Genomic DNA, 121,620 nt, shown 5'->3' with positions numbered 1-121,620 from the left:
TTTTTCTTTCAAAGACGTTTAATTAACACATCTTTACCTCCAATTATTCACAACCACTTTATAGTAAAACAATTTTGTTTTGAAAATATGTTTTCGGCTTTGGATTCTCACACAAGTTTTCATCAGCTGAATGTTGGTTATGATCCTGATGTATAATGAATGTTGTCTTGTTGAATGTTAGGAACCATAGCAGCATTTGATGATTTTTAGCATTTTGGTATTACATTTTAAACTGTTGAATGATAAGGTAAATCAAATATACCACCGTTTACTCAAATTTCATCAATAAGTTCTCCCATCAAACGCCAAACACTCTTACCCCATGTAGCTCAACATTCTTATCCCATGTAGCTCAACAATACTCTTACCGCAAACTCTAACAATCGAAGAAAATATGAGCATTGAAGTATCCAAACATTTTGCAATTAAAATTGTATGTAAACATTTCAGACGTGTGTGAACCTACCGAGAAAAAAAGTCGATAATCAGGGGTGAATCGTAGATGTTTGATAGGAGGGTGTAATTCCAAAAAAAGGCTAAATATATAAAAGTGTTTGACCATTTCATGACAAATTGATATTTTGTTACCTTTCAACGAGATGGCAATCATGAAAATTAATTAAAAGGCAATGGTTATATTTCCTATATCCTTACTAAAAGTTACACTACTACGAAATAAAATTGAGAAAGGAAATGGGGAATGTGTCAAAGCGACAACAACCTGACCATAGAGCAGACAATAGCCGAAGGCAACCAATGGGTCTTCAATGTAGCGAGAAACTCCCGCACCCGTAGGCGTCCTTCAGCTGGCCCCTTAAAAAATATGTATACTAGTACAGTGATAATGGACGTCCTACTAAACTCCTAATTATACACAAGAAACTAAAATTAAAAATCATACAAGACTAACAAAGGCCAGAGCCCCCTGACTTGGGACAGGCGCAAAATTGCGGCAGGGTTAAACATGTTTATGAGATCTCAACCCTCCCCTATACCTCTATCCAATGTAGAAAAGTAAACGCATAACAATACGCACATTAAAATTCAGTTCAAGAGAAGTCCGAGTCCGATGTCAGAAGATGTAACAAAAGAAAATAAATAAAATGACAATAATACATAAATAACAACAGACTACAAGCAGTTAACTGACATGACAGCTCCAGACCTAAATTAAACTGATTGAAAGATTATGTCCTCATCATATGAATATCAGGCACAATCCCTCCCGTTAGGGGTTTAGTATCATACTTTCATAAAAATATATGAAAAGAACATAACCCGTGTCATGCCAACAACTGAATTTTAAATAAATGTGTTTAGTTCCGAAAGACTATTAAATATAATTTCACAGCGGATTAAAGATTTTCCTTTTCAACTGATTCCATGGCAACGTTTATTAAAAATGTGTCATTTTAATCACAAGACCGACATAAATCAAGAGTTAATGTGTAGCTGCTTCTTAATGATTTATAATTAATGTGTTTGTCAGGGAAATACAATCATCTGAATCTTTAACAATATATTTATAACCATGGCAATTTTGTGTCATCAATAATTGCAAAACAATAATCTTTCGTTTACAAAACTTCGGATTAAGTAAGGAATTAGTAAAACACAAATAGCGCAAATAAATAGAAGCCCAGTGTAGGTTATCACGAATTTAAGAGAAATCGTGGTTATGGAAACGTGCTTTTTTACTGTAACAGTTATATGTATATATTATATTCTAGATCAACATTAATGGCCAAGACGGTCTAACCTGACAGTTTCATAGATGTCAAAACGGTTTGACGGGTATTTTCACCAATTGATGCCATCGGAGCTTAAAATACAACAAAGCTATCTCCATTCTAATGAAACTGACAGAAAACAACGTTAAAATATACATTTAAAAAGTTATCAAAGGTACCAGGATTATAATTTAATACGCCAGACGCGCGTTTCATCTACATAAGACACATCAGTGACGCTCAGATAAAAAAAAAGATATAAAGCCAAACAAGCTAAGTACAAAGTTAAAGAACATTGAGGACCCAAAATTTCAAAATGTTGTGCCAAATACGGCTAAGGTAATCAATTCCTAAGAATAAGAAAATCCTTAGTTTTTCGAAAAATTCAAAGTTTTGTAAACAGGCAATTTATAAAATGACCATATAATTGATATTCATGTCAACACCGTCTTGCTGACTACTGGGCTGTTGATACCCTCGGGGACGAAACGTCCACCCGCATTGGTATCGACCCAGTGGTGTAAAAAGTTATCAAAGGTACCAGGATTATAATGTAATACGCCAGACGCGCGTTTCGTCTACATAAGACTCATATTTAAAATATGTCATACATCGTCTGCGATTGTGCGTACGTTTTCATAGCGTCAAATGTGAATAGATGCCATGAAAATTGGTGACGTTATCCAATCAAAATGAACGTTACAAACGATGTTGTATTACAATTTTCAATAGACGACGTTCACGAAACTACTTTTTGTAACCAATGTAAACAAGAACACAAAGCGGTTCCACGTTAAAACTGTTTATTTTCACTTCGCGTTCAGCGTTCAATGAAATAAGAAAACAAAAGGATTATAAGAAATTTTTTTAAGTTTATGTTTTATAAGTTAGCAAATGGAGTATTTTAGTTTTAACCAAACATATCTTTATGTACCAGGCCAATTCAAAGACTCAAATAAACAATTTAAGTATGAAAGAGATTACGACTGGGAAAACTATCAATTCCTTATCTACTATTTTTAAAGAGTAATAAAAAAAGGAGGAAACACATTTTCAAATCATTTAATTGGTGTTTAAACTGACCCACAATAATACCTTTTTCGTAAGAAGTAAAAAAAATAAGAACTATACGTTGACGACTGTGTGTTGGTTTTTTAATTTTTTTATTTGATTACTGTCCAGTTGACGTTTATCGTAAATATATATTAAATCTTTCAACGATTAATTCAGTCGAAAGATTTATTGCACAAATTTTGTCTTTGGACCAACCTACGAAAAAGTCAACAATTAGGATGGGGATGACGTAAATACGTCAAAAATGTTAATAAGAATTAACTATCAACTCTTTTACTTTCAAAACTGTGTGATCCACTATAATAAACGATAAAATCATTACCATTTACTAGTATCAGCGTAGTATGAATAATGTGGTATGGTTGGCAATGAGACAACTGTATCTGCAAAAAGACAGAAGATGAGGATGTAATGAAACTATAGGGCTCCATGTTAAATAAAGGCGATAGTAGTATATCGCTGTTCGAAAGTCAAAAATCGATTGAGAGAAAACAAATGCGGGTTACAAACTAAAACCGATATAAATAATGAACAAAACCCATACTGTATGAATATTAGGTTAAATAGTATATAGTATGATTTCCAATGAGACAACTATCCACCAAACACAGAATAACGTTCATGACAACTTTCCACCAAACACAGAATTCAATAACGTTGATGTAAGCAAAACCTTCTTCTAGAAATCTGATGAAATGATAAGGGCTGATTAAAATATCGATTTTCTCTTTCGGAAGATAATGGTGTATGTTTCAGCAATTCGAATGTAACGACAAATTGAATGTTTTCTTATTAATAAAAATAAGAAGAGGTGGTATGGTTGCCAATGAGTAACTCTCCACAAGAGACCAAAAAGACAGACATTGACAATTGAAGGTCACTGTACGGCCTTCAACATTAAGGAAAGCCCAAATCAATAGTATATAGCAAAATATCAATAGTTGTCCAGTTATTGACACAAATGGTGATATTTTTATCTTTCGTCATTGCATAAATTTCTTATTTATGTTATGGTGTGACATCACTGTCCCGTGTTATGGAATTGTATAGCGCTCACAGTCATATTGCGTTGTCGTAAATACTCGTAAATATCTACTTAACTGGATAGTTGTCTCGTTGGAAATCATACCACATCTCCTTATTTATAGAAAACCTCAGTGGCATCATGGAAGCGTGCTCATTTCAAGTTCGCGAGTCGTGGGTTTGAACTCGGCCTAGTTAAACCATAGACTTTAAAATTGGTATTTGCTGCACATGGCATTAAGAGCAAAACACTGGTCGGCTCGGAGTCAGGATAAGATGTCGAGATAAGAGAATAGGCTTTGCTGATGATTGTTACCTTGTGAACTAGCATTTAAATACCGACCGTGCAAGGGCTGTATAGCCAGTCAAGATCGTTAAAAACTTGCATTTGTTTGTTGTAGCACATTTAAAATCAGACTCGGCATGTAAGTCTTGTACAAAGCAGGGTTCAAATGCATATCTCATTAACATGTTCTGGTATTGATTTTGCATTTAATTTGCCACTGGACATTATACAGCGTTAAACAGCCTTACATTCGTTAATCCTTATCAAAAAGGGAAGAATATTTTGATATTAATTTTTTAAGGTTAATGGGTTAATTAATTAAATGTAATCTTATCTGATTGGTCAATATAATGCTTGTGTAGGCCTATGAAGTTGCAATATTTTTCTCTTATATTAATATCTATAATAGAACTGTTGATTTTGTCGCTAACACTACTGATAAAAATCTAAATATAATATAATAATCTGTCAACGGAAAGGCAAACATTTTGCAAAATCAATGGCATTTCAGTGAAAGTATGTTGGTAGCTATAGTTTATCTTATCTTCTCTACGACGAAGCTCACCAGATGAACTTTCAGGATTTGTCTACTTGAAAGGTAATCCTTACAATACTGTCTTTATATAAATGTGTTATTTAGTAAGTTATTATTTTTCGAACTGTTATATATAATATTACTTATACATAAATTTTAAAGATTTATTACATTAAATATAATTTTCAAATAACTTTACTTCCCCATACTAGATGCTGTTTGAAAATATTGTGTATCTCTAATACATAAAAAATAATAAAAAATGAAAAATAAAATAAAGAAATAAAAATAAACTACATCACTACTACATGTTTATTTAGTTTTTGGAATGCAAATTGTCTATACATGATGATCGTATGCTAAACAGATTTTTAAACATTATACAATTATGTCCTAATTTTGTTTTACAAATTTTCCAAAAAAAAGGGGGGATGATCAAATTGAATGCAGCGTTATTCAACAATTTTCTTCACCTTTAATTTTTTGCTATCTATTTCATATAAAACTAAGGTTGGTTTTTTTCAAATTAATTGTTGTGAAATCAGTATTGAATGGATTTTTGTGTACTTGGGGTAAGCAGTATTGTCTGGAATATATCAGGTAATTTGGTTATCATTTTTGTTAAAATTTTCTCATTATATTATATAAATAAGGAAAGCGCTTTTTAAGACTGGTTTTTATATTTTGCTTTACACCACTGTCTCCGTGAAGGTGGAGAGTTTGGCTCCTGAAAATATGTTTAACCCTCGCAACATTCTCGGCTTTATCTGCCGGTCCCAATTCAGGAGTTTGTTATTCAGTGCATGTCGTTTGTTGTTCATTTATATTATATTTGTTTTTCTTTCCTATGATCAGAACCGTACATGTTAATTTAGAGCAAAAGTTATAATTATGTCAGAAAAAAAATATGACGCACCAATGTTAGTAGTTTCCTACCTGTATATTATACAAGTCTAAATTGAAAACAACGTTCAAACCTATGATAGCCTTGGATAAAAACCGCAATTTTATATGTGTGCATGCAAATCAAAGGCCAAGGTACAAAAAGGCCTGTTTTTGCCCCCCCCCCCCCCTTATATTCTCATTTTTAGCTCACCTGGCTTATAACTCAAAAATCAAAGCATTTAGAGCAAATCTGACATGGGGTAAAATTGTTTATCAGGTCAAGATCTATCTGCCCAGAAATTTTCAGATGAATCGGACAACCCGTTGATGGGTTGCTGCCCCTGAATTGGTAATTTTATGGAAATTTTGCTGTTTTTGGTTATTATCTTGAATATTATTATAGATAGAGATAAACTGTAAACAGCAATAATGTTCAGCAAAGTTAGATTTACAAATAAGTCAACATGACCGAAATGGTCAGTTGACCCCTTAAGGAGTTATTGCCCTTTATAGTCAATTTTTAACCATTTTTCGTAAATCTTAGTGATCTTTTACAAAAATCTTCTCCTCTGAAACTACTGGGCTAAATTAATCCAAACTTGGCCACAATCATCTTTGGGGTATGTAGTTTAAAAAATGTGTCCGGTGACCCGGCCATCCAACCAAGATGGCTGCCATGGCTAAATATAGGACATAGGGGTAAAATGCAGTTTTTGGCTTATAACTCAAAAATCAAAGCATTTAGAGCAAATCTGACGGAGTGAAATTGTTTATCATGTCAAGATCTATCTGCCCTGAAATTTTCAGATGGATCCGACAACCGGTTGTTGGGTTGCTGCCCCATAATTGGTAATTTTAAGAAAATTTTGACGTTTTTTGTTATTATCTTGAATATTATTATAGATAGAGATAAACTGTAAACAGCAATAATGTACAGCAAAGTAAGACCTAAAGATAAGTCAAACATGACAAAAATGGTCAGTTGACCCCCTAAGGAGTTATTGTCCTTTATAGTCAATTTTTAACAATTTTCATAAAATTTGTAAATTTTTACTAACATTTTCCCCTGAAACTACTGGGCCAAGATCATTATAGATAGAGATAATTGTAAGGAGCAAGAATGTTCAGTAAAGTAAGATGTACAAACACATCACCAACACCTAAACACAATTTTGTCATGAATCCATCTGCTTCCTTAGTTTAATATTCACATATACCAAGGTGAGCGACACAGGCTCTTTAGAGCCTCTAGTTCTAATTCGGTTTTGGAAAGTTACTTATTATGTCATAAGAACTGTTTTTGCCGACTTAACCCATTAACCCCCAATGACGCCTATATGCGTCATAGCGACAACCATTCTTTGATGGCCCGTATGACCCTCCATACCTTTTTTGAACTGCCCAACCTGAACTGTCATGATAGCAGGGACTTCAACCAAGCAGTTCATGGTCCATTAACTCTTCTCAGAAGTCTGTTTATGAAAATATGGCACGTTGAAAGCCGTTTAAGAGTTCAAAATCGGAAAAACGTGAAAAGTAGCCAAAATCAGGTGGGGGTGGGCATCTTTTGATGGCCACTACTTAACTGGTAGTCATTGTAGGTATAAACTATTATCGTAAATGCATGCATAGGTGGTATAGGAACACAAAGAGGTATAATATGGCCAATAGGAATCTAGTCTGTAAAATCTAGGTCACCGTTTTGTCAAAAATCCGTAAAAACGGACATTTAGGCAGACCTGACTTGACGATAATAATTCGCCAGCAAGACACTTAAGTCCCATATACTCCCAGTTAGCATGCATGGACTGCTGTAACTATAGGGTAATACTTGAATGACAAAGAAACACAGTCTGGTTAATGTTCACCTCTCAAGGTCGTTTTAAAATCGGAAAATAGACGGGAAATGACCATTTTTCAGTGGGGGTGGGTTCAAACCCACGAGAAAATCTTCCACCTCCCACCCCACCCCCCACTCATGCCATCCGCCCCGAAATTGCAATACATAGTTTAATAGATGAGCAGTAGTTACAGCATCAAGAGTCTGCTAATTTGCATATAATTTGCATATGATTGCAAATTTTCGGAAATGCCTGATTTTCCAGAAATCTCTTAGGGGCGAATGAGTTTATCGCCATTATTTTCTCCGGGTCACGTAGGCGCACACTGTTAAATTTTAAGAAACAATGACCAAAAATCGTAGTTTTTCCTTCTTTTGGCGGTTTTGATGCCCTTTTAACCCCCTAATCTCACCCATTTTCTGAAATGAATGGTTTTCAAGTTCATTTAAAGAATCCTCAAACCTAAGGGAATAGTTTAACGTAAAAAGTAGATTTCGAAACAAAATTTGAAAAATGATAACATAGGGGGGCCTAAAACGGGCCTTATCGTACCTTGGTAGAGGGGTCTTAATACAGCGCAAACAACATTTTCCAAAAGATCAAAAACGTGAAAAGTATATTTTAACAAAACGCATTTGACTAGCAGGTCGAACAACCGATGTTCTTAAACCCTTGTGACTGCCATTAGCAATTGTCAAATAAACGGATCCCTAGATCTTAATATTATTAATTTATTACCAAATAGAAAACAATAAACTTGCGAGAAAGATGGTATACCGCAAACATGAGGTGCACAAATTTGTACACCATATCCAAATTTCGACAATCAATGTCTCTTCAGTGATATAAGGAATCGAAACGGTATTTGGAGGGTCATATCATTTACCTCAATTTAGGATAGACTCTTGAATTATGTATTTATATATCTAAACATTTAAAATATTAAATTAACTAAAAAATATATTGTGCCTTTATTTCATGTGACGTTTTTTTTTTCTGATTTCAAATTTCAATGAATACATATATAATGGATGAAGTAAAGAGAAGTTATACACAGTCCGGAGAAAGCATGGTCGTGTGCAATGCAACACATCAACGACAAAGTGCAAGATCACAAGACTTAATGTATGGAAAATATCACTCATTGTTAGTAATAAATAAATATATGTATTTGGTAGGAAACTATTAATAATTGGTGCTCACAGCGACTAACAGTAGTTTATATCGTGATTTTATTATGTCAGACGTTTAATGATTCTAAATAAGTGGGAATGACTTTGTCCATTTTAATATAAAACTAATAAAACATCTGAGAAAGGGTCTTATATAAAGCTCCAAGACTGATGATGCTAAAGACGTTCGATTAACTGATAAGAACTCAATCGATTAATCCAACAAATTCGTCACCAAATGACACTTGACTTAAACAACTATTATTTCATCGCTAAATCCGACTCCTTTGAAATCTTCGGTCAAATTTCTGTCATACACGAGGATACAATCGACTTTATATATTTCATTCCATTTGCAGGTAATATAACGGTGAACAAAAGACAGATTAACGGAAGCTAACAGGTGTCTCCAGTTATCAGCGATAATAAGGTTCTAAATGGTGAACACATTTGTACAGAATAACATGAATAACCTCAAGGTGAAAAAGAGAAAAGCTTGTGTGAAAGGACTTCATTAGTTAATTCGTACATGTTCTACAGAGTGGAGAGACAATTCAGTCCAATAATTACAATAAAGGATATTCAATTAAAATTCAGGAAATAATAATTACGGGATAATAAACAGATTCATCAGTATTTAGTTTAATTGATTCCAGAATGATCATGAAATTGTAGCGCTAGAAATTTTTCATTAAGATGTAGTTATTTGTTTTAATAGTATCAATTTTCAGTAAATGAAAAGCATCGTGGGCGACCCGACGTCCTTATAGAGTTACCAGTCCAATAAAGTTCATATTTTATTTATATGTGATAGTTTCATTACTAATACTATGGAATATATTTCAAACAATATAAAATATACAGACTTGACAGAATTTTAAAATCTCTATAAAACATGGCGAAGATAGAAACTATACAGAATAATGAAATATCTTTACAAAATGACGGAGATGAAAAATATACAGAATAACAAAATCTTTATTTAAAAATGACGGAAAATGAGACACGGATACAATTCCTTATCTAATTCACATATGTCTTATAACAACCTTTTACGACAAGTGCAGCCATTCAGTACGTTTATTTAAATTTGACAACAATCCTGGAAAAAAATCTACACTTTTTGTTGCTGCCTATTGATAACAAGGTAGAAAAGCGAAACATCAAAAATTGTGATATTCTTTGTCATTTGATGACAATATTACAAAGTGCAACATTATAAGTTGTTATATTCTCCGCGACTTCATGACAATGTGGAATAGATAAGAGTCACAAGTTCCATTGTCTGCCGTTTGATATCACGGTGGTAATATTAAGTGCTTTTGTTGACCGTTTAAGGACTACATTGGACGTTCTATATAAGTCTTGGCCAATTTATTATATTCAAGGATGTTAAGTGCAAGAATTGTTCTGTTTCACGTTTTGACGACAAATAGAGAACGTTGCCACTAGCTTGTTTTTCACGGACTACTACGCTTTGTTTATTAAACATATCGTTAGATACAATCAAATTCCAGTGTATCCTAGTACTTCTAGACAACTGTAATGATTCTTCGCCATTTAATGACAGATACTGAAACAAATTGTAACAACTCGGATCCAACCTCTATACAATGTGGGGAAGACGTGCATTCTGTAGGACTGTCACTGAAAGCCCTTTCTCTTGGAATAATATTTATTGTCTCCATGGTGATGAATGGAACAGTATGTTTGGTATTCTATAAAAAGACTCAGCTACTAAGTGTGTCTAACACATTCGTTCTCAATCTTATATGTTGTCAACTCGGTAAGTTTATCTCTAAAAGACCTTTTCAACAATTGTCTACACCTACAGTTGACAACGACTACGACAGGTAAAATGTAAATGGCCGTCTCAAAAGTAGTAATGGTTGTAAATACTATTGACCAGTTATTGAATTGAAAGGTAATAAAAACATGTTTACTTATATTCAATTGCCACAACGTTGGTGTTTGGTTATAAACCATTTACTAATATACATCTTTGGTTGAATTTTTGAATTGAGTGTGAATAAGAGTCTGGATGGGGTTTACAGAATGACTACAATAAAATGTATCAAAAGTACAGAATCCTGGCCCAAAAATAGAGACTCCTCCCCAAAATAATAGAGCAAACTTGGTTGCTAAATTATGAAAAGGATTAGAGAATAGTTGTTAACATAGAAAACTGAACAGAGAATAATGAACAAAATAAAAGAAAAATATAGAAAAGTACTTAGAAAATAAGAGAATACATAATTAAGAGACCCCCATCCAGACCATCACGAACGAATAAAAGGGAAATCTTCATTATTCTATTCTAAAGTTTTAGAAAGTGAGAATCAAGTTACTTTAGGTTAGTAAAATGAAAAAAAAATGTAAATATGTAAACAGATAATTATTTTATGTCGTTTGACATCACTATACACAGTCTGTTTTTTTTAATCGGATGCCGACACGTTGCACTTTATAGAAAGTAGTTTTTTTTACCTTCACCCTTGCTACGTTCAACTTAGTTGTTTATTCAGTTACAATATTTACACACCATATAGAAAGACAAATGTTTTATTTTATAATTTGATTATATTTTTTTTATTTCAAATCACAAAACTGATTTTGACAAAAATGAGAAAATGGCAAGTACCGTCAATGGATATGGCACGAATAAAGCAACACCTAAATTATCTAGAAGTACCATGTGACGTTCAATACTGTCAGAAAATCAGTATCAAGCCGCGAAATCTGAACGGCTCCGACTAAGCAAAGAGATAAATGATATCGTAATAAAATTCTACCGAAAAAAGAATATATCCTTTTTTAAGATTTGAAAGTGAGATGCTTTATACTTTTTTTGAACTTCTAAAACAAGAATGAAAGGAGACAACACAGAAAATCCACAAAAGCTATGTGCAAAATATTCGTGTTTTTCTTTTTGATACTATATTCATGTAACATGTATGTTATATATGAACGATTTTATCTTTGATACGACCCCTCTATTTTCCCTGTAAACTGTAGGTGTCAGTAGTCGGTGTCGAGAGTTGTTGAAAAGGTCTAATACATGATACGTTGTCAATGCCGTATGTTTATGTGTAACACATTCGTTCTCAATCTTATATGTTGTCAACCCGGTAAGTTTAATTCTAACACATGATACGTTGTCCATTCTGTATGTTTATGTGTAACACATTTGTTCTCAATCTTATATTTTGTCAACCCGGTATGTTTTCTCTAATTTTTGGGCTATTTTCACATTTTCTGACCGGTGTGAGAAAAATATTTCTCCTGACTAGTGAAAAATCTGTTCTCGGCAAATGATTGGTTAAAATTTAATTGTGACGTTAAATTTTCTTGTTTTCTTCTGAATTTTCTTATTGTGACGTCATGAAAAAGGCGACCATGTCTGATGACGTCACATCAAAAGTACACAACTTTACTCAAATCTTTGAAAAGGAAGGATAAAAATCATGAGAGAAACAGATTCCACCACTGTAACTCGTGTATTGCGACATTTCTCCACTCTCAACAGTTAAATTTTATTTATTTGAAAAGCTCGGCAAGCCTCGCTCTTTAAATATCAAAATTTAACTGTCTCGAGTGGAGAAATATCGTAATACACTTGTTGCAGTTGTGGAATCTATATTTCTAGCACATGATACGTTGTCAACGCTGTATGTTTATGTGTAACTCATTCGTTCTCATCTGATATGTTATAACTCGGTATGTTAAGCTCATACGCATTCGTTCTCAACCTGATATGTTATAACTCGGTATGTTAAGCTCATACGCATTCGTTCTCAACCTGATATGTTATAACTCGGTATGTTAAGCTCATACGCATTCGTTCTCAACCTGATATGTTTAACTCGGTATGTTAAGCTCATACGCATTCGTTCTGAACCTGATAGGTTTAACTCGGTATGTTAAGCTCATACGCATTCGTTCTCAACCTGATATGTTTAACTCGGTATGTTAAGCTCATACGCATTCGTTCTCAACCTGATATGTTTAACTCGGTATGTTAAGCTCATACGCATTCGTTCTCAACCTGATATGTTTAACTCGGTATGTTAAGCTCATGCGCATTCGTTCCCAACCTGATATGTTTAACTCGGTATTGTTAAGCTCATACGCATTCGTTCTGATATGTTTCATACACTGTAGCGACAAAGTTTTGAAGAGAAGTATTCTCTATAACAACAATCATCGTTTACTCCCTTGCATGAAATAAATTATCATATAATCTGTTCTCACGAATTTGAATTTTCATTATTAAATTTTTCTATTAAAATCAATTTTCTTTTTTAGCTATATGTGTCATTGTCTTGCCGTTTAGTCTTGCGTCCATATTCTCATCCAAGTGGATCTTTAATGACATTTGGTGCCACATTGAGGGTTTTATCTTAACATTCTGCATTGCAGAAACACAATTTTCTCTGACTATTATAGCAGTTGACAGGAACTATGCCATCATAAACTCTCTCAGATACCCGTATGTGTTCACTATAAAGAGAGGTCACATTGCTATTGCTGTTTCCTGGGCAACGAGTGTAGCTATCAGTATTCCTCCGCTTGCCGGCCTCAGTGCATACAGTTATTCTCCTGATGAAAATACTTGCACATTGGATTGGAATTGTTCACTTGAATTCTCAGTATTGTTTTTGAGCATTTGTTTTATATTTCCGTTGCTCATTCAATCATGGTGTTACCTGACTATATTCCACGCGGCAATGAACCATACCAAACGAAACCATCGAGTATTCCCCTCCATATCTACTACAGTGGGGACAAGAGACGCGCCTAGTGACTCATCAGAAAGTGTCGAGTTGTCAACACAGGTTAAAAAAGTTAGTTATAAAAGTATGGAATGTAAAGCTATGCGTACGATTCTATTTATAGCATGTTCATACGCAATATGTTGGGTGCCGTATATGGTATGCGCAGTTTATAGACTTGTAGGTCTGAGTATAACCTACGATCTTGGTAGCTTTACCATTGTTATGATCTTCTTTAATACGGCTGTAGATCCATTAATATACGCATTCATGAACAGAATCATGCGTTTTGAAATTTATAAATTTTATTGTGATTCCTTGAGTAAGGTAGCGGGTAAGACGTCATCTTATGACGAAAGTGATGACGGAGTTTCTTCAACGAATATGTCACAAACACATTCTACCTCGCGCATGAGTCGCACGAGTTCGGTTAAATCACGCAGTACGAAAGGAAGTGCGCCAGGAAGAGTAGAAATGAACCCAATTAAAGAGGAAATTGAACCATTATCAGAATCCCAAAAAGCAAATAGTACTGTAGGTTTAACCAGAAAAGAATTAGTTCTGACTCCAGTAGACATTCACCGAGAGAGTTCAGTGTCTAGTATGCCGTCATCCTCGAAAAGGCAAAAGACAACGATGGAAATACACTCGAAAGATAAAGACTCGATTCAAAAATCGCAAATACATTCTTCAAAACAAAAAAGGTCACGTTCAGAAGTATGGACAAAAAGTGATAGGACTTTGGTTTCAGAACAAGAATCGTTTTTGTTCTTTAAACTCGGAGATGATAAGAAAACTAATCATCAATATAACAGATTAAGATGTTCTATATCTAACAGTAGTACAAATCAAACGCGTATCAAAACAGTTTGTGGTAAAACGACCTTGACCTCGTCAACTTTTATTGAAAATGAATCCGACTTGGATCTTCATGACCTTGATATAGTTGCAGAACTTTCAATAGATGTTCGCCGAAAAAGAAAAGCGATGAAAGATAAAAATGTTTCTGGATCTCGTGAAGGACGGAACTGTTTGTCGGCTTAGTTTGTTGTAAAAGAACCAGTGGCGGATCCAGAATGGGGGTTCCAGGGGTTGGAACCAATTTTTTGTTTGAAAAATAAATGCATTTAAATAGGGACATATAGTTGGACCCCGCTTTATCTTTGGTTGGGAACCCCTTTAACAAATGACTGGATCCTCCCCGGAGAACACATGTGTTATTGTTTAAACATATAAGTACAGTTTTTTAGTCAAGTAATATATGTTATGTCCACGAAACAATTTTATTGCATAACATTAACAGTTCCATTTTTTCTTGACTAGATGACGAAATTAACAATAAATGTCTATTCAGTGATGTTCGAGGCAAAAACATTAGATAATCCAAAATCTTGTATACAAAATTAAAGATCTCATAAATCATAATGCCCAAAAAGTATAGTTAAAGCCGGTAAGGCTTTGTTTAAGGGAGATATGCTCCCTTATTCAAAGTAATTTCCAAAATGTTGAATGTTTTTTATACTGTGTTCACAATATCCTTTTTTATTCCAGTACTTTTGTTGGTATTTTACTGGCTACTGGGCTTGTGATACCTTTACTTTAGGGACTAACACCTTAATAGCAGAGGTATCGACCCAATGGTAATAATAACATAAACAGTACATTTTTTTTCTGAGTCAGATGCGTATTTCAATTAACGTTTCTTCAGTGATCCTCGTACAGGGTCAAGTTATTTGAAAATCCGAAAAAAAATATTAAAACTTAATTCAGTTACCGCTCAAACTAAAAAAACTATCTATCTGTAAGTACCGAAAATACTGAATAATACTAATTCAATTCCCAACTAATTAAAACAGAGTGAAATAACACATACAAGCTAAGATAATGTATAAAATTCAGAATGAAAAATGGGAATATGTCACAGAGATAACAACCCGACCAAAGAGAAGATAACAGGCGAAGGCCACCAATGAGTCTTCAACACAAATAGAAAATTCCGCACCGGAGGTGGTCCGTTGCTGGCCCCTAAATAAAGTTGTTTAGTAGTTCAGTGAAAACGGACGTCACACTAAACATTGTACACACTTGTAAACTGACAAAAATTGAACCTAGTATGAAATGAATCCAAAAGAAATAGACCTTAAAGACCTGCTATCTACACCAATTTCTTGGAAGGACAATATAATAATATAAAATCATAATGAAAAAAAAACCCTCTTATAGGTTTTCTGACTTGAAACACACTAATTACCATTTTGGCAAAGTTTTATTGGCCATTTTTGCACACTACTACGGCCTCCTTCTTTTACTCTAGACCAGTGAAATAATAAAAGGTTAGTGAGACATGTGGAGTGTTCGTCTCTCATCCAGCATTGCTTAAATAATACAGATTGCTTTAATTGAATAAGAATATTTGTTGTTCCAATTAAGGGCCCTTGAGACGTTTACTACATGACACTAATACACGAAACATTACACTCTGATTTCTAAGAACATTTCAACATTGAAATTAGATATCAATGTTCAAATAATCATTAAACTACGTATATTTCTATGTATAAATCATGTATATATATTTATTCCAGGCAGGATCAGAAATATAAACTCAATAGTTACAATAATTATCGTTATTAAGTATATTAATTCCCATTTCATCTAACATCTAGTCATTTAATAATATAATTCATTTAATTTCTGAGAGATAAAATATCTTAATATCTATGTTTACTTGGTTGAATGTCCTTCAAGCCTCTGTCCTTGGTGAATGCTGCATTACCTATTATGTCTGTTTGTTTTTTTCACGCATCGTTGTCGATATAATGGAATTTATTTCGACTGTCATGCAAGTGAGAGGTTTAGCTAGCTATCAAACCCGTTTCAATCTACCATTTTCTGTACCACATCAGGAATATGACAGTTGTTATCCATTCGTTTGATGTGTTTGAGCTTTTGATTTTGCCATTTGATTAGGAACTTTCCTTTTTGAATTTTCCTCGGAGTTCAGTATTTTTGTGATTTTACTATTTGAATAAGTATATTTATCCGCCAGCATCACCCACGAGGAGCGGACTTCGCTCTTAAAATCTTATTTCATAATGGATATGATGCTGCTTCTGGTGCATTGTCAACGAACACTTAACATGATGGTCTATAATTATCTATATTGTAAATGTTTAATGTGCCAATCATTGTACTGATTTCGACCCATAGTAGAATCTATCAAATTGGAAATAAAATATATCTGATCTTATACAACTGTACTAAACCAGAATGTTAACGAGAAGGAAGAGGAGAGAAAGGTACTAAAAAGTAAATTCACAAACATACTGAACTCCGAGAAAAATGGTGATACGTTCGGGGTCTAACACTTTACTAACAGAGGTAATGACCCAGTGGCAATAATAACATTAACAGTACATTTTTTTTCTGAACCAGATGCGTATTTCAACAATTGACGTTTCTTCAGTGAATCTCTTTGTCAAGTTATTTGAAAATCCGAAAAATGTATAAAAACTTAATTCAGTGACCGCTCAAACTTAAAGACTTCATACATGTAAGAATCGGAAATATTGTTTACAGATAAAGTAAAAGACTATTACAAATCCCAAAGCTTTTCTGAGGAAAATTAAAACAGGGAAGTCCAATATCAAATGGCAAAATCAAAAGCTCAAACATATCAAACGAATGTATAACAACTGCTTCAAATTCCATTATATTGACAACTCATTGGTCGGATTGTTGTCTCTTGACACATTGCCCATTTCCATTCTCAATTTAATACAAATCTTAAAAATTATTAAAACAGAGTGAAAAAAAACCCAATATAAACTTAGATACTGTAGATTCTTGTAAACTGACGAAAAATTGACCTACTATGAAATTAATCCAGATGAAATAGACCTATAAGATCTGCTCTCAAAGTCAAATGTAAGCACTAATGGTCAATAAGAGATGTTCAAACTCAAAGTCAAAGTCGAAAACTAACTAGCAAAGTCGAGACGAAAAACGAAAAGATAAACTACAGTACACAAAATGCAACATTGGAAAGATGAGGAAACAAACCCCTGAATGATATCAGGTGCCCCAGTAGGATAAGAAGATCCTTCCACACTCCACATGAGGCATCCATTGTATTACTCTTTTTTCAACTTGTAAAGTTATGAAATAATCACAATTACATAATGTGGTTTATATTTAAATAAAGAAATCCTACTTCTTGAATCTGTGTTCATATTTTACGTTGAGCAAGTTGGCGCAAAACAAAATCTTGTCTTTTTGTAAGGAAACAGACAATTCGTAACTGCTGTTTACAATGTCAGATTTTTTCGGTTTTATGTACATTCTATAAATTTAAATTTTTTTGTAATTTTCAATTGAGTATGTACCGGTATACCTTTATAAAGGAATAATTGCTTCATAAGCAAAGCTTCTGATATTCAGATGCAGTTCAACGAGTTCTAAATCCTGTTTAATATGCCGAGTTTGAGAATTTTAACTATGTGTGTTAGAAGAGCCTCATTGCAAAATTTTCAAGAATAAATCATACAAAAATAATATTTTTGTCAACTTTGCCTGGGAAAGTTGCGAATAATCCCGCGATTTTATAACAATTTCGATATATGACTTTTGAACAGCGGTATACTCTGTTGTCTTTTATTATTTATTTATGTATTATTTTATAAGAAATAAATCTTTTAGAGATATATACACTCAATTGAAAATAAATGTATAGAATGTACGTAAAACCGTCGAAAACTTTATCATGTCACATAAAATTGCGATAAAATCTGCGATTTTTCACAGATGTTAGGCAGAAAGTAAAATACCAAAACTACCAAACACCAAAGAAAAATTCAAAACGAGAAGTTCTTATCAAAATGGCAAAATCAAAGGCTCACACCCTAGTGCTCTTACTGAATAAAAAACAAATGTTATATTACGGCCTTGGTACTGGAATTTTCTTATGAAAAAGGATGGATTTAACCTTGTTTTAAAGCTAGCTTAACCTCTCACTTGTATGACAGTCACATAAAACATCATTTGTAGTGACGAAACAAACAGATATTGAAGGTAACAATGTCAATCATTGGGGTACAGCAGTTAACATTGTGTTATAAGCTTATTTACTATAAAAGCATGTCAACTTAGAAACACAAAATGGCATATAAACAATACAAATAAGCAAACGAATGATAGACAGGAATACCAAAAACTGCAAAAGAACAATATCCCAAATGAGGGGATGTATAAATATAGAACCACGCCACGAGGATATTACAAAAATGGACTAAACAGTAAAGGTTAATATAATGCAAAGACAGATAAAATAGCAATATCACACGTAATTAAGACGATAAACAACCGGTTAGTTCCGAGAATCTATACTTCAAGACCATCATGTATTATTTTTTAAGTTGATACGGAAGATTAATCATCAATATCTTTGTGTTTTCCTAATAACTTTTTAGAAAAGAGGGAGATGTTCTTTGGCATAACCCTTAATTGTTCATCAACTTTCTACTCAGACACTGGTTACTTGTTCTCAAGTTTGAGCAGACCGGTAACATCTTGTGTACCGAATCAGTTGAGAAATGTATATCTCATATGCAGGTGAAGTTGGTATATTGCTGCTTAGATGGTGGAAATTGATCATTTCAAAATTAAAATCGTCTCGTTTATCCCAAACTGTGGTACTCTGAGGACTGCTTATATTAAATTTGAGGCATAAATTTAAAAATGAGGCGTATGACAAAAAGAAGAAAACACCCGCTACTATGCTTGTGATAATCAATTTAAATCTTAACTAAAATTAAGTTATCGCCCGTTGTACAGTTACCCAGATGACGAAGGCAATACACGAAGTCGGGTATTTTTTTGTTCTTATAAGTTAATTCAAAAAATTAATTCAAATGCCATATTTTTAATGCTATAACGATTTAACAGTTGATACGCTTGAAACTGAGTCTTCTTCGTCTACATTCTGCCTCAATATATAGTTTTACTTTTCTACATTGGCTAGAGGTATAGGGGGAGGGTTGAGATCTCATAAACATGTTTAACTCCGCCGCAATTTTGCACCTGTCCCAAGTCAGGAGCCTCTGGCCTTTGTTAGTCTTGTATGATATTTAATTTTAGTTTCTTGTGTATAATTCGGAGTTTAGTATGACGTCCATTATCACTGAACTAGTATACATATTTTTAAGGGGCCAGTTGAAGGACGCTTACGGGTGCGGGAGTTTCTCGCTACATTGAAGACACATTGGTGGCCTTCGGCTGTTGTCTGCTCTATGGTCGGGTTGTTGTCGCTTTGACACATTCCCCATTTCCTTTCTCAATTTTATTATATCAGATCAAAGAGAGGCCAAAGATACCAAATAGACATTCAAAATCATAAGTCGAAAATAAACTGACAACACCATGGTTAAAATAGAAAAAAGACAATTAGACAAACAATATTTTACAAAACACAACATAGAAAACTAAAGACTTGGCGACACGAAAACAATTAAAAATACAGGATGATCTCAGGTGCTCTGGAAGGGTAAGCAAATCCTGCTCCACATGTGGCACCCGTCGTGTTGCTCATCATAGATAAAACCTGGTAATAAGCCAAATTAGGTAGATCACATTCGGGTAAAAGGAAACAGGATTGTATCCGCTTTCATGAGTGAAACGGATATTCCATAACGGTCAACCAATTCGTAATGGCGTTCGTAAAGAATTTAAGAGAATTTTTCAACTTCACCACTTACAACTCTTGATTTTATAGCTTGCTTGTAAGCAGCAACCCTCTATCAAGGAAATCATGATAGGAAATAAAAACCCAGGAATATCATATCAATTGGGAGATATAAACTCTGCATGCAGGTGCTGATGGAATGCTGCTACATAGAAATGGAAAGTTTACAATTGGGAAGCTGAAATCATCTATTTTGTCTGTACGTTTTCTTTTTAAACGACCCTCATTGTCAATTTCTAGGTGTAAGTCAAGATATTAGGTAGACTTTTAAAATTGTATCTGCTATATCCTTTATTTCAAGTTCGATGGGATAGATGCGTTCAACAGTCACCAACTGTTGAATCATATAGTGAGAGAAGATCTATGTACTGCGTAAAAGTTGAGCTAAATGATACTGATAACTTTTTCTTTCTTCCTAAGAAGTTCCTGTATACATAAAATCAGCCTCATATGAATATAGAAAATCGGAAAGAAGAGGGGCCCAGTTAGTTCCCATTGGATAAGATAAGGCGTCCTTCAGTTGGCCCCTAAACAATTATGTATACTAGTTCAGTGATAATGGATGTCATACTAAACTCCGAATTATACACAAGAAACTAAAATTAAAGATCATACAAGATTTTGTTTAGGTCTCAACCCTCCCCTTATACCTCTAGCCAATGTGGAAAATTAAACGCACAACAATACACATACATGTAGTAAAACTCAGTTTAAGAGAAGTCCGATATTCATTATGAACAAATTCACAGTGTCCAAATTCACGGGTCACAAAGAGTAGGTGCTAAAAGACACTCAAGCAAATAAACATAAAAAAACCAATATTTAAGCACTTCACAATACATGTTTAAACAAATGTAATCTACTCATCCTCGTAGCTATAATTCACTTCGTTAAGGAAACTTTACATGCAGATATTCAATAAGGACCGGTGCTCAAAGGACGTTTTAATATCTAATGATATAAGTTCGTGCAAACATTATTTTGATATGGAGACTCCCCTACAATTAAAAACTTGTCCAAAGTTCAGAGAAAAATATTACCAAAAGAGTTAAAGACAATATAAAATATAAAATATCTAGTGAGATACAATCAATAAAGAAAAACATTTTATCTTCAACTTCGGAGCTTGATCATGTGGGACAGTACACAAGAACATAAAGTTATATTAACTATCAGCATAAATTGAAGTTGATCTTCCTATTCTTGTCAACTTCAGTACATTATAATTTTGCTTCTTAAAAAAAGAACCATTTCATAAAAAGAAAAATAGAGCATTTAGTAAGACCGCATGATTTCAAAATCAGCAGGTTAATAACAATTTGCCATGTTTTGGTAATTGCAACCATTTCTTTATAAGTCTAGACTATTTCTAATTCGTGCAGTTGAATTTGTATATAGTCATAAAAATTATGTATGTAAGTCCAAAGTTGTTAATGTCCTTAAAATTTATATTGTTTGTCTCTTTTTGTCCTTTTTGCATGTCAACTTTCTTCCACCAGTTCGAGATATTTCTGCAACTGACCTCAAGTTTTTGCAAGAGGAGTCTTGACCACTGACATCTTTATACTTTTGCAGTATATTTATATTCCTGGGAAAGATAAGATGATAATAAATATAAAAAATTAATGTCATGAAAAGATATCCTAAATTTGAGCCACTTTTAATTTGTTTCTAGAAGCAATGAAAAATAAAAATGGCCATAACGACATAGCACATGTAGGAATAAAGAACAAATGTAATCATTAATAAAAAACATTATATCAATCTTTACTATTAGTAGTTTTTGTTAATGAACAAGCTTCTACCCAATATTTGTAAGATTATGGTTATAAAATTTGATTTCCCAGATTCTCAGTTTTAAATGAAAATGATAAATCGGAAACATGTGTGTTGTACATAACTCTGGATAGTTTAAAGTACTAACTTGTATTGTTATTACTATGTGTATGCCAATATATTAGTCTATCTTTGAAACATTGAAATTAATTTTGTAGAAAAATAATTTTGTTCTTTATCCCCGACTCCATGCTCAGTGACATCCTTAATTTTTCAGTTACATTAATTTATAACATTACAAATTTTCTTCTGGAACAATTAGTTAGTACAGCCATTTAAAATAGTGACATATGTGGCATCAACAATATTTCATATGTATCAACCCTACATTTAAAACTGATAATATAGTGAGTGACAAATGATATATATATCACCGGTGGCATAGAAATAGATATAATATTAATAAATCGGTTCTAGATTATTATTTTTTTAATATTAAACATTTATTTAGTCAACCGCAGTAAATCTAATAAATATAGATCACTATATTATTATGGATCAATATTTCAAGGACTGTGCACATTGCCTGCATTGTTTATTTTTATTTTTAAATTACAATTTTGAGATGTTCCCCCAATTAGGAGGTTAAATATATAACCCGGAAGTAGTAAAGCAAGCACGAGCAGTCGTTTCGGAGGATGAAAATCAAAACAAAGAGATGGGACCTTTACAACTCAACATATTTCAGAGGCTGAATGAAGTATGTATTTTGTGAAAACAAAGAAACTATTTGACCAACAAGAATGCAAAGAACTTCATACAAAAAAGGAGAAAATAGCTGAACGACAACAAAAAGATGGGACGAGTTCAGCAGCCGTATCCAGTCCCACAAAAAGGGGCAAAAACGAGAAAAGTGACAGCAATGGTTTTCTGGAGGACGAACTGCCAGACGGGGCATGCTTTCGGCCTAAAGTTGTTGCTACAGAAGTAAATAATGACAATGACGTGTCCGCTGTCAGATCAGCCGAGGTATGTCTATACATGTGTAAATTAAGTGAAAAGAGGGGGAGGCCTTTTTAGTTTTTATTTTAGTCACTGCAATCAGTCAATCTTAATCTATAACTTGATAATTTTAAGACTGCATATGATTTATAGTCTTTAATGTACAGTTATACATACTAATATAAGACTAACCTTCCTAATCATAAAAGAAATTAAATATAACATGTCTGTTAAAAAAAAGTTAAAACTTTGATTCTATCTGACATTCATAGATTTACACAGCAATTCAGTCTATAGACCTAATTAACAACTGGACATACAGAAGTTCCCATGAAATTTTGACGTTATAATAGAAAATATCTGAAGCCACAATGGAAAAGAGATTTTTGTATGACGTCAAAAGTTCAAGCAGAACAGATAATATCCTCGTGGTACAGTGATACAGATTTCCAAATTGCAATATTGGTGTAAATTACATCATTGAACATTCATGATCAACTCTTACTGTTACATGATGATCCTCATAACATAAATAGTGTGACATTTGAAATGTAAGGGAAATCACAAATGTGAATATTTGAAAATGTTCACTATTGGGTCAACAGTTATCTCCCCTGAAACAAATGTAAATTTCGTGATGATTGCGCAGCATTTGATTCAGACAAATCATAGAAATATTTCCTTCATACATACATTGTTGTTCTGAATGTAGGACAATTCTGAAGAAGGATATATTTTGATAATCATGTGAAACTGCTCACATGAAAGCTATTAAACCAAGAGTTCCAAATGGTGAAGTTGAAATCATCCCTTCTTAAATTTTACTGATGCCATCATGAGTTGGTTGACCATTATGGAATAACCATTTCACAAATGATATCGGATATGTTCCTTACGTCGTAACTACAATCCCCTTCTCTTTGATGAATGTGACCTACTGAATAAGACTATTTACCGAATTTGATTTAATATGAGCAACACAACGGGTGCCAAATGTGAAGCAGGATCTGCTTACCCTTATTGAGCACCTGAGATCACCCCCAGTTTTTGATGGGGTTTGTGTTGCTTATTCTTTAGTTTTATATGTTGTGTCATGTGTACTATATATTGACAATACTATTTGTCTGTTTGTCTTTTTCATTTTTAGCCATGGCGTTGTCAGTTTATTTTCGATTTATGAGTTTGACTGTCCCTCTGGTATCTTTCATCCCTCTTTCCAAATGATACATTTTTATTCATCTCAACCATGACTAAAAGAATAGTTTAAAATGTAAACAATCATACACAATGCTTAAGAACCACAACATTCAAACAGAGTGCAAATTTATAAAGGGTGAGGGGTATTTAAGTGAGTCATTTACCGTTCTAGTAACTTCTAGAGATATCGCTCTTTTTTTTAAACTTAAAAAAACTGCAAAGGTTGAGCAGGGTCATTTGTGTCCCTAGACTCATTTTACATTTATTTTATCAGTACCCATTACATTTAGCCCTAAATGTAATGGGTACTGATTACTTTTATAAACATTTGAAATTAGCACCTATATTTTGTACAGCTTTGAGCACATGAATATATATGCCTTGTTGAAGTGCTTCTTCTTTGATCAAAGTTATGCTTTTATAACATGTTAAACACATCTTTAGAGTAGACTTGAACATGCTGAAGTGAATTGTTTTAGTTTTCTTAAACAGACACAGACATCATTTACATATGTTTAATTGTATAAATATATGTGTATGATAAATAAGATAGTCATGGCTCTCTTAGTCTTTTATGTTTAAAATATACAGAGTAAGAGAAACTACAAATGTAAGTCTAAGTATGTATTTTCTTATCAGAAAAAAAGAATATACACTTGTAAATAACGGTTTTCCATTAATTTGTAAATTGATTTTGATGTAGACAGGTCTTTGTTTATAATTTGATCAGTGAGTCTCCATTAAAAATGTTTCTACTGTATAACACTATAATTAGTGGTGTAAGGTAATTGATTGCAGTTGTTATTGATTTCACTGTCAATGTAAAAAATCTACCACTTTTCTTCAATGGTAAAATCTAGTTTTAATAGAACTTTATGCTTTATTTGTCTTTGAAATCAGAACAGACATTGTTTATCCTTGCTAATGTACATTTGTATTTGTTAAGTTCTGACATTGTTTTAATGTTTCACACACTAATGACATAGTACTACAGACATTTATACATTTATACATCTGTAACACAGTTTATGTGATGACATAAAGTACACAGTTTATGTGATGACATAAAGTACACATTTTGTACATTGTACACTGTATCAGATTTTTTACTTCAGGTGCTGGGACTGATCACTTTTGGTCATGGTATCAGTCTTACACCATTTTCTTCAGAAATGCCAGTATTAAGTCTGGAGTATGACAGTTGTTTCCATTGGCTCTGTTGGTTGGGAAATATGTTACAGTCTAATGTTTGATTTTGTCCGTTTTTATGGACCCCATTTCTTTTCAAATTACCTTTGGAGTTTTGGTATTTTGTTATTGTTAATTGCCAGTTGAGAGTAGAACATAATAATGAGCTTCCAATAATTAGATTATACATGTAGTACAGTAAATGTAGCAGAATGTATTCAGAGCTATAACTTTTACTGTTACAGACAGACAGACAGACAGAATATTTTATTATAGTGTCACATACCAATACAGAACAATATCATACATCATATATATATTAGTATAAAAATACAAATAAAATGTACATGTATGATTGATTAAACAAATTATGATGTCTTTTGAAATTGAAATCTTTATTTACAGAAGAGCTATACAAAATTAACCACTATATAGCGGTACATGTACATGTACATGTACATCTATATTTATTACCTAAAGTAGGTCATCAATTAGAAAAATTAAAAAAAGACACTCAAATGCAATTAAAATTCTGTCAACTAAGTTAAGTATTATGCTGGTAAATAGGGCGTATCTAATTAATGTCAACTATTCAATGGTTATAAATGCAAAAGGATAGATATCTGTAGTTAAGGAGGGATGGGGTGAGCGGATCTTTCATAAGTTTGATTTGATATAGTAAAGAATGAGTGGTGGATCCAGATGGGGGGGTTGGAACCCCCTTTTTTTGGAGGATCAATGCATTTGAATGGAAGCATATAGTTGGACCCCCCTTTTACTCTGGGTTGGGAACACCCTTTTCAAAATGGCAGGATCTGCCCCTGAGAATATAAATTCCATTTAATTAGTGATACCATTAAGAATTCAAGGAAAAAATGCCTTGAGAAGTTGAGATCTTAATACAATCAGCAAGGGGCCTCTAGTTTGTTGATGATTTATAACTTTGCTTGTGAGTTAGTACTGTAAAATTACTTGGAGCAGACTTCTACTTATAGTATCACCTTTGTACTACAGGTTTTGTACCTAGTCAGTTGTAATTAACCTGAATAGCAGTATACACCTGTCTATTGACATATACTGATCTGACTCACAATAGAAATAGGAAGTCAAAAGTGATTCATTCAAATCAATCAGTTGATTACAATCTCATCAATACAAGAACATAACATTGCAAAGTATTATTTTCTCTGTATTCATTTACTATAGTTAAATTTTATAGAACAGCCCAGATTTTGTCTGATATTATTAATTCTAATGCAACAACGTTTGTATACGTAATGTTCATTTTGATTAGATAACGTCACTTATCTACATGTCATCAATTGACAATTGATGCTATGGGATGTACGCGCAAGCGAAGATGGTATATGACAGATTTTAAATACATGTTTTAACGTTGTTTTCTGTCAGTTTCATTAGAATGGAGATAGCAATATTGTATTTTAAGCTCCGATGGCATCAATTGGGGATTTGATGGTCGCAAATACCCATTTACTGTCTCCGCTAACATGTCACCAGTAAACTTAATTTGCGACCATGAAATCCCCAATTCAGAATTGATGCTGTCGGAGCTGAAAATACAATACAGTTATCTCCTAAGCATCATAACCATTTAATTAAATGTTTTATATATATATATATACATGTATATAAATCATTAGTCAATTTTGAATTATCCATATATATTATAGTTACTGTTTAGTAATTAATAACACATATACTGTACAAACTCTTTAATAGTGGTTTGTTAGATAATTTTTGGATTTGATACACATATTTGTAAATCTTGTGAGGTAAATATTAGTTGAAAAGCAACAGAGCAACACAAAAGTGCAGAAATATACATCATTACCAATAATAATTCCATTTTACAATCTAATAAGTGACTTTTGTCAATGGCGGATCTGAAGAAGTCTTCAGGAGGGGCTGCTCTATAGTCATGTTTCAGTGATTCCCTATATAATCAACCAAATTTTTCCCCTCCCCTACTCTCGCCAATACCCCCGGCCTATGTAAGTGTATGGGTCCCTCACCCTTGTGCAATTAGTTAAGGAAGAATATATTGAATTCATATTTTTGTAAACAAAAGTTGATCATGGAACTATTTCACAATTTTTTGAATGAACTAAAAATGCAAATACAATACAATGTATACATGTTGTATGACAAGGCTTTTTAAAATATGTATAATTGTGGACAAGTCTGCTTGTACAATATTTTAATAGATTATAAAATAAAGATGTTTTCCCTTATCATTAGCAATTTTTGGCAGGTCATATTTCCCTTACAGTGACAAATTATATAAATATTGTAAGTTATAGTATCCAGATAACCAGACCAGAGTTTGGCAACCTTTATGTTTGATGGCAGATTATGTATCTGGTAATGATGACATACATTACCATCAGGCACAGAGAGGTTGGCAATACCTCTGATCAATTGATCTTAAAATGCTCTGGTGATACCATCAGTACACATCGACACAAAGTCTGTATCAGGATGGTCCGGTAACCCATCAATAAAAAACACAAATTTATTATCAGGATCATATATACCCAAAGGTTGGCAACCCCACTGACCACTGACTACTGCAGTGATACCATCAGTATACTGACCAAAAGGTTGGCAACCCTTCCGATTCAAATTCAGCCAGCCACTCAAAATTATATGATGCCATCAGTAAACATCTACACATTTAGTCTAAGTCCTGATAGTAAGGAGGATGCAAATTGTCATAACTGGGGACCCACTGACTGCCTAAGAGGGTGCCTGCTCCAGTTAATGTTCAGTGATTCACTATATAATTATTTTTTCCCACAAAAAGGGGGGAGGGGGCTGCCAACCACTGACTGATCTGCGGTGGTAACCATCAGTATAATGACCAATAGGTTGGCAACCCTTCCTATTCAAATAGAGCAAATCCTATACTAAGGATTCCATCAGTACAGTGACACAAGTTCAGGATTGATGTACATCAGAAACGGCATGGAAGTGTTCTACAATCCCTCCTTATGGATTTAACAGAAATATATAACAGTGACAAAAATTCCCAATGTGGTTTTGTCTTAGCTTATAGTTCCAGATTGTCAGTCCACGTTATCAAATTCTCATCTAAAGCCAATCAATTGCTCTTTAACTTGATAATGACACCAATGAAATTGATCTGCTTGTTAACACTAACAGAATGCTAATCTTCAAAAACAATTTATGTTTCTGTCTAATTATCTGATCTGTATAAATGATGGCTTCTAGTTTATTCTGCCATTACTAATTGTTACTGAATATCCGATTGCTATTGGCCAAAGTTGGTCAGTAATGTAAACCTTTGTTGTATATAATTTACACTGCTCCTAACAGCTTATTATCTAATAATGTCTAAGTTAATAATCCCTTCTGAATTTCCAGAAAATCTTTTTAGTTAAATTGTTCAGACCATTATAGGTCTGAAGTAGACCTAGTAAATATGGTTTTAGTTTGGGCCTAATGTTTTAATGCAGGCAATGCTTAATTATTTTTTTTTCTAATATTTACGCTAAATCAAAATGTCAAGTGCAATAATTATAACTTTCCAAAAGTTTTCCTACAAGTTTTAATAAGAGCTCATTTCCTAGTTTGATACTTATACTTGATACTGTTTTGTTGTTCTATGCGAGAGGGGACACTGGCATTCGTGAACCATAACAAGAGGAGTGCTGTTCACACTCACAGTTTGACAAAATAATATACATGTTGTATTATCTCCCTTAGAGATAGCAGTGAGATACATTGCCTCATAGAAAGCCTTCAGGGGATACTTATACATTTGATCTTATGATGACCTCTACATAAAGAAATAGTATTATTTTTGTAATTCATAGAAATAATGATTGTTCTTTCAACAAGGTATGAGAAAAAGTCCCAATCTCAGTTGTGAATAAGGAAGTTAAGAAAGAAAAGTACAATGACCATCAAGAAATGACATTAATATGTCAATCACTCTGAAAGTTAGAGGCTTTTAACCTTTCACAGAAAACAATGAACTTGGATCAAGTTGCTCTAGTCTTGTACATGTTATGGTATCAGTTTTCAGATAATAGAAGTTCACATTGGGAAATGATTGTAATACTTCCAGAAATCATCATGATAAAGATGTACATTGACCTTATAAATACTTATTTGAAAGATAATTGTCAGCAAGAAACCAAGAATAGAAAATGCTTTATTAAATTTGTGTGAACTTTTCTTGCTAATTCTCTTTGTATAAACCAATTACTTTTTGTTTGTTTTATAGAAAAGAAAATCTATTGATTTTGCAATTTAATGTGCTTAATATATATACATTAAATGTATTACATTTATATGATGTTCTTCAGATTCAATATCTGACCTATGTTCAAACAAGCCGAGCCTTTTAAATTATGTTATGCTATTCCTTATCTTAGAATGCATAGGTTTAATTTTGAACTTCAAATTAATGGTCTATAAACTGATGTTGACATTAAGAGATATGCTCTTTAACATGCAAGATTTCTGAAATTTACAACTGCCAGAGTTCTGTTTTTTTAAGGACTGTCAAATTGGTAAAATTATGATAGAAAACTCACTGTTCGGCATTGATTTCACAACTTGTTTTGCTTTATAAAATAATGTAAATCTTGGTTAGAATAGAATAATGTTTGTAAATTTGAGACAAATTACTGGACAATTGTACAAAAAAATATAATCATAATAAGTGGTATAATCTTACTTATATTAATTTTTAACTTCATGTCATTGATTTTATGTATGTTGATTTATATAAATTGTCCTTGTATGACTTTGTTAATGTATAATTTATTAATTAATAAGAAACAATGTACATGTATGGAATGAAATTAGTAATATAGTTTATGACTTTTGTCTTTGAAATTGAAATTGAAACATGAAGTTATAATACATGTGATCTCAGATGGCTTATTTGTTAAAAAAGTTTATTTTCGTCAATTAAAAAAAATCTGAGATTAAAGTCATTGCATGGAACTTAGAAATTTGTGTTTATTTAAAAATTCCATAGCAGTAGATAAAAATCAGGTAAAATTTGGTGACTGAATGTCTTTTCTCATGCAGTGTTTCACATTTTGAGCGTAGCCTCATGCAGTTAAGCTAAATTCTGAGCCACAATTAAGAAACAGTACTTTTTTTAATCGTCTCATTGTCAATGTACATGTAAGTTGAAGTGCAGTCATCATGTCTTTATTTGTATAATTTTGTGATTTACATGTCCCTATAATGGAATAAAGCATTGAAGATCTTGGATTTTAAATCCATCTTTTCTTGACTGGCTGATTTACTGAGAGCTTGATCATGTTGATACATAATGTCACTGTTTTGTATGAATTATGTTTTTTGTATACAATATTGTAAGTCTATATGTATGCAGACCTCATTTGATTTTTTTCTGCCAAATTTGGTGCTAGGATATTTACACTAGAAGATTTGGCTAAATAATTTTTCAATATTGGTGAAATGAATATGTGAGATTATAAACCTGTATAATATTTGTATTTATATACAAGACAAAACTTATATCTGTGTTTTAACATTGATGTTAAAGTAAAGAGGTAGAAATAAATTGTCATGCTTGGCCTACATTGAAATGTTAAATAGTATCACAAATATTCATAAACATGTCAGATAAAAGTCAGAGATAGGTAAAGGTATATAGGTATTTATATCACTGGTGAAATTGTTCAACTGAGTGTATATTATAGATATAACAGAAATACAAGTTAATATACTATAATATATACCATTTGCAATGAATAAAGGAATGATTTTTTTCTTCACTTGAAATGTTAAATTTCCTCTAAAAAATAAATGGTTATACAAAGGTGGCCTTAAACAGTTAAATTGCATTTTGATCTTCGTTTAAAGATAATAAAGTATAGTTATAACTATAAATATTTTCTCTAAAAGAAATACTGCAGATCATAACAAAAATAAATAGTATGTACCAAGGAATAAAGGAATGATTTTTCCCTCTTGAATTGTTAAATTTCCTCTTAAAAATAATGGTTATTTAAAGGTGGCCTTAAAGTTAAATTGTATTTTATCTTCATTTAAAAGTGATAAATATTAAACATATGTGGTATTTAGATGTTCTGTAATGAAACAAAATATTGTGTATAATGAAAAAATATTCCCATGAAATACAAATAGATATGCTTGACTATATGGCAATCATACAAGATAACCTAAACTATAAAATATATGTCAGTACTAGTATGTCAATTGTCTGCTTCTTATATACACAGAAGAGTAGGGTCTTATTAATTTAGATTATTTCCCCCCACTTGTGCTTTTTTCTCACCTGTTTTACCCTTATCAATGTGGCATAATGTCAGAAAATCAAATATCAGCATAAAAAACTGTCTACATGTTGTCAGATAAAAAAATTGAGGGGGCATTTCAAAACATACAATGAAAAAAAATTAGTTAACAACTATTATCTTGATTACCTATTTATAGTAATTTGATATGATTAACCCTTCAGGGCAAACTATATGATGATTAAATTAATTATTAAGTCAATTTGTTTTCTGCCATTATGTGATGGTATGAGAAAAGTATTCAACAATTGCTGTGTGTACATCCATTATGTCTCATGTCCATTAAAATTAATATACAACTTTGGTGCATTTATCTCTTTTTCTAAAAAGCTTTTATTCTGTTAAAAAAAATAAGTACATAATACTGGAGGTACAAAGTATATATATATACATTCATTATTTTCTAAGGTATATTAAATTGGATAACACAACTATTATTGAATCAGGTGAACTCTTTACCTTTTCCGGGTACCAAGTCAAAACCATTCCAAAAGCTTCAATACCCTCTTCTTAAAGTTCCGTTGACTCAGCCTTCCAGGCTGCATTGTCTTCTGTTATAAAATTTGTTTTTGAATATCTTACAAGAAGGAATTGTTTGCGGATTTATTAACATCTAGCTATGGAAAAAAATAAAATTATCATGAGATACATCATCAAGAATATAAATGAGAAATGTGTTCCCAAGTGAAAGGTCAATCTGAAGAAACCATAAGTTGAAAAAAGTCTGAGAACATCATAACCTTAAGTACAAAGATAAATAGAAAAACAAAAATCCACAAAACACAATAGATTGAGCAAACACCAAAAACAAATATCCACAAAACACTACACAAAACACAATAGATTGAGCAAACACCAAAACAAATATCCACAAAACACTACACAAAACACAATAGATTGAGCAAACACCAAAACAAATATCCACAAAACACTACACAGAACACAATAGATTGAGTAACACAAACAAATATCTACAAAACACTACACAGAACACAATAGATTGAGTAACACAAACAGATATCAACAAAACACTACACAGAACACAATAGATTGAGTAACACAAACAAATATCTACAAAACACTACACAGAACACAATAGATTGAGTAACACAAACAGATATCAACAAAACACTACACAGAACACAATAGATTGAGCAAACACCAAAACAAATATCTACAAAACACTACACAGAACACAATAGATTGAGCAAACACCAAAACAAATATCTACAAAACACTACACAGAACACAATAGATTGAGTAACACAAACAAATATCTACAAAACACTACACAGAACACAATAGATTGAGTAACACAAACAGATATCAACAAAACACTACACAGAACACAATAGATGGAGCAAACACCAAAACAAATATCTACAAAACACTACACAGAACACAATAGATTGAGTAACACAAACAGATATCAACAAAACACTACACAGAACACAATAGATGGAGCAAACACCAAAACAAATATCTACAAAACACTACACAAAACACAATAGATTGAGCAAACACCAAAACAAATATCTACAAAACACTACACAGAACACAATAGATTGAGTAACACAAACAGATATCAACAAAACACTACACAGAACACAATAGATGGAGCAAACACCAAAACAAAAATCTACAAAGTACTAAACAGAGCACAAGAAAATGAGCAACACAAAAAAAAAAATCCAGAAAACACAATACAGAACACTAAAATTTGAGCAACAAGACAAATAATGGACGAAACACTACACAGAGTACAACAGATTGTGCAACTCCAAGAAAAGTTACGAAAACACTACACAGAACACAACAGATTGTGCAACTCCAAGAAAAGTTACGAAAACACTACACAGAACACAACAGATTGTGCAACTCCAATAAAAGTTATGAAAACACTGCACAGAACACAACACATTGTGCAACACAAACACAAAACACTACACAGAACGTCACATAATTAAAAACCCAAACAAAAATCCAAAGAACACAAAAGAGTAATTAAATATATTAAATGGACACTATATAATATTATGTTAAATTTTTGGTTAAATTATGTTGTTTGGTTTCTGTCTAATTGACCCTAGTTTGATTCCTACCAAAAGTTTTGTTTTATTCATCTACTAGAAATACTGTTTAATGAAATACTTATCTTAGTCTGGGGTGAAAGTTTCACAACCTACCTGATACTGATACATTATACTATCAGAATTGATCAGAATCATCAGACATAAAGACTTGCCCTGCTGTGTTGTGATGTAAAATGTTTTATTTATGGAACAAAAAAGTAAATAAATTGTTCTACAGGTAAATACAGGTCCCTGCCAGGCACTAATTAATATTTTATGATCGTAGATTTTTTGTGAGAAAAAACTGTATTATGATAATTATTTAAGATATTCTAGCAAAAACTGTGTTATGATAATTTTCTAAGATAAAGATGGTTGAAAAAGTACAATAATGAAATGTAAAAAAATATTGTTAGCTTTTGGCTTAATATACAAGCTATTTAGAACATATTGGTTTCTGATAAAAGTACATAACAGCCAGAAGATTTGGTTCTAACAAAGAGTTTTTTTTTTGCAGTATTTATGCTGATGAAAACTTTGTAATTTAAATATTTTACCAAAGTCAGTATAATTCTTAGTTAATGATAGGACATTTCTCATATTGTCATTTAAAATCCAAGAATATAGGTTGTATTTCCTGATTGTCCTAAATGAACTATCTAATTCCTAAATACTGTGGATACATTATTATTCGTTGAATACCAATTTTTGGTGGATTTCGTGGATAAAGGGTAAATTAAATGTTCAATGAATGACAAATTTCTTTGGCTTGTATGCAACTTTGGCGAAACCACGAAATTATATATCCACGAACTTGTGAGTTTTCTTTAATCCACGACAATTGGTACCCATGAAAATGAGTGAATACACAACAGAAGAATTGTTCAAATATATATATATAGAAATTGCATGTATAAATATCATGCAGTTTGCATTTTCACATATTTTATCTATGTAGAAATTTCAAATTTCTATTTCTTATATTTTATTTTATTTTTCAGTATATTGGTTCGTTTTCTGTGTCAGGAAGTGATCAAAATGCCAGGACGGAGTTTGTACAAAAAGAAATTGAGAAAATGAGGGTAGGATTTAAACAAATATTATAAAACCCCCCAAAAAATAAGCCCAAAAAAGTCATGTATAAATTTATTTCACATAAACAAAACTGTAACAATGCACACATACAATGTATATATATGTATACACAAATACATAAAGAGTCCGTTACAATCACACATGAAAAAATGTTTCCTATCTCAGATAGTACCAGTGTTTTCTTTATACCAATGGAAAAAAAAAATCATTGAGATTGTTTTACTCACCCCCTTTTTCATGGTGTATAGATTTAAAAAAAAACGATTGCACAAGTTAGACTAAGATGTTAAAGTTTGTGATAAGTTCAGTTCAAGGAGGTTATGTGAGAAGGAGAGAGGACGAAAAACGATAATTACACATAAAATGTTACCGACTTTTCTGTGAATGGGTGTTAATTAGTTGAGATTGAGTCTGTCACAGAGGGAGATTTTGTCCTAATTACATACCCGAGTAAGAACGGAAACACCCGAGGTGTCATAAAATGACCATGCAGATATACAATTATTGACATGTTAAAAAGATTTTTGTGATATTTTTTATTAAGTAATTAAAAATTAAAATTTTATGTTGAAAGTAAACTTATAACCAATAGAAATGAATCAAATATCCGTCGTATTGCTGTCAATGTTTATATCAACAGAAAGTCACTTTTACGTTTGTTCTCTATGTTTCAATTGCATATATTCCTTTCGGTCGTTACCGGTCACTGTAACTAAGGTACTTTGCATATTCGTATATTTTCTATGATTATTACCTGCCAATTCTCATAAACAGAAATTGGAAGGTGAAGCGAAAATCTTTGTAGTGTGAATAAAAATCGCACGCTAACTTTCCTTTAAACCCTCATAACTTTTTCATTTCTTTATCTTTTTTCACCGTAGAGAGACGATTGATTTTGAAATTGTGCGTCAAATCTTTTTCCATATCATAAACACCGTAGTCTGATACACTGCATTGTTAGCATAAATACACCTGAACTTTAATGACCCAGTCACTGATAACAATCACGTGACTTATGCGATTTATCTAATAGTTCCAACTGCTCGCGGTAACAGCCCGGTACATCAGAGGGCCATGTCAAGTGGGTGATAAACATGTCGGTTTCTTTATATTTTTATCATTTTTCTCTGATCGAACTGCTGTCCTGCGGATGCTAATTTTGTATCAAGCAGAGTGTTCACTCTCCTTCTCATATAACCTCCTTGATCAGTTGAAGGAAACCGATTGGCACCTCTAATTTCCATTCTAAGTCATTATAAGTATATATTGAATTAATAACTTTTGCAAATTAAGTGAACATGTTTGTGTAAAGGTTGGTTTAAGGAGAAGCAGGCATGAATGATTTAAAGTTTATGATATTTTGTATGCAGTTGTATAAGCATTGCCACAACTTTAGTAACAAACAGGCAAGACACATCTCTGTGTCAACAGTTTATTAATCATTATTGTTCATGTTTATTGGATTTTATCTTAATTTAGGTCTGTAGCCAGAAGGTATAGACTTAACATCATTGCTACATGTATCAATTAAAGGTATAGGTACATGAACACGACAGTGATGGTTAGTTTATATTTTAATAAAAGTGATTATGTCATATATATATATATACTATAGACAAAATATTTCAAAATACAATATAATATATAACAATATTTTTAGAACAAAATTTAAAGTTATTTTATAGTTACATTTTATTTTTTAGCAACCAGATAAAAGTAAGAACATCATGTTGGTGATATCATTGACTGGAGTGAAAGTCTGTAGCAGTAATGGGGAGGTAACTCTATTTTATTTTCTCTTAACTTGTGACACAATTTTGTAACATTTATTACGTTTAGAAAATGAGAACCAATGAGTTCCGTGATCATTCCATGTGTTGTATTAACCAAGCAAGAGATTTTTCTCTTAACTTGGTATGTTTACAAATTGCCACCAACACACTCCAGTCTTTCTGTAAATCACTTTGCCATTTCAACCTCTTTGTATTCTTAGATTTATCTTTATCAATTGTTTCAACAGTTTATAAATTAAAATGTAAAGTGAATTTTGATCTTCTCTCGTAAGTGTCTTTGTTTTAGATTAAATAAGATTAATTTTTAAGTAAGTCTTACATTTTTAAGCTTAAAAGTAATTGAAAAAATTATATTTGATTTATAACTTTTTGAGTTATTGTGAATTAAAGCCCCCCCCCCCCCCCCTTCTTTCTGGGGAGAATGTGATTACTTATATAGGGAATCAGTAGAGCACGACTGGAGTGAGCCCCTCTTAGGCAGTCAGTGGGCCCCTACTTATAAAAATTTCAGGATCCACCACGGATAATGAGACATGGACCAACACTTACTGTTGTATAAGGTATACTAGTACAGCAAGCCTGTGGTATGTACAAGATTATATCAGTACTTGAGACCACTCGACACAGACAAGTGATGGTATTTACTTCTATATATAAGTTGACAATTGTGTGTTCTACAGTGATATGCTGGTTTTCCTGTAGATAAAATCTGAATTAAAACTAGAAATAACTACTGGTAATTGTAAGTAAGATTAAGATTACCCAAGTTAAGAAGTTCATACAAGATTTTCTTCTCTAGATCTGTTAACTTGAAAAACCTGTTATATATAATGTTGAACTCAAATAACAATAGAAACTGTTTTAGATTATAGACAATCAGTTATGTTTTATAGTTTGTTTAGGGCTAAATAGTTTTTTTGTGATATGCAGACCATACACTTGTATAGATAGAAATTTGACATGAATGGAAAATATGGAGTTGTCTTAACTTTGAAAGAAGTAAAAAATAAAAAAAATCTTTTTTCAAGAATTACATCCCCACTTTAAAAAAATTCTGAGTGCACCCCTGATTGCCCTTACAAAATTAAAAATTATTTATGGTTTCAAGGTCAAAGTTTAAATATTTGATCTGATTTGTCATCAGGTCATGTTAGGTATATAGAGTTTATCTGATGTCATGGTAAGTGTAAAGAGGTTATCTGATGTCTCAACAAGTCAGATGAGGACAAGTGTCTTTACTGATAGGTGGTAAAAAAGTACTTTTCTAAAGAATATAATTCTTTTAAGTCTAACTTACAAATGTATGTAATCAATGAGAAAAAATGATATACTTGCCAATGAGACAACTCAATCTGAGTCACAATGTGTAAAAAGTAAACCATTATAGGACAATTTAGTTAAGCTTTTAACACAGAGTCTCAGCTTACGCAGAACAGTAATATATAAGGTCCCCAAAATGACTATGTAAAACAATTCAAGTAGGAAAACCAACAGTTTAATATATAAAAAACAAATGAGTAAGGAGAAACACTTACCCATCACAAAAGTTTTGTTTTGCCCATACTGTAAACCAACTAGTTTTTGCGATTAGAAAAATAGCATAAATATAAATCATCGTGAATATGTAAAAATGGGGTTTTACTTACCATATTTAAATACATCAAGCAAATTAGAAAATAGCAAATTTAAATCGTGAAATTAAATTGATGTGAAATGGGCTAGTAAACTCCAAATAAAGTATCTGCCAAAATAAGTTGATTTATATCAAAGAAGATTTCATGTGCTCCTTATAGTTTCATCGTTTTTTTTAAAGGTTTGTGTATATTTGTGATGAAGTTTTATTTTCTTGTTTTACAGAGTGTTTATATGGCTCATGCTTTGAAGAGAATTTCTTACGCTACCTGTGAACCTGAGTTTCGTCAGTTCTCCTTCCTTGCCAGAGAACCCAAGGGACACATCGACAGCCAGTTTTGTCATGTATTTATGACAAAAACTCCAGATGAGGTTAGTAAAAATATTATTACTTTAAGTTTGATAACTTAAATTGAAAATGGAAATGGAGAATGTGTCAAAGAGAAAACAACCCGACCAAAGAGCATAAAACAGCCGAAGGCCACCAATAGGTCTTCAACACAGTGAGATAATTCAGAAGCCAGAGACGGACTTCAGCTAGTCCCTTAACAAAAAAATGTACTAGTTCAGTGAAAATGGAAGTCATACTTACCTCAAAAACATGTAAATGAACTTAGATTAAAAATCTTAACATGCTTAGATTTCTTTAGATGAATAATTTCTAAAACCTTGACAGTGCTTGTGATTGCATATTTATGGACACTTTGTAAATAACCATATTTAGATGATTGAGTCCACTTTGGACATTAAAATCTCGGTAAAACTTTCAATCACATAATCTTTATACCTAATTGAATTATGGTGTTGTACATAATCAGTAGCATTATTTTAATTTTTCCATAGTAGAAGATCGTAGAACATCTTTTTCATATTTATATCTGAACATAATGAGGAGGAATTAGTTAGTAAACTCGGTTCACAGTTTCACCTTTCAATAAAATAACTATTTGTTAACAATGTATTTTTGAAATGGAGAAATACTTTTCCTGCCAAAATATAGTTGTTTTAGGACTTAATTGGATTAATTATAACATAAGATTAATGCTCATGCAAGTGTTGCAGTAATGTATATGTATTTAATTATACATGATATATAATGGAACTAAGTAGAGACGGTATTTATATCAAGGTTTGACAAGACTAACAAGAATGTCATTAACTTCCTGTCTGACATCTCACCTGTCAGTTACCTGTAATTACCTCACACAAAACTTGTACCTATTTCTGTAAATTGTTGTTTTTTTAAAAATTCATATGGATGGATGTATTATGTAACGTGCAGGTATGTCTATTTTATGATAAAAGCTTTAGAGTTATTAGAGTAATCCAAACTTAAGCTTATTATTACCCATTGGGACATTATGTAATCACTTTATTAAACAATTTCATTTATTTCCACTCTGCATATCTGAAATTTGTAATGTTTAATTTCAATTTATGTAATAAATTCTGCCCAAATTCATGTTTTCCATATTAACATCCTTTTATTTGATTTTAATAACCCTCATGCACAAAGCTGGAGGAGGGGGTGGATGAGCGGGTCCCTGCACATTGAAGTCACATTACTTTAGGCTTATGCTGAATTATTCTGTTGGCTTTTAATTTCACATCTGAAAATATAGCAGGAGCCTATCCAGCCATTTTTAAAATGGAGTGGTTCCGAAACCAGGAGAAAAGGGGGGGGGGGGGGGGGGAGGGGTTTTGGTCCAACTATATTTCCCCATTCAAATGCATAGATAATAAAAAAAAAAAAAAGTGGGTTCCAACCTCGGAATTCTCCCCCTGCTTCCACCACTGAGTAGGAGCTTTATTTTTCATTTGGGGGAAGGAGGAGTTACACAATGTTGATGATAATCATTGTGTTTTGCATTTTGGGAATATGTCCACAAAAAAAAGAAGAGTTTGGAGTTACAAGAAAGTGTGTTTGAATTGATTTGATTTTAAGAGATTTAGTATTAATTTTACATTTAGATACATATAGGTTATAATAAAGTTATTTGGAGCTAGCAATTGTCCAATATCTTTGGTGTAGCCAGTTATCACATTAATGTTTAAGTTACACAAATATTTTTGAAAATTTTGAGAATATTATGAAACATAATTTTCAAATCTTTTTTATTATTTATTTTTGATAGATATATTTTGATATTGGTTCTGTAATCTTTAAAACACTTGACTTTGTCGACTTATCTTAAGATCGTAAGGCCTTTTAATATTTTGACAGAGATATTGTATCTCAATTATTGCACTATCTCAGTAATAAAGACATATATGGTATAATCTATCATTCATAAATTCGAGCTATGAATTAGAATGTGGATAATCATTAGATTTATAGTGTGTTAAGATAGTCACCTACATTATTGAGACAGGTACGCCCAGGTGAGAACTCATTCATCATAAGTATCATACTCTAGTACGTACAATTAGTCCTTATATCACCATTACGGTGGAACAATACAACTATTATAATTATATAAGATACTTACAATGTAAAGTAGAACTGTAAGGGAGGAACTGAGAGACTATTTATATTTATTAGTGGGTAACATAATCTAATATCAAATGTAAGTGATTGTTGAAATGAACTTTAAGAGAGTACACAAGAAGCACAATTTGATTAATAAATCTTTAAAAAAAATGGTTAAAAATTTGACTCAAAACAATTTCATTGTATTATTTGAGGATAAGATGAGGTTGAAAAATGAGTTTATGATTGATTAGGTCTATCTTTGATCATATCCATGAATTAATTTTGTCTATTGGTTGTTGCTAACTGAATGGTAAAGCATTATTTATCAAATTGTGATTTTATATTTATACATTTTTTTGTATATTCATAGGGTTTCATCATTTTGCTCTTTTCAAATGAATTAGGACTCAAATGAAAGATTTTTGTTTTTGGACTTAATTGATGAAATATGGTTGTGTCATTGAACTCTAGATAGATCAACATAAAGTAGGATGAAATGAATTAATTTTGTAATTTATTGGGTCATATCACTTCTAATTTTCAAGCCTAAAGGTAGGTTTAGTTATTTGTTTATAGTACAAAAATTGTATTTTGGGTCACTTCACATCATGCTAATGATGGTATAATTGTAAAATAAATGATTTAAATAATTTGTTGGGTCATTTGACATGGTGTATTTAGTCAGATGTTTTTGGCCTGGAGGATCTGCAATTTGATGTAATGGACCATGTATTTACTACCTGGTTTACAAATACCATGGATAAATAGTAATATTAGACAGGAATTATCATAGCTTGTGAAATTGTAGGTATTTATTGACACTGTATATATAATTTATATATATATAATTCAAAACCTTGAAAATGAGGAGGTGTTAAGTTATCGTTGTGTCCATTTCACAAAACCTTTAGGTTTAATGAGGGATTCAAATACTTCACAGTGATCAGAGTTCCTATATTTGTGATCATTCAGTGGGTTGTTTGGGAGAATGGATAATTGTAGAATGGTATAAGAATCAAAATGGCATATGAAAATGTAGGTATTTTTTTGGCAGGTACTTGACAGTGAAAAGTGTTTAGTGGTCATTGCATTTGCATCTATAGCGAAATGTTTACATATAGAAATATAGAGATATTGGAATGAAATTATTGGAATTTGTGGCAATGTAGGCATGTAATGAAGGATTCAGAATTTGTGGTAATGTAGGCATGTAAAGAAGGATTCAGAATTTGTGGTAATGTAGGCATGTAAAGAAGGATTCAGAATGTGTGGTAATGTAGGCATGTAAAGAAGGATTCAGAATTTGTGATAATGTAGGCATGTAATGAAGGATTCAGAATTTGTGGTAATGTAGGCATGTAAAGAAGGATTCAGAATTTGTGGTAATGTAGGCATGTAATGAAGGATTCAGAATGTGTGGTAATGTAGGCATGTAATGAAGGATTCAGAATTTGTGATAATGTAGGCATGTAATGAAGGATTCAGAATTTGTGGTTATGTAGGCATGTAATGAAGGATTCAGAATTTGTGGTAATGTAGGCATGTAAAGAAGGATTCAGAATTTGTGGTAATGTAGGCATGTAAAGAAGGATTCAGAATTTGTGGTTATGTAGGCATGTAATGAAGGATTCAGAATTTGTGGTAATGTAGGCATGTAATGAAGGATTCAGAATCTATCTTGCTCACATTTTGTGTGAAACCTCATATGTGATAAGGGGAGGTAATGAAACTGGATGATTCTTTCCCTTATCAACACATATGATTCTCACATCTTTTTTTATGTGTTTATTGGATTAAATGTATTGTCAGCAATTTTATACTGTGTTAAAATCTTCAAAGAATCTTGTTGATGGAAGTGAGGAAAAAGTGTCAATAAACATTCCATTGTATCAACTATGTGTGGCTTGAGAAACGATACATTTCATCAAAAGTGTACTTTTGGTCATAAATGTATTGAGCAAGTTCATTGTACCCAGACTTAGAAATCAACCAATCAAAAGAACCACAGTCCTGGGCTACTGGTCATAACACTTTACTCAGTACACAGAACAAAACATTTGTGCATGAAACACCAAATCCAATAATTTGATGGGTTGATTTCTGAGTCTTAAATTAGTATTATAATCATGCTAGAAAAGTTTAAAACCTCAATCCCATACTTTTTAGCTGGATGTGTGAATTAGCTTTAAATCACCCACGTAATAGTCATTTATTTCATAAAGTGCATTCATTATTGCTGCAAACCATTGATTTATGGTCAAGGTGGTTACATGTATGATGACAATGTGTAATAACATCCTTGGGTCAACACTAAATGATTATTTATAAAGCCATGAATTGACCAAATATTTGTCACTTATTTTGTTGCATTCAATTTCTTCAGGCAAAAGGAATTGAATTTTTTTTATTTTGATCAGTGGGTCTTGTAAGCAAAATATTGAGTTGTGGTATACCATATAACCATACTTGAGGTATATTCTTTCACCTTTGATATACATGAGGAAGTTATGTAGTCCAAGTACACACAAGTATGTAATGATATTTTTGGTAGGAAGTTTGTCATTTGAAAAAGCAGATTAAAAGGAAGATGCATATTTGTGTCGTTGAGAAAAGTATGACACAAAATCCAATGACTTTAATCAAAAGATACACTTGATTTAAAAAGTCAAAGAGACTTTAGATTTTATTCAATATATATATATATACCAAAATTTACAAATTTTAAGAGGAATAAAGTAGGTTGCTTATAGACTCCTTTGTTTCTTGGAAAGTGATGCTTAAAATAATAATGCGGTAAGGTTATAAGCGTGTCTGAAGTATTACTTAGTGTGAACTGTTGAAAGGGCAATGTCAAAAAGGAATAAAATATAATTGAAGAAATTATTGTTATTTTTCATATCATTAAGGATAAGAGTCGTTCTTTGAAATAACTTGTTAACTTAGGAAAATACACTGATACATTTCTCTGTTCAATGAAAATATATATATACTTTCTAAATATTTCAAAGCAGTAAAATCAAATGAAATGAACATTGATAATAAATTACAAAAGCATTTATTTATAAGTGTACCTGATGAACAAAGTCATAAAGGCTTGTCTTAACAGCTGATAGTTAGATTGATTTTACATTTTGTATCTATAACTGATTTGTTTGAATGGTGGTACATCTTCTCCAGTGCAGTGAATACATGTTAATCATAAAATATAAATAGTTGTATGGATCAATGAAAAGTATAAAAAGTACGATTTAGATGTTCACTGTGAGAAACTGAATTAATATTCATTGGACTATCCTAACTTAAGGCAGTTTTACCTTGAGAAATATCGGTAGAAGGTTAACTGGTATATATATAGGGAACATCTCAATAATGTAAATACATGTACATGTATATATGTTAATAAGTTAATAAACAATAACATGGATAAGGCAACTGATTTTATTATAAAAACAATGAGATTGTAAGAAACTTAAAGATGCAATTCAAGGACTGCAGCCATTTTGTCAAAATCCTGTATTAGATTCAAATTTTACAGAACTGTCAGTTTCTAATATTAGAGAGGGTTAGATGGTAAAATTTGTGATTTTTCAAGCTAAAGAAATGTTTGTTCGCCCATATGTTGGTCATAAGAGACCCCATGGACATCTTTTAACTGATGAACATGTTATTATAGGATTAAACATATTGTGTCTGGGGTATAATTGGGCGGTGGGTAAACTTGACCTGAATTTCAGAAGTTTTGACCAATCATAATTTCAAATATTTATAAATGTGTAAGATTATGTGCTTAACTTATAGCAGATTTTCATCTCTGCCACTTCTCTGCCACAATCAACCCATTTATATTGACATAATATTCCAAATGTTACCCTGCACAGGAGAAATCCCCCAGCTATGCACACATGATTGCTTCAGAATGGGGATAGATAAAGGGCTGTGTCAGGTGGACAATGTTAAGATTATGTATCAATGCAATTCTTTTGAGTGAAGAATATCTTTTTTTGCCCAACTTCTATTTTGTGGTCCACTGATCACCAAAAGTGGTGGTGCGAAGGGAGCATCCCTGTTTTATGAACACCTACATTCTTGTGGTTTATATCTTTCACCAATAAATTGATATATCAGTATATGATTATATTAATTATTATTAAATCTATGTTTTAGTGAACAAAATCTGAGCTGTCTATCTAAAAAGGCATATAATGAATGATAAAGATGCTAATATAAATTGTGACCCTGGGTTCTTGACATGTTTTTAATGGTTGTATATTTTATAACTTTTATGACCCTTAATTATTATGTATTTGTATTGCCTGATTCAGCTCAAGGTTGATGATGTTGATTTTGATTTAATTAACAAAAAATTAACATTCTTCTAATACCCACCTGCAATACATTAGACTAAATGAAAAAAATCTTAATACATATAGCTGACTTAACATATAGCCACAAGTACACCCCTACAGGTGTATATACCATAGAGTCTATGAATTAATTACATTCCTCCCTCTATTCTGTCTGATCCACCATAATAACTCTCAGCATGAAACAGTATGCACAGAATTTTTTTGACATATAATAATATTTTACATATATCATATGTCATTTATCATACCCTGTTTTACCTGTAAAGGTTTACCTGCACAGGAAGTTACAGGTGAAATAAATTGTAAAATTGTAACATTTTTGGAGGATTTTACTTTTTCAAATTTTGCTGGTGAGTCTTTATTAAAATTCTATCAAATATGTGCAGCACACTGACTATCAAGCATGCAAAGTCAATGTTTTACATTTGTTTGTTGTTAGTTAATATTATAATATTGATAATTGGTTGTTTGTTTAACTTCCAGTGGCAAATATTTCATGCATGTTCAGGACCAAAACAAATTCGCAATACATACAACAGGTAGGTCCTGTGATAGTGGCCATCCAGGATGAAATTAGGACTGCAATGAGAAAGAGAGGGTATATGTTTTCCTTGTTGTGGATATGGACAGAAATGTTGCCTTACAACCCGGCCACTTGATTGACCCCTCAAAGAGTTGTTTACAACCCAGCCACTTGATTGACCCCTCAAAGAGTTGTTGCAAGGTTTCTTACAGTGCATAGACCATGGCACTTTTCTTTACAGTAGACATTGAATTTAATGTCCCCATTAGGACCAGACATCATTGTATATTTGTACATACTGCACAGTACACTAGACATGATCCCACTTTGACAAGGGTCTAACTGTAGGTCAGAAGAAGACCTTACTGACCATATCTTTTCCGCCAGTCACCCTCAATAAAGGGAGATAAATGCATTCAGACAATGGATTAAAGATTAACATACATTGTAGGACGATTAAGATTCTATAAGCGATCGAAATACAAAAATAAACAGTTTTAAAAATTAAAATGAATAACTTGATCTCTATGACAGTGATTTGTCCTACAAATATGTTTATATAGGAAAGGTTGATTAGGCAATGAATTATAATTTATATCTAATATTTATTTAAAGATTAATCGAGGTATGATGTTTTATCCAGGTTTATAGATTTATTCATTTATTTTTGAAAAGAGAAAGAGTAAATATTAGATTATAAAGGTCTATTCTTGTAAATGATAAAGTGTTATTTGAATGGAATTTGGAATTTGATAAGGAGGAAATAGGAATAAGGAAAAAGGTAGGTTCTGATAACACTGCCAAGTAGATATTCCACATAATGTTTTAATGTGTACATATATGGTACTTGTATATATTAGATAATACAACACAGAATTTGATCTACTATTACTGCTATGTTAATGAGAATCTTTGAAATGAACTTTTTTAAATTGTAATACATACATATGTTTCATCTATAAAAGACTCATCATAAAAAGGCCAAATGAATTTTTAAGTCAAGTGTTATTAATTCTATTAGATCTCGCAAAACATTTTCAACCCTGCCACATTTTTGCACCTTTCCCAAGTTGGAAGCCTCTGGCATTTGTTAGTCTTGTATGTTTTTTTTAATTTTAGTTCATTTATATGTTTTGGAGTTGAAGTGTCACAGACATCCATTTAGGCATTTTCACTAAACGAGTACACAATTTTATTTAGGGGCCAGCTTTGGAGGACCACCTCTGGGTGCGGAATTTTCTTGCTAGGTGGTCTTTGGCTGTTATCTGCTCTTTGGTCAGGTTGTTGTCTGTTTGACATATTCACCAATTTACCTTCTCAATTTGATTACTGTCCTTTAAAGTATTTTATCAGGAACATGGCCAGGATTTATAAAAGGGAGCATGTAATTCCCAAATTCTCAATAATAGAAGACGGTAAGTGGCAAGATCTTTTTGGAAGATTTTATACCTTTTCTTTCAAGCAATTCAAGAATTAATAAATTACTATAATAAAAAAATTAACGAAAAATTGTTAATTCAAATAAAAGGAATCTTCAGAATTAGTCTCTTATGTAACATATGAGAGATAAATCAATTCATTATACTGTAAATTAACAGCCAAAGAAATGTATCAGTTTCTTGCAATCCTTTAATAATTAACAGAAATATATATGAATTGTTGTTGTGGTGGGTGCTGGCATATTAACAAGGAAAGATTTACAACTGCAATTAACTTGTAACATATTCCCTGTTGATGAAGATATTCACTTTGAAAAGTTTTATATAAATATATTTTCTCCAGATCAGGAAATTGAAATTTGATTAGGAACTGAGGGAATACCCACACAGCCTGATTGCTTGATGCATAAAGCCAAATATTATATATACAGTCTATCTCCTCATTTTAACACTTAACCATGGAATTGTTTTACAAGATATGTTGTACATCCAAGGAATGTTTAGTAATTAAAAGTTAAGTGTTTCCTAATGTGAAATCTTTTGTCTTTAAATGACTTAAGAATCAATTAAACAGAGCATTGAATCAATTAAATCAGTTCAAATTTCATTTAGTTGTATGATCAATATGAGACACATGTCATTAGGTTAGGGGAAAACAGATTTAATTGTCTCTTCACATGCACATCATGTAAAACTAATTGGTAGGGGTCTTCTCAGAACCTATAGAAATGTATATGATTATCACACTTAGTTCATAGGTTAGTTAGTTTGGGGTGTTACAACCTTCACAATAACTCAATGCTTTTAGTCAGTTGATAACATGTGACTCAATTAGAAACTTATGTTATTTAGTAATAAGTACAGGGGATTTTGTGCCTATTTTCTTTATTTAAAAAAAAAGTATATAAGAGAAAGAATTAAATTCTTTGTTTAAAGTTTTATTTAAAGTTCACTGGCAGCGACTCTGTCTAGTGTACATGTATTTACATGTATGTGGTAGCAAGAAGATTGTGTTTGGTCATGGTCACAATAAAAAATGTAGGAGAAAAGTGCTTTTTATTATTTTTATGACATGTAACTTCTGTATACCATTGTATTGACAAAGGTTTATCAGAATATAGATATATAATAATTAAACAAATGTAGGAGAAAGGTATGGAGAGAGGACTTAATTAAGTTAATTTTGGAGTTAAGATTGTTATGTCCTGAGCAATCAAAAGTTTCAAAACACTTAAATATATGTAATGTGACTGGCTTGATAGTTTTCAATTTACCAGACTGTATCAATACTTTTGAGACAAACGAAATATGGTGCATTGAAGACAACATTCTATAAAATTGAGAATTGAAATGGGCAATGGGTCAAAAAGACAACAACCTGGCCAAAGAGCAGAAAACATCTGAAGGCCATCAATGGGTCTTCAACACCAAGAGAAAATCCTACACCCTGAGGCTGGCTTCAGATGGCCCCTAAACAAAATGTGTACTAGTTCAATGACAGTGATATTGTTTGCCTTAAATTACCGGAGAATATAGGCTCCTCTGGAGAAACATCCCAATTTGAAAAAAATGGCTTAAAATTATTCCCCAAAAGACAACTTTTTTCCCAAACAGTACATTTTCAGTAGTAATGGTACATGGATACAAACTGAAAAACACCCATTTATACATTTTTCATGCCTAAAATGACTATATGTGCATATCTGAGGGTCTATTTATGTATCATCACTGACTATAAGGGGTCTTATTTCAAATGAGGGTTTACCTCTTGAAAGGGGGTCTGCAAATTGAAGTTCCAGTCAAATTCATGGTTTATTCTAAATTTCCCAATTTGATAAAAATGGTGCATATTTTCCATTAAAAAAGGGAAGAGGTAGTTTTTAAAAAAGGCAACAATATCACTGATTATGAAAATGGACGACACACATTCCCCATTTCCATTCATACAACCTATCAATACACATTTCAAGAAATATATAAATGACGTAAACACTCAGATATTCAGGTTGAGATATAAAGTTTATGTGTGAAACCATGCATAGTTCTAATGCATTCATTTTGTATCTATGGTGCGGATTGAATGACAGCAAGGTCAAAATCCGCTATCTATCTATCTGTAACTTAATTAAGAAGCCAACATTTTGAATTACAGAATTTTAATTCCCCAATTACTTTTATTAAATTTTAGGAAAGAAAACTCAGATTACAGTTATCTTCCTTTGTTCCTAGTTGTGGTTTAACCAATGCTTATTATTGTTTTCCAATGCAATGCTTATTATTGTTTTCCAATGCAATGTTTATTTTTTAGTTTTCACTACAAATTAATGTAATCTTCAGGCCGCTTCACTGCTCAGAAAAGTTAATTTTATTTGATTTTAAATTTTACATATATATTTTCAGGCAGAAGAACTAAACACTTTGATTGGTAATGCATTTAAAATGGCATATGCACAACAGAGAGTTAAACAACCAACATTTAACGAACTGATAGAGAAACAGCTTGTCGAACAGAAACAGAAATATCAAGAATACCAGGAGCATGCTCAGAAGATGTTTCAACAACGACTCCAGGAGATAGCAACACCCACACCATTCTCTGAGAAAGCTCAACAACACATGGAAATGAGGCGGCAGTCAAGTAGTGAAGATACAGCTGATAATAGGGACATAATCTCAGGAAAAAATAATAAACTATGGGTAGGTTTTAAAAAAAAAAGGGGAAATAAGTATCTTATATGAATAAGAGAGGAGATGTTGGAGAATACATTAATGAAACAGCAAGGTCATCTGGACTTGTGGTCATAAAACATTTGAGCACAATTATTGTCCTCAGACTCATCAATCAAGCAATCAAAATACTGGATTTTGTGTTTCTAGCACATATTTTGCACTCTGAGTACTGAGTAAAATTTTATGACTGAGGGCCCTGGTGGTCTGAGTAAAATTTTATGACTGAGGGCCCTGGTGGTCTGAGTAATTTTTTATGACTGAGGGCCCTGGTGGTCTGAGTAAAGTTTTATGACTGAGGGCCCTGGTGGTCTGAGTAAAGTTTTAAGACTGAGGGCCCTGGTGGTCTGAGTAAAATTTTATGACTGAGGGCCCTGGTGGTCTGAGTAATTTTTTATGACTGAGGGCCCTGGTGGTCTGAGTAAAGTTTTATGACTGAGGGCCCTGGTGGTCTGAGTAAAGTTTTAAGACTGAGGGCCCTGGTGGTCTGAGTAAAGTTTTATGACTGAGGGCCCTGGTGGTCTGAGTAAGGTTTTATGACTGAGGGCCCTGGTGGTCTGAGTAAAGTTTTATGACTGAGGGCCCTGGTGGTCTGAGTAAAGTTTTATGACTGAGGGCCCTGGTGGTCTGAGTAAAATTTTATGACTGAGGGCCCTGGTGGTCTGAGTAATTTTTTATGACTGAGGGCCCTGGTGGTCTGAGTAAAGTTTTATGACTGAGGGCCCTGGTGGTCTGAGTAAAGTTTTAAGACTGAGGGCCCTGGTGGTCTGAGTAAAGTTTTATGACTGAGGGCCCTGGGGGTCTGAGTAAAGTTTTATGACTCAGAGGGCCCTGGTGGTCTGAGTAAAGTTTTATGACTGAGGGCCCTGGTGGTCTACATTCAGTCTTCAACAATGAATTTTGCCTCTATTCTATATGTCAGGCTCTTCATCATTTACATTTTTAAGTTAAATAAAGAAAAACATCTAAGATACATATTGTAACGTAGAACAGATTGAAATTATACAGCAATGGAATAGTAGAAAGTCATGTTAGCCTTACACTTGAAGGAAATATACTTATAGTCTAGGTATGAATATTTGAATTATTCATTGTAATTATGTATCAATATCAAATTCAACTCACAAAAATAGTCCTGCTAGACAACAAGAATGTATCAATATCAAATTCAACTCACAAAAATAGTCCTGCTAGACAAGAATGTATCAATATCAAATTCAACCCACAAAAATAGTCCTGCTAGACAACAAGAATGTATCAATATCAAATTCAACCCACAAAATTAGTCCTGCTAGACAACAAGAATGTATCAATATCAAATTCAACCCACAAAAATAGTCCTGCTAGACAAGAATGTATCAATATCAAATTCAACTCACAAAAATAGTCCTGCTAGACAAGAATGTATCAATATCAAATTCAACCCACAAAAATAGTCCTACTAGACAACAAGAATGTATCAATATCAAATTCAACCCACAAAAATAGTCCTGCTAGACAACAAGAATGTATCAATATCAAATTCAACCCTCAAAAATAGTCCTGCTAGACAACAAGAATGTATCAATATCAAATTCAACCCACAAAATTAGTCCTGCTAGACAACAAGAATGTATCAATATCAAATTCAATCCACAAAAATAGTCCTGCTAGACAAGAATGTATCAATATCAAATTCAACTCACAAAAATAGTCCTGCTAGACAAGAATGTATCAATATCAAATTCAACCCACAAAAATAGTCCTACTAGACAACAAGAATGTATCAATATCAAATTCAACCCACAAAAATAGTCCTGCTAGACAACAAGAATGTATCAATATCAAATTCAACCCTCAAAAATAGTCCTGCTAGACAACAAGAATGTATCAATATCAAATTCAACCCACAAAATTAGTCCTGCTAGACAACAAGAATGTATCAATATCAAATTCAACCCACAAAAATAGTCCTGCTAGACAAGAATGTATCAATATCAAATTCAACCCACAAAAATAGTCCTGCTAGACAACAAGAATGTATCAACATCAAATTCAACCCACAAAAATAGTCCTGCTAGACAACAAGAATGTATCAATATCAAATTCAACTCACAAAAATAGTCCTGCTAGACAAGAATGTATCAATATCAAATTCAACCCACAAAAATAGTCCTGCTAGACAACAAGAATGTATCAATATCAAATTCAACCCACAAAAATAGTCCTGCTAGACAACAAGAATGTATCAATATCAAATTCAACTCACAAAAATAGTCCTGCTAGACAAGAATGTATCAATATCATATTCAACTCACAAAAATAGTCCTGCTAGACAAGAATGTATCAATATCAAATTCAACTCACAAAAATAGTCCTGCTAGACAACAAGAATGTATCGATATCAAATTCAACCCACAAAAATAGTCCTGCTAGACAACAAGAATGTATCAATATCAAATTCAACTCACAAAAATAGTCCTGCTAGACAACAAGAATGTATCAATATCAAATTCAACTCACAAAAATAGTCCTGCTAGACAACAAGAATGTATCGATATCAAATTCAACCCACAAAAATAGTCCTGCTAGACAACAAGAATGTATCAATATCAAATTCAACCCACAAAAATAGTCCTGCTAGACAAGAATGTATCAATATCAAATTCAACTCACAAAAATAGTCCTGCTAGACAACAAGAATGTATCAATATCAAATTCAACTCACAAAAATAGTCCTGCTAGACAACAAGAATGTATCGATATCAAATTCAACCCACAAAAATAGTCCTGCTAGACAACAAGAATGTATCAATATCAAATTCAACCCACAAGAATAGTCCTGCTAGACAACAAGAATGTATCAATATCAAATTCAACCCACAAAAATAGTCCTGCTAGACAACAAGAATGTATCAATATCAAATTCAACCCACAAAAATAGTCCTGCTAGACAACAAGAATGTATCAATATCAAATTCAACCCACAAAAATAGTCCTGCTAGACAACAAGAATGTATCAATATCAAATTCAACCCACAAAAATAGTCCTGCTAGACAACAAGAATGTATCAATATCAAATTCAACCCACAATAATAGTCCTGCTAGACAACAAGAATGTATCAATATCAAATTCAACCCACAAAAATAGTCCTGCTAGACAACAAGAATGTATCGATATCAAATTCAACCCACAAAAATAGTCCTGCTAGACAACAAGAATGTATCAATATCAAATTCAACTCACAAAAATAGTCCTGCTAGACAACAAGAATGTATCAATATCAAATTCAACCCACAAAATTAGTCCTGCTAGACAACAAGAATGTATCGATATCAAATTCAACCCACAAAAATAGTCCTGCTAGACAACAAGAATGTATCGATATCAAATTCAACCCACAAAAATAGTCCTGCTAGACAACAAGAATGTATCAATATCAAATTCAACCCACAAAAATAGTCCTGCTAGACAACAAGAATGTATCGATATCAAATTCAACCCACAAAAATAGTCCTGCTAGACAACAAGAATGTATCGATATCAAATTCAACCCACAAAAATAGTCCTGCTAGACAACAAGAATGTATCAATATCAAATTCAACTCACAAAAATAGTCCTGCTAGACAACAAGAATGTATCAATATCAAATTCAACCCACAAAAATAGTCCTGCTAGACAACAAGAATGTATCAATATCAAATTCAACCCACAAAAATAGTCCTACTAGACAACAAGAATGTATCGATATCAAATTCAACCCACAAAAATAGTCCTGCTAGACAACAAGAATGTATCGATATCAAATTCAACCCACAAAAATAGTCCTGCTAGACAACAAGAATGTATCAATATCAAATTCAACCCACAAAAATAGTCCTGCTAGACAACAAGAACACTTGACGTACGTAAACTTCTTTATTTATAGAAATCATTAGATATCTGTGTACATGTATGTATGAAGTTTAGTATGGCGTTCATTATCACTGAACTAGTATATATTTGTTTAGGGGCCAGCTGAAGGACGCCTCCGGGTGCGGGAATTTCTCATTGCATTGAAGACCTGTTGGTGACCTTCTGCTGTTGTCTGCTCTATGGTCGGGTTGTTGTCTCTTTGGCACATTCCCCATTTCCATTCTCAATTTTATGCTTTGGAATTCGTGATTTGATCAAGGAACAAAACAAAATGTAGGGAGAAATACATTGGGACTATTAAAATGAGAATCTGTGGTATAATTGAGTATGAGAAAAGTCACCACCAGAGACTAGCCTGTTTTATACAATTTAGAAATTTAGAGGTGAAGCAGGTTTGTGTCCTGAATGAAAAATCTTTTAAGGAACAAAACAATAAACCTAAAGGGGTGTATGCACTGACTTGTCATAAGGGGGAGGTAACACTTCATTATAATAATCATATCAGTATAATAAAAAACATATCATAGGAGATTGAGGTTGCATTTATATTTATTGGGATAGCAATTTTTACATTTTTATGATTTTTTTTAGTTATTAAACAGATGATTACATTAGTAATAAGTTTTGTAGTGGACAAATATTGTTTCCAGTCCTGATATTTATACAGGACTGCATAAATAAGTCAGTATATCTGCTCTATCTATACTGACAGGCATGGGAATATTTTGGGAATTATGTTTATATTATCTTGTTAAATACTTGCTGAGGAACAATGTTAAATGTTGAGTTATACCCCTTTCATCAGTCTATTTAAATTACTTAATAACTATTTAATAAATATGACGTCTGGCAGTGTCTGCATGTTCCAACTGTTGAGTCTAAATTGTCTGCACTCTTTTATTGTTATAAATCTATCAGCAAAAAATCGGTAAATTAAAACAAATTATGAACTATAAAGAAATGCAGAAATAGATCTTTAATGTGTGTTAAAATGATTTACACTTTGTCAACCGAAAGCTAAATTTGTAACAATACACATTCTTAACATTCTATTTGTCACTTTAGAATTATAATGAGTGTACAATTGTTGGTCATTAGATAAATCCGGTGTTTCCTGTACTGTTTGAAGTACAATATTTAATAAGTTTTTGATGATACATAATGGTCCTCTTTGTAAAACCCACATGCTTTTAAGTAAATACAGTTTAGTGGCATGTAAGTCTTTTATTTGTGTCTATTATGAAATTTTCAAATGTCTGATATAACATGTCAGAAAAAGGTTCACATAGATTTTGTAATTAACACATTTCTTCATTATTTTAGCTTTTCTACCATTAATTTAGAATTCACAGATTTTTTTTGCAAATTCCTTAATTGTGCATGATAATAAGGATGTAATTTAGAATATGTCTAACTGTCCTTTTGTTCTTATTAAAAGATGACATGCAATGTATGCTTCTAAGAATGCTATGAGTTAACATTGTTAATATTGCCATGAGGACCATATAGACCTTTCAAAATATTTTAAAAGTTCACATCTCAGCATTTGTTAGACTGTTAGTTGACCTGCTCTCTATAAATAAACTAAAATTAAAAACTAAAAAATAAGAAAAAATTATTTTGATTCATAGTAATCAAATATGAAACACAAGCTCAAAACTTCACATGAGAAAAAACAAAAATTTTGGAAAATCAAAGCTTGTAAATAAATTACCTGGATTATCTCTCTTGGAACATTTTCATTTTACTTACAAATTTTGTCATGTAGAAGTTGAGGAATATTCTATATAAGATATTTGAGCAGATATGATATGATTTTTTATCCTGCTTAATTTACAGTCTACAACGAACCGGTACCCTACACAGGTATTATATATATATAACAGTATTCTGGTTCTATTGTACTATAAGGAGTTCCCATTCAAGATCAGGGTGATTTGTAGAGTTTTGAATATCTTATTTAGTAGATGATGTTTTTTCAAAATAGGGTATTAGTTTTCAAATATGGGTGCTGACTCTAGAATAAACTGCACTTCACTACTGAATCTGCTTTTATATGATTAATAAACCTGAAATTTTACTTTTTATATGAAGTTTAATCTGTTCAGTCTACAAATGTTTGTTTAATTTAGATATATTTTATGAATTATTTTTACTTTAAAAATAAGCATTTCCAAGGCTGTAAAATAATATTTTAGCTTTCCAAGTATAATACCATGATTTTATATTTCGCGATTATATGGATCACTTAAATCTCGGGACATGCATGAACCAGTTCTGAAAATGATTCTGTCAAAAATGGTCAATACAAGTAGTATCAGAATACTTAATATTTCTGCTGTATAATGCTTAACTAAAAACACTATATCTCTGACTCAGCACAACATCTTTCCAAAAATGTAAATACAGTAACACATTTGTCTGTGACTTTATATATATATACAAAAACAAAAGTTATATGATTATTTCTATTCTATAATTCTCCCAGGCATGCCCCTAGATTGAAAAAAAAAACAAAACTGATGAACAAATGTTTGGCTCACCTTAAATAGGTTATATGAGACTGTGACTGATCGCCTTTTTCAAAAGAGCTATGTGCCCTTGGAAATATTAAATTTATGGAAATGGCCTCGTTAGCACTCTCAAGGGTATATTTCTGTCATGTTTTTATGAAACTTATACTATAGGTTAATATCAGCAAATCTCTTGAAAGCTCTTTAATGGTGGACGATCAACTTATCTTTCGTTAATAAACCTGTTTAAAATATTTGAGCAATGTAATACTGTAAACAATAGAAAAAAACTTTTTTGTCCCAGTGCACACTTTTTATTAATAAATTGTTGTAAAGAATTTTTTTCCAGTTATTGTCCCTGGATAGATAAAATATGTGCAATGCATGGGCATGGAAACCCTGTTCTTTTATTTCTGTTTGTTTATAAGATCTGGGATATTAAGTTTTTTCAGGGATTTAAGAAATCTTGTATAAAAATCTTTCTCGTTTTCAGCTATGATAAATTTTACTTGTTAGATTTTTTGTAAAAATACTGTTGCTTGTTATAAATGCTTGCCTGAAAAAGCTGCATGGTAATGTATAGAATTGCTTATATTGTAATCAAACATCTTTCAAAACAAAAAAGTTATTTTCAATGCTTACATAGCTAGCTCATTGTCAAAAAATCTCTGGTTAATTCCACCATGGAGATGCTTCCTATATGAGTGAATTCAGTCAGCACTGCAAACCAAATTACGTTAAGTAAAAAATCTGAAACATTGTCAGCATGATCTATGGATGTCCTTTATTGCTCTCTCTTTCTAACAGAAGTCCTCATACTTTTTCTGAACTACACTTGAGTGATACCTTTACCTTGATGCACAACCTAATGTTGTATGCAAAACCATTTACAAATGTTTGCATTATGTATTTATTTCTAAACAAATATCTACAGCTAACCTTTATATGCATGGTGAGTGAACGCTCAAAGATAATTATAAAATAGTATTAGTTGATGCAGTTGACCAACATTGCTTTTATAATGAGGTATTGTGGCGCCTTGAAAATGTTGATATTAATGACAATGAAAAAGGTTTCACCGTTGTATTTATTTCATTAAAATGATGACCGTATTAATCCTGAGTTGTTACGAAAATTTCAATTTTTGTTGTCAGTTGCCATTTTTGATTACCGTTGAGACCTGTAAAATCCAAGTTGTCTCCCTTTATTTGATTTTGTTAGTGATTTGACTTCACCATGAGTTTAAATTTAACCAAATTCCTTGGCAACTTAAATCGTCATGTCACCCGCTAGATTATTGCCTGATACTATTTATTTTTTTGTAGAAATATTAATATTATTGTATATTTTGTATTAATACCTTACTTTTACAACACTTTCCTGTCATTTTACAGGCCAAACATCAAGTTGACAGAGTAAAACATAGAAGCCCTGGACTAGATCATCCTCAGGACCAACAATCAAGTCAAGCCCCCACAACATCACCACCACCAAGGCCACTATCAGATGCACCATCATCAAACTTGTCACGGCCTCAGTCAGAAATTTTCGTTAATTCTACACCTACCGGAAGACCTCAATCTGAAACTTTTATAAATTCAACACCAACTGGAAGGCCTCAATCAGAGGCATATACCAATTCAACACCAACTGGAAGACCTCAGTCGGAGGCATATACAAATTCAACGCCAACTGGACGGCCACAATCTGAGGCCTACCCAAATAATTCACGATATATTAATCAAAGTGGACCAAAACGTAACATTACACCACAGACATCACCTATACATCAAAATACAACATCAAGTAAAAGGAGCTCGTACACTAACACAAATAATTCCAGGTCCCCACCACATCAAAGGATCTGTTCACCAGGGAGAGTTTCAAATGGTCAGAGTGAACGAACTATGAAAAGCTCACCCGTTCACAAAAGAGTATGTTCACCAAGGAGGAATTCTCCGACAAGATCTACAGGATCTGTTCGTAGTTCATACGATAATGTTAGTACTTCATCACGATCTCAGACCGCAAACTCCCGAAATTCACCGGTGGATACATTAGCTCAGTTACGGTTTGACAAATCAAATAATTCCAATAAAGGGAAAGGTTCCCCGGTGACAGCTCTAAAGGAAGCCATTGATCGTGGCTTTTTAAATGACGGTCATGCTATTGCCCGTGATATTGCCCAATCACATGGAATCTGTATACAGGATCCTAATGGATATCTTCAACCAAAGAACAGTAAAGAAGAAGATAAGGTAATTAATGATACAGAAGTAATAGCTGTTGAAAATATTTCTATATAGCAGAAAAAAACCATATTGTCAGCTTTGAAAGTCTAACATGAACAGTGTTAAACAAGAAAACAAGAAAACAAGAAAACTAACTGCCTGAATTATAACAATACAATTTGCTATGAAATAAACATGCATCAACAAAACCACTGATCTACAAGCTCCTGACGTTGGACAGGCACATTGGGGAGGTGGTTGTATTAAACCTGTTTGTGAGCAGTACATTCTGATATTACATCCAGTTATGGAAAATTAGAATTTAACCTCCACTCTGCCATTTCCAATTTTCAATACTACATTCCTTTTTTTTTCTATAGTTGTATTGTAGTTACTAGTATAATTATCCACATGCTAAAAGAAAAGGTTAATTTATTTTTTGGCAAAAATTGTGAATTGTGAAATTTGTGGTATATGGGAGATAACTCAAATTGTCCTCTGTCAAAAGATACATGTATAAAAAATTGAATTCTAAGCTTCTTTTTTTAATAAGTATATTTCATTTAGAAACATTCTGTACAATAACTTTTTGAATATTACTTTGACATTTTCAGAATCTAAATAGCAACATTCCAAATCATATGTAATTATATAACAACTGATGTATTCAACTTATGCTATAGAACACATTTGTAAATAACTATATTGGCAATAATATTGCTATCTTTAATTAAAAGTCACTGTAGAAAAAATACTTTTGCATCTTCTTAGACATATTGTATGTTTCTATGCTGACTTCTTCTTTGAAAATCTATAAAACATCAAGTTAATGCTACTCCCACTCTTTCCTATTTATCTTCTTTGTAACATATTTTAGAAGACTGTGTAAATCAATATATGTCAACAATAGGATACTGTCATTAGAAACTGATCTAAAACAATGCTTCATAACTTAATTACAATATCTGTAGATGTTTAAAAGGAGATTTGATGTATACTTCAATGAGACATCAACCCTATGGTACGTAAGGAAAGTCTGACGAAGATATATGTCCAACACCTAATTCCCTGAAAGACAAAACAATAAGAAATGGCATGTACTTTCTGGGTTCCTGACCTGGGTAAACTTGAACAGGCATTATATTGCACGTATCATGAAAGATGCCATTTCAATAGGCTTTTTTTTACTATTTTTCAATCATTGTTCCTATGAGCTAGACTTTCTTCATTCATTTCCAGTGATCTACATTTAGAAACTATTTAATTTTAGCTAATGGCCATATTACTGAAATGGAATTATAAAGTGATCCATAACTTGTTGTTATCACGTTATATCTTTGACATTCTACATTACCTCTCCCCATACCTACTGTTTAAAGTCCTGCCTTTGTGGTACTGTTATAGCTGTATGTTTAGTTCAGGGCCATTTACCATCACTTAAAGGTCTCATTTACTCAATCTAATGGCTTTAAAAAGAAATTAATTTTATCAAACTATTTTGACATTAAGGCATTCTTTGGCTTCTGTGAAACATAGATGTAAAAAAATGTTATTAAAGGTTCAGGAATTTTATAAATATATTTGAATCATGGACAAAATAAATAAATCTTATTGTATAACTGTTTTAATGCCTTTGAATCTGGCATTCTTTAACAATCTATTGGATTAAAAACACAAATTGGAAGGGACTGATTCCTTAGACATGTTAGATGAGGATTCAATTTGGTTTCCATATTTAAAACAAATATATATACGAACACTAATAACATTTATTTTTGTCAGAGGGAGCATCATGTATTAGGAAGTTTATGTTTCCATATTTAAAACATGGGACTGTATTCATTCAAAAGATAAAGAGCATTTCCGTCCAACAGAAAATAATCACAAGTTCATTATTCAAAATCTTATATATATATGAGAAAAAGTACAAGAATTAAAATTTTAAAGTTTAGTAACAAAAAGAAAAACACACTGTTGTTATTGATAATAAGTACATGGCTGTGAGAGGAACATTGAGTGTCTGGTATTTTGTAATAACAGGGTATATATGTTGGTCATTTGTGGCCTGTCAATGTTCACATTCAGGAAATGTATAGGTTGTGTCAGATTTACATTTAATGACTGGGGGTAAAAACTATGTGTCATACATGGTCAGAAAAGTTTTAAAAAAAGGCATGACTTTGTTCGTATTATTAGAATCAGTAACTTCAATTGCAAGCAGTAAACAAACTAACTAAAAAGTTCTGAAAATGTAGTGATAAGTGATGTACATGTAGCTCCTCTCCACATAAAAACCACTCATGAAGACAAATGGAAGGAAGTTCAGCCCGAAAGACCTTAATTTGGTGCAAAAACTGATATCCTATTTCATTTATAAAGTAGCTAGTATTTATCATCTAAAGTAATCAAATTTGAATGACCAAAGCAGTTTTTCTAACACTTTCTAATATAAAATCTCAAGAGACAAGTGTAATAGCTGCATAGTAATGACATTGTCACAGTTTTGCTTAAATACTTTTTTAGTTTAGAAAACATTGGGCTGATGGCAATTGAAATTTGATTACACAAAAAACAACAAGTTAGGAATTCACTTCTAATGAGTCAATGCAAGAGATTTGTGATTAACACAATTATGAGATATTTTTTTTTATAACATATTTGACATACTGGAGGTGTATTGTTTGTATATTTAACAAAGGTGGAAGTGCATTTATGTTAAAATTACAATTTTTATGGGGTTATTAAACCAAAATATGTAATAAATATGTTAACATGTTATATTCTAGATGAATTTTAAATGTGAATATAGAAAACATTTGCTGAATTCACGGAGTTGAAATTAATCAAATCAATTTGTTATATTGTATTTAAAAACTGCATGGTCTATATATATTTTCTAAGAAATGTTGAGTCCATCTTTGAGTCCAAAAAAATATTGGATTGCAATAGAAACCATACATCAATATAACTTCTGAATAAAGATTTTATATGTGTTTGACAGGCAAATCCCAACCTGGTGAACCGTCCTTTACCTGCCATCCCTAAAGAAACCGGTGTACAGAATGGTCATAGTGGTAAGACTAAGAACTGGACAAGTCTGGACGATGATGCTCTCACTCCTCAACACAGGGTGCAAATGAGAAGGGATAATCTAAGAGATTCTCCTAGACGACGTCAACCACGACCACACAGTGAAGTTTTTGCTGATCATAAATTTGTGGACCTTGATGGACCTGGTTGTTATATGTATGGTTCAAGGTCACAAGTTCATCAGCAAGTTGCAAGGTCAAGATCAAGTGAAGGTCAGCAACAGAAACTGCAGAACTATGGTCTACAGCTACAGATGCAGTATCAATCTGGTCCCTTGTCTAGTCAAATGAAGTACCAGAATGGAGGTGAAAGTGCATATGAGTATGCTGACGAAGGTGCCATGTGTGATAAAAACCGTCCAGGGTAAGTCGTAAGGCAATTGTGACCTTGAACTTAAGCATGATATGGTTGCATTTGTCCTTCAGTATGTCTAAGTGAAGAAGTTTTATAAGTCTATAAAATATAAATTAATTGCAGTGTCTGTCCTTTCAAGTTTTGATATACACAGAAAGAGGCAACAAGTTTCCGTTAAATTTATCGATATCTTTTGTGAATTCTGTGCTTTATTTGTATTGACATTGTATATTGTTGAAAATGGTGTTTGACCTTCAGATTTAGTTTGATTCTTCCTGTTGTTATATTGCTGTATCAATGACATCTCATGTATTGCTACAAAGAATAGAATTGTCAAGTTGTCTGACGTAATATTAATTTGATCTCTGGTATATTAGGTGTATATATATAAGTTGAAAAGAGATAGGGTTATAATATGAATAATTGATTTAACTATTTTAATTCTGTTGAAAATGATACCTTTTTAATTGATTTCTGAGTATGAAATATTGACTTATTTCAATCTTTAGAAAATGTAAGAAATTTGGATATGTTAAATGTCAAATGTTATCTTTAGAAACGATTATTTGGAAGTTTTAGTGTTATGTATTTGTAATTATTTCTCTAGTCCTTGTCACTACAGCTGTATGGTTATCAACTAGGTAAGAGAAAAAAGATCAAGTTGGAATTTAAATGGAATCACTTTCAAAATTCTCCAGTTATGTCCCTTTATAAAAGCAAAAAAATGCTGATTTTGGCATATATTTACAGAGGGACATCTTTGTCCAATGAACACTTTCTTCTTTTATTGGGAAACTAAAAATAGCACACTTTGAGATCTTTAAAGGTGTTTCTCAAATACCAGTATGTCTTGTGGACTTTTCCACTTCAAATAATTTTGGATTATATATTTTAGTCTTTTCAAATACTGCACATACCTGCCAACTGTCACTATTTGTGGGGGATTTCCCGCATGGAAGCTCCCAAATGGAAATTTTGGAAGAGCAACGCGCAATTTTGTCCACAATTTAAACAAAACAATAAATTTTACAATGGCTATAGGCTTGTAAGAGTATGAAGAAGCCCAAAAACAACATGAAAATATATTTGAAGCCCCCCTTGAAGGTATTGTAGGACTATAGGATCAATCTTGCACGTAAAACCCCTAGGGGCGTTTTGAAAAGTTGGCAGGTATGACTGCATAGGGGTATTTCTGAAGTGGATGACTCATTTAGTAAAATTTTAATCAATTATGGGTAGTAAAAGATTCAATTAGTGGTTCAATTTCAGATTTTAATGCCGATTTTGTAAGTTAAATTGAAAAATAAAACTCAAATATTTGTAAATGGGTAATTTGTTCCCACTAAGTAAACGATAACAAAACGAGTGGTTTTAGCTATAATTAAATGTAATTGTGAGGTGATAAATATTTTGTTTACAGTGTAATCAGAGAGTTGTAGTATTGAAAGAACAAATTTTCTGCCTTTATGTTACACACTGAGACTTGAGAATTAAAACCCATTAAGTGGCAAATTTGATCAGAGTTTTGTAAATACTTCATTATTATAATTACAAGTGGTATATAGTTTTCATTATTTGACATGAATGTGACATTGTGGTAATAGTTCTATAACTAGGTCTGGCAGGGTAGGTCTTATAAAATCTTGACCACAAACCTAATAAATTTAGGATATCTCTTTTCAAATAGGATTGATCTATAATTCTGTTTAAAAAACAAGGTACTTGACTTTCCCTCCCAATTGACAACCTTTTACCAAGCAAAATGTCAAATTCAGAAGATTTGTGATTATTTATATAATAGACAATTTGATTAAAATCTATTCTACGAATGTATATTTATTCTAGAGAACTATAGTATTCATTTAGTGGTTTTCCCTTGTTGCATTGATATCTTTTCCAGTACACAATTTAATATTTATTTCATTTTAAGAATTCCTTATTATGATATTCAATTGTTTTGCCTGTTGAAGTGATATCTTTCTCAATATATAATATTTTTAAAAATCTTTATGATAGTCGTTTTGCTACTCAAAATTATAAAGGTCAGCTGTCATTAAATATTGACTTGAATGTACTAAGTTGAAATGGATTTTAGATATATATGGGCAACTGCTTACTGTTAGATCATGAATATTGCAATTGCAAGATGGTCATTGTACAACTTGTCTTTCTCCTTCCTTATCATTAAGGCTTCATTTTCTGGTTTACCCTATCTTTAGAAGTTCCATCCTTGTGTCTTGATTTATTCCCCCCTCAGAATATTTCCATTATTTAGTTTGGCCTTGCTTTAAGCTCTAAGTTTGATACTTATATTTATTTTGATAAACTTTAAATGAACTAGGAAAGTATTAGGTATATGACCCATACCTATATTAAACTCAAATATCTAAGACATTTTCTCTGATAAATTTCTAAATTAAATTTTCTGACATCTGACTGACAGGTGATCTGTATTTATACTGATATCAATTGTACATGTATAAATCATAATTAAAATGTACACAGGCCTACATCTGTCATCAATGGTGTACAGTGATTCAAGGGGTGGTACTAAAATAAGTCATGTAGACCTTAGAACATTTATCTTATGTTACAATTTTGTTATATAACAATTTTCAACATTGAGAAAGTATTAAATTTCACATTTGAAAGTCCAGTACCCAGTTTTTAACTGGGTTTTATGAAGGAAAATCCAGTTATTAATCTAGTGAAATTCAGTGGGTGGACTGATTGACGACTGTTAATAGTTTCTTAGGGTGTAATGAGAGGTTTTTTGCAGTATTTATGAAAGATATAATTTGCAATTTGGATAAGTCTGCTGACAATATGCTGTGTCTGGCATAGTATAATGGCAAATAATTACAATGACCTTCAGATAACACATGTATTATGTTAGGATTGTACCCATAAGATAGACACTATTGTTTCATTTCTAATTATTACACCTGTATAATACCTGTACAATAGGTAGGCAGGTGAACTACAATATCTTCTAAGTCCTTCATAACACCAACAATGGACCAATTTTCATAAATTAACGAAAGTTATTACTTTCCATACTAAGCGAACAATAAAGTAATTTTCATAAATTGGTAGAAAATGTTGATTTTATTGTTCAAATTTCTGTGTCAAATACCACAGTGGGTTAGTCATCTCAATGGACAATAAATTCCCTCGTGTCAAAATCAGAAAAACTATAAAAGATAGACCATCAGAGAGGCAACCTGCGGACATGTCAAAACTCTATTCTGCTGACCAGGGATCGGTGTTACAAGCTATAAAGGTGGTGTCCAGTAGTCAATATAAAAACCATTCACTGTGCTTAAATCATTGTCCGTCATTTTAACATAAAGTGGAGGTTACGAAATTTCAGTAAATATTGGTTTTCGACTCAACATCTTATACCCAGGGGGTTATTATAGCTATCCATTATGAGGTAATCTTTGTAATTAAATGGCCCCACCCCCAGGGTAGATGATGTGTATTAAAAACAAATTTCGTTTCTTGTTACACCCTTAAGAAATATATTAAAAAAAGAACAATAATTATAAGGTGTGAGACAGGTAGATATGAACAGGAAATGATAATTACTATAATTAGAAGTTGTGTATAATTAAAGTGGAAACATTAGCATTTGATAATTACAGGAAGTTCCATTGATGATCTGAATGTTGTTACAGTTGAGAAAAAAAAATGATGCTTTCTTATTGAAAAATCTTATTTTCTTTAAAAAATACTTCATTAAGATTGTAACTTGGGCGATTTCATAAGTTCTGTGTATATTTCCTATAAAAAATAGACTGTTAAAACAAAAGATTAGTTTCTATTGCAGTAAAAAAATGGCATTCATCTGTATTTAAAGTGGTTGATAAAAAAATAAGATTTTAGATCTATCAATTGATGCATTTCATTTCTACTACATTTGTACTGCTAGAAGTAAATTACTATATATACATTAAGTTTTTTTTTGGTAAAGAATAAAATACGAGTTTCTGTCATCCCAATCAGAAATGATAGTCTTACATAATTACTTTCTGATAGATTCTCTATAAAAATGATTTTATACAGAAAACTATTACAGAAAACACATCCAGAGAGATATTAACTATTGGTTATGCATTTAAATTATCTGGAAAACATCATAAATGCTATAAAAACAGTTTGGATTGTCAATGCCTGTAGATTGCTTCTGAGGAAGCACAGATAGATCTGCAGGAAGTTACTGTATGTAAATAGCAACAACATCATTATGTCATACAAGTTATATGGCAAGTAACTTTAATTTAGGATGCAATGATAAATGATGTAGCACAATACACACAGGGGGATCAACCCATTTTAAAAGGGGGGTTCCAATCCCAGGATAAAAGGGGGTGGGGTGATGGTATTCACAATATGCCCCCATTCAAACGCATTGATCATCAAAAAAAAAAAGGTTGGTTCCTACATTGGTTGCTGCCTGTCAATATTGTGTTCTTGGTTTTCTATTTTGAATCAATTTTGTTTATGTCACGATGGATCTTTAGTCTTGGGTGAACATTTGCCTAAAATAGCATGATACCACATCATCCTAATGCACAGAAATCACACAATGGACAAGTAAATTCAAAAGGAAATGAAAAGTAAAGTTTATGATATAGATTAGACCGTTGGTTTTCCCAATTGAATGGTTTTACACTGGTAATTTTTTGGGTCCTTTTTATAGCTTGCTTTTTGGTGTGAGCCAAGCCTCCATGTTAAAGACCATACCTTGACTTATAATGGTTTTACTTTTATAAACTGTAACTTGGATGGAGAGTTTTCTCATTGGCAGTCATACCACCTCTTCTTTTATCTATTGACTGAAATTTGAAGATATTTGCATATACATTATATGAGAATCATTACTCCAACAGTTATATTACTTCTTTCAAAGAAAAATGTGTGTGTTGGTATTATACCTAATTAAATCTACTGTATTTCTGTTACAGCTGGTATTAACATGATTTCAAAGCAAGATCAACATTATTAAGTAAGCATAAAATTGGTAAATGATATGATCTTATTATAATGGTTGTGTAGGATACTAAGACAATTAATGTTTGTTTATTGAAGTATTGTACCAAACATAAAAAGATGAACTTTTGAAAGCTTTCGTTACTTGTCATGTTGTACTTCAAATGCAGCAGAATTCTCTGTTTAGAATATTTAAGCATTTATCAAGCAGGGAAATGTTGAAAGTTAAAAAGAATAAGTTTTATGTGTTACTGTAAGTCAGTCGAAATATAAAGATTCATGCATATTTGTTTGCATCAAATGTTTTCTAAAAAGAATCTTTTATTGTTAGTGTTAATCACCACTTGCAGCCACCTGTCTTTGGTGGAGTAAGCCCCTGTTCCTTGAGAGAACCACCACTTGCAGCCACCTGTCTTTGGTGGAGTAAGCCCCTGTTCCCTGAGAGAACCACCACTTGCAGCCACCTGTCTTTGGTGGAGTAAGTCCCTGTTCCCTGAGAGAACCACCACTTGCAGCCACCTGTCTTTGGTGGAGTAAGTCCCTGTTCCTTGAGAGAACCACCACTTGCAGCCACCTGTCTTTGGTGGAGTAATCCCCTGTTCCCTGAGAGAACCACCACTTGCAGCCACCTGTCTTTGGTGGAGTAAGCCCCTGTTCCCTGAGAGAACCACCACTTGCAGCCACCTGTCTTTGGCGGAGTAAGTCCCTGTTCCCTGAGAGAACCACCACTTGCAGCCACCTGTCTTTGGTGGAGTAAGTCCCTGTTCCCTGAGAGAACCACCACTTGCAGCCACCTGTCTTTGGTGGAGTAAGCCCCTGTTCCCTGAGAGAACCACAACTTGCAGCCACCTGTCTTTGGCGGTGTAAGTCCCTGTTCCCTGAGAGAACCACCTGTCTTTGGTGGAGTAAGTCCCTGTTCCCTGAGAGAACCACCACTTGCAGCCACCTGTCTTTGGTGGAGTAAGCCCCTGTTCCTTGAGAGAACCACCACTTGCAGCCACCTGTCTTTGGTGGAGTAAGCCCCTGTTCCCTGAGAGAACCACAACTTGCAGCCACCTGTCTTTGGTGGAGTAAGTCACTGTTCCCTGAGAGAACCACCACTTGCAGCCACCTGTCTTTGGTGGAGTAAGCCCCTGTTCCCTGAGAGAACCACCACTTGCAGCCACCTGTCTTTAGTGGAGTAAGCCCCTGTTCCCTGAGAGAACCACCACTTGCAGCCACCTGTCTTTGGTGGAGTAAGTCCCTGTTCCCTGAGAGAACCACCACTTGCAGCCACCTGTCTTTGGTGGAGTAAGCCCCTGTTCCCTGAGAGAACCACCACTTGCAGCCACCTGTCTTTGGTGGAGTAAGCCCCTGTTCCCTGAGAGAACCACCACTTGCAGCCACCTGTCTTTGGTGGAGTAAGCCCCTGTTCCCTGAGAGAACCACCACTTGCAGCCACCTGTCTTTAGTGGAGTAAGCCCCTGTTCCCTGAGAGAACCACCACTTGCAGCCACCTGTCTTTGGTGGAGTAAGCCCCTGTTCCCTGAGAGAACCACCACTTGCAGCCACCTGTCTTTGGTGGAGTAAGTCCCTGTTCCCTGAGAGAACCACCACTTGCAGCCACCTGTCTTTGGTGGAGTAAGTCCCTGTTCCCTGACAGAACCACCACTTGCAGCCACCTGTCTTTGGTGGAGTAATCCCCTGTTCCTTGAGAGAACCACCACTTGCAGCCACCTGTCTTTGGTGGAGTAAGTCCCTGTTCCCTGAGAGAACCACCACTTGTAGCCACCTGTCTTTGGTGGAGTAAGCCCCTGTTCCCTGAGAGAACCACCACTTGTAGCCACCTGTCTTTGGTGGAGTAAGCCCATGTTCCCTGAGAGAACCACCTGTCTTTGGTGGAGTAAGCCCCTGTTCCCTGAGAGAACCCCACCTGTCTTTGGTGGAGTAAGCCCCTGTTCCCTGAGAGAACCACCACTTGCAGCCACCTGTCTTTAGTGGAGTAAGCCCCTGTTCCCTGAGAGAACCACCACTTGCAGCCACCTGTCTTTGGTGGAGTAAGCCCCTGTTCCCTGAGAGAACCACAACTTGCAGCCACCTGTCTTTGGTGGAGTAAGCCCCTGTTCCCTGAGAGATCCACCACTTGCAGCCACCTGTCTTTGGTGGAGTAAGCCCCTGTTCCCTGAGAGAACCACCACTTGCAGCCACCTGTCTTTAGTGGAGTAAGTCCCTGTTCCCTGAGAGAACCACCACTTGCAGCCACCTGTCTTTGGTGGAGTAAGCCCCTGTTCCCTGAGAGAACCACCACTTGCAGCCACCTGTCTTTGGTGGAGTAAGTCCCTGTTCCCTGAGAGAACCACCACTTGCAGCCACCTGTCTTTGGTGGAGTAAGCCCCTGTTCCCTGAGAGAACCACCACTTGCAGCCACCTGTCTTTAGTGGAGTAAGTCCCTGTTCCCTGAGAGAACCACCACTTGCAGCCACCTGTCTTTGGTGGAGTAAGCCCCTGTTCCTTGAGAGATCCACCACTTGCAGCCACCTGTCTTTGGTGGAGTAAGTCCCTGTTCCCTGAGAGAACCACCACTTGTAGCCACCTGTCTTTGGTGGAGTAAGCCCCTGTTCCTTGAGAGATCCACCACTTGCAGCCACCTGTCTTTAGTGGAGTAAGCCCCTGTTCCCTGAGAGAACCACCACTTGCAGCCACCTGTCTTTGGTGGAGTAAGTCCCTGTTCCCTGAGAGAACCACCACTTGTAGCCACCTGTCTTTGGTGGAGTAAGTCCCTGTTCCCTGAGAGAACCACCACTTGTAGCCACCTGTCTTTGGTGGAGTAAGTCCCTGTTCCTTGAGAGATCCACCACTTGCAGCCACCTGTCTTTAGTGGAGTAAGCCCCTGTTCCCTGAGAGAACCACCACTTGCAGCCACCTGTCTTTGGTGGAGTAAGTCCCTGTTCCCTGAGAGAACCACCACTTGCAGCCACCTGTCTTTGGTGGAGTAAGTCCCTGTTCCCTGACAGAACCACCACTTGCAGCCACCTGTCTTTGGTGGAGTAATCCCCTGTTCCTTGAGAGAACCACCACTTGCAGCCACCTGTCTTTGGTGGAGTAAGTCCCTGTTCCCTGAGAGAACCACCACTTGTAGCCACCTGTCTTTGGTGGAGTAAGCCCCTGTTCCCTGAGAGAACCACCACTTGTAGCCACCTGTCTTTGGTGGAGTAAGCCCATGTTCCCTGAGAGAACCACCTGTCTTTGGTGGAGTAAGCCCCTGTTCCCTGAGAGAACCCCACCTGTCTTTATTGGAGTAAGCCCCTGTTCCTTGAGAGAACCACCTGTCTTTGGTGGAGTAAGCCCCTGTTTCTTGAGAGAACCATCTATATTTAGCAGGAAATCTAGCAATCCTTGTCAATCAAAATTAGGGTCATATGCTTCCATAGAATAGTTTAACTTCCATAGGAGGGGCACTAAAACTAATGATTTTGCAGGGAAAGGCAATTATAGGAATTATTAAAATATAAGCCAGTATAGCAAAACATGACATACCACAAACTTCTCAGAGAAAATTTCCATTCTCAATTTTACAAACAAAAACTTGCAACAGTGAAAATGAAAATATTAATTTCACACCTTTCATTATTTACAATTGGTTGAGTCAAAAAGCAAAAGATAGGAGTTTCATTTCTGATGTTTTTCTTTGTATACAAGCTGAAATTATTTTTTTGCTTTAGCTGTTAGTCATGTATTTTGTAAGATCAAACAGTTTTCTGTCAGGCTTATTACCTTTACTTTGAAAACATGCAAATTACAAATCAATTATGCAACATACGTTTCCCTGCAGAAGTTACAAACTTTGTAGAAATTTGATCTAAAATCAATTTATATAGCTATTCCTTATGTTACAAAAAATACGCCTTTGTACCTATTGTTCATTATTTGCATAAAATCTTGATAATTTTTGCTAAAATTGTTGATTATTTATGAATGGTGTAATATTTCACGTACTTGTTCATAAATGGCATAATAATTATAATGATTTATGTGGATCTCACATAGCATTTAATGTTTTATATGAGTAGGAAGCTTTGCTGTGAATTTTTTGTGGTGTATAAACTAATATAAATATTGTTTACATGATTTGACAGGAGGGGGTACCTGCTGATTTCAAGTATTAATAAAAATATCCCAAGGATTAAAATAAACATATATAATGTTATAAACAGAGATTGACACACTGCATGTTTCATAATTTCTTATTCTCTATAGATTAGGTAGGAATTAATCATACCCCTATTCCAAAGGAGGATATACTGGTTTAAATTTTGTCTGTTCATTACAGGCCTCCAATTCATTCCATACAATTTTGGTCTCAGGAACTCAACAAGCATAAATCAGAGCTTCCTGAAGTTCTGTATCAAGCTTCATGTGAGCATGCTTTTCCCTGTGATGAGTTTTTACATCCATCATCAACTTCCTGTTTACCAAATAAATTAAAGCATTGATATAGTTTGCAGTTTAACTTGTTTGAAAAATAGTTTGTTTCTAAGAGTAGATACTTAGTGTTAAATTTTAAACTCTGATATCTTTAACTGATTGAAAACGTTAACCTCAATCTTTTCTTTTACAATGTTGATATTATAAAAGATTGTATGCACTGAACATTCAATCACTTTTTGATATTTAGCTAAAAGTGTAAGTTTAAAACATTATTAAACTCAATATATGTGTAATATTGTTATTTACAATATTTGTTACAATCATATTGCTGTGTTTGTATGTCCTTTCTGGGGCCCTAGTTGTTAATAAAAAAAATGTTATTATTATTAAATTTTATCATGCCTGGACAAATATTTCCAGTGGAATTCTAGCCATACATGAAAAAATATTTTAGAGCAATTAAAGAATTAGTTGACAATAGGAAATAATTATTACTAATGGTCCTTAGGGATACTTTGTATAATGGAAATTTAATTCTTTAATTGATAATTAATGAGTCCCATTCATATTTATAATTACTAGAACTAAATACATATACAAGAGAATTTTATCTCTGCTGTTGTACCTGTCTGTGTTGAATAAAAAGGATTGAACCCTATGGCATACCTGTCTTTTAAGGATTGGGTTTTACTGTACAATTTCTAATGTTGCTGAAAAATACATAAAAAGTGAATTAAGCAGAACTGATTGGTCAGATAATGAAATAAGAGAACATAACTTAATTGACATTATAACTTATTATCACACCTGAGGTATACCACATCAAAGACAAATGAGTCAGTGACGAGGTTTACCTGTGACCAGGTTAAATTGTCACCCAACAGTAAACGTCACATTTCAATAAATGAAGAATGTGAATTATGTGTCTATCCATGTGTACTATGGCATGTGTGGTTTAACCTATCGTTGATATATTGTAGTTTTGTGTTTTTAAAAAAACATCAACAAAATATCGTGATTTAAAAAAAAATAATTGTATACATTATTGGACATTAATTAGCTGGAAGATTCTTGACTTTAATTGACATTTAATTAGAAAAGGACTTCATTAGTTTTGTGATACTTGGTAAATATTAATTGGGGATTTACCTGGAAGTCGTAAATAGAACAAACAACGAATTCTGTCCATCAAAGTCAAGCAAACAGGACAAAATATATAAAATTGTGAAATTAGAAACCATCATAAGAATCAAAGGATTGCCTGGTATTAATAATGTGGAAATAAAAATCGTTTTTTCATCGTTTGTGAATTGAGAAATCAATCTGTATAAGTTACGTAGAAGGAATGTTATCATTTTATGTTGATCTGCTGTGTTTTATACCCACAGACAATAAACTGCAATACCTGTCTAAAGAAACTCAATTATAACTCGGATATCATTTAAAATCTTGCAACACCAAGGACAATTGTTGTTTGTTGTTAATTACTGTTTTGTTAATTATTAGTGATTACATTCAATCTTGTGAATCGTGTAACGGCAAAAAAACAGTTTTAAACTTTCTGTTAATAACAAATTTGTAATTGGAGAGCTTGTTTAAAGCACTATGATAGGACAGAGTGACCGAGGGGTCCCTGATGGATCAGCCTACCCGTCAGATCATTTTGAAGATCCATCGTTAACATCATGTTTGCTGAATAACATGCACAAAAATAACTATTATTATGACATGAGTATATTCTATCGATGGTATGAACGAAAAAGGAAAAATAAGTGGATTAACCAAATGAAGTAAGTAAACTATTCTTTTTTTAGGTTGAGGGTAGGGGAGGGGAGGAGGATTCTGTAATTTTATACATAACTTTCTTCATATCAGAAATGTATGTTCTTTAGAGCATTATAAGAAACCAAGATAAATCGCTTGAAGAATACCTTCTCATTTTTGTGTCTGAATTATTTATTTATTTTTTAAATTGCTGCACAACAGTACAACAGTACAAATTGTCTGATGTTAACAGACTGCTTCAACATACCTATTAGTGCTAAAAGTATAAGTAACGTTAAACATCAATCAATCAATCAATCAATTAATTACACTGGTAGATTAAGAGATTTTGTACTTTGTGAGAAATTTGAATTTAAATACACAAGTTATGTACTGTTTTAATATTGAAAGACAAAATGACTCATATCGAAGGTTGATGCAAAGTTTATAAGACTTCATCAGACAGACAGATAGCCCATGTTTTCTGTTGGTACAGGTTACAGTTCTGACATAACACTGACCAACTTACCCATTTAGACCTTACATACAAATCAGAAATGACCTATATTTTAGGATATCTGTAACTGTTTATAGAGCAGTTGTTTTTATACTATGTTGTACTTATGTTGTATTTATTGTTTTGTATAAAGTATATAGTTTAAACATATTTATTTATAGTGGATTGGGAAACAAGCTTTGCAACTTATATTAATCCCTTTTCACTTTGCGGGTATGAGTGCTGCCTTGTAGCGGCATTTAAGCCTACTCTATTTCGAAATCTACAAGGGTGTCTTTTATGTGCAAGAGATGATGGCTCTCTCTTAATACGGGTCAGTCATTTATTGTCCCCTTCCGATGGACTATCATCGTTTCCTCAAGACCATACTCGCAAATGGTGTCAAGGGAGAGCCGAAAATTCCCTTAAATTTTCATCCCGGACAGGAATCGAACCAGGAATCTTTGTGTTAGTAGTCCGATGTACTAACCACTACACCACGGCTCTCATGTACTTTCAAAGTTTGGTGCCTTCAAATATGTCTAACCCTGTCACATTCTTCATATGCCTGTCCCAAGTCAGGATAATAAGTTCAGTGGTTGTTGTTAGTTCATGTCTGTCATATTTGTTTTTCATATCTTGTTTTGTTATAAATTAGGTTGAAACTTTTTGCAATTGAATTGTTTTATATTTTCAATGTTTTTCTCATTTTTGATGGTCGTTATGGGTTGCCCATAATTGCTGACATCCACTTCGTTTGAACTGTGGTGGATAGTTATTCTTATACTTTTCAATCTGAGGGTATAGGTAGAAAGTTGAAACAGGGAAGGGACCATAACTTATTTTGATTTTAGGTGGTAGACCCAACACCTCGACTAATATTAAATTGGCTTGTTTAATTGTCACAAAATTTTGACAAAATGCTTTACTTTGACCCTTGGACAAGAATTATAAAAAAAATCAACTGTTGTTGCATTAAAATTAAGGCATTGACTGTTGGATGGCAAAACTTCCAGTTTTGAATACTTGAGATTTCCCCATCAGATTTAAATGTGACATAAGAATGTGAGTTATCTGTTAACCCAATGTTAGGTAACCCATTACATAAAAGTTATCATTATTTCATACCCTATCAAAGGTAATTGCAGGTAAAATTACTCTGCAAGATGGTTATTGTTTTAACCTTACAAATATTTTCATGAAATACATATGTATATCGTGCAGTCATAATTTCATTAACATTGTACGGAACCAGATACAATTGTCTGAATTCCTACATGTATCGTCTAATATATCACCAATCATATATTATAACCTCTGCAAGATTTATATCACCGAATAAAAGTAAAAGAAAGTCCTTCACATGTCAAAATAGGAAACAAAAGACGGGGTTTATATTTCAATGCAGAAGATAAATTTATACCTTTTATAGACATTGTGTAATATTTGTGGTCCCATAGTGGTGTATCTATGCAACTCTTTCAAGTGTGGAATATATGTATAAATTATGATTACATAACCCAACTTGTCTTTCTTCTTTGACGATGTTTTGTGAATAACTTATTTCTCAGTAACACTTCAACGATTCACTTTTATTCACTTTTTATGAGATTAAATTAATTCAAGGTGTTGCAATGCATGTATATATAGTAGTTTGATTTATATGTGAAAGTTTTATACGATCGGTGAAAAAAAATAATTCTTCAGCTTATTTACATGGCTATGTGCAGATGAAACACATTTTGTTTTTAATAATTCTGAAATGTTTGTTGTGTAAAGAAAAGTATTTTGATATGCATTCATGTATAAGATTGTTATAAATGGAAAGGCTGCGAGGGAATTATATCCTAAGGAATTATACATATACAGAGATGAAGAGAAAAACAAGGGTTAAGTACAGGTAATTTGTTAATACAGGCTTTTTTACGTCTTGACAGACAGGGTTAAAGGGAGATAATTTTAAGGATGGAATTACTTATGATTTGTCAATATTCTGACAGAATAAGTTAAAATTGAAGAATATAAAGCTACTCCAGAACAATAAAACAATTTTTCTTGTTGAAATTGCTCTAGGTCCATATTTTTTAACCTCTAAATGTCATTGTGATATTTTTTATCTTTGGGATAAGCCGTCCTGAGATATGGACTTGACCACATAATATCATACAAACCTTGTTTTCTAAGTCAGAAAATAGATCCAGACACAAAATATATGTTTTTCTTTGAATTATTTTACACTAGTCATTTTTTGGGGCCCTTTATAGCTTGCTTTTGGGATGTGAGCCATTTTAGCTTTGTGTTGAAGTCCGTACTTTGACCTATTATAAGGGTTTACTTTTACAAATTTTGACTTGGATGGAGAGTTACATTGAGTCTCATACAGACCACATCTTTTTATATCCATATGTAATGACCATGCTGTTTATGTCATAAGTTATAACATTATAAGATTTATATTTAAATGTTTCTACTTTGTAAACTAATAGCCAAACATAAGTATATCCTTGGATACCATTTGTACTTTGTCACTATCTGAAGCCATGAGAATTGAAAAAAATATTACAACATTGTCATTATATACCATATCTACAAACAAATGGGTAATGATTTGGAAAACCTAACAATTTTTTCTTTGAATATTTGTAATTTTATGTCCATAAAACCATTCATACTTCCTGTTCAGAATAATAAATGTGGTTTGTTTTTAATTTTTAAACATAGAACCATAGAATTGTTTGACTTGAAGGTAAATCTGGTTTTGACTTGTTCTCTGAGATTTAATTACAGATGATTTTAATCAAAATGATGAACTTTTATATTAAAACTTGAGTCTGTTTTTAAATGCTTTCACTAAAAGTCATTAGTTTCCAGCTATAGTCAAATGATGACATTCCTCCCTCACTTGTTATTTTATGCACTTTTTATCTTGAGATACCTGAACGATCAAAGTTTTTTCACCTGAATTATTCTGCTTTTTATCTAACTTTATATAACTTTATATAAAAGATATATGATTTATTGTACAGAAGATGAGTATACAGTATTTAGACTTGTAATTTTTGAATTTGTCAGTAGTATTTCTTGAATATATGTTTTAAATATTGGCCGCTGGACATAAACCAGCAATAATAAGTAAATCAATTAATCAGAAAAAGTTGATGAAAAAGTTCCATATATATTAATTCTATATACATGTAGTTCTGGTTGCAGTATGACTTAGTGTTTATGTTAAAGTAGTTTTGTCATTTTTCCATCATGGGTGTCTTATTGCAGGATCTTTGAATTTTTGAACAAATGTGTGAGTTAATTTGTTATTCCATCGGCAGCAAAAAAGTGGTTCTTACATGTAACATGAATTTGAATCAGAAAATTTCTATATTTTAATACATACAGTGGAATAGAAATTTCTGTAATATGAAGTAATAGAAAGAAGAACTGCATTAATGATCAGCTTCATTCTAAACTTTGAATTTTTCATATCTTACAGGGTTTAAATTTTAAACAAACACAGTTATTGTGAAATAAACTATACAATTTATTTCATAAGATTTTATAGAGGTTTTGGGTACATTTAACTATATAATTTGTAGTGTTTGAATTGTAGACAATCTTGTTATATGTTACAATAGAATTTAAATATAACAGAGTGACCAGACCACTTACCCAAAGGATAGAACATAATCCTATTGTCCACACTAAGTGTGACTCATTGTAAACACAGTCAGATAGGGGGAAAGCAAGGTGCTTGATGCTCAACCCTCCATAAAAAAAAAGCCTACGTAGAAAACATAAAGCATAAAAAGCCTGCTTAAAATATTACACTCCATGTTCAAGATAGATAGAATACAGATAAAAGTAATGTTGGGGTAATTCTTGGGGTGTTTGTGACTATAAACGTAAACTCACGGTAAAGCAAAACCATGTCTGTCATTTTGTCCTTCCTTTATATTGTTGACTTTTGTGAGAATAAAGCCGTCCTCTTTGACAGAGAAAACTTCATGAAAATTAAACTCGTCCTGAATTTTTTTGGTTTACGCCCCTGTTCAAGTTTGAGTACATTTGAGCATAACAATTACTTAATACGGGTATCTAACTTGTGTTTTGTTCAAAAGTGTTTTAAAGTTTTAGTGGAAATTTTATACTACAGCTGACTGAATGTGATATTGAAGTGGCAGGTGGAGCTTTTCATATGGTTCTTTCCTTGGACACTAAGGCTTCTTCCACCCATATATATTCATGCTGACTCCCACAGTATTTTACCGACAAATATAGTAGCTGCTGAAATATCAATTATAATTAAACAAATCCCGTCAATGCATATTTGAAATTTGATTTCATCACAGAGCTATGCAAAATATTCCGGTTTGTTTGTTTTGTTTGATTCTGTTTGTTAATTGAAATCATGTAAAGGTGACCATCTGTCTAAGTATTGAACAAAAACACATTTTCAGAATTCTCAAATATTTGTGACATTTTCTCTCTATGATAATGTTAAAAGTTTAATCATGAATTATTTGAAATGTTAGGAGAGCGTGTACATCTAAAGAGAAATCTAACTACTGTTTAGATCTGAGATCAATAAATACCTTTCCTGAAGGGAAACCAACTGCTCAAACATACACTTAATGTTCAAAACATATAAAGTGGGGTTTTTGTATGGGAGAAAAGTTAGATGTTGCATCATTATGATTGACAAGATTGTTATTAAATTCCTAAGTTCACATTAAAGAAAAGATAGGAAGATCAGCTGAGTCAATAATTTGTTGAGTAAATCGACTGGAAATTACAAAAAGTTTATGGGAAAGTATTAAATATAACTTCATAAGGAAAAGTTTCTTTGTGTAAAAGAAGATAATTTAAAATGATCTGAGTGACCCCCTTTGTTGGTCTGTCATTAAACAAAAATGACTTGATTTGTTGAAGTTTGTTGTGGTATATGACATCGGAGGCTGTTGACAGATTCATTGAACATTTTCAGCTGTTGACCAAAATCAGAATAGGTTGGTCAGAAAGAAGATTTCTATCACTCTTAGTAGACCAAGACCAGTACCATACAGTTTCTGATTATTAATCTGGACAGGGGGAATGTCCAATGGTGGAATCATGTTGGAATTAACTTAATGACTTTCAGTACTATATAATGTTTCAGAATTTTCAAGAATTTTCAAGAAAAATTATTTATAATTGTTTTTTCAAAAGAAAAGAGATATAAGGACATTTTTATTCTAAGGTTTGAGTAAAATAATACATTGCCATAATCCAAGGCTAAGCTTGGAGAAGATCATTGTAATTATCAGGTTTGAATAGGGGTTAAAGAGGGTATTAAACCCAGGCCAATTATTTATCTTCATAAAGTCAAAAATCAAGTTGAGTAGCATGCACACAAATAAAGGCCGTTTTACCAATGAGTCTGTAAAGCTCTTGTTCAAATTAAATCATGTAACATACGTTTGAGTTCCCAGGGATCTGTATTAATTTTTGAATATCTACATGTATTTACAATGTAACAGTTACTATGTTTTCAAAGTCACGACACTGTTTAGAGAAAAATATTATATTAAAGTCCTTTATATATATATATGTATTTAATTTGCAACATTTGAGACTTTTTACATTTAGTAGATAATTTTTCATTTGGGTGACTTAAAGGAGAATTATTTCAGATATAAATACATGCATTTTTCTTTTTATTAAAATTCAACAAATCTTCAGGTTTAACTTGTCTTTATAAAATGTTGTTTTGGTTTAGAATTTAGACATGACATTATTAAAGGACAAGGAATGTCAGTTTAATCCAAAGAGACTTTATATCTTCATAAATAGGTAAATGTCTGTCAAAATATTTAAAGCTAGTTGATTTACCTTTGGAAAAATAAACAATAGTTAGATCATATGTTTGGATTAAAATGTTTAAAATAAAGTACCTAATGAAGGAATGGAATTTTATGTGACTAAATCTGACTTATTTATTGTGTCACTGGGTTTAGAGGATTATCTTCTCTTGTTATTTCTAAGTCAAAATATTGATCTTGCAGTCCCCAAAAATTTGTTTATGATTGTCTTAAGCTTTCTCTTGACACTGAAATTAAACAACCAAAATACTATTTGGTGTTTAGAGCACAACATTTGTTCTCAAATTACTTAGTAAAATTTTAACGATGGTGAGAGCCTTTAAGGTCTGAATTTGTATGTACGGCTTTCATACACTCTAGAAAGTTCACATGCCTTAATGCAATTGTCATTCCATGTTGCAGGGAAATTATATAATTATGACATGTTTTAATTAAAATTCACCAAATACTAGTATTCTAAATTGTTATATCTAGGCATTACAACAGTGTGTGAATAGTTTTTGTTTTGTTATCCATTGATTGCCTGTCAGGTTGGTTCCCCACAATTATTGTCATATTTTCTATTTCTGGTATTATAATGGTAAAATATAACAAGTTTGCCAACAGATGAGAAACTGTATCACATAGTTACATGAGGCTGTGACATCCTTTGGAGGACTGAAACCAATAGACCATAGTGACCAAGTGACACCAGTAAAAAAAAAATGAAAAGCTTACACTGGACATAAGTATAGTAATTTAGGACTAAGAGTAAGAAATGAAACTCTCTCTCTTTTTCTATTTGACATCTTTATGTAATCAAACTATCAAACAGTCATCATTTAGAAATGTTAAGGTGAAAGATTTATTACACATTGTATAATTAAATGCTGGACTGGAAAAAAAACAAAATATTAAAAGGTTTTTGAGCTCATTAAAGTAGTCTTAGATCAATGAAATCATCATTTCCTATAGTTAAGGTGCTTATAAAAGTCTTAAGCACTTTTTTCCAATCATACATTTTAAATTATGTCAAATCAGTATTAACTATATTTTAAAATTTAAATGATTATGATAGAAGATCAAAGGAATGGAATTTTTTAAATGGCCAGATTTCATTAATTTGATGATTCAAGTTTTTGTGGCGTTTCTAAAGTTAAAGGTAACGTTTTGTATCCTTTGATTTATAGGTAAATATACATAAGAGATTTGGAATTGGTCAACAACTTTATTTTCTTCTACTTAAACTTAAGGATTGTAAAATCTGATTATTCTTGAATATTTCAAAAAGAAATGTTTATTTAAATTGGAATGTGAATTTAACTAGGGAAAGGATACAAGTTTGTGATGCATCTAAAAAAATCATTTAGCTTACTCAAGGATTTGATATAATTGCTATATATAAGTTTAGTAATTATTGTGGAAAAAAATCCTTGTTTGTATAATATTTTGATATATAATTCTATAAGACAGTGTGGAAAGACTATATTAAATGCAGGCAAGAGCAGTTTAGTAATTATTGGAGAAACAATATTTCTTTAATTGGATTATATATTTTTTTTATACATTCATTACATAATACTCAGACTATAATTAAATGAAAATTATGGTTAAAAAAGGGATGTAAAACCATGCACGATTGCATCAGAAATCCGACTGGAAATGGCAAAGCAAAAGAAGTTTGTAAGCCCAGCTTTACAACAGAAAAGTGACTTTTGATTAAAGTTGATATATTTTATAATATGGCAACTGCAGCAATAGAAATTGTACCGCATGTAACAGAAGAGACCCGCAGACAGAGTAATGTTTATACTGAAATGTAGGTAACCTTTTAATTCACGTTCAGGAAGTTATTATATGTTCTGATGTCACAATCTTACTTTAAAGTATTTTTTTAAATTTTTCTTTGGGTTAGAATTATAAAATCATTTAGAATCGTAAAATCATTTAGTTTGCTTATCTGGGGGTTAACTGTTGATGCTCTTTTATTTTAATATCTTCAAACTCGATCAAAATTAACAGGAAAATAATATTAAATTTCTGCACACTTGATTACCTATTGGCTTTCTTATATTAGTTATTATAATAATTCTTCATATTTAATTGCTATCAACCATTTAAACAGAATCAGATATTAAGGGTTGTTCAAGAAATCAGTAAGTAGGCCCCCTTATGTTCCAAAAAATGCTATGATTAGGAATACTTGTATTAAGTCATGAACATTTCAGTTTAACTTAATTACTATCATACAACAAATAGTAGGCCTACAATTTATATTTGTATTTAGTCATTAAAAAACGTTTCAGTTTGACCAGCAATGGATTTTAATATTAAGATTTTTTGTGAAAAGAGTGGCTCAACAGACTACCTATATTCTATATAAGTTATATGTGTGCAGGAATATTAGAAAATTTGAATATATAGTATTGATATCGATCAGCTGGATCAGATAAAGTTATAAAATGTGGGTATAACAAATCTGACACCTATTCATTGCAGACTCACTCAGGGTTCAGATCCTGAATTTATATTAAAAAACACCAATGCATTGTGTATGACAAGATCTTATCAATCAAATAAATAGTTCTTGTTTTAAAATTGGAAAACAGGTAACAACACTGACCCCAAGTTTGTTCAAAGGTTTGTCTTTAATTCCACTGAAAGTACAATAAAAAAGAATCCTTAAAACTAAAACATTTTTAACAGTTTTCTATGCTTAATTTCGTTTTGCTGTAATTTGAATAGGACGCTTCCAAAATCAGGTGTTCAGCATTATGTTTATGCAGACCAAAGTACATGCAAGAATTTTTCATGGAGCAAAATTCTTTGCTTAATTTCACTTGCACAATTTTTCTTTAACTTTGAAGAGACGTTTGAGGTCTTTTGATGTGTGTTTTTCCATTCATCACACCAAACATCTCACCTCACAATGTAACTAGAACATAATGTTCATTAAATACTCAACAATTAAAAATTTACATTCAATTTAACTTCAGAAGCAGTTTTTAGTTTTTTCCTTTATTTACACTAAAATTGATTATGTTAACTATGGAATAGGTTTAAGTGTAAAAATTTTGAAAAAAAATGTTCCTTTAATTTTGACATTTGTTTGAAGTGAACCTGTGAAGCGTCACGGTGGAATGTTAAATTGCTCAATAAGATAAGGGACGACATCAAAAGTTCAATGTAGGATAAAAAACTTAATTCACATAGTTTTTTCATTGACCCCCCCACCCCCCATCTTAACTTAATTTGAGAAAAATTGATTTACCTATATGGATATAAGTAAAATCGATTTTTTATTAACAAAACTTGCAGCAATGTTGACCCCCCCACCCCCAAACTATTTGATTTAAGTTTTTTATCCTACATCGATCTTTTGATGTCGTCCCTAAACTGTACAGAAATTGATTCCCATTGATGAATATTTCCTTTTATATTATTTGTTGTGATATAAATGCGGTAAGAAATTACAGTTTACCCTCTTTTGAATTGGAGTCAAATATATCGTAATTTTCCTAGTTTTTTTAACATAATAGTTATTGTTTGACTGTTTTCATAGTTGTTTAACTTTAAAGATAATATTCTGCTGTAAATGATGAAAGTATTGGAACACATTGTACTACACAACACTCTGTGTGTGCCTTTCCCTCTCTTAGTCGGGAGCTGGTTTAACTCACTGGTTATTGGTGGTTGCATGCTGTCTGTCATATTTGTTTCACTAACTTTCCTAATAGTATTTATATGAGGATGTTGGTTCTATTTAGAAGCAAGATGTACTTTAATTTGTATATTAAAATTCCTCTGAAATCTTTAAATTTATCAAACCAGGCTTTCAAAGTTGATTAGTAAAAACCACTGGAAGATATATTCTATCGCGGGTCTCCACCCTGAATAGATACACAATTATAGGTTTTATCAAAATTCTCATATGCACCAAGATAAAACAATCAGTTTATCCAATATTGCTTGAAATTAGTAATATAGGAATTTTATATTTAGTGTAGTACCCTATTATCTCATTAAGCCTGGGGAATAAAGACTTTGTTTTATAAGATAACCCTGAAATACTTGGATGATGTAAATCATAACTCGTTCATAAAATATAATAATTATATAGTTCTATAGATAAAGAGCCTGAGTTTCTGTATCTTGAATTTCTGCTTAATTAAAACAACAGAATACAACAGCATATTTAAAGTAGAATAAAACATCACAGTTGCTTTTAAAGAGTACTTTTTTTTAGTATTAATTATATTTATGGATTCTGGAGTTACTTTTATGTATGTGTTTCATTAGAACTAACTTGTAACATACAACTTTTAAATTCAATTATATTTGTGTCTATGCTTATTTATAAAGGTATATATCTTACTTCACATGTAATATTTAGAAGGAAAAAAATATTAGGAAAAGAACCTATAAAAGTATCCTGATGTTTTGTTTGTAATCTGTTTGGCTTCTTGAGTAATATATGATTTTTCGTATAGATATATTATATTCATATTTTTAAGAGACATGATGTGATATAATCAGGGGACTAAATTAAGGGTGTGTCCATGACCTTTTAGCCCAAAGTTGGATACTTAACTTATAAAAATAAAAAATTCTGGACCTAAAATTCCAAAACATGTGAATCTTTTACTTCTAACCTCAATTTTGAACCTCCTGATGTATATCATGATTGAAGCTCAGGACAGGACAGATATTGAAACTTTAGAACTTTGATTATTTATTAATGTTTTGTGTAACATGAAGTGTTCAAAGGAGGAAGTTGACTTTCCCTTTTTGTACATCAATAAAATATTTGATGTTCAATGTTATGGTTGTCTCATAATACTAAAGGAAAATATTTACATAAACGTCCCATTATTTGATCATGACATCATTACTTTATGTCTCTCTGTTTCATGTTTACAATGTAAAATGGAATCAATTGATAAAACATTGAAAAAAATTGTATTATTATGTACTTATCATCAGGGTTACAAGAATGGTGGATTTTTAATGGACCTAGAACTTGTTATTGTTTTATGTATTTCCTCTGAAGTTTGCTTAATTAAGAATATTCCTGGAGAACTGAGTATACATATTTACAAATGTTCAGGAAAACCAATGTTTTACGAAATATAAGGAGAACTGATGTTTGTTCATGTATTTTAGACTTATTATACTATCATACATCATTCGATAGTCTAGTATAGCTATTTCTGTAGTCATTGCACAATGTAATGCACAATATAAATGTTTATAATGTTGTTAGTTTGACCTCTGATGATATCTGTGTTGTATCTATAGTAAAGTTGACAGTGAACATCTTTAGAAGTCTGGTTGATGATGTATGAACATTGAGTCAGATGTAATTATATTTACCTATACCCTCATTAATTACCTGTGCCTTACCTGGATTGTCAAATCTGCACATACCTATTGGATGTTACTGTCTAGAGATAACGACAGTATCGCCAAGGTTTCGTCATTCTGCATACTTAGGGAAAAAATACATCTCACCCGGCGGCAGTTGGTTTTCAGAATTTTCTATTTTCAAAGGAAATTCTAACTTTTATTTTTCATTGGATATATTATATGAATAGTTATAATTTATGTTTATATGAAGAAATAAGTGGTCATTCTCTCTCCACAAAATGACCTGTGTAAAAGTGGAAAATTTAAAATCAAATAAAAAACGTATTTCAACATTTTTTTTAACATTTAAGTAGTATTCATAAATTATAAAACTTCAGTGATACTGGTGGCTGAATATTTCTTGACATATTTATAGTTATAGAGGAAAAGGACAAAATTATGATATTGGACATTCCATAGCAGTTATTAACTCTCTATTAGTATGTGAAGCTGGAAGTATTTTATCTCTGGAATGTTACATCTGATTATTAATTAACAAAATATTGTTAATTGAACAATGCGACCTTAGAGAGAGTTAATGATAAAGGATTAATAACAAAGTTATTATATTATTTGCATTAGAAACAGGTGTGGAAGTAGACTTTGTTGACAAAGTACCAAACTTTTGTGTGTTTTAAGTGACATGTAGGATAATGTATGTTCCTATGGCCTATTTTTTTGTGAGAAATGAACCACACGATGCTAGATCTATGCAAAGGAGATCACAATATAAAAACCCTAAAAGCAGGTTAGTCTATTGTGTCTTTCATTCTGGCTTATATAATCATAGTAAGCTATCAGCAATTTGTTGGTAGATTATGTTGTTTGCTTCTCATAATTTAATTTTGCTTCTTTCATATTTAAAAGGGGTTTATGAATGAATTTTTGGAGGTATTCTGTTTTGTCTGCAATTTTTAAGCTGACCTGTTGCAAAGTGACTACTATAATGTATAATAAAGTTCAATGATTCTGTAGTCTATGTTTTGAATATTAAGCCCAGTCTTTTTTGTCCAAAAAGTGGTCAAGACTTGTTTCTTGAACTTTGTTCTTGAATGCAGTGTATGGGCAGTCTCCTCAATAAAACTTACATTGTTCTTTATTGCATAGAAGTAAATGTTAAACTGCCTCTATACAATGAAGCAGCAGTGTATATTTACAAAGGCCTCACTTCAACTCACAGTCATTGCCTAGGTGCTTATTTGAACATTATAATTAGCTTACATTTCTGGGAGAACAATTTTTCTTCATCAGCAAACTTAATGTATGTGTGGTGTCCATAAATCAATTAACATTTTTCCCAAAACAAGGTACAATTATAAATCTGATGAAATCCTCTTGTCATCTCATTTATCATTGAAGCCTTAATATAAATGTTGCTTTTGAAGGGAATTTGGCAACAATCAAATATATCTACTAAGTTGTAGGGTATCTTAATAAGTAAACCATTTGTATATAAAGTAGGTTCTAGCAAAATTGATTAAAATTTATGTTCACTCTTCCCTGTTCATGCTAGATGTTTTACATTAGAAATTAAAGGTCCTATTTTTATTTTAATATGATGATTTATATTGTTTCTCATAGTAACATGTTTATACAATGTCACATATTGCATCAACTGGTTCGATTTAGATGTCAAGACAGTTTCACAGAACCTTTTATGTTTGCCTTGTGAAAAGCAGGATGATCAAAGTTATCATGGTTTTAAAGGATGAACAAAGTTAGCATGGATAGAAATTCTCATGGTTTAATATGTAACCTCTATATTTCAGGCTGGAAGCTTTGATGGGACTAGACAGGAGTCATATACAAGATGAAACACTACGCCATGCCTCCTGGTATCAAGCAGGAATACCAAGGTAATATTGGACAAATTAGTTATTGTAGTATTAATAAAAGGAGACACTGGGTATATGTTGGTGAGACTGCAAACCAACAATACAAAACAAGACATGTAGAAATTCAATAACCGACAGGTGTCCATATGATATACATGTAGTAGTAAAGAATATGGTTCAAACCAAATGCAGTGTCTGATTTTCTGAAGGCCATCTTGAAAATGCAGAGAAGGGAGAGCTACTGTTCAATGTTGACGACCTCAATGTATTTTTAAAAACTTAAAAAGATGAGGGGGGGGGGGGGGGGGGGGGGGTGGCTCAGTGAGTGAGGACCTTTTTCGGGACGTCAGGATCAGGTATTTTTAAGCTCAGGTTATCGGGATCGATCCTTTCAGGATCCGGGAATTCTTTTTTCGAATTTCGGGATGTCAGGATTTTAATTTCTTTCAATTCTGGAACTCTGGATTTTATATTTTTAAACCCGGGATTTCGGGATCAGGACCCCTCTGACCCCCCCTCATAGATAGATATTTCTGCATAAGAAGCACTTTTCAGCATTACTTTGAGACAAAAGATTTAGAAACTAACAGCATAAAGTCAATAAGGAGTACCAAAGGTTGAAGGGTTCTATAAAAAAGTTGCAAAAACCATTCTGCAAGGTTAATTGTGATGTAAAGATTAAATTGTCTTCTGACACATACAAACTAGAGTAATGTCAAAAATCTAAGCTAATCCCTTTACTTATTTCTAGTTGAGTTACTGTAAAAATCAAAAGAAGAAGGCATATCTAAGGGGGGATTATATTGTTGATTTATATCTTTGTCACTTTTATCTTAAATAAGTGACCTCTAGAAAATGACACATCTTTATATAATTAGGGATATACATTACATTCATATGAATAATACAAACTCATCAGCTTTAGGGAGAAAATATGTATATTATAACTTCTTAGGTGGATGATCTAGAAGTTAATGTTTGAAGTTTGGACGACATTTTTGTCCAACAGTCAGAAACTTGAAATCACTGTCAATCATAATAAAAACACAGGGTGACAAATAATGAAATGTTTTATAATATTTCATTATTTGTCACCCTGTTTTCTTTGCAAGTAAAATTACAAAAAAAAATGTTCTAAGATGGAGTCAGGCTGTTCCAGAATGGTTATGGTAAATGTGGCACCCAGGGGGAAACATGGATCAGCTTTGCAATACATGAAACAAACTAAACAAATTTCTGTTATTTGTTACACAGGAATGTTGCCAATTTGAATTATTTAACCTGTCAGTATCAAGTCCAACTTAAAAACTTTAACATTTCTGGAGGGACACTTCTCTGAAAAGCACATGGCATTAGGTGATTTATTTTACATAGAAATGCCTTGCATTTAAACTGGTACCTTAAGAAGACTTTGCTGAGAGAGTCCATGTTAGAGAAATAGTGTCTATTAATTCTTTTGTTGAGAATTACACCTAAAGTCATGTTAGCTGCATTATACTTAAGGAATAACAGTACTGTAGTTGAAGAGTTGCCACCGTCAATTGTAGATTTGACGGTCGCAAATGCAGTTGGCGACTCGTAGCGGAGACAGTAAAACAGAGATTTGCGACCGTCAAATCAAAATTGACGGTGGCAACTCTTCAACTACAGTACTGTTATTCCGATTCTAATGCATTTCAAAAAGAAATAATACGATAAAACTTGGAAAAATGTCTAAATTTGACAAATAAAAAAAAATCCGCTAAACTTCATGAATGATTTTGGCGCAAAGACGTCATGGGTAAGCGTGACGTCATCCAAATAAAAACTTTCAAACTGGAGGTTATTACGTTACCTGTACGCTTCAAATTCGGATAAAATAACTTTGAAACGGCGAATTTGAGGTAGGTGTTGTTTTATTTGGATTATATAGTAGTAATCGAACATTTTTTGATTCAAACATTTCAAAATTGTTGTCCCTCCTTAGTTACGCCTGGTCAACTGTGGATTTGACGGCAACTTTTAGCCAATGAAAAAAAATTGTTACATACAAATTGCATTAGAATAAATTGTACATTTTTTACCTTTATTTTATTGTTTTGTAGAGAAATCGCCTTAGAGATACTACAGCAAGAAGATATTGGTTCTTTCATAGTACGTGATAGTACGACACATCCAGGATGTTACGCTCTGTCAGTCAGAGTACCGAAATACGACAACCCAACAGGCATCTCACATTATCTTATACTAAAAACACAGAGAGGGGTCAAGTTAAAAGTAAGTATCAGGAGTAATTGTCTCTAAAGACAACCACAAATACTCTGCGAGATCATTGTTTCCCTCCTTACAGAAAATCCTCGTTTTGTTACGATTAGTTGGAAAACATGGTGGCATATGAGTTCCCATAGAATAAGAAACAAAATCAACAATAGGGGCGAGATGACTAACAATCCATTTTGGATGGAGCATTGTCTCATTGGCACTCATGCCACATTTTCTTATATCTATAAACAGGAATGAATAAAGCATTTAAAATGTTGCTTCTGCTATAAAATGTGATATTCTCTTAACCTTATAAACTATTGTAAAAAAAACCAATTAGATTGAAACATATTATATTTCAATAATATTTAAAATGAAAGGAACAAGTCAATATATGTAAAATATTAAATTACATACAAGCAGTCCAGTGTGTTTTTTTTAAAGATTATATGAATGAAAAAAAATTATGACAACTTCCCAGAAATACATTTCTGACAGATGACAATTTATAACAAGATTGAATTTCAATAAGATATAACCACACATTCTAAATGATAATCATCTCTGTTTATTGTTCTGTAAAAATGGGAAAACTTCCTGATGTGTTTCTATAATTATAGCATTATAAAAATTCCCTATTTAATTGAAACCAAAAATAGATGATGAGAATTTATAGTTTTTTGTTTAGGTTTGCCATACTCCAACTTTTTTTTAAAGCAACTTTGCAATAATTTTTTTTCTTCTCAAAATAGACTCTAAAGTTCATGTGTTAAATTATTTTGACCAACAGAACCTTCCTACCTCATTACATTTGTTGTGTTACCTTAAACTGTGTTATTATACCCTTACAGTTGTATATGGAATAACTTATCAACTATTCAGTAAAACTGCTTGTAGGATTGTCACCATGGAAATAAAAGATTATTCTATTTTGTTACCTGCAAGGTGTTATATTGAATATTGATATTGATTTACCTTGCTATTTAATCATACTATAGGAACAAATTGTTAAATATTCAGTTTATTTCATTCTTTTGGGGTCGGCTTTACCTGAAGGTCTTGTTATTCCTACCACAGACAAGAATATTGATAAATGGATATGAAATTAAATGATTACATGTTATGATATCTAGGGATAGATAATTTGAACATGGAAATAATTGACTCAAAAGATGCTGTAGGGATTTTGTTCTTATGAAAGTTTGAACAATAATCAAAATATTACAGATATTAATACAAATTTTAATATTTGAAAATTTTGAACCTTTTATTCAGTACAAATATAAAAATAAGGAACTTGATAAAAGCAATTATAGACCAATGTCCAGCATTCAATAATGAAAAAAGTCCATACCCTCTAGTTGGTTATTAAAGGCCTCAGCATGAAATATTGAAATCAATTCAACAGTAAAAAAATGACACCCTTTTTTAAACAAAACAGTTTGTACAAAACACAAATAAGACAGACATGAAAAAACAACCACTAAACTCCAGGCTCCTGACTTGGGACAGGCACATACAGAATGTAAAAAGACTATTTCGCCCAAAGAAAGCAGAAAAGAAAGATCATGTAAAAAAAAAGATGTCTAAATGAAATGATATGAGGACATAAATCTTTAGCAGCACTATATATATTATATTGATTTTTTTCAGGGTTTAGACAAAGAATGGCCCGATTTGTTAGCTCTAGTCACACATCATACAGTCATGCCTGAAATGTTACCATGTACTTTAAGACTGCCACATAAATCTAAAAATCCTACATACAAAGACAATGATAGAGATGAGAAAGACGAAGATCCAGACTATCAGAGATTATCTGACTTTACATCTATGATGGAAGCTCTTAAAAAATGATAATTTAACATGCATTTGTGCTATTGTTGAATGTAGTCCTTGCTTCGGTGTACAAACCAAAAACGTGCATTCATTCCTGGACTGGTATCTACTGATACACAATTAGAATGGAAAAAGAAATCAAATATACTACCAGTCATGTGTTGTTAGTGTTGTGCTTGTGTGAGGACCGAACAGATCACCAAAAAATTTACTTGTACACTTTAACATGTGCAAAGTTTCGAGGAAAAATCTATAGGTCAGTAAATCTATTTCCTCATAGAAAATAGATAAAGCTACTGCAAAGATCATCCAAGAGGTAAAACTGAAGCATCATGTGGAAAGCACAGATCATTTAGTCATCAACAATAAAAACACTACAGCAATATTCTGTCATATCTAAGATTATTTTGTTTTTGTCAATACAATATCTTTTGGCAGAATTTGACATTTATATTTTTGCAAATTTCATCTTAAATATATCTACTGTATTACAGATTTAGATAAACTATTCTGAAAGGTCACATTTTATGTTTGCAAAGTCATAATGAAACTACTGTGCTAAATTGAAAATCCATTCATTATAGTGACAATATAGTGCTTGTTTTGTTGTACAATGTAATATATATACCAACAGTTCATGCATGTATTATACTCATTGGTGTAATTGTAAAATCCATTGGATTAAAAAAACTACAACCATGAGACAATGTGTATTTGGTGTGATTGTAAAAGTTTTAACTCCTAGTCATATAGTAAACACCTCATTCAAAAGAAATTCTCTTTTCTTTTTGAATAATAGGGTATATTTGTAACATGATAAGATTGGAAATAAAATATATATATTACAATCAGAAAGTACGGTTCAAAATTGAGCAATTGTCAACCAGAAAATGAAAAAAATTTTAAATGTGACATTGTTTTTGTATTCTGTGATATGATTGGCTAGATATCTGTAATTCTGACCAATTATATGGTTGGTTGTTTATGTTATGACAATGTGATTAATTGTAATCCACTGAATCAGATTACAAAATGATGTGCCAAGTGGATAGGTGTGGTTATATGTGATATAAGTGTACATATGTTATATATATATATTAACGAGTTGTAGGAATACAATGTTTAAGATTAGTTGCGATCTTGGTAATAAATTTGTGTTAGAGTTGAACATGGTTAATTCCTGTTTAAGAGTACTATAGTCATACCATATCATTTTGCAAAAGTCATTCTCAATAATTTATTTTAGAGGAACAAAGGTATGAAATTTGATATGAACATTTGAAATTGCTACTGTTGCAATACGACACAAAAAGATTAGTGTCAATTATTTTTTATTTTGGGATTGATGACATTAATTGAAGCAGATGTTCATTTCCACTCAACTTTGTCTATGTTGAGATTTTCAAATGAAAGAATTTCACTTTTAAAATGTTTTTTTAAAAATATGGGATAAGGGAGGTAACTCAGATTTATAGATAATAGTCAAGGAAATACTATTTATCATTTAATTTCAAAAGCCTTTACTTATAAGGTACACTTATTGAAATAGGTCTCAAAATTATCATTAAAGGTTGTCTTTTTTATTCAAAATAGTTTAATTGTTTACGAAATATACCAGGTTGTACATATGTATAGTTGTGTATGACTTTCTAAGTTATTATTTATACATGTATAAAAATGTAATGTTATGGCTTCCTGAAAGTGATAATAAAGAATTGTCACACCAGAAATCCTAGTCATGTTAAAATGCTGTGAAAAATTCGTTATAAATTGAATTTTATTCAAATGAGCATGGTGCATAATAGTAAAAACAGATTTTACATACTGAGGCTTACTTAGCACTTAATGTAAAACTTTCCATTCATAAATGTAGAAAGATTTTTTGCATCTGTACAAGCTATCCTATATATATAATGGCTCAAAATTACAATACCAATAATGGTTCATTTTATTTCGAATAAAAAAAAAATCTTCATTTTGTATGAAAATTTTGTGTAATTTTGGTTGTAATATATCCTAACTATAAATGAACCAAAACTTTTGAATTTCGAATTTATTGTACTTTATACTGAGCTCTATACATAAGAGAGAGGGTATTAAATAATATAAATATTTATTTTTGATTTTTCGTATTTCTTATAAAGAAATACAGTGTGATAGTAAAGCTGTCTACATCCAATTGTTTATAGGTCATAACAATGTATATCATTTGTTGTTAAATATTTGACAGATGTGTGCCTAAAGTAAATGTTTAAATAAACAAACAAACTATTTTTCTGAATTTTTCAATTAGAAATTGCTTTTAATAGTTAAAATGATAAGTACTGTAAGAAAAGTACCTAATTTTAGCATAAAAGGATTGTTTTTAATCTATGACATATCATAAATTTTCTTTTCATTTTTTTGATAGAAAATGCTGCATTTTAAGAATCATTAGAACTATGAATATTTAAAGTCAAAAAATATTTTTAATGGTTTAACTTCCAAAAGTTACTGTGGTTGCATTTAAATTTCGTGGGTACAAATGTATCAATTTTCGTGGTTTGCTTAAAAATTTCATATTCGTGGATATTTATTTGCACGGTTTTCCAATCCATGTATACAAAGCATAAAAATATTTTTTTTTATTGAAAAAATAGAATTCGAGGTTCTTCTGTATCCATGAAACCCACAAAAAATGCTATCCAACGAATAAAAATGAATCTACAGTATATATATAAGATAAGAAACTTAAAAAATTTCCAGAGGTAGTGTTGAGTTAAGCTTTTGTAATTATTTATCTTCAATGTGTTTTGTTATACTTCTATTCTACTGTCTAGTTATTGTTTTGTTTGTTGAAAAGAGAATTCAACTTAAAAGTTTTAAGTATTATCAAAAAGTCATCTTGCCTGAATAAATATTTCATGAATTATCTTTCTTTGTTTTACATAAACATGTCTACTTTTATTTCAATGATTAGTTTCAATTTACTTACATCAGTATATATCTTGTCCCCTGCTATTAACAAGTTTAAAAAAACACCAGAAGAAATACATTTTCTGTGATATATAAAAGTTGAACCAGAAATAAAATACAATCAGTAGTTTTGATACTTTCTGTACACTTCTTAAATAGAGTTTAGATGACAAGCCTTACACAAGTTTGCTGACTTTGCTAAGAATTTGAAAGTGCTATACAGAGTTTGCCATAATGAAAACGAATAGTGAGGAGGATCCTTGATTGTGCAAGCAATAGGCTTGAAAATTGACAGTGAACCATGGAATGTAGTCTATATATAAAAAAGGAAATGTGGTATGAATGCCAATATTAACTATCATCGATGTTTAAATGAAGTGGATCTAAGCAATTACAGGCAACTTTATGACCTTCAAGAAGGAGAAAACCCCATACCTTATAGTCAGCTATAAAAGACTGTTTCTTATGTTGTACTGTTATACCAATGTTCCAGGTTAGTTGGAGGGTTGGGATCCCGCTAACATGTTTAGGAGCCTGTATTTCAGTGAGTGTTGTTTGTTTATGTGTTACATATTTGTTTTTTTGTTCAATTTTTGTATAGAAACTAGGCTGTTAGTTTTCTAGTTTGAATTGTTTTACATTGTCATTTCAAGGCCTTTTATAGCTGACTATGGGGTATGGGCTTTGCTCATTGTTGAAGGCCATACGGTAACCTATAGTTGTTTATTTCTGTGTCATTTTGGTCTCTTGTGTAGAGTTGTCTCATTGGCAATCATAACACATCTTTTTTATATTTGACATGGAAATTATAAAAGAATTTAAATGAGAATACTTATGGCCGTATTTATAACAAAAACCATATAAGAAAGACTTATATTACACATATGAAACAACTGCAACCACTAAACTACAGACTACTGACTTGGGAAAGGTATACAAAGACTTTTATAGGGTTAACAAGTTTGAAGGCACCAACCCCACTAACCTTGGACAGTGGTGTAACAGTACAGCATAAGAACAAACTATAAAAATCTGTTGAAAAGGACATAATTCATTATATCAATACAAAGTTGAAAAACATCAACAAAAAGGTGCATAAAGTGCAGATCTGAACAGTTACTGACAGCAAGTTCAAAATCAATAACAAATATTAAAAAAAAATGAGAAATTAATGTATCTTTAAGTTTATAGTTTATAGTTGTCTCATTGACACTCATTCCACATCTTATTTTTACTATATGACTATTTAAGGAGGGAGGTTACATATGTCTCTGTGCATAAACTGTTGTCATATGTTGCTTAATGTAAGTCACATCACAGTTAAGTTGGTTCCCTCCTTAAAATATTCGGATGCCTTGGGAATACTAAATATATTTTTTTAAAGCTGATACTTTATTTTGTGTTTGACCCTTTTTACCCCACGTCGCAACGATTTGATTTCACAATTTTCAAATTCACTTGATGTGGTTAGATATGAAAAGATCACAGTTTTAGTTTTCTCGTTGATTTATATTCATGTTATATTTCTACTGGGTGAAGTCCAGAAAATAAATCGATTGTGAAAATTAGTTGTTTTACAGTATACACATATTAAACACATGCAAAGCAATGAACTGACCTTCGACTTATAGCTTAGCAGTATATAAATGCTTTTGGAAGAAGAATATACTGCCTTATTAGATATCATCTCTGAGAGTATGTACAAAATACAGACTTTTAGTGCTGTTAGTATGTCTGCAAGATGATTTAGTGAATTTCTCGTTCACTCAATATATTTGATTTCACTTGAATTTACAATTAATTTTATTTTCCGATCTCAACATTAGTTGCAGAATTCAAAACAAAAGTGAAGATGTCGTCTAGTTGGATGATGCAATTATAAGCCTGATACGTTTTATAACTATTGATCGCAAATTTCAAATGTTTTTACATGAAAAAAGGGATTTTCAAAACATTCTATCTGACAGGAAGCCAATTAAAACGATGTGCGTATTGGTTTATGAAGTCCTTCGTTTGAAAACATATACTAGTAGATGAGAACTAACTTATCAAAATGGATTTCAGCAGCATTTGTATATATCATGAATAAATGTGAAAAAGTTAAGAAGAAAAAAAGACCCTTACACTCTTTACCTAAGTGTTTTATGTAACCAACCTTTTAATTTTATATTACCAATGGCAGAGACATATATGTAATAAAACCAGTGAATTATTCAATGCTGATTCTAAAATAAAAACGTTAAAGAAAGAGCTTGTAACTAGCAGAGCTTATATAATAAAACTTCAGTAGGACATTATTGAGTTGGAAAGCCAGCTGAAAAATCACTTACCGAATAATCAGGAAGGTTCAATGAAAGCAAATTCCCCTCCCCAACAATCAAGTTACTACTTTTGACACAACCTGCTTAATCTAATCGTCTGAGTATACAACCATATATAATCTGCAATGTGGAGTATATCAAAAACACTGCAGAAATGTGGAGTATATCAAAAACACTGCAGAAGAAGAGTGACCTGTGATACCAGTAAAGGTATTGACAGAACTCGTTATTGAGGCCCATGAAAACGATAAAAACTGACTTTTTTGCGTTAAAAGGGTTATCATAAACTGCTGAATCTTATTGAAGTTGTTTTTCCTGAACGAATGCTATTTATTTTTAGAAACATTTCTTTGATCGAAATCAGCCTTTTCAACCTCTATCGCCATCCCTTTAAAAAATTGTTTCTATCTTTTCTAGTGGCTTTCTTAACTACTTTAGATTTTTTCACTGGGGTTTTTAAACATTTCTGTCACCTCTTCTTGAAATTGTTTATCCACTATTTCCTTTTCTTCCATGTTGGTACGATTCTAGAAATACTTATTTGAAGTCATGGTTGGTATTGATATCTCTGAGTTGCCTTGTGTCAAATCTCAATACAACGCAAGTTGCTCATGCTCCAAAAAAATTTGATATTTGCTGTGATAAGATGATGGTTACTGCCTACACAGGCGCCTCGCCTTACTCTCATATCTTGTAAGGATATCCTTCATTTACTATTAATTGCTATGTGGTAAATCTAAGATTCCACATTCACGTTCCCCCATTACAACATGTCTTACTTTAGCATTGAAATCTCCCATGATGATTGTTAGGTCTTTTTGAGAATTTTCTCTGTCTCATTTTCGAGCATTCATAGAATTCCATTATTATTCATTTATCAGCTTTATTTGATGGAGCATACATATACTTATATGATTGATGTCTTAATAGGTTTTTATTCAGTCTTGTTATTATCATTCCTTTATTGACCGGATTATACTTAAATCGTGATTTTGTAGCTGATTTGTTTAGGATGATGGCAACTCCTCCCTAGTGTTTGTCGTCTTTTCTACCAAAGTATATGATTGTATCTCCTGTATTTGTCAATTTTTTGCCGGACCTTGTCCATCTACATTTACTTATGCCTGCTATATGCAGCTGGTATTCCTTCATTTTTCTTAACACCTCGACTCGTTTTCCAAAAGCCCATTCTAAGTTTGTTTCTCGTATGCCGGTTAAGTTTCGTGCTACCAGCTTCCTGTTGGCTTCATACTACTTCCTTCATATGCGCAGAACTCTTCTGGTATTCGGATGTTACGAGGAAAGGTGATTTTTTTTGACAGCCTTGTTACCGTTATCAGATGCTGATTCACGAGTAGAAGAGATTACCCCAGTCTGGCAAGGCTATTTAAAAAAAATTCTGGGACACATTGAAATAGCCTTGCCAGACGTCATAACTATTTGGACTACCCCATACCCCAACCTCCATCCTGGTGGACTAGGGTTACGGTTTTTCTTCCAATAGATAGATGCCTTCTATGGCTAGCGAATCTGATTTATCCTTTGATTTTGATTTCAAAGTTTTCTTCTCTTGGGAAACCTGGCGGCGACCCTCTCCTTGATGACTATTTGACCCATAGTTGCGCCAAGGTAAATGAGTGCTTGTGCATGTCCACATACCAATGGACCTATACGCTGCATTTCCCTGAGGTCTCAAAAGGATTTACCTGTTTTATGATATCAGTATCCGTGTGCTAATGCAGAGACTCACTCACTCGGCTTTCTTTGCAAAAAAGCGGCGTAAGACATCCATTGAACGGTTCCATACACTAGATGCATGACTACCCTATGGTGCACCTCCACCAACACACAATACGCTGGTTAATACAAATTGCGAAAAGGGTTTTATTTTTTCTTCATCATCCGTTTCTATTTTATACAGCCAAAAATTATTAATTGTGTTTGAGACCAACTTTTCAGTTTGTACTTTTCAGTTTTGTTTTTTTTTGCATGGAGGATTGTCTAATACGTACTGGGGTAAAGCTGATGACCGTAACTGCATTCACGGTCATCCCAGGCAAGATGACTTCCGAGAAATGTGCATGAAATGGGAAAATCGATTTGAAAAAATCGTTAAGATGACCGTAAATCATAATCAAAATATTTTCAAGATGACCGTAACATAAAACAAGGATGACCGTGATTGGTAAAAAGATAACTTGTAAAGGATGACCGTAAATTGCATTTTTCTCGTAAACAATGAAATATTTATTGATATCGACGTTAAAATTTTAACACAAATTGACAGCGATACGACGAAAATTTGAAGAAACATGAATGTGTCCCTAGTACACGGATGCCTCATCTACACTATCATTTTGACTATGTTTAGTGAACTATGAAAATGGGATAAAACTGTAATTTGGCATTAGAATTAAAAAGATCATACCATAGGGGAAAATGTGTACTAAGTTTCAATTTTATTTAACTTGAAGCTGGACAAACGGACAAACAAACAGACGAACGGACGAACGTACGCACAGACCAGAAAAACATAATGCCAATAAATGGAGCATTAAAAACATTAATAATACATACGAATATTTGGTGATCGAGCCCATGTGTATGGTTCCAGAGGAAGCAGATTAAAATCTTAATATGTCTTGATATATGCAGGCGGAAACACTTTTGAAATAGAACAAAAGAATCGAAGCTCTGTGTTTATCGAGAAAGCGATAAATGTTAACTGTAATGTTTGATATAGTAACAAAATTTTAAAAAGTTAATAGAAACAAATAAAACGACAATTTTCTTATTTTAAAAACACCATTTGCATAAGTTTTCAATGTATCTATTACATAGTAATGCAAAACAATAAGATATCAAGTCGACGACATGGTTCTTATCGGGGCCTTTTATAGCTGACTATGCAGTATGGACTTTGCTCATTGTTGAAGGCCTTACGGTTACCTATAGTTGTTAATGTTTGTGTCATTTTGGTCTTTTCTGGATAGTTGTCTCATTGGAAATAATACCACATCTTCTTTTTTATATATAGTATCTATAAGTTTGATGTAGAAAATGCATAACCTCCGATTTTTTTTTTATCACGGACGGAGAACATATCAATCTTTTAGTTCAGAAATTTTCGTGTCTGTCCTTCCATTATGTGAATCAAGAAAAAATTCCCCAAAACAGGTAACGATTGTATCGAAACGAGAAAAATCGGGTGCACCTTTTTATGTTAGGGCATGTTTGGGGTGTATATTTTGTCTTTAAAACGTACAAAGCAAGAGTATTTTATATAGCATCTCGCTTCAGATTCTATCATTATTATATATCAAAGCTACAGGTTGACTTTATAACGTAAAAAAATGACAGTACGAAAAGATGAAATATATGGGTCAAGTGAGATACCTATCTAAAGAATCACAAAAACAGAGTAGGTGTGTTCGAATAGCTTTTTTTTCTATTTTTCTAAAAGTACTTGACGACAGTCTTTTAATTTGGATGATGAAAATGGATATCTTCGAAAAAAATATGATTTTCTTGTGTGTGATAACTAGGGTTTATAATCTTCAACTACTGAAAATGTTTAGTCTGCCCTTCCACGAAATATTTAATTAGAATTTTTTTAAATGCTTAAGAATTTTCAAAAATTCCATCTGACATCCGAACAGACAATATTTTTAAGTTGAATCAATGCAGATAAGATCATTAACTAATGCTCATTAGCTAGTAGATACATTTGTCTTTTAAAATATAACTGACATATAACGATCGATCGTAATGGTGCTATGTGGATAAATTTATCAGTTTTCAAGAGCAAAATTGGAAGAGCGTCATCCCTACAATGGCTTCCATTTCTACGATTGTGAGCATGAACTGGCGTAATGGGGAGATAATTTTGAAGAAGTAGAATCCTGACTGTATGAATAACATTTCTGTATATATACAAATTGACAACGTTCCGCCTTGTGATACGCTTTTCGTACAATACTATTTTAAGGATCTACTTTGCTGGAGCTCACATTCACTAGTTTATTCGAATGATATTTTCAAAATGTTTCTGTTATTTTATTTGCATGACAAAATGAAAGACGATATAATACCAATGGGTGTACATGCACATTTTTGGCATTTTTAAAAGTGTGTATTTATTATATGTCTTTTAAAGGAATCCCAGAAACAAAACAAAAAATCTTTTGTCGAGCAGTTGAAGGCTGTGCACCGCATTTTTTTTCATTATGCTTGTAAGGTGTCATTTTATCGCGCTTTTGTAGCATTTTTTCCCTTCCTGTTCATTTGAATGTCTTTTGTCAAATTCATTTTAAAAATTAAACCCTCTACTGTAAAAAAGATACATATGGTAATCTTTGCATTTGAAGCACGTCTTATTTTCTTCTACCTATAGGATAAAACTCTCATATTTATATGTGTATACCAACACGATTAATCATTTGATATAAAAAGATAGTTATATAAATACGGATGTTTCTTAGAATTGAGGGTCATCCTTTAAAAGTTACGGTCATCATTTACAAATTACGGTCATCTTAAAAGCAGTTACGGTCAGCCTTGTTATGAATCTCTGATTCTGTTACGGTCATCTCGATTGTGATTTACGGTCATCTTGGCGATTTTTTCAAATCGAATTTCCCGTTTCATGCACATTTCTCGGAAGTAATTAGTGATTTCCGAGTGATTCTTTTAAAAATTTACATCGTTTCAATGTATTATTTGTAAAGAAAATGATATAGAAACACTTGAACAGACAATACAGAAACTGACCTAATTTTTCATCCGACATCTTGGGATGACCGTGAATGCAGTTACGGTCATCAGCTTTACCCCAGTGATACGGTTGTTCAAACGACAATCCTCCATGCAAAAAAAACAAAAAAAAAACTGAAAAGTTGGTCTCAAACACAATTAACATTTTTTGGCTGTATAAAATAGAAACGGATGATGAAGAAAAAATAAAACATTTTTATATCTTTGAATCGAAACCCAATCATTGGCAATATTCCTAGTGTTTGTTTTTTTTTGTAATGAAGTCCTAGTTGCCGCTTTACGATGTAACATCAAATTTAATCTGGTTGTAACCGGCACACTGTAAGCTTGTTTTGTTGACTTTTTGGGGGGATTTGATATGAAGCCTTTATGCGATATTGACAACATATACATGATATGCATATGATGATTTTTATATGTCGTTCGATTAAAAATGAAGCCTGTTTTTACTAGAAAAAGTATCTGTGGATTATCATTTGTATATGTTCCAGACTATATGAGTGTTTGGACCGTACGCGTACGGTCCAAATACTCATACGGTCTTGAACATATATTATATATAATGAATATAATATTTGTATGTTTCAGACTCAGTAATTGAATTATGAGTGCATCGAATATAATTAACTCTGCAAGTTTAAAATTTGTGCTGAGATTTGAACATTAATATCAACACTAAACAAAGACAACAATTTCAATTGTTGATCTGAGATAGGTTACAAGTAGGGTAGAAAAAGGTAGTGTACAGGCCACAAATACGATCACATGACCTCCTTGTATATTGAACTTCCTTGTTTGTCGGGCAGACATTTTCGTTTATCATTGTTGGGCTCATGAATACAATCTGTTGGGTAAGAACATTTTCACATAAACATTTGTTTTCATATTGCATTCTTTTTTATGATAATGAAACGAAGAATTAAATAATAAGCGAGAATTATAGTCTATAAATACGCAAGCATCTGTTTCATCAATTTATTACACATGACATTGTTCCAGATACTTATATAGTAAACGGAGTACTACAATGTATACATGTTTTTGCCTGTTCCTGTACATGTATATATGACATTTTGAGAACATCTGATTTTAATTTGTATATATATATATATATCATTTGTTCATTTTTAACAGTAAAATGTTAAATATGATGATTTCTCGTATTCTTAGCCGATTTATCGCTATCCTGACGAATCCGCTAATATTTTTATTCATTCAATGTGTGGTTCGTTTGATCTCAGTACTCAGGTGGTCAAAAATTGATTAAGTCGTAAAATGACGTAATTATGATTTTTTTGCTTCCTCTGAATATCATACGGTGATGTCATGAAAAAGTCGACAATACCTGATGACGTCACATGAAAAAAAAACCCATCGTTATGTATTCAATTGAAAAAAAGAAATTGGATTGCCTGCATATCGTCTAAAATCATTAGAGAAACAGATTCCTCCGCCATAACTCATGCAGTACAAATATTTGTCACCTCTCGGCATTTAATTTTAAATCGCTCGTCGAGCCTCGTTTTTTAAATTAGAAAAATAGGTCTCGAGTGGATAAATATCGTATCACACTCGGTGCAGTGGTAGAATCTGTAGTTGCTTAGTTTATACCTCGCGTTTTAAAAATGAACTTTTCACTTCCATGCAAGTGAGAGTAGTTTTTTATAAATAAAGCTGAAATTAGAATATAAAAATCAAACATGATTTTTTCGTGCACTAATTCACAGAATTGATTTTACAAAACTTTATAAATGGTTATCTAGGAAAACATAAACTATTATATATATATGGAAATTTCTGCAGGATTTATCATTTCAAAACTCTATCCGCTAATTTTCACAAACACAATGTTTGATATAATTATAGGGTCCTCAATGCTCTTCAACTTTGTGCTCGTTTGGCTTTATAACTAGTTTGATCTGAGCATCACTGATGAGTCTTATGAAGACGAAACGCGCGTCTGGCGTATCAAATTGTAATCCTGGTACCTTTGATAACTATCTAGCAAGCTAGATCTTGTCATTATTAGAATTATGATACTAATGATATATGAATGATTTAAATGAGGAATGCAATAAGAAAACCAATAAAATTATATTATCCTGATTTAGAGTAATTTCTCGCAATTTGATTGGCTGATATTGTCCTAATAAATTTCAGTACAATTTTTTATCACGTCAATTGGAATTATCTCCCTTATTTATTACGTCAATTGAAATTATCTCCCTTATACCATTGACCTAATAAAAAAAAATGAGTTGCTTTAATCATAATATTTTTTTTATTTTTCATAGTTTTAGATTAAATATCTAAAATATATTTGTTGATGTTGTTCTAAAATTTAATTTCAATATAATGATATGTAATATAACAAAATCAGGATAAATTCGTTACACAGTGTTCAATTGTCCTAATACGAAATTTATCGGGTCAATAAAATTCATATCGGGTTTGGCTTCGCCTCACCCGATATGAATTTTATTGACCCGATAAATTCTCGTATTAGGACAATTGCACACTGTGTAACTTATATCATATGTTACCTTCTTTTTTTTTACATCCTGTATCGGTTTTATGTAGAATGTGACCATTTTTAATTGCGTATGAAGTATCTTTGTCTTTGATATTTGTTGACACATCATAACGTTTATGATTTTTGTTTGTGATATCGTAAAGAGTGAGACTTAAACTATAATAAGAGTAGAGAAATTACGTAAGTTAACACATATACATGCTTAAAAAATAACCTTAGTTTGTACTAGAAACACAAGACGGGTGCAGAGTACGGGACTGGATCTGCTTTCCCTTCCGAAACACCTGTCGGGGTTCGTTTAGTTCAGGCCTAAGTTTTTCTATGTTGTGTTTTCTATACTTTTCTTTGTCTTTTTTTTTTACATGCGTTGTAAGTTTATTTTCAAATCATTCGCCTCTATTTTTAACTTTAAAAAAGTGTATCATTTTTTAACAAGTAAGAAAGAAAGAGAATTCTCCATTAAAGAATTAAATGAAAACCGAAACAAGCTGCCTTGATGAAGTTAAAGAGTTTGAACCCATCTTTTTTTTTTAAATAAGAAAATTAAAACCGAAAGTTTTTAGTGGATACAACTTAATGATAACAGGTTTCAAGCTATTGGCCGTATATGAATATGAATTTTACAATATTATTTGTTATCAATGAAACATTTGGAAAATTCTTTTATTTGTAAATCCCAGTTTGAATTTCTTTAAAAAAAAAGTATAAATAAAGGCAACAGTAGTATACCGCTGTTCAAACTCATAAATCCATGGACAAAAAACAAAATCGGGGTAACAAACTAAAACTGAGGGAAACGCATAAATATAAGAGGAGAACAACGACACAACACTACAATGTAACTAACACACACAGAAACGGACCAAGCATCAGACAAAATCCCACGAGAATAACAAATATAACATCAAAACCAAATACATGAATTTGGGATAGACAAGTACCGTGACACGTCTTATCGCAATGTCAATTTACACTCAAAAATAAGAGAAAACAAACGACGCAACGTCAAATTGTAACACACACAGAAACGAACTATAATATAACAATGGCCATATTTCTGACTTGGTACAGGACATTTTTAAAGGAAAAAATGGTGGGTTGAACCTGGTTTTGTGGCATGCCAAACCTCGCACTTTAATGGCAATGTTAAGTATAACATAGACATGACAACATAATATTACAGGACTACAATACAAATAAATGGGAAAACGTATTAGACAAAGAAACACACGATTAATGAATAACAAAAAGCATCAGATTTAAAATTTAATACGCCAAAAACGCGCCTCGTCCACACAAGACTCACCAGTGACGCCCAGATATAAAAGATCGAAAGTGAAAAAAAGTACAAAGTTGTACAGCACTAAAAATCAAAAGTTGAAAAAAGGTTGTGTCAAATACGGCTAAGTTTTTATGCTTGGGATAAGAACATCCTTATTATTTAGAACAATTAATGAATTAATGCTATTGCAAACAGTAAATTTTATCAAATGAATATAACAGATATACATAATGAAACTGAAGTATTAACTTATTACATAAAACAAACACGAATACATAATGAATGACCAACACAGAATAGACACACCCGACTCAGTCCAGGCCTCAACGCAGTAAATTATGAAAATGACGTCACATACGATGGTGAAAATGCATTAAAAATTACGTCACATATGATGGTGAAAAGACATTGAAAATTACGTCACATTTGAATATATGAAATTTCTGAAACAGCAGAAAAATTACGTCACATATGAAAAACTATATCTCAAAATTAGGATTGATTAAAGATTAAATAGAACTAAATACTGATATTGCATTTAAACACAATGCATATTGCAATACTTATTAATAGCAATTAACTATAATATATATATGTGCAGTTTGTTATGAATCCAACTTCAAACGTAAATTATCGTACAGATTATGTTGACCAAAATTAAATCTAATAAATGACGGCGGTGATTAATTTTTGTTTCCATAACACATAAATATAATAGAAAAGACGTCAACACATTTGACAAACCTTTTTCATAAAGGCTTTTTGTCATTGAAATAAGTAACTGAGACATTATATGAAATAAGCAAAAAATAAAACGATACCGTACAGCACATGTAAAAAGACACGTTAATCTTTATTATGACTGATTCAATTATCATCAGCGTTATCATCGATATTGCTAACAGACTAAAACGCCCGATAAGAGAAAATCCCGATGGGCATCCTGTTTGATGTAATGTGTTGCTCAATCTTATATACTTTTCTATGTAATATTTTGTTATTATTTTTTGTCTTTTCGTTGTCGTAATTTTTTGGTATATGCTCTCTCTGTTTTCAATGGACCTGCAAATCAGAATCCTTTATCTTATAAAATAGTTTCTTTTGACACTTTCTTGATTTTCATTGGTATTTTCTTTTTAACAGGCAAAATGGCGACAGCAGAACCCTTATGTGATGTCTGTCAACTCCAGAATATCTCTAAACCAGCAGCATCGTGGTGTTCCGAATGTGATGAAGCTTTATGTATCACGTGCGATGATCTTCACAGCCGTAGGAAACTAACAAAAAATCATAAAACAATAGCGATTAGGGACTATTTAAATCTCCCGCGATCTGCACTGGAAATCAAGCACCACTGCAGTGTACACGGGGAGAAGTATGAATTTTATTGCACCAACCATGTTTCTCCTTGCTGTGTCAAATGTGTGAAAGAAGATCATCACAAGTGTGAGATCGATTCGCTTCGCGATGTTGTACAAAATATAAAAACATCGTCATCGATAACAAATATTGAGCAAAATTTATCTGAAATCCGAAGCATTTACCAAAAGATAACGGACGAAAAAAGTAGGAACTTAAAACATATTAATGAGAAAACTATAACCTACCAGAAAGAAATAACAGATCTAAGGAAACAGATCAACAGTCATCTGGACGCTCTGGAATTAGAAATGAACAAGAACTTAAAAGACAAGCAGCTGGAGGTCAAGACAACAGTAGAAGGTTTAACGTCTATAATAGATAGTAAAGTTAAAAACGTTGAAAAAGCAATTAACAACATATGTCAGATGAAAAGTCATGCTTCAGATTTACAAATATTTTTGGCTCTTCGTGAGATCGAGAAGGATGTCGCGAGGGAATTTTCATATATCAAAGATCTAAAAACTAAACCTGAAATGAAAACATTTGATGTACAATTAAAAGTATCAGATTGTCTCAAATCGTTGCAGAAGGACGTCAATGTTTGGGGTGAAATGTCCGTCAAAACATTTGACAGTTCAGTGTGCACAGAAGTTACCACAGAAAAGCAGGCGCAAATAATATTACCCAGCAAAAGACGAGAATACGTTACAGACATATACTCAATTACCTTAAAGAAAAATACTTCGTTTAAAGTTCAGAGTGAAAAAATCAGATTGACCGGGTGTGAGCTTTTACCTGGTGGGGAAATATTGTTGGTTAATCAGACAGACAAAACAATTCTAATGTACAACAAGAGCAGGAGTCGTATTAAAGAATTTAAATTGAAATGGGAACCTTTCGACATTACCTATATAGATAATGATATGATTGCAATTTCGTTTATTAATCAAAAGAAAGTCGTTACGTTCAATACTGAGAACGAGCAATTAGAAACAATATACGAGTCTCTGGAAGAGATATGTGGAATAGCATACAAAGACGGCAAACTATTCCTACGTTATGGATTTAAAGGTATAAGAATTATAACAATATCGGGAACGTTGATATCAGACATTAAATTCAAAAGCAGTTCAACAACACACCTGAGCGTAGGAAGCTCTGATCAGATTTATTATCCGATCTATAACAATAAGAGTGTAAATTGTTGTGATAACCAAGGAAAAACTCAGTGGACAACAACAAACGATTTACTGACGAAAGTGTACGGTATCACATCTGGATTTCACGATGTAGTATTTGCTGCTAATAATGCTGGTGGTATAACAGTGATATCATCAGACGGACAACAAAGTAAACGTATCCTAGACAAAAGTAGTGGCCTGAATCGTCCGTATTGCATTCATTTCAGTGATAAAAGAAATCAGTTGTTAGTTTGTAATGAACTTGATGGTCAGGTATTCGTATACGATGTTCAGTAATAACTGTCGGATACTATGTAGTAACTAACAAGTTGTACCATTCATTCAAATTTGTTGTTCTATTCACGCATCAATAATTAAATTACAATGACAAGATATTTTATTTTGTTTTTAAAGTGAATTTAACATTCGTTACTTGTATGCGTTCTATTGTACAGCGCAATTAACTAAAGAGTGATTTTTTTACATTTTTTCATTCTACATTATATGCTGCATTTTTTGTCAATCAAAATTGAATTGAACTTTATTTCTAAGGTGACCATAGTTATTAGATAATCACCAAAAGTAAATTAATTACGATACCGTATAAGAATCTGTAAGTATTAGATTGTTTGTTGCAGATACAAAATAGAGTGTCGTTATTTATAAACTTTCAATAACAACGACGATCTGTTAGTGTGAACTATAATTATATTATGTGTAGCTTGGACAAAATATATCGATGTTCAAGGAACCTATGAATATGACCCAAAAATCTACATCGTGACAGTTGTGTACTTTCATTGTATATATGAATTCCAATGTGTACTGGCCTGGCTAAATACAATCAGTTTAATTATAAATAGTGGACACATTTTGCTCTGTGTATCTATGTATGTATGTATGTATGTATGTCTGTGTTTAAACCTTTATAGAAGCTTTGGAAGAATATAAGTTGCATAGTACGATCCCAATATGGAATTTACGGACCCTATATATATCGTATTAGGTTACTAGCACATTATGTAACGAATATATCACCTTATCTTACCTCCTATACATTTCAAGGAATATGATTGGTTAAAAGCGTCCGCGTGCAAACCGTGTATATTTGATATTAGGTTAGCAGGGAGGCGGGGCTTATCTCATATACGGTTAGTAGTGGAGTTGCGTCCCTTTATATTCTATATTAGGTAAGAAGGGGGCGGGGATAATTTCATACACGGTTAGTAATGGTGTTATGTCCCTTTATAAAAACAAAACGGTACTGAGAAAAAAACTTAAAAGTTCCAACAGACGAAGAAATTGATGATTAAAATTGAAATAAATTCATAAAACACATTTAAACCTTACAAGTCGCTATTGTTGGCATCTGTTTTTGTAGGATCAATGGAAGTATTTTCTCAATGCTAAGAGTATTGAAGACTTGCTCATTTTGAGAATCACTAGTCTTAATTTCACACGTTAAGATAGTCGGTAAGATAAATTCGTTACATAGTGTGCTAGTGACGTAATACGGTATATATGGGGTCAGTAAATTCCATATGGGGATTCTAGCTTCGCTCTCACCCCATATGTCTTATCTATCTTAATGCATATCACATGTATGTATTGCCCAATCTCTCTCCAGAATGCATAAGGATATGATGGTCTCGAATTGCGATGTCGTATATACAATACCACTTAAGTATTGCATAAATGATTTTTTTTAAATATATATATCTTTGTAAGACAATCAACATTAACAAAAAAATATAAAGAAAACTTAAGATCTTACCTTATCAAAAGCTGGGGAGTACTCAGTGTGCTCCAATTGACAAAAGGCATTATTTCAAATCCATGTTTATGTAGCATGAAATGTCTGCGTTACAAATGATGACAAATGATAAGTCCAGGTTTATTTCACAGATTTCACAAGGGAATAGGCGCCTTATAAATAAAGCATTGAGTATCAGTAGATTCACAATATACAGTCGTATGTAAAAGAAATTTTGACATAAGATGTCTTTATATAATGAAGAATCATATTAAAATACAGGTCATGTGTCCATGCTTAGCTAACACGGATCCGTTTTACTTTCTTTTCTAGGATTATTAATCAGTCATTGATATTTTAGCATTACCATTTTTGAAAGTGTGTAGAATGGCTATTTTTCTTCTACATATTGATCTTCCATTTTGATTGATTATTTCACCATACGTCATTATGTATGTTTTTGACAAACAAAAAAAAGTAAAATCACAAAAATACTGAAATTCAATCGGAAAGTCCCTCATCACATGACAAAATCAAATGACAAAAAAATCAAACGAATGGACAACAACTGTCATATTCCTGATTTGGAACAGGTATTTTCAAATGTGGAAAATAGTTAATTGAACCTGGTATTATAGCGCTAAAACGCTCAGTTGTACAACAGTTATATACTTCTATTTAAGGGATATGGCATGGTTGCCTATGATCCAACTATAAAAGGAAGACCTAATGAAAATAATGTGTTAATCTTAAATGCGCTACGACTTCGTATTCAATTCGGCCTTTTTAACTTTTTTTTTTATTTTGAGCGTGACTGATGAGTCATTTTAGACGAAACGCACAAAAATTTAACCCTGGTATATATGATGAGTTTATCCATCGTATATCTAGCGGATATAGGCAGATAATTTGAAACTTACCTTTTTTTACCTTGTAAACATCAAAGGAATGCTAATCCAATTCCATCATCAGGTGGGGTCCTCCTTCCTTGGCTGTTTCGGCGCTATTCCACAACAACCTCCAGAGGTGCGCCGGCTCAGGTGATCAATCTGAACCTGGAACTGGATGGCCTACACGGCTCCGATGTCTCAGCTGATGTCATTGCTGTTCTTCTGTAACTGAATGCTGTTCTGTATATCTAAATCTGTCCATTATCTACACAATAAATTTTCATTGTTCTAACACTTTGTACTTTTCCACACTTCGTCTCTTTTCCTCCAAATCCACTGTGATGCCACTTCTGCTTCTCTACACACTTCTGTAATCAGTTTCTTCCTCTCTGCTCCTACTACTCCCAAGGTCCTAAGTGCCCACCACATTGACTGTCCTGCAAAGCCCCTGCATCCGACTTCTATTGCCAAACACCACGTCCTCCATCCCCGCTGTTTGCAACCCTCTACTAGCTGCTGGTATTTTGCCATCTTTCTTTCATAAGCTTCCTCTATTCTGTCTTCCCATGGGACTGTCAGTTCCAGCAAGACCGCCTGCCTAGTTCCCTGTGACCAAATGACTATATCTGGTCTTAGCGATGTTGCTGCTATTTCTGCTGGGAAACTCATGCGTTGATGTATGTCTGCTGTCATCTGCCAGTCTGATGCTGTTCCAAGTATCCCTAAACCTTCTGCCTGGTTGTCTTTCTTTTCTCCAGCCCTCACAAAATTTACAAATGTGATGTTCTTCTGCATCTTTCTCTTCTTTCTCCTGGTGGTATCCAACTTTGCTGCTATTGTTTTCAATACACTGTCATGCCTCCATGTATATCTTCCATCTTTCAATGCGACTGGACATGCTGACAACACATGCTGTAGAGATGCTGGTTTGTCTTTGCATAAGGTGCACGTTGGGTCTTCTATCAACCCCCAGGTATAGAGGTTTGATGGGCTTGGTAAAACATCATACACTGATCTTAGTAGAGAACTCAATCTGTATCCCTCCATACTCCAAATCTCGCTCCAGGTCAAAGCCCTGCTTCTCGCTCCTTGCCAATTCAACCAACTACCCTGCTGTTTCATTCCTACTGCCTTAACATTCCTACTCTCTTCTTCCATCTGTCGTATTTCCTGTTGCACCAGTTCCCTCCGTCCCTTCTCATTTGCTGTATCCCACCTTGGTTTTGTTGTCATACCAAATCCCTGTCTACCAACTGCTGTTACACCAACGATGACACTGTGCTTTAGTCTAGTCTCAGCTTCCTTAACTGCTTCCTCTGCTTTCCATTTTCTTCCTGTCCTGATCTTTACTTTGGCTCCTCTCACTTTAGCATCTTTGCTGTCTCTCAACGTCATAACCTGTCTTGTCTTTGTAACTTTATACTCTTCTGTCAATGCCTTCATTGGTAATTGTAGCTTTGTTCCTGTGCTGTACAATCCAATGCTGCTGAAACTTCTTGGCACACCCAACCATCTTCTTAGGCATGCACTGATCTTTCTCTCTAAGGCCTCAACTTTGGACAATGGGAACTCGTAAACTAGTAATGGCCACAATATCCTTGGTAAGACCCCATGTTGATATATCCAGGCCTTATATCTTCCTTGGAGCCCACTTTTGTCTATCTTCGTCAGCCATTCTACCAATTGCACTTGAACTTCACCCATGTTTACCATATCTGCTAGTGTTGCATCAAACTTTTTACCTAGGCATTTCACTGGTTTCTCTCCAACTGTTGGTATCTTTTCACCTGCTAACTCAAATGTCTCATCTTGCACTTTGCCTTTCCTCACTATCAAACTTCTAGATTTACTTGGTTTGAACTTCATCCTGGCCCACTTAATCATCCTTTCCAATTCCTCTAAAGTCCATCTTCCCTCTATGACTGTTTTTGCTGTCACTGTCATATCATCCATAAAAGCTCTTACTGGTGGTTGCCTGACCCCTGATGACAATAATGGTCCCCTACTTGGTTTTTCTACTGATTTTACAATCAAGTTCATTGCTGCTGCAAACAGGACTACTGATACTGTACACCCCGTTAGTATTCCAACCTCAAGTCTCTGCCAAGCTGTGGTGAAGTCTCCAGCTGTGAACCTCATTTCAATCTTGTCAAAATACTCTCGCAGCATAGTTCTGATAGTTGGTGGAACATGATACCTCTCCAATGTCAGGTCTACTAGTTTGTGAGGTATGGACCCATAAGCATTAGCCAGATCTAGCCAAAACACTGCTAAGTCACTTTTCTTCTCCTTTGCTTCTCTTAAAATCTGTGTAATAACGCTGGTGTGTTCGATGCAACCAGATACTTCAGGCATGCCTCCTTTCTGGACTGCGATGTCTATATATTCGTTGCCAAGCAGGTACCTCGTCGTTCTCCTTGCTAAAACTGCCAGGAATATCTTCCCCTCAATGTTCAATAGGGAGATGGTTCTAAACTGTTCAACTTTCCTGGAGTTCTCTTCTTTTGGTATAAAACATCCTTCTGCCTTGTACCATGACTGTGTCATCTTTCTCCTTCTCCAAATTACTTTTAATAGCTTCCACAACCTTCTGATCAGTCTGGGACAGTTTTTATATACCCTATATGAAATACCATTTGGTCCTGGTGCTGACCCTGCTCTTGCCTTTCTCACTACGTCCTGCACTTCTTGGAACTTCAGGTCTGACTCATCAAACTGTTCTTTTGGCTCCTCTGGTGTTAACAATTTCTCACATTCTTCCAGGTCTTCTCCTCGTCTCTCATCACTGTGGGTCTTCCTGAGATGTTCTTCCACTTCTTCCCTCGAGTTTTCCAGTTTGCCAGATCCTCTCGCTCCAAATAATCGCTTCATATACTGAAATGGGTTTGCTGTAAATGTTGTTCTCTCCTTTGCCTTTTTCTTTCTATCTCTTCTATGCGTTTCTGCTCTTGTAAGTGTTTTAAGTTTCTCCCTAGTTTCCTTTCTTAACTGCTGTAATGGTAACCTTTCATTCTCATTGGCGACTTTGTACCTCTTCTTTAACCTTCTCAGGTCTCCTCTCAATTCCTTGATCTTCTTCTGTCTCCGGTTACTATGGCCTAGTTTTGTTGGTTGTTTCCCTTGTGGTACCACTCCAAATCTGTCCTTTCCTACGCTGTAAATAATGGACGTCATTGCTGTTATCTTTCTGTCTACACTGCCTGCTAATGTTGCCTCTAAGATGTTTTCCAAATCTTCGTCAAGCGCTTTCCAAGCTGCTTTGTCTGCATTCGTTGGCCATTTGATTTTCTCTTTGCGTGGCTCATTCTCTTCTCTACGGGTTGTTGGTTCTATCCCGTCTTCTTTACGGACTGTTGTTTCTATCCCGTCTTCTCTATGGACTGTTGGTTCTATCCTCTCTATCTCTTCTGCCTCGTCACGTTGTTCTACCTCTGTAGGCTGTTCCTCGTGCTCATCCTCACCCTGGGTCACAGGGAGGCTATCATCACTGTGGTTTGCTTCCTGGATGGTCTCCTCCTCCGTCTGACCAGATCTCTCTGTGCGTCAAAATAGGTTTTTATAGGTTTTGATATTCCTATATTACCAAATAACAAAATTTCAAGTATACAAATACTGCTTTATTATAAATAATTTACTATGATTAGAAGAACTGAAAAATAAAATAAATTGTCTTACAACGACAACGCTAAATATTTCATATTTGATATGCAGAGGTTTGAATGTATAAATGTTTTTTATGGTACAATTGTGTGAAAATAGCAAACCAAGATCAATCCGATCCTTAATTGCGCGAAAAAAACATTGTATATCATAACTTTTATATGACTCCAAATTTTTTACAACTTTGAAAGTACACGGTATCTCTAAAATAAGTTACATTGATATATCATAAAACATTAAAGCATCTGTGTATATTGCACAATCAATTAGGAATTAAAATTATATTGCTATGACTTTGATTGCATTTAATGTGCATTATTCATAAAAAAAAATATAATGAAGTGCAGTAAAAGACGTTTATACTTTATCCCTATTTCAAATCATAATTAAACCTAGTTTTGTTACAAGAAGATAATACACGCTGATTTAGAAAGGGCCTCGTACTTTTAGATAATAGTTCATTTTTGTCAATTCTATTTCAGTACGATATATATATATATAATTATGTATATATCGTTTTAGGAAGTTCTTCCGATTCCAGATATAATAATGAAAGAAGATGTGGTATGATTGCCAATGAGACAACTGTCTGCAAGAGTCCAAAATGACATAGACATTAACAACTATAGGTCATCGTACAGCCTTCAACAATGAGTAAAGCCCATACCGCATAGTCAGCTATAAAAGGCCCCGATATGACAATGTAAAGCAATTCAAACGAGAAAACTAACGGCTTTGTTTGTATAATAAAATGAACGAAAAACAAATATGTATAAACACATATACATAAATAAGACAACACTGTTAGAATTTTTGTAAACATGTTCCAATAGTGAGATATTTTTTTAAAATCTAAACTCAAAAATATATAAATGTCTATCTTACCTCTTTGGTGTTTACTTAATGAAAAAATGTATAACATAAAGGACGAAAAACAAGAAGATTTGAAGACGTTTGGTGTCACAATGTAGATTATGGCACATATGGTATACAATACTGAAACATCTAGCACTTCTACATACTCATCGACATGGCACAATCTGATTCAATCCATCAAAAGGTCCTGAATCCGGGACTTAAATATTAATAGTTTTTCCTTAATTTTGATTGTCACATTGCAGTAAATACACTAGTAGAATCTATATGATATATTATATTTTCGTTAAGTCATTGAAATTATATACAAAATAGTAATAAGATACAGTTATCTGTTTGCATAAAACATTCTTCGGTAACATAAACTTTAGTAGGGAAGATTAAAGATTACAATGATTTATTATATTTAATAGTTACAATTAAACATCTACGTCTATTGTTAAACAAACATTCAGAAGATAACAAGTCCGGAAGATAAATGCTACCGTTGAAATCTTTAGAGCTAAGATTTTTTTGAAGAGTTACTGTATTTATCTACTGAAACACACACGTATTTGAGTTCAATAGCCTGCGGCTCCTCCTGATGATTTTTCAAAGTACATGAAATCTTGAAAAATAATAAAACTTAAAAGTAATATGCCATATTATGTTCAAAATAAGAACAAAACTTGAACACCAGGGCTACACTGCTGTAACATTTTTTTTTATGATTTTTTTGTTTATGTAAAAATAAGAAGATGTGGAATAGTTGCAAATGAGACAGCTCTCCAACAGATGTATTATGACTGTTCTTTCTTCGAATATACATGTTGCGTTTAAGACCCATTGGTGGCCTTCAGCTGTTATCTGCTCTTTGGTCTCTTTGACATATTCTTCATTTCCATTCTCAATGTTATGAGTAAATACTTTCCGTCACAAACAAAATAATTTGTGTTTTGCTTTATATTTTGCCAATGAATGTTTGATGATTTAAAAACCATGATGAGTTTAGGATTCTGGCTCAACAGTAATGAAAAAGAAATACAAACTCCAAACAAAGGTATTTTCACCCTTACTTTTTAACTAGCCTAGACAATATGTGGTCATAATTGTTTTACATTGGCAACATTGCTAATTACGATAGAAAAATGAAATGTATACGATATAGTTATAAACGGATAGAACTTTGTAATGATAAACTATAAATTCTTCTAAACAAATAACACAACATAATACAATAAGCCTATATAACACCGTGTAGAACGCCACATGCAGGGTGTCGGCTATGTTTGACACGGGGTGGCAATTGCGAAGCGGAGAAAAATTATCAAGTAAGTTTCAGTATTAACATTTCTTATTTTAGAATTCTAAGTACCATATAATGTATTTCACGGAATGAACTGAAGCATAATCTATTTCCTCCAAGCGTAAGCAGTGGTTTTCAGTGCTCTGTTTCCTCAAACACCTCTCCCTAGTTTTCCTAGTTGCAGATTTTGAGGCTTCATACGCAAATTTCTGGATAAAAAACTTCTTTAGACGACTTCCTCCCGTAGCATTTCTATAGAATTGAATTCCTATCAAGGAATTTAACCAAATACCAGCTTCTTACTTAAAATTAACTGGTTTTAAAACTAGGTTTTCATCAAAATATGAAGAGTCGCTCGGGGTGTCAGATTTTGCTTTTAATAAAAATAGAATAGATTTGCTTATAAGTCGGTCTTTATCTGATACTTTTAAGTTCAAACACATCCACTATATTATGATAAGACATTAAAAACTAGAAGTACTTCATTTTGCCTGGGTTTTTTTTGTCTTTTAAGACATGTGCTTTTGATTTCGTAAAAAGTTAAAAACGACTCAAAATACTTTTTTTAAAGTTAGAAAATGCTTTCTTTTTCTTTTCATGGTCAGAAAAGTCACGGTTGAGGCTCAATGCACAGAAACATGGAGGAAAATCACAGAGGAGACCTCTATAAATGATTTGGCCGTAGCCACCAACAGTCAAACTCCATCAAAGTGCATCACCAGGTTCTTCTCAAAGCCGCAAAAAGCACCCACTCTAAAACACACTCGATTATTCTATCCAATGAAACGCTCACCGGAATCTTCCACATCAAATGACAATACAGCTTCAAGGAGACATGAAGTTTCAACACTAGTTTACACAATTTTTTTTTGATCTTGCTGACTTATTATTTCCTTTCCAAGCGGAGACGAGTGATATGAAATTATCGCTAAAAACTAAGGGTGTACGTGGCGTTGCTTATGCCATCGACATCAAATTAACAACGTCGTCATTGCATGGTAAGATAGCTATAAACAGATTATCATTTGTCATCTACACTCGATTGGGTTTTATTTCGCCGTACCGGCTCAAGCGAGAAAACCAATCTCGTTGAGGTAATCAACGATAATCTTTAATATCATAGGGAATTTATTTACAACAGAAAAAGCAAATTCAAAAAATCACAACTGATCTATCCCAAAACTTTTATAGTGTAGTGTTTTCATATTGGGACAAGTGATATCAAAGTCATAGAAAGATGTATAGAATTATGATCATCTTTATGTAGAGTGGGGGCATTATACATTTTGACAGACTGAGATCTAGAAATGCTCATTTTTTACCTTTTCAAACGGGACCAGATCACTACTTTACCTGCATGTAAACATTAAACACGTTGTTTATACAAGCAATTTCACATACCTACTATTTTATGCATAGGATATGCAGGAATAGATTTTGAAGGTGTATGAAGAAAATGTTCGCAAGTTATACACTATCCGACGGATCGGAGATAGGTTTATGTCCAAACCAAGAACAATTATCCATTTTTATCTCCAATACAACCTCTACTTTTTGTTCAACACTTTTTTCAATGGTATATTTCGTTAGATGTAATATTCTGTGAACAACATACTTTTTTGTTATAAATGAACGGATGAATATACATGATATAGTAATATGGAAACTCTTTGTACAAAAGCACATACTATACTTTTTGTTAAGTTTTTACCTAAGATTAAAATCATTTCAATGGAATTTTAGGGACTTTAAAAAAAGGAACAACTGCTTAACACGATACATGTACAGTAGAGTGCCGTAATTCAATGTGAAAAAAACAATGTTCTACCAATATTTCATAATCTTTTAAGATTGAAGACACTCTAGCTAACAAAGGGGGCATACTATTCAGTCTTGTTCATGGATGTCATAGAGTCATGGATGTCATAGAGTCATGCATTTTCAAATTACGAGATAGGTAGTATATTCAATCGTTTATCATGCACATGGAAAGAAACTTGACACTCAATCTTTGTAGTGAAAAGCTTCATGTAAAACTTAGTGCAGTTTCTTTTATATGAAAAACACAAAAACCAATGAAAACTTTTGCATTTACAGTAGAACACACATAGACGTAAAGCTACATTGACAATTTATGGGTTGATAATAAAGAAGAAAAACAAGGCGTGTCTCATTGGTAATCAAATCACATCTTTTTTATATTATATATTAATTGTCAATAAGATGTACTTGACAAATTAGCAAAATTCTTCTTATTGTATAGTTGAGTAGTTTTAGATTTTGGGAATAATGGCAGACTGGCGAGAGTAGTCAAGTAGTTTATGCTGACCTGAACAATATCGCATAAACTTAGACACTGGTATTAAAGTAAATATGATTTCATTTAGGTGGAAACAACTTTTTAGCAAACCAACTAAATTATCAGCAAACTTTTTAAACTATTGTATATGTTGTCAAATGAAAATGATGTAAATATAAGTTGGTAAAGGCATGTAGAATCAAAAACGCGTCAGAAAATGATAGTAAACTATACAGAAAAAAAAGAGGAGCACAAACCCTACCAAAAACTGAGGTGAACTCATGTGCCCCAATTGACACAATAGATTATTACAATTCCACCTCTGTGTGGCGTTATTCAAATACCATTTATAATGACATATACCTCTCGGAGAATATTTCAGCAGCGTCTGTACTGAAGAAATATCTCCAAGATGATAGGATAATCCAGGGATTGTGATGTCAATAAGATTTATTTGATAGAGGATTGTTGCTTACAGTGTAAGTTTCTAAAATTAGAATTGAAGCCATCCGTTCTGAAGTTTATCTGACCGTTTTATTGTTGGGTTGACCGTTATGAAGTGTCTGTGTTATACGTAACTAAGGATCGGTTCCCGGTTTATTTCACAGGGGCTTCTTACAAGTGAAGCATTGAAATACAGAATATTCGCAATATACAGTCGACTTTTAATTGCATTTTTAAATAATTGGACTTCACATAATGGATGGCGATCAAATATGAGAGGTGGTTTACTTTGTCTGTATACTTAGGTACCTAGACCAAAGCAACACGGTATGAGTATTTTGGAGAAATAGCACAAATGAATAAATCATAAAAAGGAAACATATTGATTTAGAAAAAAACATGTAAAGATTCTATAAATTTACCACAGATAGTAGGAGCACAATTCAACAATACACAAAGAAAAATTGTGATACATGTTTATTTCCAGTTTTTGTTCCTCATTAATACAAAATAACTCCTACAAAATTTACACTCACTACACAGACTACAATGCTATATCTTTATCTAACAATTTAATTTAAAAATGTAAAACTGGATTACATTATGTACATGTCACATTAGATCATATGAACTTGTATTTCTAAATATATTTCGTAAGAATGTTTTATCCCGACTTTAAGTGTTTTGCAAGTACTTAGTATGTCTTTGTTGTTAAATATGTTGTTTTTTATATTATCTTTCTCACAAGTACTTTTGATTACTCTTAATGATAAAAATTCGATTTCCATATTGAACTAGCATATTCCAAAGGGAAAATAAAATTAGTCTAATGAATAGTTAATAATCCCCTTAATCTGTTTTAGTCACACACTTTTCATGGTAGTCGTTTTTAAGGACATGCTTTATTTTTAATTGATTTTGACAACTCGTTTCGAAACAATATATTTGTTTAAGAGTGATGTATTACATAGTATGAAAGGGTCTATGTATATTGCTTACTAAGTTATGTATGAAGCTATTACTACTATTTCATTTTCATGGTCATTATTCGTGTAAAGTGCAGTTTTAATGAAATGAATTATTAACCTAATATGACTTTTTTTGGGTTACAATTAGAGACCAGATAATGATTTAAATAGTCCTCGTACTTTTACAATATAGTTCCTTCATGTCAATTCCATTTCATTACATTTTTTGAAAATCAAACAATGAAACAACGTTTTTTTTTTTTTAGAAATAAAGTGATTTTTTTCTGATCATAAACAAACTTCTGTCCAAGTTTGGTAGAAATCCAGGATAGTTTAAGAAAGTTATTAAAATTTAAAAAACTGGCAGAAAAACTAAGTCCATTTTATAAGTAAAATACGAATAAACAGGATTTTTTTCTTTCTAAATTTATTTCTGGATACTATCTTATGATCATATACAAGCTTCTGTCCAAGTTTGTTAGAAATCCAGGATAGTTTTTAAAAGAAAGTTATTAAAATTACTAAAAATTTAACCACAGAGTGAATATTTATGGACGCCGACGACGACGGTATGTAGGATCGCTATGTTTCGCTTTTTCGACAAAAGTCGAAGCCTCGACAAAAATTGCTCCACTTAGACCTCATAGTAATTGTTAATTTGTTGATTCCTGTTTTTAATGGAAGAAGTCATCTTTCATATCCAAGTGACCTCAATATTAAAGGCTCTGACAATCGAGACTAATTTGTCTTTAAAGAAAAGGTCGCTAATCTTACAACTACTTTACATTCTATGGGCTGTGATATTTTCGCAAATAGTATCTTTATTAAAGTCTATAATTAAAAGAAATACAAATATTATTCAAACAATTATAGAAAAAGAAAATAGAATGTGTGTTTGCAAAGAACTTAAGATATAAAGTGTGCAAGATTCCTCTTTCTTTTCTGCATGCAGCCGCATTCACTGCCTTGTCCTTACCCAAAGTATCCTGCACTACAGCTCTTACCTCTTGTACCACTGTTACCTCCTTTTGTTCCACCCTAGCATGATTCACCCTGACCACAACTCTTCTTCTGTTGGCATCCAACACGGACACATCAAAGGGATCGATGAATACCCAATCCCGGCTGGGAGTTTCTACTAAGGCTCCAAAATCGTGTCCCCTCATTACTGCTGTCGTCGGAACATGACTGGAATGATTCTGTTAAATCAGACATTCTGAAAAATATAAAAAAAAATAAAAAAGTTAGATAACCTGTTAAATCACTTTTCTTCTCCCCCTCTTTTGTCTTTTAATGGTGGAGTAATACAAACAAGTTGTCCCTTTGGTATCATTCGACCTTCTTTTTTTGACAGTAAGGGCAAAAGTAAGGATCGTTTTCATTGGCCTCTTGAACCGACATACCTTTCAAGTGAGGAGAAACCATTCCTTGTAGTTATTGCATTGCACCAAATATAAGTAATATTAATACCAATATTTTTAAGTTCTTCCTTGAATATTTTGACTGACCAAGATGAAGAGCCGCTTTCTCGTATGTTGCTTGTAATTGAATCTGGAGAATATCGACTTGATGACTCCCTATTTACCCCCGAGAAGCCATTGTCTATAGTAATCCGTAAAAAAGTTAAAGTATTAAATTCTTTAAAAGCCAGTGTAATAATACCCTCCTTGTTGTTAGAAGTTTCTTATTTTAATGTGGGAAATGATTAAAAAATTTTAGAAAAAAATATAGAGGGTCACATTGCAATCATCTTTATACTTTAAAAACATTGAGCGAATTTGAGATTCTTTCGTCTGGAAGTGAATTGGTTCCTGAATCAGATGATGAAGAAAAATCTCCAGAATCGTCAGATGAAAATGTTGAAGAAATAAGCACAAGTCAGTAAAGAAAGGCTTGCATTGATCAATGGTTGGAAGACAGTAAAAACACATAATGCTTACGACGAATCCTTGATTGATAATGAATTAATAATTCATCCATCTGAAAAGGGACCAATATTGTCTACAAGCCGTCCAATTAAAAGTCGCTGTACGGAAAACCCACAAATAAAACTGCTAAGTTTCCAAGAATCACCACAAAAGAACAGAATGAAAAGGGCAATACTTCTAAGCATCAGTGTTATGTCTGTGGCAAAACTCTGCGTAATTTGCAAAGACATATAAAAGAGCAACATGGTGAACATAAGAAAGGCGATAGCGCTGTTAGTAGCCAAGGATATATAGTAAGATATTATCCGTTATGTGAAGAAAAGTATAATCGACTTCGTGATCACCTTAAAAGAAAACATAAAATCAGAGAGAAAAAATTATTGAATTGCAATAAGTGGTCAGCTTTTTTAAACAGTTCAAACTACTATTTATGAAGAGCACTTATTTGTGTTCATTGATCCATTCGTATAAAAAGGGGTTCTGATGTCTCTTAATATTTATTGTTTTAAAGCTTTTATTTAGG

The 121,620-nt window shown here is 32.6% G+C and overlaps 4 protein-coding genes across 10 annotated transcripts; 3 read left to right on the top strand and 1 right to left on the bottom strand.

Annotated features, from left to right (window-relative positions):
* The first annotated feature begins 4,495 nt into the window (after positions 1 to 4,495).
* LOC139500646 (histamine H2 receptor-like) lies at positions 4,496 to 15,919 on the top strand. 2 transcript variants are annotated; one of them, XM_071289403.1, is made up of 3 exons: positions 4,496 to 4,711; positions 8,906 to 10,332; positions 12,852 to 15,919. In XM_071289403.1, exons 2-3 carry the CDS (start codon positions 10,092 to 10,094, stop codon positions 14,360 to 14,362), a joined length of 1,752 nt encoding a protein of 583 aa, XP_071145504.1. In that variant the 5' UTR covers positions 4,496 to 4,711; positions 8,906 to 10,091; the 3' UTR covers positions 14,363 to 15,919. The 2 variants fall into 2 exon arrangements, with proteins under 2 accessions (XP_071145504.1, XP_071145503.1); XM_071289402.1 differs by lacking the exon at positions 4,496 to 4,711 and adding an exon at positions 7,676 to 8,499.
* Positions 15,920 to 22,473: 6,554 nt separating this feature from the next.
* LOC139502256 (tensin-1-like) lies at positions 22,474 to 93,498 on the top strand. Of its 6 annotated transcripts, none has more exons than XR_011658759.1 (12): positions 22,474 to 22,862; positions 34,641 to 34,721; positions 36,438 to 36,512; positions 38,385 to 38,531; positions 49,362 to 49,658; positions 55,425 to 55,451; positions 57,493 to 58,356; positions 61,331 to 61,782; positions 86,442 to 86,528; positions 88,592 to 88,763; positions 90,402 to 93,061; positions 93,309 to 93,498. XR_011658759.1 is itself a non-coding variant. In XM_071291689.1 (11 exons), exons 1-11 carry the CDS (start codon positions 22,596 to 22,598, stop codon positions 90,603 to 90,605), a joined length of 2,673 nt encoding a protein of 890 aa, XP_071147790.1. In that variant the 5' UTR covers positions 22,474 to 22,595; the 3' UTR covers positions 90,606 to 93,498. The 6 variants fall into 6 exon arrangements, 2 of the variants coding, with proteins under 2 accessions (XP_071147790.1, XP_071147792.1); XR_011658760.1 differs by having other exon boundaries at positions 90,402 to 93,085; positions 93,235 to 93,498; XR_011658762.1 differs by lacking the exon at positions 55,425 to 55,451.
* A 7,910-nt stretch (positions 93,499 to 101,408) lies between these two features.
* Positions 101,409 to 107,389, top strand: LOC139502255 (uncharacterized). Its single transcript, XM_071291688.1, has 2 exons — positions 101,409 to 101,487; positions 105,595 to 107,389. Exon 2 carries the CDS (start codon positions 105,600 to 105,602, stop codon positions 107,289 to 107,291), a length of 1,692 nt encoding a protein of 563 aa, XP_071147789.1. The 5' UTR covers positions 101,409 to 101,487; positions 105,595 to 105,599; the 3' UTR covers positions 107,292 to 107,389.
* Positions 107,390 to 109,925: 2,536 nt separating this feature from the next.
* On the bottom strand, positions 109,926 to 120,335 carry LOC139500451 (uncharacterized). The gene is made up of 2 exons (XM_071289189.1): positions 120,146 to 120,335; positions 109,926 to 113,173 (listed from the first exon to the last, which is right to left on the bottom strand). Exons 1-2 carry the CDS (start codon positions 120,333 to 120,335, stop codon positions 109,926 to 109,928), a joined length of 3,438 nt encoding a protein of 1,145 aa, XP_071145290.1.
* Between the last annotated feature and the right edge of the window lie 1,285 nt (positions 120,336 to 121,620).

This window comes from Mytilus edulis, chromosome 13 (genome assembly GCF_963676685.1).
Source record: "Mytilus edulis chromosome 13, xbMytEdul2.2, whole genome shotgun sequence".
NCBI lineage: Eukaryota > Metazoa > Mollusca > Bivalvia > Mytilida > Mytilidae > Mytilus > Mytilus edulis.
Note: the sequence above shows the minus strand (reverse complement) of the source record. Positions and strands in the feature narration are given on the sequence as shown.

Bases quoted from the DNA above. Each gene is read 5' to 3' on its own strand.
- LOC139500451 (XM_071289189.1), bottom strand. From the start codon at position 120,335: ATGAGGGGACACGATTTTGGAGCCTTAGTAGAAACTCCCAGCCGGGAT. The intron at 113,174-120,145 runs GTAAGGACAAGG...TTTGACGCACAG, and splicing joins TGTAGTGCAGGATACTTTGG to AGAGATCTGGTCAGACGGAG.
- LOC139500646 (XM_071289403.1), top strand. From the start codon at position 10,092: ATGATTCTTCGCCATTTAATGACAGATACTGAAACAAATTGTAACAAC. The intron at 10,333-12,851 runs GTAAGTTTATCT...TTTCTTTTTTAG, and splicing joins TCTTATATGTTGTCAACTCG to CTATATGTGTCATTGTCTTG.
- LOC139502255 (XM_071291688.1), top strand. From the start codon at position 105,600: ATGGCGACAGCAGAACCCTTATGTGATGTCTGTCAACTCCAGAATATC.
- LOC139502256 (XM_071291689.1), top strand. From the start codon at position 22,596: ATGTATTTTGTGAAAACAAAGAAACTATTTGACCAACAAGAATGCAAA. The intron at 36,513-38,384 runs GTAACTCTATTT...CTTGTTTTACAG, and splicing joins TCTGTAGCAGTAATGGGGAG to AGTGTTTATATGGCTCATGC. The intron at 61,783-86,441 runs GTAAGTCGTAAG...TCTATATTTCAG, and splicing joins TGTGATAAAAACCGTCCAGG to GCTGGAAGCTTTGATGGGAC.